We start from the raw sequence: 144,179 nt of genomic DNA on the forward strand, positions 1-144,179 counted from the left end.
TGAATATTCTGTTTGTGTTTAATTTGACAAAAAACGAACAGATTATATATTTCATACTAGACTAATATATATATATATATATATATATATATATATATATATATATATATATATATATATATATATATATATCAGTGGTTGGAATATATATATATATATATATATATATATATATATATATATATATATATATATATATATATATATATATATATATATATATATATATATTCAGATTCGGTCTGGTATTAGCTTCAAAGAATTAAAAGGCTAGCATGTGCAAAGTGCAAACGAAAGGCAGCTCATGTGTAGCAGTAACATTAAAACAGAAGCACACCTGAAATACCTACTGGAAAAGGCAGTTTCATGAATGGCAGAATCGAATAACAAATACAAATAGTTAGTGAGCAGTTCTTACAAAGAAGCTGAGTGAAAACATCACTCTGAAACTATCAATGGAAACCACAAAGTACACACAAAAAGCCCATTAAGAACATGGATAGTCACACGAATGATAACACTCATGCAGTCAAACACAGTCTTACTCACGTCACAGTTACACCACAAATAGAAAAGTCGACAGTCAGATGTGCAATGAACAAAACGAGGGTGGGAACATTTCTTCCTAGAAAAGTGTAGAAAGGGGAGCGAGGTACACGAGTAGACTCTTCCCTTTTGTAAGCTGGTTTTAGCCACTCGATTATGTGCGACAAATAGACAAGATAATCAGGTGGGATCAGAGGTGTTGTGAGCCATGCACAGAGTGGTTGGAACACCACGGTTCATGACACACACAGAGTCTGCAGGCTGCCTGCTCCGGCCAGGCTGCTCCGCCGCTACACACAGGGAAAGAAGAGAGACAACACACCGGTTATTACTCAGACAGGTGAGTGGAGGATGATGTTCAAAGGGAAATGGAAAGAAGGCGAGAAGAGATTAAATAGGAGCACGAAATGGTAAAGCAAACAGGTTTTACATGCATCTGGACCATGCCTTGGTATAAGATGGTTGAACATACAGTTCTTTTTCATATTAGTGTAATGTTTAGATCATGCTGCCAGCGTCTGAGGGCTATTCCCTAAAAGTGACTCTTGTTTCATTTGTCTTCATGCTTGTAAGTGCAGTTTTGACATGCTGTCTCCCCCAGACACGCATTGTATTTTATTTTCTTCCCTTCAATCAGTTTTGACAACCTCTTTTTGCCCTTTTATCACCAGGCCAAAGAGAGTATACCAGGAAAGAAGTAATTAACTTAAAAAAAAAAAAAAAAAAAGCATTCCATTCCATTCAATGAAAAACCAAACTCTGCAAACAGGTTTCATACAAAATTTATTTCATGCTGAATTGGAACCATGTGCTCTTTTATCTATCAATTTTTTTTTTCTGTTTTTTTTTTTGTTTGTTGTTTGTTTGTTTGTTTGTTCGTTTTGCATAACATTGTGCATGCATCTTATTCACTTCCCGCAGTTCTAAATTGCATACAGTGCTCTTATGTTGTAAATATACATTTGTCTTTTTTACATTTTTCATCTTCTTTTGTACCTAAAAGAAAAGATATGAGTAAAGATGCGCGACACACATCTTGACTCCTGTCTTTTGACACTATGACATTTTTTCTTTTTTTAAATTCATTTATTTTTCAAAAATAACACTGTCAAAAGTCTGTACTTATTATGAGAAATAAACAGTTGCTTACAGTAGCTCTCCACATGATCTACGCATCAATATTATAGCATAAAACAGAAAAATATCAACTATTTTTTTTCTCTTATCAAGATTCTATAGCACAAGCATGCCAAACAGAAACAAGATCTAAAGATTGAATTGACCACACAGAAAGCCTGCTGAAATCAGTTCTTTTGTCTTCCCTAGCAACGTCTTGTTTCTCAATTCAGGATCTGAGGTCAATATGACCAGAGCTGGCTTACAGGTGGTTGGTTGCACAAATGAAAATATGGAAAAGTGAATAATTCACTGCTAAGAAAATGTACATCTTTGAACATCTTGTAATCATGGCTACATGAAGCGTTTTCAAAAAAGTGAAGAAAGAAAATATAGGGTTTTTTTCATACAGATATTCATAACAGCAGTAAGCAATTTTATTTATTTTCTTTTTTTTTCACATACCACCATGCAACTCATGCTAAAATGTAAGCCTTCTACAACTGTCACATAGGACATTGTAGATTATACCATTAGAAGTGTTAGTGGATATAATGAACCATTGATTATTAATGTTATTCCACTCTTTGTCAACTCAACAGCAGATTGTACCATGCCTTCGGTGTCGATGTATCATTGTCCACACTTTCAGCCTTAAAAAAATGGTCCTTGTCTAAAAAACCGAACTTTTGCTGTTATGAGAGGGTTATCATTCAGGGAAAAAATGCTTTCTCGATCAGGGTATGTGAAGTTAATATTCAAAGTAGAACCGGTATCTTATTGACTTGTCTCTTTCCTTCTCCCTACATGCCTCTCTCCTTTGCAAAGTGACCTCAAGCCATTGAGGAGCCAAGAAACGTTGGAGAGGGAAAGTTCTCCTCTCTGAGTCGCTGTGGTCCAGTGGTCAGGTCACACGGAGCGCTTCAGCCTGCATATACTTAACTAGGACAGTCTCGTCTTTACAGGAATCTGTAGTAGAGAATACAGGGGAGGGTGGGGTTGCTCAGGGTCATCCTGCCACTGCGCCTCGGCCATTCAACTCACACAATGAGGACGATTGGGAAGGAAAAAATAAGGTGAGGAGACTTCCCACGGAGGAAAAAAAAAAAGCATTGGATTCTTGGACAATCCAAAATAAAAAAAAAGTAGAGATGGACAGAGACATAGAGAGAAGGAAACAGTAGAGAGAAAGCTACTCAGGACAGCAGAAAGAGACTGTGGCATGCGGGAAACATTTTGTTTTTTTGCAGGAAGGGCAGGGGGCTTCGCTTTTAGACTGGACAAAGGTGGAAACCTATGTTGCAGGTCAAGTGGAATAAAAGAAAGGGGACTCAAAGATTAACAGATTTTTGTGGATTAAAAAACAGAAGAGAAATAGATAAAAAAGAAGAGGTGCATCACACATAGAATAGAAACACTCAAAATCTTGGGCTCTCGTTTCAGCTACAACTTGCCTCTGAATGACTTAAAGATTTATTGTTCCGGTTTGATATACATGTGTCTGCTGGTGAAGTAAACAGGGCTGTAGTGCAAAGCAAAATCAAAAGGGAGGACTAAATGAAACCTCAAGTATGCATTCAATTAGATATGTAGGATATGCTGTTGGAGCTTGGTTTCTACACTTTCCCTGAGAAACTTCTTTTGACATTAGACAGCTTTTTTTTTTTTTATATCTAACAGCTCTATGAAAGCTAAAGACAAACTGCATTGATAGAAAGCCACTGAGAAACACAGAGGAAGAAAAGAGAGGAAAGCCATGAAAAGAAGCACAGCTTTAGTTTGGACAAGGACAGGAAAGGACGGAGCACACTAAAACAGCCGAGGCTAAGGGATAAGAAGGGAAGGAGGAAGGACTTTGACGTTCTAGCAGACATTAGGACATTGCTCCTGACTTCAGCATTCCTTCCACACAGGATAAAGGGCCATTGGGTGTGCAAGAACAAGCTGAGCACAGGACTTAGCGGATAGCAACACCTACTTGGCCAGCTCTGTTGACTATAGTGTCCATGTGCCAGGTTTTTTTCTAACCTTGGTTTATGACAGTCAGATACAGAGACACTGAGCTCTGTTTTTAGTTTTCTGGATGGATTTACATCTGGATGAGTTGTCATCTGCTCCGGGTCATTTTACCAGTTATCAGGTTTCATGCAGTTAAAAAGAGCTCACATGCACAGAGGAAATATTTGGGCTGGTATCAGGTAGGACAGTGAACAAGATAACTGGAGAACAAGGTGCAGGAGAAATGCTACAAATATGTTTGAGGTATTTGAAAAATTCATTTGTACTTCAAACGTGAGAAGGGCCATATATACTAAGGCCTACATCGGTAACTGGTTTGCTAACAGTTGTAAAAAAAAATGTTTCATCTATTTTGCAACAATCACAGTTCCCCCTTTTTATCATGTGATTTAGTTTTCTGTTCTCGTCCTGTCTCCATCCCTGTCATATGATTGGCTTGTTATGTGATTGTCATCACCTGTTTTGTGTTATTTCATGATAAGGTTGTATATCTTTTCCCTGATGTTTCATTAGCAGTGTTGTAAAATCCTATTGTGCTTGTAACCTCAATTTCAAGCCTTTCAGTGCACAACTTGGTTTTGATCTTGGCCTGTTTTACTTAGAGTAGATTAGGATTATCCTTATTTTAACCCTGTCTGCCTATATTTTAAGCCCTGTTATGGATTTGTCTCACTACTACAGAAAACTATTTTATATCTATAGAAAAATAATTAATTAATTAATTACCTCTTTGGCTGCTTTGTACAGTATGCAAACAATATTGTGGCTGCAACGAAGTAAGTGTAATGTTCATTGACTTGGTCTGCCATACAGCAAGTGACTGGAGCATTGGAAATCATAGAAATTTTATGAAGATCATAGCTTAGACACCCATGTCAGACACCCGGCATGCCTTTTCCAACCATTTGGAAAACGATTGAAAATGGCCAAAACATATAAATGTCCAATTTGCCATTTGATGAACATATGGCTTTTTGAACAGTTTTGCATTTTATCCCGTTTGCAATAACGGATAAATCTGCTGCATAGCATTAGTAGATATGGCCCCAAAATCCCTTGGTAAAAGTGATGTTCAAATTATCTTACAACTTCTTCAGAAATGCTTGACAGATTACAGGAAGTGATATTTATGGCTGTTATCAAGATTAACACTTTTTTTCCATTATTACCCGTTTTATGACTTTTTTGTTTTTGTACTCACTACAGGACCTTCTCCCAACCAATACCAGCCCTAGCAGCAGGACAAAGCATGCTGGGAGGCCCATAAACTGGCCTAAAACATGCATCACACAGCAGCACACCAAAATACAGAACTTGCTTTAAAACACCTACATCCACTCATATACCAAGCATTCTTAGGCTCTAACTCTCTCTCGCTCTCTCTCTCTCTCTCTCACACACACACACACACACACACACACACACACACACACACACACACACACACACACACGCGCGCGCACACACACACACACACACACACACACTTTTGTGCATACATAGCCTACATATGTACATAAAAATACTTTCACACTAACAAAAGCTCTTACAAGCACAATCAACACATTTGAAACAGCAAACTGAGACAGAAATATACAGTGTGTAGGAGAAATGTGTGTGGTCTGTAGCTGTTGATTGTTCTTATGGTGGTTCTAAAAGTGGAAACAGGGAATTAAACAGAGCATGCTCACACAGAGCTGGACACAAGACACAGAGAGACAGTGCTATTGCTTGCCTAGTGATGACACTCTTGATTAACTTTTATTTGTCTTACATAGCCTCATTTGAAAGTATTATACATAGAGCTATGGGCATCTCCAGTCTGACTACAAGGGCTGAAAAGATCCCACTAGAAATCTTCCTCATTCATAATGTTTATCCTTAACCTACCACTTGCTGCTGGCTTTGTAGTTGAAAGCAAACAAGCTGACGAATTTCCATCAAAACAGTCTTGGTTGTATTTAAAATGGCTGCATGATGGCGAGTGTGTACTGTACAAGCGGTGTTTCCCTACACTGATTGAAATATTGTGTAAATATGACAGGGTTCTCTCAAGCTGTAGGAGATGGAGGGGGTCTTAGTTTCTAATGCTGTCCTAAAAGGCATCTGCGCTCTGCTATTTGTGATTAAAGTGGGGCTGGCAGTCAGGTGGTGACTCTGGCATGGCCATCCTCCTGGCTGTGTGTCCACCCTAGCTGCAACAGCGGGTAGCCTAGTGTAGGACCAGCCGGCTCCCCCCCTGCCCTCCCTGAGAATGTTCCAGCTATCAGCCAAACAGAGAAAAAAAATGGCAGGGGATAATAGATGTCAGGAATAACATCGACACAAACGGACAGACAGACAGACGGGAAGGTGGAAGAGATAACAAGTAAAAAAACAAACAAACGACAAAGAAAAAAACAGAAAAAAGGGAAGATTAAGTTTGGCCCCAGGAGGCAGCTGTATGTGAGTCAAAGTGAAATTGAACATAATGCAAGAAGGTGTTGAGAGAAAGAGAACTTATTGCATGTTTTGAAAAGTGGAGTGAGTCAGAGGAATATAGTTATGTTACCCTAGAGCTCTGGAGGTTCATGATCTCATATCTAATACCCTATGTTCACACTAGCAAGCAACAGGATTGTTTGTGCCACTTGTTGTCTCTTGTAAGCATGTATCGAATGTTTAATGAGAAATAATTGTAGGTAGTTGGTAAAGTTGTAAGTGGAGAACGTAAGAAACGGAATTGGAATATCTCTATTCATATATTGTTAGTTCATTGCTGCTGTTGCTTAAATTGCAGCCCCATTGAGCAACTACATCAAATTGATTGTTGCTAGATATAGAATGTTCTCTTGCTATTGTGAACGTAAGGTTAGTATCTGATGGAATTAAATGTAAAAACTAAAAAAGATTTAAAATGTTTGTGTAGTTGGAACAGCAGGTATAAATGACATCTGAGTGAAGGTAAGGCTATATTACATGAAAGAAAAAAAAAAAGTTTCTAATCACCGCATTGCGTTCTTAGGTCTTTTCCACTGTCTCTCTGTTATGAGTGTGCTCTGCTTCATTGTATCATTTTGGGAAGTATAAATGGACATTTTTTGGACTGTGTTCTGTGTGTATGTAGTACATATACAGCGTATAAATATGTGTATAAATATGAGTGTTTGTGAAAAGTTGCATACCTTTCCTCACTCTGGCGCCAGGGTGTGTGGCACGGCCGGTCATGTTTAGAAGGAAACACGGAGTTTCCCCACGTGGTTGACAGGGGCTAAAAATCTGTCCGTCCTCGGGAGAAATAGCCTGGTCTATGTGTGGACAGTCTTCATGGGCCAGCGCTGCCTTAGCCGCCTCACCGTTCAGTTTGGGATCTTCGAACACACAAGCACATGTGAGAGAATACAGGTGCAGGCCTATGATTGACGGGTTGCATGCCTCATAGCAGGGTTTAGGAAGAAGGAGAAGTGAATGAAGGGAGGACAGCACTTTCTGGGGGGGGGGGGGTTTGGGGGACATGTTTGAAGGAGAAGGTGAATATATCATGCATATTATGTATTTATGTAAAAAAAAAAAATTTTTTTTTTAATTTTTTTTTTTTTTTTAAACTGGTGAACTGCATTGGAAAAGCACACTCATTCTAGATAGATGGTGGATAGATTACCACTTGTCTTCAGCTTGATAAACACATGTTCAAAGGGCTTAAAATGTTTAGAGATCTGATTTAATTTGCCTTTTTTTTTTAATGTGTTGAAATGTATTGATTTTATCTTGCATAGCTATTCTCAGTGTGAAAGAGGACAGTTGCATGCTGTATAAAACAGTTTGTTTTTAGAATTTATTTCTTTTTTAAAAATCTTCAACATGTCCATAGACCCAATCAGGAAAATGCAATCTTGCTTTTTAGATTTCTTTACATTTACATTTACAATCACCCTTATTCGAAGCGATTTACATTTTAAACTAATTTTATCTCCACATTGAATGATTGAAGCCTTACAAAAATAAAGCACATACATTTAAAAGTATACATTTGCATGCACATGTCTCATTAGCTTTTAGTAAGCAATGGTGGATAAGGGCTAAAAGTAGAGACTCAGATGATTGTTTTATTCAAACTAAAGAAGAATTTATGGAAGTGCTTCATGGCAACCAGCCTGGTCACCTGTGCACTCTTTGGCATTCAGCATTCTGACAAATGTATGCCTCATCGATCACAAAAAGGCAAGAAGGCAGAGCTCTGCCAAAAGCTGTTGTAAAGGATTTGCTGAATTTTATATTAAACTTTTATGGCGAAGGTTCCTCCCTACATTTGTTAAGGTCACCTGAAAAACCTAGTAGTCTAGAGCCAGCAATTTAAAGGTTAACAAATAGGGATTTTTGTAGCCTGTTTGGCAATATTACAGCAGTCCTGTTTTATTATGGTCAAGTAAATTAACTTAAACCTCTGGCAATGTTACATTTCCTGTTGAACAAATAGCACACACATATATGTGCATAAATAGATCGGCGCACACACACACACACACACACACACACACACACACACACACACACACACACACACACAGTGCTGGGATGTGACGCAAACCTCCTGGGATGAAGGCATGAGGTGTGAGTCATCTTTAGAATAGCTCCACACACACACACACACACACACACACACACACACACACACACACACACACACACACACACACACACACACAATTACGGCATTCTTTTCGACTCGTTTATTATTTTTGTCACTTATTTGCACTTCCTGTGCCCTCCTCCATCTAAAAATATACGTTACAAATGCTAATACTGAGATGCATGGCATTACATGCACAAATGAGTATGTAATGTTTTTTATATGAAACATTTTATCTCCAGTGAATGTGTGTGGGCATGTATAGGAGAGACAGAGAGAGAGAAAGAGAGAGAGAGAGAGAGAGAGAGAGAGAGAGAGAGAGAGAGAGTGTGTGTGTGTGTGTGTGTGTGTGTGTGTGTGTGTGTGTGTGTGTGTGTGTGTGTGTGTGTGTGTATGGGTGTGTTCGTTTTACTGGCATATCATTAGTTAAACACTGCCTTTGAAAGATCATTTGTAGTGCTGCTTTACTTATTAATTATGTTTAATGTTTACATGTTTTGCATGAAAGTGTGTTTATGCCATTGGAATCAATATAATGTACACAAATCAGACACGATTTAATCTGTAACAAATACGATGATCTGAATGTTAAAAATATTTTCATTAAAGAATGATGGGAGGTGTCAACTCTGTTAGTCTGTTTATATTAGCCAACACCGGTTCTTATGTATAAGTATATAAAGATCCAGAGCTTCTAATCCTATTGCACTCCGAGACAGTGTTATTTACATGAAAAGCAGAGTAACTAAAGCAAAGCTGTGGCAGAGAGTAGCAGTAATGGGGATCTGATGGGACTGCCCTACTTTTCCTTCACTATTTCTCCGCATTGTGCTCCGAGATGGCACACAGCAGTACATATACAGCCCAAACTCTCTAACTCAGCCTCAATTAAAGCTTAGACAGATATACACACCTATCACATTTCTGTTTCATGTGCATGTGGTGTCTTCACTTCCCTAACATCTGGGCTACAAAAACTCAAACTCAGAGGTCGATATAAATTACCAAACAGAGTGTTCTACTTGCAGTTAGTCCCTTATGACATTAATCCAATATTTCAATTGTGCACCATTGGTTTTTACGTGAAGAAAGGGACATGTGTAAGTCTAAATAGTTATTTGCTCGCCTGATTTAAAAAAATATTCGTAAATAAGATTATGATTGGTTCTAAGACAAACCAGAGACACAGAAACTTCCATCCTTCCATCCATAGACCCTTTGTTATAGCTATTCCATGTTTATTTGAGCTTTTATCTAGGTTCTAACTTTGCCAAGCTGCAAAAAAATTAACATAATCATTCTCTCATTAATGGTTAAGGTTCTGGTTCACTGATTGGAAAGTTAGAGGGTCAAGCCCCAGTAACACCAAAGCCGCCTCTGTTGGGGACTTAAACAAGTGCCTCAACCCTATATGCTTCAGTGGCAATGTATCATGGCTTACAGTGCACTCTGACCCCAGCTTCCTAACAAGCTGGGATATGTATAGAAAGATATGTGACAAATAAAAGCCTCTCTCCCTTCTGATCTGGTTTACCATGAAGTACTCCAGGTATAGCCAAATAATCTCTCAGATTAACATAAAGATTGGATTAAAAAATGACTAATGAAAGGTATTATTATAATAATGTAAATGTATTTAAATAAGGATGACATTGTCAATTGCTTCCTCTTGCACCTTCTCTTAAATCAAGCCATGAATACAAAAACGAATAGAAACTTCAATAGTAAAAGTATAGTCAAATATATATAAAAGCCTTCTGTTGAGTTTGAATAATTAGTGCATTCATTATAATATGTCAATGAATTTGACACATAAATAACTGTGTGTGTGTGTGTGTGTGTGTGTGTGTGTGTGTGTGTGTCACCACACTCTATGGGAGAGCTTGTAGCAGAGATGTGAGCTATTTTTCCAGCAGGGTGCCTGTTTGTGCATGTGTGTAGACAACTACTTGTACATCAACCTTAAAAAAAAACCCAAATGTATGTGCATGAAATGAGGGTCCATGCTGGCTTTGCATCTGCTGTGTGTTTTCCTGTTTGGTGCCAGTCTGACAGATGCCATCTGTCCATCTTTGCTATTTCTCATGGTATTGTGCCCAGAGTCAAGCGGCTCGAACTGATTAACCGGGCATCTCTGCCTTATGCGTTTGCACACAGATTACAAAGGCAATGCAAGACAAAGCAAGCAAAGAGCAACAGTAAGAGCAACTGTGGCTTCAAGGCAATATGTTAGAAATATTTCGTTAACAGTTCATTGTCATTGAAACCTTAGAAAAAATAAGTTTTTGTATCCAAAACTATAAAGCGTAAGGGTGTTAATGGGTTAAACCTGAATTCCTCAAAATTGCATGCTTTTACTTTGATTGTGTCCATCTCTGCTAGTGAGTGTTTTCTGCAGGAGTTGTGCGAGTTGAGCTGAATGACTGCGGCGCGATGCAGAGCCAGATTCCTATTTTGTGGTTGCTCTGACACTGTTGCCATGGCAACAGGCTCCAGTACCATATAAAAAAAATAAAACAGTGGCGGCAGAAGGCAATAAACAAGACATTGAATGAAAAAAGGGAGGGTGAGAGGAAAACGCTGAAAACTACTATTTGTATATCTTTTCTGAATACTACTTCTGAGTCAGCAACCTGAGTCATTATAATAATTTAAATAATACTAATTTTGGGGAACAAAAAAAATAAATCAATGAAGTTCAAAGCATTTATTCTGTACTACTTGACCACAATGAGTGGTCATAATTAAACAAAAAGGAAAACAACACTAGATTGTTTAATGCTGCTGTAATGTGATACTCCCTCACACTCTCTCTCTCTCTCTCTCTCTCTCTCTCTCTCTCTTTCTCTTTCTTTCTCTCTCTTACTCACAGACACAGACCAACAAAAGAGTGCGCACGCACACACACACACACACACACACACACACACACACACACACACACACACACACACACACACATATTTGGTTATGACTCATTGCTGTCCCTGTACCTTTTTCTAATAGTGGCATACTTATTCATTGAATACAGCACCTGTCACTGGTCCCCTTCTTAATGGCTATAAGACTACAAGACATCTACAGGTACATCCACTCTCCCAGGATGCCTTATCAAGCCATATTAATCAAATTACTTATATTAAAATTTAAAGATAAATAATTAATTGCTATGTTTACCAACAGAAATTGCAATCTATAGTATGCACTAATAAATAAATAAATAAATAAATAAATAAATAAATAAATAAATAAATAAATAAATAAATAATCACCAGCGACAGTCAGTTACCTATAAAAGGTGTTCACTGTTGACAGACAAATGTAGGTCTATGCAGTGGTTCAAAAATGTTTGCAGCTGCACTTTTATTCTCCTACGCGGGAGAGACTCCAAATATAAAAATAACCTTCACCATTTATAGTACTAATAAGTCATAAATCAGTGGTGCAACTTGTGTGATTTCTTTTAAAATGCTCCACTCTAATCATATATAAACTCTAACACAGATATAATATTTCTAAGTATAATATACATATATTTATAATGGGAACATCCACTTAGATCTACATTCTTAGTGTAAATATCAGTGTAGAAGAAGTCATAAGTCATATATTTTTGTAAACAATATGCACCATTTTCTTACAAAACTTGTATTCGTTCACATTTTTCTTATATTATTTTTAAAGCAAGTTCCTTGAGCATGTATTATGTAGCTGTATTTACTACAGTTAACAACAAGAAAAAAATAGTTGTGCCATGTACTCTATATTGCTGTATGTATTTGCAGATTGTTGTTGTGTATTCATAATATATGGCATCTGTGAGTACAGGTGTTCCATTGTGTGTGTATAGAGTATGTGTGTGCAGTACATCCATCTACAATATGTGTACATATGAAGAGTCATAATCTCTTCTTGCATACACAAAAGGAGAGCTACTCTCAATTACACACCAATGAAACAATTCTGTCTTCCTCTTCTCGCTATCTCTCACTATCTTTCGCTCTCTTTTTGAGAGTGGACAGTCTCTAAGTACTTCCAGTGGAAGCACTTATCTGCTCTTACTCTCATTTCAAGCTACTCACTTGTGTCAAGGGGCAGACTGTTCATACTTATTAGTATCTTTTTCACTAGGATTCAGAGAAGACTAGTGTTAGAGCAACTGCTTGGTATTAACACTTTATGAAATAAAGGAGAAGAATTAACAGTCGATGAACTATACAGGTAGCAAGACCACAGGTTTTTGTACTAAATGTGTACTAAAGTGTTAGTTGCAACATTTCTCTGTAAACAGAAAACATTTCTATTAACTTTAAATACTGTACATGTCTAGAAATTTATGCATAGCACAAATTTTGCTTATTTTAATAATGGCACTGCATTTGAGTCTGTCTCATCCAAAATATTCTGTCTAATGTGGGTTCAAATCTGCATTAGATGTTCAAATATTTTACATTTCTTCCTTTGGCCTTCCATTCATAGCTTGAGGAAAAAGTAGGCCGCAATAGTTTAAATTAAACAAGTTTGCTCTTTCTTTCTCAGCATAGGGACATTTATCAAAATCCCCCATATTATATGCTACAAATGCTGAAGGTGACTGCAAATACATAGAGATTAGATTTAAGAAAAAGCATTCTTCCTTAAATAAAACAAAGAAAAATACATTTTAGTGGTAATTATTAAGCATATGCTATTATATCCAGTGTAAAGTATATGCCTTAAGAATTTCCAGTCTAACATTATATAGTATATATCATATAAATTTTTAGCAGGATATGTGCAACTACAAACTATACATAAATAACACTTTTTTTTCTTATTAAAAAGATTATTTGATCTACATAGATATGTATAGCCCTATGGCAATGCAAATATTTTAAAGACCTAAGAGCAAGCTATAACAGGGGTTCATAATACAGCTGAAGGAGCATGCTATAATGTTTTTATCCTTTATAAATGCAGTTCACCTCGATATGTTCTAGAATAGGAACTCATCCAATGTAAAAAAAAAAAAGTGTGTGGTGGTGAGTGAGACTTTTGATGGCACTGTGTGTATGTGTGTGAAACAGAATGGGGAAAAAAAATGCTGAATGGGTTCTTTTAAATGCCTCTGGAGGTTGATATGCTGAAGTTGCTTGCTTGTCTGGAAAGTAAGAAATGTTGCATTCAGGAGTCAAGCTGAGAGGACAGTAAAGAAGTCAGTGGGGCAGAAGGGAAGGAAACAGAGGGTTCAGTCTCATTCTCAGGCTAGGAGTGTTTAGTCTCTTTTCGTGCATTCAGATGGTCATGCCACTGAAGGGTTTCCTACCTGCTCGGTTCATTTCTAAAACCTCGTCCTGGGAAGCCAGCGGGCATGTGTCACTCTGTGTGCTGTGATGGGGCGAGTTCGTGCCTGACTTACAGAAATTTGGAGAGCCCAACTGTGGGGCACGTGGGATGTGCTTGTTCTTTTTCTTTGGTAGTTTTTGCTTTGCCATAGCCAGCGAGTAGTACATCCCAAAGTTATTGACGATGACTGGGACAGGCATGGCAATGGTGAGCACACCAGCCAGGGCACACAGTGCACCCACCAGCATGCCCGACCATGTCTGTGGGTACATGTCTCCATAACCCAAAGTAGTCATAGTGACCACGGCCCACCAAAACCCGATGGGGATGTTTTTGAAGTGCGTATGCTCACTCGCACGGGGGTCATTAGGTTTGGCCCCAATGCGCTCCGCATAGTAGATCATAGTGGCAAAGATGAGCACTCCAAGGGCAAGGAAGATGATGAGCAGAAGGAACTCATTGGTGCTGGCACGGAGTGTATGCCCAAGCACACGTAGGCCCACAAAGTGGCGTGTCAGTTTAAAGATTCGGAGAATGCGCACAAATCGCACCACGCGCAGGAACCCAAGCACATCTTTAGCCTCTTTGGAGGACAGGCCGCTTAGACCCACCTCTAAGTAGAAAGGCAGGATGGCCACAAAATCAATAATGTTGAGGGTGTTTTTGATGAACTTTTTTTTGTCTGGACAGAAGGTGATGCGCATGAGAAACTCGAAGGTAAACCATACCACGCACACGCCCTCGATGTAAGTAAGATAGACCTCGGTCTCAGTCTCCTGGTAGATTCGTGTGATGTTATTGTCGTGCGGGTCAACATCCGTGCGATTGATGATGGGGTTGAAGGCCTCGTGTGTCTCCAGGCAGAATGTGGTTATAGATACCAGGATGAAGAACAGAGAGGCAAACGCCACCCACTAGAGTAACAGGAAAGAGAAAAAGGGTGACAAAGGGAAAACACATGATTATAAATCTTGCATTTATCAAAACAATATATAGCTTTAAAATATTTATTATGTTTTGGACTAATTTGAGAAAGCTATGTATATAGATTTTGAAACGTGACTGTAGAAATGTCTTCACACATGCATCAGAAAGGTACTGATTTAAGGCAAAAAGACCAAACACATCCCCAAAACAAAATCCCCATTTTGATTTAATTCAAAGGTGTTCAGTGGTGTTGAGGTCAAGGCTCTAAACAGGCCACTTGATTTTTTTCTACACTTACAATGGGACACCTTATTGATTCCCCTTGTGCACAGAGCATTGTCATTTAATTAAGGAAAAACTGTAATGCTAAATATCCTATACAACTGTGTGCTTCTATCTTTGTGTGAACAGTGTAAAATCTACATTTAAGTGTGATGGTTAAGTGTCCACATACTTTTGGCCATAAAATGTATATGTTAAAATGTATTATTTAGTGAGCAACAGGTTAGTGGGCTGATATGAGTTTATAAAGTATCCAAATGCCCTTCAATAGCTACAAGAAGCTAAGATTCACGATACTCTACACACAGAAGCCCAACAGTATCCTTGAGAAAATTATAATACAGTTGCATCAATGACATAATTCATTTGTTTGTACCAATTAAAACTGTCTAATAAGTTGAGTTCCATTCTTATTGTTGAAAAATTGTTAAATCTGTGTTCATTCATTAGCAGCAATGTTAAATGCATACTCTGAGTTTTAATAATAAAGTTAAATCTAAACAGTTAAATAGCACCCTGATCATGGAATCAAATATTTACTAAAATGACTACAAATCAAATGAGACTACATTAATTTCACAGCAGGAACTCAAAGGATAATGGATGTTGTGTAACTCGACTTAAAACCTATACAATATTAACAATGCCTTTCCTGAAGGAGAGGAGCAGCTGCCCAGCATGTCATCAGTAAAAGTGTTGATCGTAAGCATTTAGCCAGATTAGGGCTCAAAATGTTTCTTGAGAAAGTAGAAGGTACAAGACACCCAATATTTAGATGGCATCAGAAAGACAACACTTTACAGCGCTGCTGTAAGTACAGGGGAACTATCAGGAGTTATTAGTTGTTTATTTGCAAGTCTTTCTCTGCGCTCCTGAACTTCTCAAGGAAACACTCAATACATCATTAAGCAGTAAACCACTGCTACTGCTGCTCTAACAGTGATTTTTATTTATGTAAAACAATAAACACATCCATTCTTTGATAGCATCAGGATCTGATAGGATATGCATCCTAGCATAATCACTTAAACAAAAGACAAATCAAAATGAAATATATTAAACGGTTTCAAATTGACATACTAGATGGAGTTATACAATTTTGCAATCAGATATCCAACATGCATTAATATTTGAGCATAATATCTGATATTGTCTCTAAATATAGATGTTTCTAAATAGAAGTCCCAGAGCCAGAGACTGGAGTCTACAGACATGATTAGAGCTGAATGCTTTTGATGAGAGCAATTTAATAACACTATAATCATATCATCTGGAGCAGCCTTACACAATCTGGATCCTTGAGACATCACTATTTCACTTTGTCCATTGGCCTGTCACATACTAACTAGTCTTAGAATGGAATGTATTATCCCTGCTGCTGAATCCAGCTCGATCTGATGAGCCTGAACACTTTACCACCTGGCAAAAAAAAAACAAAAACAGCAGGCTGAGCTGGTCAAACTGGTAAACCATTAATATATATTTGAGGTTCCTGTGTAGACTATTTGTTTTGTTATTTTATTACCATACTTGTCTACAGTCTTAATTCAGAAAATGTTTCCATTCTCCTAGTTTAAGCAGCACATCTTGTGTTGGGGATGTCAAAAATCCTGCAACTCCCAAAGTTTCACACTACAACCCCTATGATCCTCAACCCACTATCTTATCACATTACCTCAATCCAGAACTATTCCGAGGCATCTAATTACTAAAAAATGCTCACCTGTTTGCAATTTCACAGCTCCCTTTATTGGACCTGGCAATTCGAAGCCATCATTGTATTTGGAATAATTTCAGGCATTTATCTGCATAGCCCAAATAGTCAGATTTTTAAAACACAGCAAGTACATTTCTAAATCTCATGCAAAGTACACAAGATTAAAAGAGAGTCAAGAGGCCTTTATTGTCATTTGTACTATACACAGTGGTACACAGTACACAGTAAAAACGAGACAACATTCCTCCAGAACTCATAGAGCTACATAGAGCTACAACACACAACATAAAGCTACATAAAGTGCATCGAGTGCAACCTAGTGCAAACAGTGCAGACGAAAAACAGTACAGAGAGACAACAGTACAGACAGACAGACAAACAGTACAGACAGGCAACACAAGACAACACAAGACAGTGTGGGACAATGCACATAACACAAGATAGGGCCGACCAGTAAACCTACTGTATACTCTGAATATACAGTACTGTGCAAAGAGGACTATAAAGACTATAACCGAGATTATATGTAAACAAACACAATGCAGTGCAAAAACAGCACGGGGGTAATTAGTTCAATTGTGATGTCATTATATGGTAGTAGTTAATGACATAATACAACTAAACTTTCTTATAATGTTATTATAAAGAATAGCCTTTATTTGTCACATATACCTTACAGTGAAATTATTTTCATCACATATCCCAGCTTGTTTGGAACCTGGGGTCAGAGCACATTGTCAGCTATATACAGCACCCTGAAGCACAGAGGGTTAAGGGTCTTGCTTAAGGGCCTAAGAGTGGTAGATTGGCAATACCAGGGCTGGAACCCCCAACCTTGCAATTAGTAACCCAGCATCTTAACCACTGAGCTACCACTCCCCTTGTAGTATTACGTTAGTAACTTAGTTAATAGTTGTATGTGCTGTTTCATTAAAAAAAGGCGCTAGTGTTTTGTCTCTGTGCCAGTGTTATTGTGAAGAACTCTTCATTGAACCGTGAATTGTTCAGTCAGGAGAGGGATCAAACACCTTCCCTCTCCATTTTCCAGCAGCTAAACAAAGATTAGCTAATTACTAATAATGCTCACCTTTTTGCAATTTCATAGCTACCTTTAATAGACCTTGACACGCTGTCTTGTGCCATCATTGTATTTGGAATGATTTCAAGCATTTATCTTCATGTCTTGCTCAGATTCTTAATAATGTGGTTTTGTCTTTGTTACACCCTACTGCAGATTGATTCGCTGATGAAAAATCCAATTTAGTCTGATTAGCTTCTAAAAATGCAAGCCTTTCTGATCTGGTAGACCATTTTGCCAGCTGGTATATTTTAGTAGGATGGTATTTTCAGTTTAGTCAAGCATTAAGGAAGATTGTCCACCAGTTTGACCAGCATGGCATGTGATTTAGCATCTGGTAGCTTATAAGACCAAGCTTTTGAGTTCTGATTAAGGTTTGCCTGCTACCTTGAAAAACTTGAAAAATCCGTCTGCTTCACGGCAAGTAGACTGACAAATGCATTATGCGTCATTGAAGATGTCTAATGCTGTAATTCCTCACTCTGACGTTTAACAACCATTAATACAATTAGTATTGATACTGTTACCAGTACTTAGCATAATAGCAGTCACAATGTTGATGCCATGCTGCTGACGTCTATGATAATAATTGCTCACAGTCTATTCACCATATGTTTTATGTAAGCTGCTTTAACCTTAGTTTTTTAAATGCTTTCTAAATTAGCCCACAATCTAAGCTGTCATGAATTTAAACACTGACAGCTATGATGATAATTACCAGCCATTGTAACACAACACTGCAAAAGAACCCAGGACACAATCTGTCGGAATAGGATGTCGTCCGACATTTATAGTCGGACGACAGACTAAGGCTTCAATTTGCTCAGATACACATAAATTATAGAAAACAATAATCATCTAAATCAGTCCATGCGGTCATTTTTTTTAACCGTAATCTTGCCCATTAAACTGGATGACAATCGTACTAGTACATACTGCATTTCTTTTTTCATTTCCTAAACAACATTTAATTTTCTTTAACTTTTTTTCCTTAGTGTATGCTTGCTTGCTTTACAGGTGAAAAGAGTACAGGCCTTGTGCAAACCTCCTACACTAAGTCCCACGCATGGAAACTTACAGCAAGACAAACCACTACGTACTGCTCCAACCTCCCAGGCTAATCTCACTTCAGCAAGACCACAGATAACCCATCACACCCATCATACAGGCCCCAACCGTACCAGTAGCACATTTGAGATATGATTATAGATCAAATACAAGCCAAGGGGAAAAAATAGTAGCATGAATTATCCTTACTGACATATAACTGGCATGCAAATCTAGTAAACTCAGAGAGATTGCTATTATTGGCACAAGTCCAGTTTAATCCACAATTAATTTTTCCTCTCACTATGCACAAAAAGGGTCTCAGCAAAATGTCCAGCCCAACAAAATCTCAAAAATCACAACAAACTAGATTAGACCATCGGAAAGGTTTTAGATTTTGGAAAAACGGGTTTTCAGGTTTTTTGTGTTTCTTAGTCTTTGCTTGGAAAACAAGATCATTCAGATGATGCACATGAGTTTCTGACTTGCAGTATCTGCAATACGCCTTTTTATAATTGCCTGGTATGGCCATCATACACTACATTATCCTTATAATCCCAAATTTCTTCCATATTCTGACAAAAAGTAATAAAATTAATAATTACTAAGAATGCTATTCTGTATACATTTAGCTAAAGAGGAGTGTGTGTGTGTGTGTGTGTGTGTGTGTGTGTGTGTGTGTGTGTGTGTGTGTGTGTGTGTGTAGATTTTGTATGTGGTGCTAATTTAAATGAAATGTTTATTTTCTGTAATTTCTTTACATTTGAATAAGTACATTTTAGCAGTTGTAAGTAATTCTTGAGACCTGTCTGGTAGAAATAAGTTATTACAAGGACTGCAAACAACTTTCTGCAACACAGTGCCACCAAATTTAACCAAACATCTATGACTTTGTATTAATAATTTAGCCTTGCACAGTGACTCAGGAATTCGCTACCTTGATATTACTAATTCTTAATAATTTTTTATGACAATTTTACACATTGCTGCTTTTATTTTAAAAAGGCAGAATACAGGGCTGGATTTATTTTATGAATCATTGTCTTCAAATGATTGACAGAACAATGCTGCATTCAAGACACTTGGGAACTAACTATGGAAAGTTGGGAAATAAAATGCATACTCACAATACGCTAGAGATTGTTATATATGGATATAAAAAGCTCTCAAATAGCTTTTAAGTGACCCGGGAGAGTCAGCGGTTAGTGATTCATTCATTTCTAAGGTGTAGGGTGTATGGTAATGCACCATTAATGGCACTGGAAAAATATATATGTAGTTATAATCCAGGTAAATGGGAGGGTTGTGTCAGGAAAGGTATATATATATATATTTAAATATCTCATTTATGGTTAACACAAATTTTAACATCTAATCAATTCTATTATACAGGACTTATAAAACCAGATCGCTTCATTCCACATATTAGTAGATTCTCTGGACATGCACCCAAATTCGGACAGTTAATACATTTATTGCATTTTTATTCCGGTTTCATTCAAGAATAAACTTGACTTTAAGCAAAGTTACTCACATGCATACATTTACTGTACCAATACAGCAACATTTGAAATGTTATAATATATGTAATCGGAGCAACAGCTTCCTGTGTGTTGATACTAAAACTATAATTGCACAGTGAACACTGAAGGGAGTGTGCAAACTTGCAGTATAAGAGAATTGGTTCTTTTGAAAACGGTCCCAGCAGAGCAAAAATAGCTGAGTGGTCACTGGTTAACTGGTTTCCGCTCCTAAGCTTCTCTATTAAATTGTGAAAACTGCATAAAAAGAGAGAAAGAGAGAGAAAGAAAGAGGGTAATAGAAAGAGAGAGAAAGGGAAGAGCCTTGATCAAGTGTCTCAAAAATAGCATGGCAGCCTCCCTCTCCCCCTTACATCACCTCTCTCTGTCTCTACCTCATTCTCTTGTTCTACCTTGCTTCCTGAAGATAAAAGCCTGTCACGTTCTCTTATGTAACCCAGTGCTGCTTGCACCCACATTTCAGATTCTGTCTGCTTTTCTGTGTTTTTTTTGAGTGAGTCTGACAGCATCAAAGCACTAAGACTGTGAACACTACTGACCACACCCAAACGAGGTGGACATTTGATGCCTGACCTTTAGGCATGACCTTCAGTGTTAGTACTCCATCAAGCTAACTCAATGGGGATCCACCAAACATACACTAATGTCCCTGGGCTAAGGGGTCAGAAATTCAGTCACTCGAGACCACTGATGCCCTTTTACAAATACTCTGTGAGATTACTGGCTGTTAGATGAAACAAAAAAAATTTTTTAAATGGAATTGTTATGATATAGAGTGTTCACAGTATTTCACTCTTTTTGCATGGTTGTGTAATGTGCCCAGTACTCATGCTTACGGAAATGTTACTGTTCCTGGAAAACAACTTTTCAAGAATAGATTTTTTTGTGAAATTTATAATTTAATTATATACATTGGAAAAAAAAAAAAAAAACGCATGAAAAGAATAAAGCAGATTTATTCCTCTAATTGTATCTGTTGCAAATTCAATAATCTAGCTACTTGGGGAAAAATGGTAGATATACATAAATGGACACAAGCTTGACTGGATAGTTATGTCATTAGAAATACAGCATGTTCCTTGTAGCTTAGCATGTTACCATGTGCTATCCATTAGGTGATGGGGAGAGCTAGCTAGGGGTGGAAATTGGCTAAATAACCATATCGTGTAGGGTAAAAATATTTTAATGATATTTTTGCATTAACATTTAGTTATAGTTTAGTGTTGTTTCTCCAAAAACAGTTAAGAGCTAATTGCTGAAATGTTTAGGGGATTTATTTCTTAAGCAGAGCCATGCACCATTCACACATGTACCAAAGCATTATAGTAATCACTGTACTTTTTCATTATACACCACTGTTGGTATCTTTGTGTATTTATTTTGGCATACACTTTTTGTATGTCATAAATCAGTAACAATTCTCTCTATGTATATTAACAATATCTTACTAAACAATACATGCACAGTTATACTTTTTTTTCAGAAATACAGAGCACTCTTTGATCAAAATAACAGACAATATATTCTAACATATCTGCCAGTAATTACTCATTATATGTAGGTTTAAACCATCGACAAGCTCAAATAGGGCCTCTCCACAGTGGCCTATATATTTTTTTACAATATCCTCAAAGTGTGTGCATGCATCTAAATTATTCAATATGCTTTAACAAGGAAACTGCACAAAAAGCAGTTATTCAACCGGATACCTCCTATAGTACTTTACAGATGATTATTTAAATCACTTGCTCTGAATAAATACATCTATTAGTTAGTTATTAGTTCCTAAATGTATTCCACTGTACCCTTGAATTACTCTCTCTGGCCTGTCATGAACACTAAAAAGAGTTATGCGTTTGTGCATTACCCATCATTGGTATGTCCCGCTTGTACAAGTAGACATCTATTCTGCAGACAAAATTAATGTGAACAGGATAGAGTGATCTTAGTCAAGTGCAACCTCAAAAAGTGTACCAGAACTGTAGCAAAGATAATTGTTGTTCATACAAAAAGGATCAGGGGGAATACAGTGTAGTGCAGTGTCAATAACTGTGGTTACTGTGGTTTGAACATGTTACCACAGCCAGTCTAAATGCACCCCATATACACATTACATTTAGACACAGTGTGTTGCTTTGATTACTTTGACTTTGCTTAGAAAAAACATGCAATATTTCTTCTCAGTCTGGTACTGTCATACGCTTTATGACATGCGGTCCAGCATTATTCACACGTCTCCTCTCTCCATGCCACTTCTTCATACACTGCACTAATAAAGCAGGACAGTACTACATGTAAAATAAAATATACTTGTCAACAAACAGGGCATTCCGCCATCCACGAATGATCTTTATGCCTACCGATGTGGGAGATGTGAAAACCATGTGGTTCTATTCACAGAATTATTTGTCCACACTACCCATGTACAAGCTCAACACTATGATTTTTCCATTGTTCAATTATCTCTGAATTAGTAGTTATTCATGAACTGATTAAGTGCTGGACATTTCTAAGCTTGTTGCTTGAACACTGCTCTTGAAAACACAGTTTTGAGTGATCTGGGAAGTCTTAGTGAAATCTTAGTCATACAGTGAAATGTATTCTGGAAAATAAAACCACTTAAGAATACCTAGAACAATTAACCATTTAAAAAAACCTTGATATTTTCATAGAGTTTAAATAAAGGAACACTAGATAATGACACAGATAATTCATTCAATCATTTATTCTTAGCGATTACTGTAGTCTCATAGGGTCATATTGGATCCAGAGCCAATCTCAAGCACAAGAATACTGCCTGTGAGTTGGGAATATATTTCCACTTCGTGAGCCAGTCAATTACAGGGCATCACACATACAAATATTCACACTATCATGTTTCTGAGACATGTGAATTAAACCCAGAGATCCTAGCAGAAACAATTGCAGACAGGCGGAAAAGGCAAAGCATACAGATAGAAACTCAGGATCAAAATTGTAAGGCGGCAGTATTACCCACTGTGCCACCATACATAATGTTACCTCTTATATTAGACCATAACTTCTTAAGTTAATTTACCGTACCTTATTACCCTTATTATCAACATTATTCACTAACATTAACATAAACGCAACAGAAACATTCGAGTTGAAATAACCATAGCTTTCAGGAAGAAAATAGGCAGTGCATTGCACAGTCACTACTTTTGACAGTCCAAATAAAATAAAAAAATCTCTTGAATACGCCTCCTCTCCCCTGAGTCATTGTTTTTCTCTAAACATACTGTAGCTGTCAATGTTTGATGGGTGAAGATTGTGACCTCATTAATATCTGCTTCACATTTAAAGTAAACAGTAGTGCTGTCTGAGTGAACCTAAGTGTTCAAGGTCTTTCTCACGTCTTCATACTGTGTACTGTACCTATGGGGTTAATTATTCTTCTTGTGTATTGGGAATGTACACAGCACTTACACAAATCCAATATTAGCACACCTACAATACTAGACAACTCAAATTCACACAGATGAGAAGATGTGATGGTCAACAAAGCCTCAAAGACTAAGACATATTTCCTACCAAATTAAGAAAAACAGACTTTTGAAGGTTTTAAAATGTTTATTAAACTGTAAAGATGCTCTTGGCAGGCAAACTTTTTTTAATAATTTGTTTGAACAAGTATAAAACATTATTTAATGCCATTTTCAGCATGAACTTTAATGTAGATGCAACATTAAGCACCATTTTGATAAATGTGTCTGAAATATAATATAATCTGGTATATAAATGAAAATTTTAATAATTTATTGACTGCAGATTATAAAGAATTTCCCTTTCTTTGTATATTGGAAAAATGTAATATTGAGAAAAACAATTTTTATATATACAAACATGTATATGTAGTCAGTTGAGGTTATAAAGATTATTAAAGGAAATTTGCATGTACAGTATATCATTGATACAAATCACAAGTAACAAAAACAGTCAAATATACATGTAATAGTTTTATCAATTACATATCATATCAAAATGACTGATATGACTAATACTGGTGTTTATATATGTAATTAATAATTGTATATTTTACATAATAGTAATATTTGATCAGAATAAAAGGCACTTCTTTAATGCTCTTAAATTAGACCTGTGGCACGCCCAATGCAATGTGGGATACCACAATCACATGGTCTTGGCTTCAATGACCAAAGCCCCAGAGGTCTGGCATAGACCTGCATGGACCAGTTGCTTTGTCCATGTGCAACATCTCCACACCCGCTGTGGACCAGCAGGAACGTTTTCTGCCACCCTCAGCTCCCAACCCACAGTGATACTGTGGCATCTGCGTCATCTTCAGTGTTCTTTTACTAAATTTGGGTGTTAAATACTTCTAGGTCTTCGCTTAATCCCAAACCTAACCCTTAATTCCAATTCATTTGATACATTTTACACAAATATCATACACGGTTCTTAGATGAAAGTTTTCCTATATGGTTTACAATAGGTCCCTTACGAACCAATTAGCCACATGTTAAATCAGAATGTGCATGAGAAGAGGATGCTAGGGAATACATCTGTCTCGAATGGTAACACCACAGGAGATGCTTTTCTTACATCACCCAAAGTAATTAAGACACATATTCACATATCTTGTGAGCTTGTTTTTTATTTACATTTTTTTAACAAAACAGCTTTATTGGCTTGATTTGGAAAGAAGAGCCATAACCAGGATAAAAAAATGTGAGGATGCAGAAGCACACCATAATCAATGTTAATTTCTGTTCAATTTTTTATTATCATACTAAGGCAACTTTTTCATGCACATATTGTTTTGTTAATGAGTAATCCATACCATTACACATTACAAACAGAACTAATATTAAATTTGATCATTTAGGGGAGTTCTGTAGTTAAGGTGTTTAGTTACTGATCATAAGGTCAGAGGTTCAAGCCCCACCACCGCCAAGCTGCCACTGTTTGGCCCTTGAGCAAAGCATTTATCCCTCTCTGCTTCAGGGGTGCTATATCATGTCTGACCCCAACTTCCTTATGAGCTTGGAATATGCCAAGAAATAATTATGCTTTGCTGTAATCTACATGTGCCAAAGTGTATTTTCTGTCTTTTCTAGAGCTTGTAACCTAACCCAATTTAATTAACATTGCAGTCATTAGCAAACTGATTTGCCCAGAATGTTACAAGAAATATACAAAAAAAATGAGATGCTCACTTTACAAAACCACAGTTGATCTTAAAAAATATACTAATGTCAGATGGTAATGCATAACATGTGCCTTACATACTGTACCTCTCGCTAAGAAAGTAAAATCCGGTAGTCTAGCATTCTATAAAAGCCAAATATAATGGGAGATTAAGCCTTTAAATAAAACTGTCCCCTTCAGCTGCTCTGCAATCGGTTCAGAATCAGCACTGCTAATTGGGTAGTCTTGGAACACACATTTTTCCACATTGTAGACTACATTTTGTCACCACTTAATTGGACACTGCACTGTTTCTATTGGATGTGACAACTGCAGATGCTATGTAGGAGTAAAAAAAAAAAACTTTCAGAAGTCAGTGCTCAGTGTCCTCATAGCTAGTTACAGCCATGGATGGAAAACATATTATTACTGTCTTCCATGTTTCACATAAAAAGTGCTAGATGCCATTTTGAAATATCCTTAAGGATTCTTAGGTTTCTTTACCGCTCATATTCGAACCAAGGCCAGTAGTGCTTACTGCTTTTTTATAGACTCACTTATCTTTCCTATTTGTTTATTTATAACGTACACAGTACCAATAATATATTCAAACCCAGTATTTGCACACCTGCAATATGCGTGACATTTAAACATAACAGGAAAATTAATATTATTCTGCTAGATTATTCATTTAATCCAAATATTATCCATATATTATGCTGCAATGATCCATCTTTAATTAGTTTTGCTTTATTTATTTGGTCAAGACAAATATTTGTTCATGACATATTCATATTTGAATTTAATGACTTACTAATACCTGTGTGAATGTTTGACTCTGACATCACGTTACCACATTTGTTTTCACCTGGCCAGAAGACCAGAAACGAGTTACCATGGTTATGCACACACAGCAACAAATTGAGGCAAGTATCAAAATAGCCCATGCTGCATTCTCATCTAACTCATCTACTTACACTAACATGTCTCTGAGAAATAAATCCAGTTTTCTGTTCTTGTGTTCAAGGAAAGATGATTGTTAATAATAATGAATTTGCTTACACAGCCTTTTCTATTACATTCTGCTTGCTTCTAGCATTTAAAAATAGTTAGTCTTAATAACCATCTGTACTATTCATTCTGGAAACCCTTCCTAGAAAAGAAACCAGTAAATATTACAGTTTGACAGGCATGTGATGGTATGTTCTAATGCTTTGTATATTCAACTAAAATAACACTACAAAGCAGCCTAAACTTTCTCAACTCACTGGTCCATCGAGACTTCTATCCCTCTAAAGTCAGCCAAGCTTTTCCCTAGGTGATAACCTTTAAACAAAGCCAGGAATTAGAAAATCCTAGCCCCTATGCGTGCCCTAGTTTGGGCATCTGACATCATGGCTCTTAGTTAAATTTTGCTAAGGCTATTAACAGCTGCTTTTTTCTCTGGAGGCACTGCCCTGGTGCTTTTTAAAGGGATGTCCTGCTCCACTTACTGCTCTGAGACAGGACTGGGGAAGACGAGGGAGCGAGGTGACATGATTAGGGAGAAACCTAGGTCACTCTGGATAGTGGATGGGAGTCTGTCTGCACAGTTTTGCATTTTATCAACTATGCTTTGAGCAAAGGGCAAAAAGTAGTGAAATATGGTGTGTAGGCTTATGTAGGCATGCAGGATGCATAATGCAGTTGATGAGTGGGCTGTAGAACAGAGCAGGTCTTTGTTTTCCATAAATAAAAAAAGAAATAATTATATATATATATATATATATATATATATATATATATATATATATATATATATATATATATATATATATATATATATATATATATATATATATATATATGTGTATCATAGACCAAAAAATTCTGCTAAACCTTATGTATACATCTTGAAAGCAAGTTAATGTTAGTCAAATGTTGGAGTAATGCAACTCCTCCCTATCTTCCACCAGTAATTAACAGGGCCTGGCCTTTACTCTGCTGCTGCACTCTAATTAATGCTAATCACTCCAAGCTCCCTCCAGGGAGGATCTCTGTTCAGTATTCATGGAATGAAAAAAGTCCATGATATTCTATGCAAACCACATTTTATGCAGCCACATACATCTCATTAACTACTGAACATGACTAGTTTAGTCACAAAGCATTAAGTTCAAATAATGAACTGTAGCCGTCAATTCTTTCTAGCTGCATCGTCTTTATCAGTCACAAACACTGTCTACATGTGATCGCTCACACTGAACTAGAAAGCCAGGCACTGCAGACAGCTTAATAATCATGCACAGAGTGAAGCAGTCATTGAAAAAACAAAGAACGAATGCAAGAAAGAGAATGGTAAGAAAATGGAAACGAGGAAACCAAACAGATGTTCGCAAGACAAACGGATGGAAAAAAATGCTAGATAAAGTAATGGCAAAAATGCTTATATTTTTTCAGCATTGTATTTTATTTCCTACTTTATAAAGCAACATAAAATATGAAGTTTTGGAATTCTTACTTAAGCCAATTACTTGAGGTTTATCCTTAGTTATTTATTATAAGAACAACTTATTATTTACTACTCTGACTTGTTCATTTAGCGCAATGAATCTAATAATATAGAGCAAAAGGAGTTTTAAGGGGTCTATATCTTCTACACATTTGTGGTCCTAGATATTTCTATCGCTACCATATCCTGCAACAGACATATTTGTTAATAATGCAAGCTCATATTTTTTTCCTACTAGTACATGTATTTATGCTCAGCACTTTGCGCATTACGGTATATTTGTGATTTCTGCAGTGATGGGTCTCCTCCTTTCCAGAGCTTTTCAACCTCCACCGTAGTCGCTATGGCAACAAAGAGCAATCTGATGAGCCTGGGCCACACGAGCATCCTTCAGTTTTGGCTGCCATTCACGTTTTAGTTCAATATCTTATCTTTCTCTTTCTGCGTGAAAAGTGCATTCATTGAGCTTTTGGTTTAAGTTTACGCTCTTTCTATCATCATATGCCCATCCTTATGTTTTTATACATACTTATAGCCACTCTCCAAATCTGTATTTTTTATCACATCTTGGAACAGATAAGATCTAAACTACATGACATGAAGTTACACTGAATGGGAGTTTTTTATTGTGCTGTGTATGTTACTTATGTTGGAGACATTGTTAATGTATTGTACATTTTGACAAATGACTCAATATTTTATTAGAATAGTTTGGCTATCTTGTGTTTTCTTAAAATATCTCTACTTGGTAATTGGACTGTTTACTAAATGTGCTCAGTGGTCGTTTTAATAGCGACTGCTGTTCAGTGAGTGATTGAGTGCACAATCTCTAATCCCCACAGGGAAACAGCGAGTACAATGGTCAGAGCTCAGGAAAGTGAAGATCCACTGAGAACATAGGTGATAATGTGTGAACTCTCACTCTCCACTGGTACAAAAACAGGGCCCAAAAACAGAGACCATTTCTCTCTACATCAACATAAATGCAGAAAAAACCCCACTGGTAACAATGAAAGATTACGTTGTATTTTTTTTTTTTATTTAAACACTACATTTACATTTATACTGTATCAACATCCATGGTTGGATGTCATTCCTGTATTTGTATTACGGTTTTTAAAATATTAGTCCTGAGATGTTTTGGCACTGACTTTCAGTTTAGGGATTTCTATTGAAGGGATAGGACCATTCCTTCAAATATTTTCCTTAACTGCTGTTTTGACAATGGAGATAGAAAACACTGTTTGTCCACAAGGGCATTTGTTAAATAATTTCAACAATATTAAAACATACAAGGAATGAAGTAGAGTCATCCTGGATGAGAAGTATATTCTATTAATCTGCAGCGACCCAAGCTATGCCAGCTACCTTTCTGTACAACATATGCAATTAGGATGGCTGTTCCATACATGTTACTAAAATATAAATGAAATTAATAGTCACTTTTTTGGAGGAAGTGTAAAAGGAAAGTCTTCGACAAGACTCTTTGCTGCCATTCTAACAGACTTACTGCATTTCGTAAGGAGGTTGCATCAGAACATAACAAAACAAAACAAAAGTTTTGAAAAGCACCCATGTGTATGTCACTTTTGTGTATCTTCTCAGTCAAGAAAAGCCCAAAGCAATTGGAGAGACTTACGGGAGATGGGAGATGCTGAGTCTTGGAAACAGGCCAATTTACTCACGCATGGACAAGTAGGCAGGTGCTGTTGCGTATCGACCAGCACATGAATAACAAAAGGTTTTACAATTCGGGCCCAATGAAAAGCTAACTGGTGTGTGTAATAGTTCAAAGACCAATATGGGATCTGAGGACAATGTGTGCAAATCGGATCAGACAGAAACAGCTATAGCATTGATGGAATATTAATGAGGGAATGTATAGGTAGTGCTTTTTTCACTGATTTAGTGGTGTGCACAAATGAAGTTACTAAATCAATAGAAAGATCTGTTGAATTGTTAAGCTAGATAGAAGATTGTTTAGTTAAAATGGTACATAATTATATAAATCAGGCACAGCGTTTACCCCAAAGTTAAAATTAGTACAGAAACATTAATACTGAAGCATCAATGATGACTAATTTTAATTCTCAGGTGATTGACACCTCAAATATGATTTTCTATTAGAAACAGATTAACACAATGTGCATAACAACTGGTCGGATTCAGAACAGAGCTGTTTTGCTAAATCTATGAAAAGCTAGAATCGAAGCCTTCCACTGCATGTACTGTTTGTACATTATACACTAACAACTTATCAATATATTTATCCCATTTAGGCCACTAAGTTCTAAAAGGCATAATTAATATGCATTCACTTGCAGATAGACCATTAACAACAAAGTTTTTAATGACAACTGGATGGCATTTCAGCATGATGATTGGATTCCTGACTAATTGTCAGCTTTCAGTGAGATGTGAGATGCAGTGGAAGTAAAAAAATGACTCACTGGCAGCGAACACATCGTCACATGACACAGAAAGCTTCGGTGAAGTTTGTCACGTTCTCTGGCACCTCGTGAGAAAGAGCAGCATTAATCAGTTTCATTTGAGCGCTGAACCTGTTGCCATGGCAACATATTCCCAAGACTTACATGGGGGAAAAAAGCAGCATCTCATCTGCCAAGGACATGAATATATCAGGTGCCTGTGGGACAGCAACACAAACAGCTGCTAGATGAGCACTTTATGGCATCGCTCTAGGTTTTTTCCCTGCACATGGAATACTGTAGACATGGTTTCTATATATAGGAGGATAATAACCAGATAATAATTCCTTCAGTCATATGACTCACATTTTGATTATCTCAGATGCATGGAGCAAAACACCAGCCTTTGGTCTCATGTCTAATTTACTGATAATGAGGACTCTAAATCTCATTTGGGCAGATTTGATTTAAAAGCGACACGCTGATCGTGCAAAACACACCACAAGTGTGTCATAACTATATTTTAATCACAGTAGTCTATTTTTGCCTTCTGTAGGCTTATGTGTCTAACAAGGGGCCTGGTTCTAAATCATGCTCACAATGGCTCAGAAGGAAAAAAATCAGTGAGTATGCAGTTTCCATATTTAGACAAAATGATCTCTCAAAGAAAAACGAAACTTCAATGTTTTAAAAATAAGCATTAAAGGATTTTTTTCCCAGTATAGGTATGTATTATTGATGTGGTTTACCAGGCAAATTCTTAGTAACAGTTTAATTCTGGCCGTATAAAAACAATTAAACTGTAGTGAAAGGGTTTTATGCAGTTTTATTGATCACATTTATTAAATTTAGGCTTGTTTTCTGCACCACATTATCCCTCAACATGCTGTCTAGCACTAATTCATCAGTCAGCATGCCATTATCATCTATTAACACCATGCATATCCGACCTCTTATTTCATAATTTCTAATAAGCATTGCAATTCCCCATTAGCTGTCTACAGGAACATTCTGTGGCTTTTGCTAGACCTTTGTCAGCTAAAAAATACTAATGGTACAGTATTCTGCTTTCATTGTAATGTATTGGCCCGATTTTTTGAGCGGTTAGAGATTAAATATTCATGTTTCAGTCCTTCACCCAACAAACACCCCAAACAGCACCTTTTCTCATACTGTCATACAAAATATGTTTTCATTGCGTGGTTTGAATAAAATGCTTTACAATATTGAAAAGGTTCTCCAAGGTTTTTTTTTTTTTGTTGTTTTTTGCATGTCTGTATTGAAGCTTTTTTCAAAGGTTTTAATTAAGAGATTCAACAGGGATTTTTATCTATATTTTAAAACATTTATTCGTGATTTCTTGTCATATTCATAGGTTATTCAATTCATTAATCATTGCTCAACAATGTTTACTGTATAACATACAATATCTCAACTTAAATTTTTTTTTTCAATACCCTGCAAAGGAAGCTCTGAATTGTTGGGTTTTACAACGATAAGAAATGTGCTTTTTTTTTTTCTGTAAATGTTTCATAAAATCATTTAATAACAAATGATGAACAATCTTCCACACCTGCAAATCTGTATTTTTATGTTTGTCTCTTATATTGAATCACATAACATCTAACCACGTCTGCCTCTTTCATTTGAACTTGTGCAAATTTTCTATAAGATGAGGTTATATTTCAAGTGCAAAAACAAAATGTTGCCTTCGTCTTTTTCCTCTCTGTAAAAGAATGTTTCTATTTATTGTTTAGTGAGCTACTGGTAAAGTATTGCCTAACTCTGTTGTTCTGCTTCCATTACTAAGAAACAAAATGAACCAACGCTGCCTGCATATTGCCATTTCTGCCTTATAAACAGGTATTAACAAAAAAGTTTAACAGCAGCCCTGAGTCCGATATAAGAGGCATGTTTGTGGCGTTAATGATGCATCAGCTCCCCTTGATTTGCAGCTCAAAGCAGCATGGGAACATGAATATCGGAAACCCTCTGGCTTGTGATGCATTCCCTTTAATCTAACTCCCATAGAGATTTATTTGTCAGAGAGCGGGCTCACGGCACGTCGCACAGCAGTATTATTGTAAGCGAGGGAAGCTGTCGATCAATGCAACATGACGCCCAGGCAGACTGCTCATTTTCCCCTTGCTGAATGCCTGTAATCGTTACACTGCTGATGTATAGGTTACACGTTATAATCTGATAAAACTCTACAGAAAACAACCGGTTGAGCATGAAATGTGGGTTTCACTACATATTACAATCACTAAATTAAGAGCTGTTTCTTATCCCATTGCAGCACAGAGATATTCTCTACATCAAGGACAGCACAGTTTGCTGATTTCCCTGCTCATCCTTCTTTATAATAAGCATAATTAGTGTCCTTAAGTCTATAAGCCCTTGCTTTCGCAAGCAACATTGGCAATCTTGCTTAATTCCACAAGATTTAGCCACCTCTTGAAAGCTAATTGTACTGTTATGAAATTAATCATTGGGTGCAGACATTTGGTTCACAAGCAATAACAGAGCTGATTCCAGATCTAGGAACTCTGCACTGCCAACAAAAATTGAGTTTGTAGAATTAGCTATGTGGGCAATTTGGTTAGAACGAAACCCTGCGAATTTGTAAACCCTCTACAATATACTTTTCTTTTTTCATTGGATAATTGTCATATTCTTACAAAATGATGATCTATTACACAGTAAAATAGTTTTTTATTTCTTTATTTCTCTTCAAGCATTTCAAATCAGTCAGGTTTGCTTACCGTCCACTTTTAGGACAATTTTTTTTTTTCTGGAACCAGACCATTAAAAACAACATTCCTTGTTTTTTTTTCAATGATTCAGTGATCCACTCTAATCCTATGAATTATTTTTGCACCACAAAGCAAGCACTTTGTTTCCAGTTCACCAAATAATTGAGATGGAGGACTACTTACTTGCGTGGACTTTTTTTTAATGCTTTCATTCTTAAAGATGTTACTTATAACCAAATATACATGAACAATATTGCAAATTAAAAAAACAGGTAACTTTGTAAAATGATATATGATGTGATTCTGGTGTTTATGAAGAATTAACGAGTAGATCTTTGTATATTTTGACTTAAATTGCAGTCATACACTCTATTAATGTACACTTTCCAGTTGTACAAACTGTTGACAGAAATGCATGCACAGAAATTTCCCACTAGTGTGACCCCCTGTACTGACACTGGTAATTAAGGTTTTTTTCAAAGTTAAATCACGTAAACCAGCTCCAACTATTGCTGTGCACCACTGATACAGTTTTATGGAGAACAAAAACCATAAGGCTGAACCTGCAATGTTTTTATTATTATTATTTTGTTTTGTTTTTTAGACTCATGTTGGGAGATTTCACACCACTTACCCTTGCATATTTAGAAGAGTAAGGGTCCTCGAAGAGCGCCCAAACGTGACGTTGCCATCGTTGCCACAGTCCGGCCGTTTTGGCGTCGGTCGTGTCTCCGAGCGCGAGCCTCTTGGTCATTTCCAACTCGTCGTCGCCGTCCCCTGGTTCGCCCAAACCGTCTCCGTCCACCTCGTCGATGCCCATGTCGGCGGGCCCGCCGCCGAAACTGTCTAGGGCTTCCTCGGCTTCGCGGTGTTGTCGGTAGGTCATCCAGCAGCACGGCTCCACGTCCGTCTCGTCGATGCCCCAGAAGGCGAGCTCCTCCTCATAGAGCGGGCCGCACACGTCCGCTGGGCAGTGCAGTTTCCCCGTGCGGTAGTAGTTTAGGATGTGCGAGAAGACACCCGGGTGACGGTCGAAGAAAAACTCGTCGCCATGAGCGTCGTAGTCGAAGTGACTGTGGGCGTCGGGCTCGGCGAGCCAGGCCAAGCGCGTCCCCGGCAGAGTGCGCAGGGTGCTGCGGTAGGTCTGGTGCCGGATCCCCCCGACGTTAATCACAACTCGGTCTTTCTCGTCGCCTTGGACCATCGCGTCGCTCGAGCATGTCGCGAGCGAGGGACGGGTGTTACATCCTAAAGCTCGGGCGAGGCAACGCGCACCGACCCGGGGGAAACATGCGCGCAATGGCTCAACCGCTTAATGAGAGGCTGCACTAAACCAAGATTACGCACGGGATCAGTGGCGTTCGTGCAACCCTAAAAGGTTCCTCCAATTACGCATAGTTTACGTAAATCGGTTTGTCGAGAAATGATGCGATTAGGAGGAAAACGGTGCCAAGGAAGACGCTCCCAAGGAAACGTGAACCGAGTCTTCAAATTGCATGCACTCCAGCATCATAATGCTCTTCTCTGAAAGATCCTACAGAGATCTGGAACCACGGAATAGTGGCACAGAAGGCATTTATGGATGGTCTGATAAAGCGCTCTCGTCTTCTTCTCCTCACGTCCTGTGTACAGTCTGTGATGGTCTCTCCTTTCCACTTCTCTCCTCTGCCCTCCTCTCCTCTGCTCTCCTCTCCTCTCCTCTCCTTTGTTAGACGAGTATAAAGACAGGTTTCCTTTTCAGGCTTGGTGAGATGTCTATAGCTTTTGTAATCAGCACAAATCCGTGCGGATCAAATCTGTCAGTTCTGCGCGTTCCTCTGTAATGCCACCCGAGCTGATATCTTCAACAGCTATCTTTTAATAAAATTGGAAACGGAAATGCATCAGAATCCTTCATTCCATTACCAACCCCTCGTCTATGTGTCACTGCAGTGCACGCCTCAAAGAAAAAAATTACTGACAGCAGCATCAGTCATTCGGTTAGCCAATACGCATGCGCAATTGTTCAACGACGAGAAAATCTGTTAATTTCAGAACACGGGAAATGGCAATTGTTAATGGCGTGAGACAGACACTATATGAACACTGCGCGCGCGCGCGCGCGTGTGTGTGTGTGTGTGTGTGTGTGTGCAAAATATGTATGTATACATGTATATTTACATACATTGATCAGCTATAGCATTAAAACCAATGACAAGTGAAATAAGTATATATTGTTACAGTGGCACCAATCAAGTGGTGAGATATATTTTAAGCAGCAAATAAAAAAGCAGGGGAAATAGGTGAGCATAAGGATCTGATTTACTCCAATAGCCAAATTTAGCTGGCTATACAAATGGGTCACAACTTCCACTGTGTCCACTGCCAAACGTGCTAATGGACAGTGAAACAACAGAAGAAAGTGGCTTGGTCTGATAAATTGCATTTTTTTATTCATATGGATTGCTGGGGGGTGTGCACCAATTCATCGAGGCCCCACCCTGCATCTTACAGGTCTTAAAGGATCTGCTGCTATCAGGGTCAGACCTGAACTGGTGGCACAAGGGGATCCTAAACAATATTAAGGAATTAATGGCTGATTAATGTAACTCATTGAATAAAACATAAAAATGAGCATGGTTGCTTAATCATTCTGCTTGGTGAGAAAGTAAAGTGGCTCGGGTGCTCTGTAAGGTTTGTGCACCACTGAGTTCCTGAGTGTATTTTATGTGTTTTCTTACTCAGTTTTTACTCTCAAGTTTGCACTCTCAGGGAACAAGAACTAATCACCTTTCATTAGGAAGTTACAGTTTAAAATCATTGACCGACATTTTAATATTTTCAAGACACACAAACATGGGGATAATATGCTTGTGTATGCTGGAGAGCATTTCTGAAACTATAGCCAGGAAAACAAGCAGATGTTTGTATTAAAAGGAAATTGCAGTTCTACCCAAAGCTGAGATAAATGTACAGTATTGTGATACAGTACAGGTATCCCTTCAGATTGAGGTCTATAGATACTATTCTTACGAACAAGTGGAATAAACATGGATTCTTAAGGTATTCTGAAGTGATATGAGAGATTTTAAACAAATTTATCGTTTCGGTAAACAACAACAAAAAAAATAGGGGGAGAATCACAAACATTTGTGTTTCAGTATTGAAACTGCAATTTAGCGACATCTGCTGGTCTAAGAAGATCTGCATCGAGAAAAATTTTTTTTTCATTTTTTATGTAATTGAAAATAAATTAGTAAGATTTGTTGATAATATGAATAATTTTTACTGCTATATTGTTTGCTTTTTTGATGTACACTACCTGATATAAACATAAATGCAAATGTATGATAATCAGGTAAGGTAAGACTGCTATTGATGGCAAAATTAACCTTCATTTCAGATTTCCGCATTACTATTTCTAACACATTGTACGCCATCTAGTGGTGAACCGGACAAACTTCTAATCTACTTCGGTATCCTGATAAATGCTAGAACAGATTAGATTTGAGGCGGTAAATTAATGAATGAGTGATGACTCATGCGGGATCAGAATATGATGAATAATAGTCATTTCCACTAGATGGCACTACAGAGCCCAAACATCCATTGCATGCCAATTTTTTGGAACGTTTGTCTGAGCAGCATTATAGATACTTTACTATATTGAGTATACACGCAACCACACATCATTGTATTTTTTATTATGAGCTTTATTTTACTTAAATTAAAAAATATCTAATATAAAAATTTGTTTGATATTTTTAAATGTAAGTAAAATTAAGAATGTGTGCTCTGAGTTTGTCTGGCGTCCTCTTACCTATTTCAAATATGCCATTTAGGTATAATTGTTTTTGATAACCCAGCCATTGGGGTTGCACAAGCCAGTGCATCCAGCATAAAACATGATGCCAAATCAAACATTCAGATCACGAACCAGAATTTCATACTGGATTGGTCGAGGCCTGGGTTACCAACGATCGCTACAGGTACCATTAGTGTAGGAGGGTGGAGGTTGGGGTGGACACTTTAAATGTTGGTACTATGACAGGTAAAGGTAGAGAGAAAGCTGATATGGAGAGGAGAAAGGTAGATATGTTGTGTGTCAGGAGACCAAGTGGAAAGGGAGTAAGGCCAGGAACATTGGAGGTGGCTTTAAACTGTTTTATTATGGTGTGGATGGAAAGAGAAATGGTGTAGGGGTGATCCTGAAGGAAGAGTACAGTTAGAGTGTAGTGCAGGTGAAAATAGTTTCTGATAGAGTAATGAATGTGAAGCTGGAAGTTGAAGGGGTGATGATAAATGTGCCTATAAGTGATTATGCTCCACAAGTGGGTTGTGAGATTGAGGAGAAGAAAAAGTTCTGGAGTAAGTTGGATGAAGTGGTAGAAGGGGTACCTAGGAATGAAAGATTGGTGATTGAGGCAGATTCCAATGGGCATGTAAGTGAAGGGAACAGGTGACGAGGAGGTGATGGCTTTAAGAAGAGGAATGTGAAAGGGCAGATGGTGGTAGATTTTGCTAAAAGGATGGAAATGGCAGTGGGAAATAATTATTTTAAGAAGAAGGATGATCATTGGGTGACATATAAGAGCGGAGGAAGGTGCAAACAGGTGGACTACAGTATATTCTATGTAGGAGATGCAACCTGAAGGAGATTGGAGACTGTAAGGTGTTGGCAGAGGACAGTGTGTAGGATGGACAGTCTGTAGGATGCCTTTAGAGGTAAAGAAGAAGAGAAGGAAAGTGAGGACTGAAGGATGAATAAGATGCTGGAATTTGGATGAGGAAGTCTGTAGTGTGAGGTTCAGGGAAGAGGTCAGACAGGAGCTCGGTGGTGTTGAAGAGGTGCTGGATGATTGGGCAACTACTGCAGAAGTGATAAGGGCGACAGCTAGAAAGGTACTTGGTGCAACATCTGGAAATAGAAAGGAACACAAAGAGACGTGGTGGTGAAATGAGGAAGTGCAGAAAAGCATAGGGAGAAAGAGGCTGGCAAAAGAGGATCGGGATCAGCAGAGAGATGAGAAAAGTAGGCAGAAGTACAAAAAGATGCGGCAGCAAGTGAAGAGGGATGTGGCAAAAGCTAAGGAAAAGGCATATAAGGAGCTGTATTAGAAGTTAGACACTAAGGAAGGAGAAAAGGATGTGTACCGATTGGCCAGGCAGAGGGACCGAGCTGGGAAGGATGTGGTGCAACTTAGAGCAATAAAGGATGGAGATGGAAATGTGTTGACTTGTGAGGAGAGTGTGTTGAGAAGGTGGAGGGAGTATATTGAGCAGCTAATGAATGAGGAAAATGAGAGAGAGAGAGAGAGAGAGAGAGAGAGAGAGAGAGAGAGAGAGAGAGAGAGAGAGAGAGAGAGAGAGAGAGAGAGAGAGAGAGAAAGAGAAGGTTGGATGGTGTAGAGATGGTGAAGCAGGAAGTGGATAGGATTAGTAAGGAGGAAGTGAAAGCACAGATTAAGAGGATGAAGGGTGGAAAGTTGTAGGACCAGATGACATACCAGTAGAAGAATGGAAATGTTTAGTAGAGATGGCAGTGGAGTTTTTAACCAAATTGTTTAAAAAGATTTTGGAAGGTGAGAGGATGCCTGAGGAATGGAGAAGGAGTTTTCTGGTACCGATTGTTAAGAATAAGGGAGATGTGCAGACCTGCAGTAACTACAGGGGAATAAAGTTGATCAGTCACACCATTAATTATGGAAAAAAAAGTAGTGGAAGTGTGCAGTACAAATGACAGACTGGTTCAAGGTGGAGGTGGGATAGGATCAAGAATTGGCTCTGAGCCTTTTCCAGTTTGCAGTGGTGATGGACAGGGTGATAGACGAGGTCAGACAGGAGTCCCCATAGACTATGATGTTTGTGGATGATATTGTGATTTGTGGTAAGAGTAATGAGCAGGTTGAGAAGAGCCTGGAGTGGTGGAGGTATGCGCTGGAGAGAAGGGGAATGAAAGTCAGTAGGACAGAGTACAGAGTCCAGAGTACAAATGAGAGGAAGGGCAGTGGAGTGGTTCGGTTGCAGGCAGAAGATGTGAAGAAGGTGGAGGAGTTTAGATACCTGGCATCAACAGTACAAAGTAATGGAGAGTGTGTTAGAGAAGTGAAGAAAAGAGTGCAGGTGGAGTGGGTGGAGAAGAGTGACAGGAGTGATTTGTGATAGAAGAGTATCTGTGAGAGTGAAAGGGAAAGTTTATAGGACTGTGGTGAGACCTGTGATGTTGTATGGATTAGAGACAGTGGCACTGAATAAAAGACAGGAGGTGGAGCTGGAGGTAGCAGAGCTGAAGATGTGGAGATTTTCATTGGGAGTGACGAGGATGGACAAGATTAGAAACGAGTTTATTAGATTGACAGCACATGTAGGACGTTTTGGAGACAAGGTGAAGAAGTCTAGATTGAGATGGTTTGTAAATGTGCAGAGGAGGGACATGGGGTATATCTGTAGGAGAATGCTGAGGATGGAGCCGCCAGGAAAGATAAAAATCTAAAGGCCAAGAAGGAGGTTAATGGATGTGGTGAGGGACGACATGCAGGTAGTTGGTTTGAATGGTATGGAGATGGATGATCCACTGTGGCGACCCCTAGTAGGAGAAGCTGAAAGAAGAAGAAGAAGAAGAAGAAGAAGAAGAAGAAGAAGAAGAAGAAGAAGAAGGAGAAGAAAAAGAAGAAGAAGAAGAAGAAGAAGAAGAAGAAGAAGAAGAAGAAGAAGAAGAAGAAGAAGAAGGAAAAGGAGAAGGAGAAGGAGAAGAAGAGTAGGAAGAAGAGGAAGAATAGAGGTATAAATGTTTTTTATATGAATAAGTGTGTAAATGTGTGTACATGCTACCCTGGGACTTACAACCCATTCAGGGAGCATTCCCAATATCCAGTGTTCCCACAATAGGCTCCAGATGGATAATAATTGTAAGGGTTAATAAAGATTACAGAAATAATTGCTAAAAAAAAACACTGATTGTTACTGAATAATTTCCAGCTCTGTATTCAGATTTGTATCCAGCCAGTGGCTTATTGATCAGTTCAAGGCTAGTAATAAGGCATCAACAGAAAGATGTTAGCAAGCTGTGGTACATTTTTAATTAATACACTTTGGTGAATGACACAACACCATATATATATATATATATATATATATATATATATGTATATGTATGTATATATAAGTAAAAAAACCACTTCACCATTCAACACCCCAGATTCTAACTGATAATATAAACCACTTAACTTTGATGTGTATTATTTTAAATGATAAAGTATACGTTTTATATTTATAGTGTTTGCAGATCATTTTATTTCTAAAGCTGCAAACATTCATGCTTGCTACTATATTGCATAACCCCATTATTAAGATTACTTAAGTGATTTGATTTGATTTGATTTGATTTGATTTGATTTTTATTTTAGACACTTTCCTCTAATAGTCTTATAGCTATGTGCCACCAGGGGGAGCCATGGAATTGTTATGAATCAAAAGATTTGCCTTGGTTGGAATGACCCTAAAAACCTACTTCACTTTCATAAGCCTCAGTGTCTTAAAATATTAATTCATTCTACACTTTAAAGCAACACGATTACAAGAAAAACATATGCTTGTGTATTCTGCTGCTGTTGATAGATCAATTTAAATATGAAAGTATTTAGATGTTCTCTTTGATTGTTCTTTAAACTAACACTATATTTGACTTCTTGCTATAAGTGTTGCAGTGTTTTAATGCTTGAATCTGATTGGTTAATTATTAGCTAATTATTTTTGTATAAGCACAGGTTGGTCTGCTGTAACATGAATCAAGTCAAGTCAAGTCAAGTTTATTTCTATGGTGCTTTTCACAACAGACATTGTCTCAATGCAGCTTTACAGAAATCAACAGTCAAGGTAAATAGTGTTCATTTATCCCCGATGAGCAGCTGTGGCGACTGTGGCAAGGAAAAACTCCCTTAGATGTTATGAGGAAGAAACCTTGAGAGGAACCAGACTCAAAAGGGGAACCCATCCTCATTTGGGTGACATCAAGAGTGTGATCATTAATCTTTAAACAATACAGAACACTGGAGAATGAGAACTAACATGAGCACTGGAGTTTAAGATTATAAATAATGTTCTTTCTACAGCCTTTTACAGTCATTGTGGTTATAAAACTAGGAGCTACTGTGCAACTCATATTAGAGTTCAACATTTTCGATCATTACAGATCCAACACCAGCTTCTCCATGCCAGAGCCTTTAAACACTCCAGGAGGTCCAATGTCAAAACTCCACACATGAAGTGGGGTCCAGCTGGCACTAGTACGTCTTTGGGTGGTATGTGAAGTTTGGGAGTTCCACATCTATTTTTTTAAAGGTCCATAATCTTCATGAGGTGGGACGTGACTGGAGCTGGCCGAACCTCAGGATGCCTCAGGATGGGGAGAGAAAGAGCAGCAGTGGAGAGAAATTAGCGTAGCTGCTGTTCAAGATATTAACAGCACAAGTTGATAATGTGCATTTGATCAGATGTACTGGAGCACAAGTTTATGATATGTGACGTATGTTATGTGTAAGCTTTGCTAAAAAGATAAATTTTTAATCTGCACTTAAACTGAAAGAGTGTATCTGAGCCCCGAACACTGTCAGGAAGACTATTCCAAAGTTTAGAAGCTAAATGTGAGAAAGCTCTACCCCCTTTAGTGGACTTTGCTGTTCTAGGAACTACTAGAAGTCCAGAGTTTTGAAATCTCAGGTTAATATTAATTCAGATATTCTAATCCATTATTGTTTCTTTTGTAACAGAAGGAAAGATGCTCCATATAATGTGAGACTATTAATAAACAGTTAAAAGTCGATGTTCAACAAAATAACTCTCAAAACTGATGATTTTTGTTTATTTAAAATTTATGGAAGGTATCTGAGTTATGCTTTTTAATTTTCTCTGTGTTTTTGAATAGTGAAAGTGTTTATGCACGTGTGTGACTTGAGAACAAGAAATGAATGTAATTGTTGGAAAAACCTGCATTATATGAAATAATTTGCAATCCCTATTTTTAACTGCACTAGGAATATCACCCTATGTGACGTCAGCACGGGATACGATCTGTAATTTCTCATGGTAATAAGCACATGACATTTATATTTCCAAAATAAACAAAGATAAAAAAAATTTTAATTGGACTTTACTTTCAGGGCTCTTTGTTGTAATGTTCCCCAAAATGGGACAATTTGGATTAGAACATGTGAAACCCTAATTGGAGTTTTAAACAAAGGAGCACAAACCCCTAATTGGAGTTTTAAACAAAGGAGCACAGCTCCCCAAAAGTCTGATAAATAGTGAATATATGGGACCCAGACATGTTGGTCAGATCTTTAAACTGTTTTTGTCTGAGTAAAGGGCTGAAGCCATAGCCATACTTTCTAAGGTATAGAGGATGTATCATGAGGGTGATAGAGGACGTATTAAAATAAACATATATAATGTTTTTTTCAGGGTGGACTTTTACTTTCAGGGCTCTTTGTTGAACCATTCCCAAAATTCGGATTAAAACATCTAAAACCTTATTTAGAAATGTAGACAAAGACAAAGGCTTCCCTAAAGTCTGTAAACATTGTTTCCTTGGATGTATGGGACCCAGTTATACCAAATCTGTTGATAGTTCGTTTGATTTTGTCAAAATAGGTTGAGAAAAGAGAAGAGCTGAAGCTATATTTTCTAATTGGGGTAATGGAGGGATTGTGTATGCAGACGCCATGATTTTTGGACTGTCCCACTTTCCCTGGGAGGGGGGGGAGCTGGGTGTTGCCTTCTCTATTCTCCGGAGGAGCACAGATACAAACACTATCACACGCACAGCTATCAGACGGGCCACTAATCCGAGTTTTGTCTTGTGCTCATCGGTCTAGATTTAACATTTTTTTTGGTCGTTTAAAGGAAACCGATACACAAAACAAAAACCCGCAACCATGGGAGTGGAAGGCTGCACCAAATGCATCAAATACATGCTGTTTTTCTTCAACTTCATTTTCTGGGTAAGTGCATGTTTTTATATATATATATATATATATATATATATATATATATATATATATATATATATATATATATTTGTTACGTGAGCAACAGCGTCCCCGTAAGTCAACTGAAAATATAGGCCATTTTGTATTTGAGCTCTTATAGCGGGCATATGTGCGCGCCCCCGTGATGGACTGGTCTGTATAATGTACACATTGCGGTCAGATTCCAGCTCATACTACAGCCAGGCTGCGAGACTGTAATAACTATCTTGTTCATGGGCGACGTCTTGTCCTGGGCTTTTATAATCCAAAAACTAAACCGAAATGAAAATAACCGGTTTAGAAGCACTATATATAGCTGGGGGTAACATTATAGAGAGGCTGCTCTCTGTCATTTGTCGAACATTTATTCAATTACATTCCTGCAGCTGTTGATTTATCAAGAAACGCACCCAGTTTTCATCATTGCCAAAGGAGAAAACAGCAAGAGTTTTATCTGTAAAACCTAATGTGGCTGTTGTGTTGTACATGTTACAGTAATACATGTAGTGTAGGTGTGAAATTGAGGTTATAAACCCCCATAGACATAACTCGGGTTGGGCATCATGCAGCTGCATCAGAAATTCCCGAATGGTTGGGTTGTATTTCATCTTCACTTCACTTTTGAGACTGAAGTATTGTTTTTCCCCCTACCACCACTTCTTCTTTTAAAATGTGCACGTGGGAAAAGGATTGGTAGACCCTTTTTTTTTTTTACTACAGTCCTGTAAATACATCTCCACCACCCACATGTGTTTTTTGTGACTTGAACAGGTCAAAATAATGAACTAGCAATTAACCAGTATCGGCAATTCCTACTTAAATGACTGATTGTGACCAGATGTTCTGTCTGAAGACTTATGAGTCATCAAGTCGGACTGTGGAAAATTACCAAACATGAAAAAGACCTCAGAGTGTGAGACAGTTTTTCCACAAAAAGCTATCTGAATGCCACTGTTTTTGTGATTTATTATTATTATTTTTTTACTTTTTGGCACAATCGCTTACATTTCCTGGAAAAAATATATGGAATCTTCCTAGACATTGGAAAGGGGTTAACATGTTCACAGTTGGACAAGAGACAGGAAGAGACAAGAAGCCTTGTGGTATTGGCAACGCTCTCTGATCATACATTCAGTGATTGCTACAGTGGCTAAGAAGGTTTGTATGATCTTATCTCCCAACAGGTGGATACGATTTTCTAATAGATTAAAGTTTTGAAAGAAAAATGTCTTCGATCTCTTTAAGCAGTAAAAAAAAAAATTATATGTATGAATTCAAAACCTATTGTGTTAAAAAATAAAAATCATGGTTGGGTTCTCAAGATAGAAAATGAAAGATTTTGAGGTGTGGTCAGATTGGAATTGTGGTCGTAGTGCTTTGAGCTTAAGCTTTGGCATGCCAGACATTTTACAAACCCCTATCAGTGAGTCACAGGGTAGAAATAGCTTTCACTGTGACTCTGGTAGGGAATAGGAAGACTCCAGAAGGGGAGTGTCTAATATCCCATCAAACTCGTTATAGACGGCACTTCCCAGAATTGAGAGGGTATCCAAAAATGCATTGCTTCAGGAAGTCCTGCACTTTATGCGTAGGTCTTTTAGCCCACCCTATATTTTATGAAAATGGTGCATGCCAGCTCAAGGCTGTTTTAAAAATATTTATTTTACTGCAGACGTGCACATTCATCTTGGTGATTGCTATGACCTTCAATTTTGGAAAAAGAACAATTTGGCTTGGGCGTAACAGGGAATAGTGATTATCTAGTCTCTAAGGTTCTGTTGAGTCAGTTTGTGTAAAATGGAGATTCCTGTTTCTCATCCTATCACGTGTAATCCTGTGATTGCCTAATGGTGATGTACTCATCTTTAAGCAGAAATAGGATATTATGCTTCCCACCATGTATTAAGAAAGAAAATGATTCTAAAGGACTAAAGCTGATGAACACCTGTGGGTTCTTACAGTTCAACTTTTTTTTTTAAACCTGGGGTGGTTAAGTGGTCAGGAAACATTGAGGTCCAGTAGCTTTGCTTTAAGCGAACACCAGTATGTTCAGCACTATGTACTGAATAACAGTTGTTCAGTTACTTCCTCATTTAAATTGTACAATAGCAGGAAACTGTGTTTACGCTGGCTTACCACAATAGCACACTGTCTGTAAAATTAGACTAAAGATTACGTTCAAATAGATAGATAGATAGATAGATACAACTTTATTGTCATTGCATAGTACAGGTACACAGCAACGAAATGCAGTTTGGCATCTACCAGAAGTGCAAAATGTAGCAGTCGTGCAGAAGTGCACATAAATATCTAGCATATTTACAGTGCAGATAACTATCTAGCATATTTACAGCAAGTGGTATATATGAAAGTATATACAGTGAATAAATATAAAGGCTATTTCAGTGCAGAGATGTGTGGACATTCAGATGCAAGTGAGTGAAACATTTCTGTAATTGTAGCATACAATTTCTGTATATATATCTTTTGTTTAATCTAATACCTTTGACCAAAATGGCTGCATCCTCTATTTAAATTTAAAAGCTATTATGTAATATGCTAATAAACCAAGAAGAAGTATAGACTCAAGAGTGAAAGTGGTATAGTCGTAGCTCGGTGTTTAAGCTGTTGCACTTCTCATTGGAAGGTTGTGAGTTCGAATCCCAGCCCCATAATGCTGGCACTGTTGGCCTTTTGAGCAAGGCTGGGTAACCTTCAACTGTTCAGCTGTGCAAATGAGATTAGTGTTGCTCTGGAGATGGGCATTTGCCAGATTCTGTAAATGTAAATGCAGCACTGATTGCCTTTTCGAACACAAGACTATTTTAAATTAATAATATTGTTAAAGATAGGATGTAGGAGGCTACAAAGTATGACACAGCTCTGACTAACTTTTACTGCATAATCGGGTTCACTGTAGTACAATTCAACTGTATTACATTCAGGATTTCCATTGCCCAAGTACTTCTGTACAGTTACCTATGTGGGTGTTGTCGTTTTTAAGTTCCTGATGGCGTAGTATGGTCACCCAAATGACAGAGCTGGTTTCAGACCACCCATGTGACCACAAATTAGATGGCTTTCTGCTAAAAATGAGATGTTCTGCCCATTTTTGACTACAGATCAACTGCATTCCTGCTAAAATATACCTTCATGAGACAAAAAACACAGATAATCATGTTACAGCTTGGAAATATTTTGACTAGAAACGAATAAGAAGTTTTACAATAGATGAAAGAAGGCACATAGCACCATTTCTTTCTGCTATGGTAGTCTCCATCATTGATTACCTCTCATTTCAAGCTTCACTCTCCCACCTACTTTTCGCCCCGGTGATTACTCCTCGTCCTGCTGCCGTAGATTGCCTCGCATTTTAAATGAATGACTTCTGACCACTTTCCATCACCTGGGTGTTTTTGCAAGTGTGCGGTAATGGGATGTAATTACTGGTGTATTATATAGTGGTTAAGAAAAGGATACTCTCAGGTTTAAATCTAACTATGAGCCAAAACATAATGGGAGGGGAATATTATTGCCTGGATGATATTTTAAGTTGTACGGCAGCTGGGAGCTTTCCTCCAACATGTTCAGAAAATTTAGATCAATGTATACACTTACAGCTTTCTCCTTCACTCATGAAAAGACAGTTCAAAGTGCTATACTTCACTGGAAAAACCGGTGTCTGTCCATTTTGTTTTATCCACTTAGAGGTCAATCATCTAATACCTTGTATCATCTCATATTTTACATCCATCATTCATCCAGCTCTCACCATTTAGAAAAGGTTTTAATCTCAGTAGACCAATAAATAGAATAAATAATGCATAAGTAAAGTCATCATCTCACTATTTACCATTAATAACCCATTTGTATTGACAAAGATCTTGAAAGAAAAACCACACATCCATTCATTGCTTCTCTGGATGTAGAATGTTATCTCATCTCATCTCATCTTATCTTATCTCATCTCAGCACAGTGATAAGGGAAACATGTTGCACTTTCAGTCCAAACACTTTTCCATTGTTAGCAACATGAATAATTCATTAGTTATATAGCTAGCCTATTTATCCCGCATGATGTGTGAATGAGTGTGTTTCCACACTAATACGTTTTCGTGTGGAAACGCAATTTTTTCTTTGTTGAGGCAGCGTTTTTAGTCAACAAAAACATAGCTGTTTTTAAAAACACTCTCCAAAGTGGAAAGATTTGAAAACACATTTTTGCGTTGCAGTGTGGGCTGTGAAAACGGAGGCTTTCGAAAACAATGAAGAATTTTTTGTCATGCGATGGAGCTTTTCCTCGACATTGACACAAAGTTGCAAAGAGCTGGAAAGTAAATAAACGCCGGCCAAAAATGATGCAGGTCGAAGCGTGTCATATAAGGGTTTTCAGGGACGTAAGCATTTTCAGGCGTTTAGTGTGGAAGAGCAACCTTTGGAAAACGAGTGTGGACGCCAAGGGTTCTTTTAACGTAATGCTGGATTATCTAGATTAGTGTAGTATTCGCTTGAATACTTCACTTAAATTTTGTTATAGTCCAAGAGTAATATTGAATGTAAACTTGGGAAGTTATAGGATGTACGTAAGGAAACATTTTACATTTAAATACTTCAAACATTTCACCGTTGAATTCATTTAAACAGAATTTCACTTGTCCATTTTAAAATGCGGAAGAGATATTCAGAATTATTCAAAACATTTAACAGCAGCTATACACAAATTCTTGAGAGAGATCAGAAAGACACAGTGGAAATATTTTGAAAATGGTAATCAGAGTTAGAAAATGGTTGACAAAAAGGATGGAGATTGAACCTAAAGGTTTAGGCTTTGTTACATGACTTGGTCACTGTAAAAGGATAACTCGGAAATTTGCCGTTTCTGCCACAGTCGTTATTAAGGCTTCCTGGATATGTACAATTACGCTAGGCCTAGGGCTAAAGTTACAGTTGGGCAGCATGCAGCTATTAAGTGGTAAGTGTGAGTGTGTCAGTGGAGTGTGCATGTGTGAGTTATGGGAAGCCATAATGTAAAGCATACATTGGAAAATTTAGAGCGTATAAGAGCCACACAAAAAGCTAGCTAGGGTGTGATAATAGAAAATTCCAGAAGTGTAGTCATTTATTCCTGATGTAGAAAGTTTTTCCCTGTGCTTCTTATTTTATTTCCAGTTTCCTGTAATCATAATTGCATGCTTGTTGACTAGATTTCGAGAATTGATTTTTGTTGTGACTAACAGTGAAGAAGGCACAGGAAAGCCCCCACCCCAGTTTGGGTATCACTGTATAATCAGGACATGATTCAACATGGTTTTAATGATTTTGTTGTTGAAGATGAGTGTAGTTCTCGGTAGACCTAGTGGTTATTCGGTCACTGAGCAACGGGTTGCCTGAGCTCTGGAATGGCCCAAAATGGAGAGCAAGCAAGGGGGGGAGGTGCGGGCTAAGAAAGTCTCTATATCAGTCCCACAGACACTTACTCGGGCGGCTTCAAACTCTCAAAGAAGTGGTTGAACTTTATCCCTCTCTGCGGACAGCAATCTGACATTGCAACAGTTCAGATTACAAGAACGAATCCCTTTTTTTGTTTGTTTTTTTGCTCAAATTATTGTTTGTTGTTTTACAGAGAAACACTTTTGAAAGTTTTAGCATTCCCTGCATTTTAGCAATTCTCAGTTCTAAAACTTAGCCTTGCCTGTACTGGTAGTTCAGAGCATGTTGTAAACATGGGGAAAAAGAACTGTGAAAACATGTAAACTTCTTAGTCTTGTTGGTTGTGTTTAAACGGTGTAACAACATGCTAATACTGGGATTATCGCTAATACCCTGAAGTCAAAAAAATCTTGACTTCCCAGCATGTTTCTCAGTTTATATGTCATATAAGAGCTGGAAATCCCATTGGATATGACCTGTGGTTGAATAACTCATTATGCAGCTGTTCACAGATGATGATCGGAAGGCTTGACTGGGTCCTATAATGTAGTGAAGATAATGCAAGAGAATGTAACGAGACCAAGTTAACAGCTCTTTGTTTACTGTATTGTTTGCTAAGAGCTCAAACTTGCGTGGAATTCCTGTTGAAAACAGCTTGCTATTCCCAGTTCTCTGCTGAGACTGGTGTGCTTGGATCTCCCCTCACTCACTCATTTAGTGAACACCCACTGGGGTCTGGACTGTCTCTGATCTCCTTTATTTGTGTCCTACATTCCTCTACAGTGTCTGTATGCTCATGACGAGGTCCAGCTGCCCCAGCAGTGCACAATCATGACTTGATGTGACAGTGATTTATTTAGAAACAGAGGCCCCTCTCCCATTTCTAATAGCCCCCACTCACACAATACCACTCGTTGTAGTGAAACTTTAAAACTGTCTAATGGAGTGTCTGACCTTTCGTTCTTTTTTTCCAGATATAAATAAGGGCGTCCCACCTTCAGAATTGCCCATTTTGTGTTTCTTTGGCTCTGGGCAGAATTTTCCATTTTGCTTTTAAAAATGCAGAGATCTTAAACCGAAAGAGAAACACAGAGGGCTTAATGTGTGTGTTCCTAATTTATACGAAGTTCTGCAAGACTATCGAAAAAAAAGAAAAATAACAGGGAGATAACAGAACAGCGGGATCATTGGGTCATTTAAACCTGCTGATAGAAGGATACCAACATAGCAGTTTTTTATCTAAAGAAAGAAATCTGGTAAAGTTCTGCTAAAGTTCATGTTTAGAAATCATCAGCATTGCTGGTTTCATACTTGTAGGCAAGCGGAACTCCGAACATTGACCCTCTGCCACAGGATCACTTTGACAGAGAATGGCAGGGAGACTCTTAATTTCTCTCTCTCTCTCTCTCTCTCTCTCTCTCTCTCTCTCTCTCTCTCTCTCTCTCTCTCCTCTCTCTCCCTCTTTAGCTGGCTGGATGTGTAATCCTGGGCGTCTCTCTGTGGCTCCGTCATGACGAAAAAACAAGCAGCCTGTTGGTGCTCAAGTTTGAAGATACAGAGGCACCTAACACCTTCTACATCAGTAAGTGATCTCACATTTTCACTGTGTCACGACCATCTTAATTAAAAGTCTTAACACTCTTGACCCTTTCTCCTCTCCTATGATTTTCCACTGAGTAGATTTGTTGTAGTTACTGGTCCTGGAGATGAGCATAACATCAACATTTTGTAGTTTAAGGGTCCCACAATTTTTCCAAGAACTCTAAGCAACCAAGATCTCTCCCAGCAATTTTTGCTGCTTATTTTAAACCTATGAGGTCCTTCAATTTTCTGTGGAAAATAAACCATACATTATTTTTAAAGATACAGTACATACACTTTCAGTGAACACCTGTGCCTGAACCTGCTCGTTCATTCATTCATTTATTCATTCATTCATTCATTCATTCATTCATTCATTCATTCATACCATTGAGTGTAAACTGCAGAAAAATCTGAATTTTAGTTTTTTCTAGTGATTGCAGAATGGATGATTATAGGATATATGAAAGTTCCCTGTAAGAAAAAATACCTAATATATGTAATATAAATAATATAAACCTATAAATGTAATGTTATGTCGCAGTGAAAAGTAAATACTTCATACTTCTGCTTTTACTACGGAGAGATTTTTTTTAACAAAGTTTCTGTGAACGTTATTAGAAACCACACACACACCTTTTGACTTGTTGCCAAGAGTGAACTTGTCCAGGCACAGTGCAGAGGTTCATCTGGCAGTGACAGTAAGGATTGTCATTGTGCTATACAATTCATACAGTATTCACATCATAAACTTCCAGCCAATTCATGTTACTTGTCAAGTCATTGCTTGACGAATGTGCCTTATTTATTTAAATGACACGTTGCCCGGAAGCAGACTGCTTTTCTAGTTTACAAAGAATAAATTATACCTCGAATTTGCACATACATGAATAATCTTAATCATTGCACATTTCTTTGTCCCAATGTGACTGCTTTATATTATTTTGTACAGGTTTATTGTTAGTATTTTCGGCTAAGTAGACATCAGAGGTAGTTTCAGTATGCATTTGGTCCACAGGTGGACTATCCCACCACACTTCATTCCATTCTCTGTGGGAAAATATTTGTTTATTCAGGAGCACCCTACATCTGCCTAACAGCAGGGAGTAACAAATGAGTGAAACAGCAGGTCAGCGAGGTAACCATACCATTCCTGATGAGGATATAAACCTGCTTAGCATGGTTTAAAATATCGTGTCAGTAAAACAGCTGTGTCCTGGCTGCATCACAAAAAATGTGTTGCTGTGTTGAGCTCTCCATATCATTGGAGTTACATAATATTATATGATCAGTGATGGTTTGGAATGATGTCTTATCAAGTAGACGGTTGTTCAGTTGCTAATCAGCTTGTGTGGCTGACATACGTTTTTAATTTAGAATGATAAAGAGAGTCATACGCAGGTGACAAGCAAAATGACCTTGTATAGTGCAGTGAGAGGATAAAAAAAAAGCATAAGAAAAAGTTAAGGCCTGTTAGACTGAGTATTTCTGGGGGGAAAAATACGACACAATTTTTTTACGTTAAATGGAAAATAAAACTAATTTGTGTGGTGGTCATGAGGAGACCTGTGCTTAGTCCAGTTTGTTTATGCAGGACAAAGAGGGACTTTGGAATTAACTAGTAGTCTCAACCCACGTACTATTCGATTCTAAAAATAATGATTCATAATTAGTGATAATGAATAATAACACAACCTTAGCACTTGTTACACACAAACAAGTACTGTACTTACTTTGGTGCATTGTTCTTTACTGGTTTTTCTTTTTTTTTTTGCTTTATGTTTAGGAAAAGAGGTAATTGCGAGAATCTGATAAGGGTATGTCTAACAGTGTGTCTGCTTTCAGATTCAAAGGCTTTTCAATTTATCAAAAAAAAAAAGTTAGCTGTTGCTGATGCGTTTCCTCTATCAGGATATCCTCTAACCTTTAGTTCTGTTTTAAAAGTACATCTGAACATTTGGTGGGTTTAGATAAGAGTGTTGGCATCTGTTGCATCATTGCATTGCATAATTGCAATATCGTCTGCATTTTATTATTTTTTTTGCTCTTGCTGCATCTGTTTTTCTGGTTCTATATATATATATATATATATATATATATATATATATATATATATATATATATATAGATATATATATATATATATATATATATATATATGTAGATATAGATATATATATATATATGTAGATATATATATATATATATAGATGTATATATATATATATGTAGATATAGATAGATAGATAGATAGATAGATAGATAGATAGACAGACAGACAGACAGACAGACAGACAGACAGACAGACAGACATGATAGCCTTGTTTTGGGCAGTTTATCGGATACTATTGTGAAGTGCTGTGTCTAGTTTGTAACCACACTGTCTCAGAGGTTGAAAAGTACATCAAATAAGTTATGATCACATCACAAATTAAATGTATCTATTAAAAGAAAAAAGGGGGGGGGGGGTGTTAAAAAACTGCTTAATAAAATCACGCACCCTCTGCCATGACTGTTCTTTTCTGGACTGATGAAATATTTCCAAAACTAGCAGCTTTTTATACACCACACCTCAAAATAACTCTTTCACTTCCACTTTTGTCACTTTCATTCACGTCTTTTCTCCTAACCGCCATCCGAATCTTTTCTTTCATTGCAGTGTTTTGTAGGAATCCTGGCAGAGCTTCCAGAGTTTTCCAGCATGATTACATTTCCTGCCTTATGGAAAGCTCCATTCGTCACACAAATCCAAAAGCAAACCTAAGTCTTGTTAGTTTTAGCTTTGTAGCTAAAGGAGCATGCTGCTAGTGGTAACAGGGGGGGGGTGTTGACCACTAGTTTTAAGCAAAGAGGATCTGTGTGTTTTTTTTTTTTCTTCCCCTTTTTAGCTTCTTCTCTTTCTGGGGAATAAAGAGGAGCATTTGAAAACTGAACCCCTCTATTTTCAGCTTCCTGAATTATCTCTATTGTACACATTTAGAAGAGCTCTGTTTGCTGAATGGGGAAAAAGCTGAGAAAGAGGGACTTGTTTGAGTTTTTGGAAAATGTTAAATTCCCCAGTGAGTCACTCAAGGTATTTCCCGAACATTTAAGCCCTATTCAAAAATGTGACTCGCAGTGTGTTCTCATTACTCAATCCTGTGCAAGGGTTTGAGAAAATTAAAGAGGGAGTCATTTCACCACTGCGGAATGTGACTTGCAAAGTCATGGGTGTGGTTCATACGCTTTGAAAAGTTAGTTTTCACTTCTAATAGTGGATCAGCTGTAAATGGCAAACTAGGCCTTGGCATTTTAACCTTTAGGCTCCAGTGTGCTCATAGAGACATGGCGCCTAGTGTGGAACTCTGCAGGTGACTATCTGATGTCTGGAAACAGCTGCAGGTCACACACTAGAGGAATGGGTGGGAATGCATTGCTAATTGTAGTTCAACTAAATATAATTGCCGGCCTAGGATAACCCTTTTCGACGTTCTGAAAATTACAAGGTTTCCTAAACTAAACTATGTTTCACTTTTGCCCATATACCAACCACATCTAACGTTCTAGCATTTTACATTCTGGTTACCTCCAGAAGTGAAAAGAAAATTGCATATAGGTTTCTTTCAATTTCCACTAAAACATGCTACCTCTACTTTTATAGCATAAACTATAAGAAAGCCAGAGTTACTGCCTGATTTTAAAAATAATTTTTTTTAATAGGTTTTGAACTTTGATCACTTACATCATCCGGATCAGAATCGGTCTCAATACCTGAGGTAGAAATTGCATGCAGAATTTAATTAACCATATCAGCATTTTTCTTGAACCAATCAGTGTATCCCATAGAGATCAAATTTATAGAAAACATGCTGGTCATGTGATGCTGTTCTCTCGTGGTAAGCATTCATCATTGCTGGGAATCATCTGCGCTTGACCAACAGCCAGATTACACATAGCCCCAGGTCAAAATGGCCAGCACGCATTATCTATTATATGGTTACGCAACAATGTTATAACAGTTCGAAAGAGCTTTCAATAGCTTTCAGTGTTTTAGCTGACTTTGGAGACCAATTTCCAGTTAAGATTATGGTGTTACTACAGAGCTCATTCTGGTTCACGTTTCACTTCAATTATTAAATAAAATTTAAAATAATTTATAAAATGGATTTATTTATGTTTGAGCTATAACATTTTTGTACATTTTGTCTACAATATTAAAACCTGTTTTTTATCTATTTTTGATTGAATTTGTATAAGGTTTTTTGTTCATGCATACTTCATTCATACATTTTCTTTAACAAAATTGTTCTCAATATTTTGAGAATTGAATCGTGAAGCCAGTGTTATTAATATCGAATAGTGACCAGCGTGTTACTTTGCTCTCCGCTGAGAGTGAGAAGAGTGTGCTAGGACTTTTCAATGATGTGATGCCACATGAGCTCATCAGACATTTTGAGGGTCAGTGTTGGATTGCAAGCTGAATTGATTAGGCTTAGGTCATTTCATTATAGCATCTTGCGGTCCATGATCAAAGCCTCACGTTCACTGTGTGTAAAAAGTATATTTAGCTAGCAGGATTTAAGTCTATTTAGGCTATAAGTCTATATTCAGATAGACTGACTAGTAAGATTGATATTTAGCCAATGTGATAATGGGACATCAAGGATAACAATAAAAAAAATAGTTGAAATAATAAAAAAAAAGCTGCCATTTCATTTTGATAGATTTATCAAAATATGTTATTAAGCAAAACCCCAATTAAGGTGAAAATCAGACTATTATCATTCATAGTTTACCACAATACATACATTTTAATGCTACATGTGTTTAAAAAATAAAGAAGACAGAATGCATTTGAGATTACAGGTTTCCAGATGCATTATTTGACAACAATGCTTCAGTGAGGTTGATGATCTTAGTGTAGACATTGCGATTGTCACTGTCATGTACACAAATGGACTAACAAGTGAACTCACCAATCTTTGTTCATTACCGTCTATAACGTAAGTGTAATCTTTGTGCAAAGCCAATTCAAGAGCATTGAGCTGACTCCAGGGCAGATGCCATGCCAAGCCAAGCCTGTGTTTGCATTTGAGTAAGCAAGGCCAGACCTGATAGTCTGTCTGAAGTCATTTGTATGCAGAAAACCATTTCAACATATAAACCTATTACACAGGAAAATAACATTAACATCAATAACTAGCACAGAGAAGCCATGAAGCTTGTAGGATGCAACCACGATGTGAGTATTTGTATGCATAAATATCCAAGAATATAAATAAGGCCTGAATTAATTTCTCCAGTGTTACCATCACTGCTGTGTAGATATATGCCAGATTGGGTAATAAATGGTCTTTTGAAGAAAGATCTTTGAATAACGTTTAGTCTCTAGAGCATGCCTAGAGCATAAGTTTATGTGTTGACCAATTTATGTAGAAATATCTACTGGTTGGTTAAGTAAAACATCAGTTACTTCAGTTAGTTATTTGTACTTTTACCTGTTCCACCATTACATTAGGCTTTTCTGAAGAATTTGTTAATTGAAATATTTCCTAAAGAAAAAAACGTGGGTGGGCTTTGTAGTAGAATGGAACATGTTAGGTTTATGGGTATGTTGGGCAATATGGCTTTCCATGTTTATGAGTGCCTGGCATGGCTCACTCCTGTTAGGACTAATCCACACAGTCATAGTCTGAGATAAGGAAAAGCAGATAGATATTATTGGCTGTAGACTGAGAGGAGTGAGTTTAACCCAATAAAATGGAGTACTGGAGTTATTGATTGAGCCAAGCTCATAATCCTTACTCTAATAACTACATATACAGTATTGTGTTGCTGAAAGTTTGTGGACACCTGACCATCATGAAAACACACTATTGTCTATAGTCTTTGCATTCTGTGGTATTAAGTGTTTTTACTGAATAAGTCATAGTAGTTACTGTATTATAATTAAGGGAATGCAAACATTTCAAAGTAGGTGTCAGATGACCATATTTATGGCTATGATTTCTTTGCCATAGTCTTTTTTCCCCACTATAATTACTAAAACAATGATTTTGTTGAGAAAAAAAAAACATATCAGCTGATGAGTGTGTGCGGTTAGCCTTGCATGGAGAATGCACAAAACAGAGTGCGAGAGAAGCCAAGCCTGGTTGGGGTGACTCAATTATCCTTAATGGAAGGAGAGTGAAATATCCATAGAAACCAAATAACTTGAGTGCTTTGTTAATGCCTCAGTCCAGCATGGAGGACGAGAGTCGTTTGGAGGCAGAATTCATGCATCAGGCTAATGGGCTTCTTAAGCACTAGGCGTGAATTTTCCCGCACGTCGTGTCCATTCATAAATCTATGTAAAATATTGCTTTCAAGTCACAACCTAAACTCTATCCAATGAAATCGATGTTAAAAGCAATATTTTTAGAATTCTTTTTATTTTTTTTATTTTAGTAAATCGTATTATGCATATAATACAACCTAGAATCAATACAAATACATAATTATTCATCAGATTTTTTTAAGGGGGCGATTAATTTGCTCTTTTTACAAAAGGCGTTGTCTTTAATAGCTTTGCTATACATAAATATAAACATATTGAGAACATTGGTGCTTTTTTTGTTGCTAATTGTTGGGTGTAATCTCACACATTATATATATATATATATATATATATATATATATATATATATATATATATATATATATATATATATATATATATATATATATATATATATATATATATAATATAAATTTTTTTTTGTTTGTTTGTTTTTTTAATTACCAGTACAACTGTAGGAAGTTTTCTGAAACAGTGGAGAAAAAAATCCTGTGAACAATAATTATTTTAATTGTACTTTTACTAAATACAATCTTTCAGAACTTTAACCACTAAGGCAGGACTGCTAATGACATTATTTAATTTCCTTTCATATTGTTTGTAAGGAACGGTGGCATAAATTGAGAGTAACTCATTTACAGTTTCAAAAAAGTGATGAAATCTTGTAGATTCAAGTTTAACTACTTCTTACTGCTGTAAATACTTATTAATTACAGTCACAAAGCCAATGCTAAAAGAGATCCTATAATAACAGCATTCCGAATGAACTGGATTAGGAAAGAGCTTTATCTTGAAAAAAAGTTATTTTGAAAAATTGCTAGTAGAACCCACAATGATGGTTTCAAAACAGGGGTGTGGACCTGCTTTGGTTCTTAGTAGCAGCAGCTGCAATTTTCCTAATAATGACAAAATAAAACAAATGTGTTTTACCAGTTAAATGTACTCATTCTCAAGAATTGATTCAAGAATTTTCATCAGAATATCATGATTGCCTTTTTTATGTTGTTTATGTAAGTTTTGTGAATTAATGCCATCGGTTTTCAGTAGGACTGAATTTGATATTGATTGAAACAAATAATAGAATAAACCAACAATTAAGTACTTTTTTTTTAATTATTCAGAGTTATGAATATTTTACATGACCTTTGTATGATATGCATGATACTTTTGTGAAAGTATCACAGTGTCTTTTTAGGAAGGAACAGAATTCTGGTGCTGGTCATTTCCTGTTATAAAGTATAAGTTAACGGTTGTGGTGTTACACACACACACACACACACCCCACACACACACATACATAAATATAATGTATATGTGTGTGTGTGTGTGGGTGTGTGTGGGTGTGTTACACCAGAACCGTTCTATATAACTAATACCGTAACTTATACCGTGTCACAGGAAATGACCAGCACCACAAAAAATGTGTGAATTCTTCTGTTCCTTCCTTTAAAAAAAAATAATTGTCACTATAACGTCACTTCTTGTGCCACTTTTCCTCTCATTGTCTATATGTGTGTTCATGTATCTGTAGTATTTGAGCTTCCTGGTGTTGGTGACTTCCAACTCTTCGAAACATACAAAAACCTTTCAAGAAAGTTTGCTGTATGTCCATGACCATACTAGGCTACCATGACTACAGTTAAGGGGAGGGTCTGGGGGGTCCTTATAAGTTGTTTTCATCTCTACGATGCCAGATAAGGGTCCTCAGAGCTCACATCAAGATATGAGTTGCTGCAGTGTTGAAGAATGCTGGTGTAAAACTTCTGTGAAGCTTGTACCTGGCTTGGTACCCAAGCCTGTACCTGGTTGTGCTAATACCAAGAACTTCTCCAAGATCTCACATGATAGATAAAACAATGTTAGGAAAAACAATTGCAGGAAAAAATGTTGAGGGGGAGGGTCTTGTTGACAATCCTGGAAACCCCCATGACAGTCAATTGTAAAAGCGGTAAAACCCTAAAAAATAAAAACCCTAAAAACCTTTTCTTCATAGAAAGGATGATTGTGGGTAGAGTTTCTGGGTGAGTACATTATCACAGCAGCAGTTTACAGATATAAATAAAATTTCTATATAAAAAAGGCTGATGCTGATTTACAGTAAACCAGACTAAATACTAAACGTTCCAGACTACCCCCATACACACCCCAGCTATAGGCAAAACTCCGCAAATTGGCAACCTTATATGTATACAGTACAGTAAACAGAATACCTGTATATCTTAAGGCTTAAAAAAAAAACATCCAGACACTCTTATAAACCTTTTCTCTGCTCTTTCACACTTTCAATATTCTTACACCTTCGTAATTCTACATAAAAAATTCTATATGGGTACTCACCAATGAAGATAACTTAAATGATGATGAAGATGATGATGAAATAAGAGTGCAGTACTACTGATGATGGAGGTAATGACGATGAAATGAATGTACTGCATACCCAAGAAGAGCATTACAGCTCTTCTGAAAGCTTAATTTTTTTAGGCTAGTAAATGCTTATTTTCCCGCAAAAAGTAATTAAAATAACTCTTTAACAATACTACCTACAAACGGCAAAATCCCGCGATTCAGCGAAAATTTGTTTCTTTTAAAACAATTAGAATTTGTGGTCTCAGCTAATCAAATCGTGTTCCGTGCACTTCACATAAGCTGATGTCAGGGTTTTGAAAGTCTGTCTGAACGGAAAACCCTCTCCTACAGAATGTCATCTTGTGTAACATGTTTTAGTCCTGAGCATTTTAAAAGTGCATCTTTGCAAGCCAAGCAGGACATCATCATTATATTACTTTAATTGAATCTTGAATGTTCTTGTAAGGGTCCACTTTTAAAGGCTTTTAAAGGGGGTGAAAGGAAAAGTGTGTTTGTGGCTGCCTGCCAAGCAAGCAAAAAGACCACAACTGTTTGAAAACTCCCAAAAAAATCAATCTGCTTAATAAGTGTCTGTCTATAGCATATTGTATTAATTTGATTTATTTTGACTTATTCACCTTTGTAGCTGTATACATGTTGAATATAAACTCAAAACACCAAACCTGCATTTCCATTCCCACCAGGATCTCCTAGTACAAAGGAAGTGCTTTTCTCCAAGGTTATCTGTTGTAATGCTTGCTCAGTATAATGAGCATGTGACGCTGTTTTTGATAATGTAGCGGGACTGTCAGGTTATTAGCATCTGGATGCAAGTTCACCTCTGAGACAAGGGTCAGGACAGCTTTTCTCAAGCGGTAGGGTATGGAGGCAAGCACGCACATCCTCCCTAAACTCTTTTTAAAGGAAGCCTAGCGTCTCTAAATTTATACACAAACTCTATAAGCAGTTAAACCAAGGGAAGTGTGTGTATACATGTAAGTCTAAGCGTTACAATACTGTCCTCAAGGATCTTTGTGGCACTTGGGCTTATCCAGACATAGATAAAGCACTGTTATATAAATGTGACCAAAACGTAAAGCTTTTTGTTAAGCTTTATTATATTTGGATATTGACTCAAAATAGAAGGGAACACCTACATGTTTTGATATATTATGAACAACATGACGACTATAATCAGTGGAAGCTGTGGACTATTCTGCCTAAAGAGTACAGGGAAAAAAATGCAAACAGGAAGGGGAAATATGTCATTATGTCTAAATTATACCCAACAAGGCCAAGGTCTGTAGGGCTGAACTCATGAGAGAGAGGATACAGGCTGACTAACCCTTTAAAAAAGAAAAAAAAAAAAAAAACGTATTTCTAAAGCAATCGTCTCCATAGTCTTAAATGATGCCCACCCTGACGCTTTCTAAAAACAGAACCTCCCAAAGTGCTTTCTTTCTTTAGGGCACAGCAATTTGTCAGCCTTTTTTCTTTTTCTTTTTTTTTTTTTTTTTTTTTAAAGTTAATAGCTGGAAAACGTACTGACCATTACAAAGCACTGACACCGAACACTCCTTCCACTCCTTAAAAAAATGTGGATGTGAATGTACTTTAACAGGCACATTAATAGAAACCTTCATATTTTTATTTTAATCACAGCCAGCACAGCTGCTTTTCTAGAAGATCAACACCTTTTGGCCAATCAGGAGAAATTAATAATGAATAATATTGTGTATTTTTTCTGTGGTTGTAGTAAAGGCACAATATTGTTTTTCGCATCACAGAAGAAAACATAAAACCCATAAACTCAAGGTCTAGTGTTAAAAAAAAAAAGGCAAGAGGAAAATTCCTTCAACCCCCCCCCCCCAGTAATGGCCCCTGTTCTCTGGCTGGAAAAAAAAAAACATGCAAGCTCCCTCTCTCTCTCTCTCTCTCTCCCTCTCTCTCTCTCGCTCTCTCTCTCTCTCTCTCTCTCTCTTTCTCTTTCTCACTGCTTCACATCATCCCTTTCCACTGAGGTTGCACTACACCCATCTGTTTGTGTTTAAAGTCAGTAGATTGTATGCCGTCTGCTCTCCTTCTTTTCCTTTTTAAGAACCTTGTGTCACTTTTTTGGCCTTTTTTCACTTTGTCTTGCTTCCTTTTCTTTGGTGTTCATTTTCCACCACTTTTCCAGCACTTTAATTCTTCAGCGCTAGTGGTGCCAAGGGATTTTATTTCATTAGTCTCCATTTTTCCATACTTTGTTTGTCTTGGGTATTCCTGCTACATTGCCACACCCTGCTTTTTTTTTTAGTTTTCTTTTGCTTTTTCCTCCTTTCTGTTTCCCTCTTTAGCCACTGTTTTGCTTTCCCTAACCAGCTGCTTGACCATTGTCGTCATGTATGACTTTTGAATTTGTAAGAGATTCCATCTTTTTTTTTCGTTCTCTTTCTGGGGCAGGGGCAAAGCATCTGCTTTAAGAATTAAATGTGAATAGCAGCTGCATTTTGCAGAACAAATTACTTCTCTTCCTTTGTGTTTTTTTATTTTATTTTTTATAAAGAAATTCTGCATGTATGCCTCCCCGACTCCATACATATAACTTGGTTTTACTATTTTGGTTATTACCAATCTTTGAGTTTAAGACTAATGCCTTAACAATCTGCAATTTCTTATGTTTTGTTATGTGTTCATTTGGTTTTGGAAAAGACTTAAATATGCCCACTTACATAGACAGACATTTTATGGCCAAAACAAGGTCATTATTGAGATCAGTATTAATTTAGTTTTTTGTAACATTTTTGAAAACTTGTTGATTTTGTCGATATTCTGCAGATGTAAGTAATAAATATATCAAAAAGTAACTGCCTGCTTAATATACATGAAAATATAATGATTAATATGAAAAATATAATAAAATATCTACTTTTTTATTTCGATTGACAAAATAATGATTTATCAAACTGATTTATCAGACAGTCAGATTGATCATTTTACTCGGCCACACACGCCTGGATAAGATTCTTCTGATCCGTGTATGTAGAAATGTCATTCTCAAAACTTGTTTGGCAGTGTTAGCAACCTTTTTAATGTTACTTCATAATCAAACGTTTTTGCCCTTGGGTAAAACTGTTCTTTTGTTATGCTGTTTAGAGCGAACATACCAGATGACTAACTAAAATGAATCATTTTTATTTAAGTGTGCATATTCCATTCATAAATACAACCACTTGTTTGTTTGTTCTTTATCAAGAAGCTGTTCCATGGTAGAAGCCCAGATATAACTCTATGATTAGTTTGATGATAGATGTAACGGTACACAAAAGTCACTGTCATGGTTCTGTTCAATTTCGGTTTGGTGGAAGAAATGCAAAACATAAAATTGCTTGTTGATTTTTATTAACGCAGTTTATTGTTATTAACGATTATGATCATCAACATTTGAACAGTTTACATTTATAAAACAAATAAAAATACAATGCCTGCTTGGTTAAATAATATATAAAACAATATTTGTAATTAATGCAATAAACTTATTATATTGATTGAATTGAGTAATCAGTTAAATTGATTCATAAAAATTTAATGAGTAGAAAAATTGAATTAAATAGTTTACATTTGTTATTTGGTTAATACAGATGTGTATGCAAGTGTGTCTGTATTTACATTTAATATTTAATTTTCTAAAGATATGATCTACTGAACTGTATGACTTATTTCAGTATTCTTTAACAAATGTCTTCATTTGCTCCGTCTTTTATTCATCCACTCCTTTGATATGCAGAATTGTCAGGATTTTCCTTTTAAGATAAATTCTTTAAGCTGGACATTAAGCGCTAAAGAATCTTTACCGTTTTCATGCATGCCCAAAACAAATTTTATTTCCGGTATGAAGTGAGTGGCCACAGTGACACTGGGATAACTCTAGTTGCTTTTTTATACCCCTGCCATTGTTGTTTATGTTTAATAATAATAATTAAAAAAATGCGCTCAGAGGCGGAGACTTGCAGTTCGCCACTTAATACGTTCCTGAGGGAACTCGGATTTGAACTATGTTCCACACGTATACATTTGCGAACCAAAATCAATGTACCCAAAAAGTTCTTGTACCGTTAGACCCCTAATAGTTTTAACCAAAGCTCAACAGAGATTAACTAATGCTTTTGTAAACCTGTAATGGCAATGAATATTTGTGTGGAATCACCTGCCATTTCATTTAAAAAGCGCTTAGTTTATAAATGAATAACTTTGGATATTTTATATTAACATGATAGAGAAGTCTTCTGAGAAGCACATCGGCGATTCCATCTGAAAGTATTTAAGCTTTTGCATTGATTTTTGATTAACTGAAACAATGCAGAGACTTGTTGATCGCTAACTCTGCAAATGCAAGTAGGAAATTTGATGGTGAGCTTTTTTCCCTTGCGAGCAGCTCGATGTCGATATAAACGGAACATTGTGTCTCATTAATGTGAGAAAAAGAGAGAAAGTTCAGTGGGAAAACATGCTTAGCAACTCAGGGTGGCTGCAGTAAGAGAAAGAGAGCAAGAAAGATTGGTCTGCATTGTCCAGCTGATCAGCATGCCGGTCACGCAGCGCTCGCACTGAGCGAGTTTCAGCGAGCTGTGGGCTGATGGCTGTCTGTGCTGTATGCCAGATACTCAACACAATTAAGCTCCCACCCTCCGTTCCTCTATCAATTTCTTTAAATGGCTCTATGCACCAACCATCAAGACGTATCACAGACCTACGGATCCAAGATAATTTTTAAAAGTAGGGAGCCAAAATCATATTATCCCCTGGAGACGACTGAAATGTGAAGGTAGTATAAAGACATTAATCTAACTCACGCTACCGTACCTTATTCTTGTAATTATATATTGGTCCTGTAAAAATTGGGGTTGGTGGATAGTAATGGATGATATAACAGATGGAATGAAAAAGAGAGCGAAAGCAAGGCCACAAAGTGCTCTAATGCAAGAGAAACTGTTTAATGCTCAGTGACAGTCACTTATCTAAACATATTTGGGTGATTAATTTTCTACACTAATGCAATTTGATGCATTTAGGGTGTGGATTTGAAAAGAGCAGAGGAAGCGTAATGCTGTTATTTCCATTACAGGGACCTTTATCTAATAAATAAAATTCACATTTGTTTGACGCAGTTTGAACTTTGATGTGTTGAAGAAACCGAGTAAAAGAAGAAGGATGTTGGTGATGCTAACCTTTTGTGGTTCTTAAATGAATCACTAGAATCACATGTAGAACGTAGAATCATGTTTTTTCATGTGTATGCTTTCATTTACTAGGCCAGATGATTTGCCGTGTTACGCAGTAACGGTATTTTTAGTCTTTCACAGCCTCTGTTTTTCTCTGTCTGGTCAGGATTGCCATGGTTACAGCACTAGTTTGAGCTCCTTATCTCTGTAAACAGACTGCGGTTTAGTTTATATTTTTTCATACCCCTCTCTCACTTGAATTTCTTTAATGAATATGCAACATAAAAATTGTATATCAACTAAATGAAACTAATGTTTGTTTTTATTATAGTGTTTTTTTCTTTTGGTTGTTGCAATGAAAAGAAAAGTGAAGTAAGGAAGTGTTACTCCTAATGCAAAAAGTCTTATTGTTGGTGGTACTGGTGGTATTAAATTGCTCATACTGACACCTGGTGGTCATATTGAAGTATAACAAGGTTAAAACTAATATACTGTCACATTGAGCTCAAGTGCTTGTAAAAGAAACAGTAAGTAATTATGGACAGACATATTTGAATGATATATAATTCAATAAAAGTAATTTTTTTATTTATTTGATGGTCTATGTATATTTTGTTTTGTCACTTTGTTTAATACATTTTAATTTAATTGCCGTTCGGTCACTAGAGATGAAACTTGAATACCGCTGGAAAATAAATTTGAATTTCAAAGTTATAATTCGGTTAACAGTGACATTTAACGGAACAAGAACTTACATTCTACAGAGACCTGACAGATAATAAATGATCATTTTCGAGTCACAGACCAGAATGCTAGAGCACAACTTTGAGAATATGCAGGGAAATGGAACAAAAATTCAATACTTTCCCATTTTCTCTAACAATTAGTCGAACTGTTGAAATCACGTAAATGTTGATGCCTAGTATTTACTTGACTTTTCTCCCTCCTCTAGGTGTCTACATTCTAATTGCTGTTGGCGCTGTGATGATGTTTGTTGGATTCCTCGGTTGCTATGGTGCCATCCAGGAGTCTCAGTGCCTCCTGGGAACTGTGAGTCACTCATTATCTATTCAGAACATTAGTCATTTCGCTCAGTCATCTTCCTCAGAAACACCAAACCACTTTCACAATTTAGTGCTCAGTTTTCTCACATATTCAAACACAGAAATGAATATTGCCTATATTTTAATGTACTTCATATGGGTGCAAAGCTTTATTCTGGTCATTTATTTATCACTAGTTAACAATATATCTCAGGTCTGGGACATGATAACACTGGGCACAAGACGGGCAAATTCACATTTATTTAGAATTTAGCCAATCCACCTACTCTCTCGTTTTTGACCAATAACCAATGAACCCAGATTGAACCCATGTGAACATAAGAATAACATTAACCAGAGGCCATTAAGCTGTGAGGTAGCAATAAGACCGACTGCACCATCATGCCACCTGGCTTTATTTTTATACTGCAGATAATCCACTTGACCTGAATGCTAATTAAAAAAATTCTAAATTTTTTTTTATCGAAAAGTTGATATCGTAAAGACATCGCCACTAAGTAGTACATCTAACAAATTAAATTACATTTAACTTAATTTTATTTCTTAAATGCCATTCCATTGATGGCCAAATATACCAGCACCAAAAACCTGTGCCAGAAATAGCACTCATAGTGCACAAAATTAAATCGATTAGTTTAGCACATTATAGACAACATGCAATGAAAAACAGTTTACTTTCTGGAGTATGACTGGTTAGAGCTTTCTATATTTAAATTTTTACTAATTAATATAAACAGCCTGCTAAAATGGCTTAGGATTGCTGTGTGCTATAAACAGTAGCATTTAAAAATGCATTTAAAGCACCCATCACTAAACAGCATGCCTAAACAATGATAAAACTAGAATGTATGGACATTTTGTGCCACCCAGATGACGATGGTCCCCTTTTGAGTCTGGTTCCTCTTAAGGTTTCTTACCATCTTAGGGAGTCTTTTCTTACATCAGTCACCACTGGCTCTCTCATTAGGGATAAACTTGTAAGGGATAAACCTATAGGCACTAAACGTATACATTATAGCCTTATAACCTCTTTATCTTTGTAAAGCTGCTTTGGGACAATATCCTGCAACAGTTTTAATCATACACTGAAATCCACAATAATTTTTCAAATTTGATTTGATACTATCTTCACATACAAACTACTCTGTATTACTTTACCCTCCAGTAAATCAGCATCAAATAAACCTGTCCCAAATTTACAAGTAAAGGCCAGGTGCAAAGACCGTACTGTAAAATATCAAAATAATTACATCTACTGAGTGAAATATAAGCTAATTATATTTTCGTGAGTAAAATAATGCTAATGATGTAGCTCTTTTTTGAAGGGGTGACTACATAGAGAGGAATTCAAACATTCCACTTGTGATGGAAGAGTTAAAATGTATGTTTGAAATAATCTCAATAGTATAAAAGCAATTGCACTGTAATTTAATTATAATTACCAACACCCTCAATGTGAGAGTTTAATTTCAGGTAGATTGAAGAAAGAAAAAAGAAATACATAATCACTCTGCATTTCTTTTCTTCCTAGTTCTTTACCTGTCTGGTCATTCTGTTTGCCTGTGAGGTTGCTGCCGGTATCTGGGGATTTATCAACAAAGACCAGGTGAGGGAAAATATATATTGTGTGTGTGTGTGTGTGTGTGTGTGTGTGTGTGTGTGTGTGTGTGTGTGTATGTATGTATATATATATATATATATATATATATATATATATATATATATATATATATATATATATATATATATTAGGGATGGGGGAATTAACGCGTTAATCTTTGCGATTAATTTTAGATGTTTAACGCGTTAAAAAAAAATAACGCAATTGACGCAGCACTTTTTTTTTTTTTTTTTTTTTTTTTTTGCTTGTTTCCATGACTTCCTATTGCTTATTGTGAATGTGCCGAACAGTTACCCTGTCATGATGGAGATGAACAAAGATGGAGTTTTAGGAGGAATGTTTACATTTAAAAAGTTGCCTGATGGCCTGTTTGATAAAACAAAGATGGTGTGTACGATTTGCAAAGCTGAATTAAAATATTATAGAAGCAATTCGTCTTTAATCTACCATTTAAAAGCAAAGCACCCAGGTGCTAGCAACATAACTAGCGAGGCTACAGGAGCGCCTCGCCAATCCACGTTACTAGAGTGCTACAGTAATCGTGGCAGGCCATTGACCAAACCTGTAACTGATAAATTAACCGATGCTTTAGCTAAATGGATAGCTAGAAACTGCCGCCCAGTTAGCACTGTGGAAGACGAGGGACTGAGAGAAATCATGCAAATTGCATCAGGAGACACGTCTTACAATCTACCCTCGAGAAGAACGATTATTTCAAGAATACACAGTTTGTATGACAGCGAGAGGGCGCGAAGGATGGACATATTAGAGAAAGCAAAATATGTCGCTCTCACAGGAGATCACTGGACATCGGTGAGCAATGACAACTACTTGGGTGTCACAGCGCACTTCATAGATGAAGAGTGGCGATTGCGTTCGTTTGCCCTTACTGTGAGTCAGACCACAGAGTGGTTGCTGCACACATTTTATTTGATGGGAACAGCTACTCTGTGGTTCTGTGGAGAGTCTGTTTACAGTTCAAATGTCATTAAAATGTTATGTCATTAAAAACTTTGTGTTGTTTAATTTAATTAGGTGATTCTACATGTAAATATTGATGATAACAAGCTTGGGGGGGAAAACAATTAATTGCAATTAATTACAGAAAATGTGCAATTAATAAGTTAATTTTTTTTAATCGATTCCCAGCCCTAATATATATATATATATATACATATACAAGAATTTAAACACTATAATGTGTATGCACATCACATTTTCTTTACAAACATAGATAACAGCTTGCAGTGAGTTACCATGATTCTCTATACTGTTCTTTAGATTTCTAAAGACGTAATCGGCTTCTATGACACTGTGTATGATCGAGGAATTCAGTCGACTGTCGCTGAGAAGAAAGAAGCTGCTGCTGCTGTACTGAAAGTCTTCCACGAGACTGTGAGTTCACCTACTCTGGCCCATATTTAATGTGTGTTGCATAAAGGGTAATTTAGGGGTTGATGAATTTAATAGTAATATAATTATTAATGTCTTTTTCAAAGACATTCTGGAATACGTGACAATTAGCATGATATATCGCCAATAGTATTATCTTTACTTTTACTTGAAAATGTTTGTGTAAGAAAAAAGTACAACTAAAAAAAATTTTTTTTTTTAAAGGTTTTTAAGTGTTTAACATTACATAGGAGAAAAAAAATCGTAATGCTTTTACATCAAATTCGCTTAGTCAGTAATTATGCAGAAGAAAATTATTATTTAGTAACTGTGGATATATTATAAGGCATTATATAACACACATTTTTGTACTTTTTATGTTCAGTCATTACCTTTTTTTTGTTTTGTTTTTTTAACTTCAATCAAGTGTTATACACTGACCTTATTTTATATAAAATGTGCTATCTCTTAATTTTTCAGCTGCAATGCTGTGGCAAGGGTACTGCAACCTCACTTTTGACTGGCTGGATGACCGATCTATGCCCTAATAAAGGAGCTTTTGATATTAATCAGGTATAAATACACATCCAGTCCAAATTTGGTATTTTTTTTTCCATGTACACTGGGATGTTTCTGACCAAGTAATTTGATCCTTTCTCAGGACTGTCACTCGAAAATCAAAGAGCTTTTTACTGACAAGATCTACCTGATTGGCATTGCTGCCTTGGTCGTTGCTATCATCATGGTGAGTGATTTCCTGCTTGACTTTCAAACCTTATAAAGAATCTGTTAGTAGTGAGATCAGGCAGCCTTTGAAATTGAAAAACAAATCTTATAAATTATAAAATATTGTTCATGCCCACCTGAAGAATGTTTGTGTGTATGTGACCCAGATAATGTGCATTAATAATCTGATGAAATAAATTGATGAACATAGTAATTTTATTTATAACTCTTATAGAGTTTATAAATATAAACATTTTTAAGTTATAAACAAGATTTTCACTGATTAATATGACACAGAGGACATATCAAACTTTAGGTTTTATAATCCAGATAAGATTTTAGTGTAGTCTTATAGATAGTGACAAGTAAAAGACTCTTAAAAGACCTTTGTATGATTAGTAAAAAACTAGCTGTGGTTTAATATGGGTAATCTTAGGATTTTAAGTCACAGTTCGGTTCAATTTCAGTATGGTTAGTGGTAAGAAACGCAAAACATAAAATTGCTTGCTCGTTTTTTACTTAATGCAGTTTATTATTATTAACATTTTTGATCAACATTTGAACAGTACACATTATTACATTAACTAATTGCCTGCTTGGTAAACAATATATATAATCATGTTTTATAATATTTTATAAAAATAAAATAGAATAAATCTAATTAATGCAATATTCTTCTTTTAATATTGAGTAAATTGAGCAATCAAATAAATTGGCAAATTAAATTGATTAAATTATTGGAAATATTTAATTAAATATTTTAGGGCTGTTGCTATTGATTATTATATTAATCGAGTATTCTAACAATTATAACATTGATTAAATCAAGTAATCAGATAAGAATGACTTATTCTTTATTAAAGAGCAATAGTAAATATACAAGAGAACATAATACAGGTCTCTTAAAATTAAAAAGTAATTTTCCTTTTTTATAAAATTTTAATTTTTAATTGCTGAAATTGCATACAAGAATATCTGTGAAAACTAAACCCAGTTCATAAACCCAGTGCATTTATTTGCCATAATACATCAAAATGTAAATACAAAAAAAAAATAATAATAAAAAAAAAGTAAACTCACTGTGTTTGTTAGAATTTGATATGATCCCAAACTTTGGAAACTTTCTGTCTCCTACGTTGGCCTGAATCCTATGGAAACCCATTTCTGACTCATTCAAAAAAGATTGACTAATTCCAACGTTTTTTGTTGGGGTTTTTTTTGCAATTCACACTTCATTCCTCGCAATTCTGAATTTTTTTTCTCGTAAACATCCGACATTTTTGGTGCATCCACCGGTAAAACATGTCAGCCTGAAGTTTGATGCTGTTGGTGTATGAACAAGGTCTTGTGTGCTTCATCTGTCTTGTTCCGTTTCTCCCAGAGCTGGTTGTCCGTGGGAAACACATTGCTCCGTGTGTAGTTAAATGGACCAAACAAAACATCAAGGCAAAATAATTTGCCTGATTAATTTTTGCAATCGAATCATTACAGCCCTAAAATAGTTTAAATTTCTTAGACCCATTTGGGTAATATATGTACTGTATATGCATATTGTGGGTTTGTGTGCATTTTACATTTGATATTTAATTTTAAATATAAAAATGTAATATGTTGAACTCTTAATTTAATATGTTGAACTCCTATTATGTTGAATTGTCAGGATTTTCTCCTTTTAAGAGAAATTCTTGAAGCTGGACATAAAACGCTAGAGAATCCATAGCGCTAGCGTAAGCCGCTAACCAGGAAGTGGCTAGCGGCTAACGCTAGTGCTATGGATTCTGTACTGTTTTATGTCCAGCTTCAAAACACACACAACAATGCCACCACAGTGACACAGTTTTTTATACCTTTGGCATTGTGTGTGTTTTTAAGCTTAATAGTAATATATATATTTTTTAATCCACTTAATCTGTGAGGCAGAGGCTAAAAAAACTTGTAGTCCACCACTTAATACGCTCCTGAGGTAAATCAGATTTTGACTATGTTCCACAGGTAAAAAGGCATTCGTACACGTGTGTACCGAACCGAAAGCCCTGTACCGTAAATTTTCAGTACGAATATGTGTACCGTTACACCCCTAATAGATCTTGTTTGAAATATTAAGTTACCCATGAGAAAAGTTTCACCATTTTAAATATTATCTTATTGTCTATCCTAACTTTTGTGAGCCTCTGAATTAAGAATTTTTTCTTTTTTTCTATTTCAAAGATCTTTGAGATGATCTTCAGCATGGTGCTCTGCTGTGGAATCCGAAACAGCCCTGTGTACTGAAAGACGATTGGATGAATCAGGCTGTAGGTGTGGGGCATCTGGAGATACCAGCCAATAAAACTGAAGGAAAACATATTCTTCTGATTAATTTTTGTATCTACCCTAATTTCCTAATATAGTCAGTTTGTCTTATGGAACAAATGATTTATTCTATGGTGTGTTACTTTTATTCTAATGTGATGCTCTGTCACTGTTTGCAGTTGTGTATGCTACATGCGCATTCTTGTAGACAATGGCAGGCTAGGATAGAATTATTAGACGCTTACACACACACAATAAAAACAAAAAACCAAAAAAAAAACCAAACGTACAACACAATGGCCTTTTACATTCTGTTTTCTGTAGTAGTAAGGACAATGGCTATTTTTATTGGTTTCTTTTATTTTTCAATTATGTACGTAAGATGTTATTAATTTCTTATGTATGTAAAAAAAAATTGTATATATTTGCAGCCATTTGGCCTTCCAGCATGGATATTGTAATTAAACAGCCCTATAGACCTTCTTTTCTGAATGTGCTTATACGTTTTCTCGAAAAATCAACCACTAAGAAACAGTATTAGTGAAAAGAAAGGAGGTCAAACCTTAAAACGTGAATATTAAAGATTCCTGTACCTCGGTGTAGCCTAAGTATATAATGATGTGTTGCCTTGGCTTCCTTTGTTTGCCATACATTGTGGGCCAACAAACTGCCAGAATCATAGTTGTTGCAAGCATGTCCATGCTCTTACATCCTTTAGAGTCTTTAGAAATTAACTAAAATTTCCTCTATTGCTAATGCTCTGACTAATGTATGCCCGCATGTTGTCTGCTGGGGGAAGTTGCAAACCAGCAGGATTGTTTGTATAACGACTGCTGGATTTTGTTTGACCTCTGACCCTAGGCCACCCTCACGCTCTAACTAACCCAAGCCAAAGCTCTTATATGCACCTACCAATCTTATTGACAGAATGTCCTATACTTAAAAAAAAAAAAAAAAAAAATGAAGACTACATTATCTAGTATGTCCTGTTGATTCCTAGTGGAAGTTACACATATATTGTTCTCTATAATGCTGTGCTTAAAAAAAAAGATATTGTTTTGATTTACATCATAGTAACTCCTTTTTGCCAAATATGCTGGGGATTACTTAACAATGTCATAGCATCCCATAATCAGTCTGCTGAGTGTACCGTAAGGCTCTGGTGTGCGAGTGTGTTTTTGGTGTGTTGATAGTAAAGCCTGTTGGAAAAATCTAGTATTTAGGAGTTAAAACCTCACTGCCGCTGCTAGTACTGTACCTCTTCTCGTCACAAGGTGTCGCTCAAACAGCATTAATTTTATTGAGCGCACAAACACTTCAACGTTCTGTTATCTTTGGGTAATTCGTTCTTTAAACCATTGAGGAAATCCATCTACATCATATTCACTACATAAATGTAATGCACTTCAGTCATCTATGAACCTTTTACCCTAACACTTACATACATGCACACACACACCCCATTTACATCGTTTCCTACATACAAGTTGTAATTGTCACTTATTGCCTATGCTGATCAATTGTCTTGTAATATGTACAGCTATATATTATTGTACTAATGACTATGTAAAGGCATTGTGATATCTTTTTTTCTGGTACTTTGTCAAATAAAGGACAGAAATTACTGTGAAAGCCAGCCAGGCCTTTGGGATCCTTGCAGGGCAACAGAAGTAGACACTAGGAAGGTTAGGAATTATACAAAAAAGAAGCGAAGGAATGCATACAGTAATTGTGAGCTTATGTTGGATGGATTTTCAGTAAAGTGAGATCCACTGGCAGCTATCACTCCAATCTCTGTCCTGGTTCACCTAAATCATATAGTTTTTTTGTTCTTTTTTGTTGCCCAAATACTTAGGGATTAAATGTATTTTACAAATAAAATGTATGTCACATGTTATTTATTTCAAAGGCAAACCACTACATATACAATATATAATCAAATATGTGTAGACAATAACCCATAACAACTATGTTTACTTGAACGTACCATTCCAAAACAAGAACACGTCCGTACTTTTGGGAAAGCTTTCCACTAGATTTAGGATTATTGGTAAGGAATGCTGGCACACATCCAGTTCAGCTCGTCTCAGAGGTGTTCAGTGAGCCCCAAAGTTTAAGCGAAGTAAAATATTAACTCTACAGAATACACAGAAACCTTGCAATAGTGTGCTTATAACTTTGCAGCAACAATTATGCAACCCAAATATGTCTGCAATGGCCAGGTTTTCGACATAATTTTGGCCCCAAAGTGAATAAAATATACTGGATTTAACAGGATCAGATATAAGATACATAAATTAGGTAAATAAAGGTAAATAAATCAGGATATAATAGATTTCCTAAAGAATAATACAATATTATAGATCTGAGGCCTTAACAGTTACTTTATGTTTAATGGAGCTTAATTTATGTATCTATGCAGAAAAGAAAGGGAAAAGTACACAAGAAATAAAATATTTTATCCATGTTAACTTGATACTTAGCTATAATAAGAGTCTATGGGCAGATGTACACTCAACAATTGCTCCAACACTTTTTTGTTCTTTTGTCAATGTAAGGAAATGAAAATGAACTGCGGTAAGGACATATATGGAATGGAATGGATGAGGTTAAAAGAAACCTTTAAAACATATTCACCCATTCTATCTGGATGAATCAAGATATTTCTTGGTTTCAATTAATTTTTATTTGTATAGTAACTTTTAAGGTGTTCTTTATATGTGTAAGTTTGTCCCTGATGAGCAAGGTGGTGGCAACTTGTTTCATGTATTTAGTTTGCACTCCTACTTGTCCTAAAATTCAAGAAGGAATTTTTGATTTAAAAAAATGCAGCATCGTGAAGGTTTATCTGAGGCTAAAGCGAATTCAGTAGAGGAAGAACCACTTTAAAAAGATTCTCAGGACTGTGAATAAAAGTGAGGCTTTTGTAAGGAACAGTGAACACTGACAAACATTTACAGAATTTGGCAGACACCTTAATCCAAAACAACTTACAATGATCTCATTTATACAACTGAGCATTCAAGGCTAAGGGCCGTGATGAAGTGCCCAGCAGTGGCAGTCTTGGAACTTTTATTTGAACCTCCAATCACAAGTCTTACATCTTAATCACTTAGCTACCCAATTCCTCACATGGTGACTTGTCACATTTATGGTTTAGGCTTATCTGATTGAGTAGTCAAATATAGACCTTTTCATTTAAGAGACAAAGGCTTCTTAGTTCTCCTTTTAAACAGAGAGAATTGCAAGGGAAAAGGATTCAAAGAAATTATTTTAAAAGAAGTACACAAATGCATATAGAAGAAAAAGCTCACCATTAAGTCACCGGCCTCACACTGTTTAAAAAAGAAGAAGCCACCTTTTAAAAACATTCTTGATTTTAGCAATGTCCACCCCTGACCCCCTGCACAGGAAAAATGGCAGAGTAATTTATTAATATTATTTGACTGAAATTGCCAACTGATTATTAAATGTTTGAAAGCTAAATTATTGTGGCGAGGATCGAATTGTGCACCACATGTACTTGACTCGGTAAAAAGTTAAACTGGAGCCCTAACTGGATTGCTGGAGGCCATTTTGATGTGCATTAGCTCTATTCAGACTCGAATTTCTCACGGTAATGTAAGGTATTATCAATATTTACAGGGGCTATTCGTTATTTTTTTTGGCGTCTGAATCCAGAATGTTGTACCCTTTCATTCACAAGCTCGTTGTTGGACTTTTGATCATTAATTAAAGAATATTTTTTGCGAGTGTTAGGGCGCTCACACTGAATTTGCAAACTCCTCAGCACATGTGCGATTGTGCCATTATTGTGGAACACTGTGCAATGACCTTGCGATTTTTTATATAGACACTTTTATTCATACAAAACCCGCTCCTAAATCGTGAATAAATCGCCATCTGAATGCATGAGTTTTATCATTGAGGTGCCATTAGGATTATATTTTCGAACATCCATGAGAAAAATGGTCTGAATACGGCTAGCATGCATGCTAGCACCATGCATAAACTATTGAACAGTTATTACAAATTAAAAACACACCAGTAAAGAAAAAATAATTCATGTTGAATGTCATCTTCATCTGACAGTGAGTAATATTGCCTTGTGTTCATCTTTTTGTTTCCTTCAGGATGCAAACCAACAACATTGTTAGAGTGAAGTTCAAAGATAGTAAAAAATATTTTTTTTCTTCAAAACCTTTTACGTTTCAAACGTTTTGGAATGTGGTAAGAGGAGAAACTTTAACATTGTTAATATCATTAATACGTTTCCTTCTAAACATTTTAATAGTATAAAACTAAGTTTATGGTTGTATCTTATGGGGTATAAAAACTTCCTTTGGCATTGCTGGTTTTTGTTAATTTGGCAATGGTTTGTCATCCTTCAGTTGGCAAGAAATTTGATCTTCCTACAATGGATGTGAAAGTCTTTGATGACTCGAAGACAGAGGTTGATGGGGAAGCATTTGAATACCTGCTGACACGACCAGACCTTGGTGTCCTAAAAATTTTTATACCAGGCAAAGAATGTTTTGATGGTAAAATGTTTTACATGCTTATACATTTTATTTTTGCATAGACTAATGTGTCTATTGTACTCATTCTCAATAGTTGTATACCATGATATAAAAATAGTATGAACAGTTAATCAGACTATAGGTATGGTTTATATTGAAGATTAAGCTCAAGCTCAGTAGGAGATACCGAAGGCACATCAGAGTCTGACGACACAGCAATTTTGATTAGAAGTCCTCCTAAAAAAAATCAAGCAGAGGAACATCTTGCTCAAGTAAGGATCACCAATCTTGTCTCTGAATTACATCTATATGAAACTACTTAAAAATTTATGATATTTGGAACAATATACAGTTGCCAGTTGTTATTTTCTCATCTTTGCTCAATATTATATCATCCCCTCTTTCAGATGATTGAAGATATCCTAAAGACCAGCCCTGGAGGTAAAAAGATTGCAAGTGAATACGCTCGCACTAAAAGTCTGTCAGATAGCCGAAGACGTGACATGGTGAAAATCTTGGTAGCACATTTGACAAATGAACATGGGTAGGTTGTTTACACAGTACCTTGTAAATTAATGTTTCTGATGTTATGGGTTGTAATTGGTTTATGTTTGTGTGTGTAGAACAAGGCCTTCGCAACACTTGAAGGAACAATATGCAAAGGGAATCATCTCTCTCTTCCCAAATTTGGCTGACCCCAGGAGCAAACTATGGCTATGTTAGTAGCTGTTGCCTTTCAATCTATTTGATTTACAGAAGGAGGATTTACTGCATCTTGCAAAATAAATATTATTTACAGTATAATTGAAGTGCTATTTATTTTCTTAGTCTAGTAATGTATAACCTTTAGGTCTGTTTGTTATGGTCATAGGAGCATTATTACAATACAGAAGATGGAAGTGGATTTTTGGCATTGAGAATTAAAACTCTGCAAAACGAAGCATCGGAGGGTCGGAAGAAACGCCAATGGCAACCACAAACAGGTGAAAGGTTTGATGTTTAATCAGTGCTTGGCTGCAAGGCTTGACTAACATTTTATTTATTTATTTTTTAAATAAATATGCAACGTTTGCATTATTGGATTATTTTACTCATCTTAACATTTGTGTCTTTTATTTGAAGTATTCTTTTGTTCTATAGTGAGAATGAGGTCACATGTTATAGTATCTCTACAAAATATAATTGCTTTTCTCTTTGAATGTGAACGTTTTTCATAATCTCTAAAGGTTGGCAAATTTAAATGTCATTCTGGGATATATATTAATGTTTTCCATGTTGTTTTCTGTCATTTATCTTCTTTGGTGTTAACGTGTTGTGCTCTAAAAATAAAAAGAATTACAAATGTGGTTTTCATATTGTCTTAAACAATTTCATGAGGGCCAACTGCTGAAAGGTATCCCCGCAAAGGAGATAGTTTGTTAAACGATGAACTTCAGTGTCAGGAAGCAATTGCCCTGATGAAGCATACAGCTGACGAGGCAGTGGTAAAGGAAAAGATGAGGTTAACGCTGGCCTATCGCCAGAAGCTGCTTCATGACCCTAAAGAGTCAACTGATATTCTATCAATTTTCCCACGATTCCAGGCTTGGAATGTTAGAATTATAAAGATAAAATCAATTTTTATTGTTTTGCCCTAATAGACTTGTAAACAAACTTAGTTCCTACTGTGGTACTGACTTTTATTATCTTTGGCAGATTGATAAAGATTTTAGACTTCTATTTGGTGATGCAACCTCTGCAAAGTTGTTGAAAAAGTGGTGCACCAGCATAAAACCAAAGGTTATTGCCCAGAGCCGTGGCCTCACACAGACTTGTGAGCTCCAAGACCTCATCCAAAATGCTGAAGCCAATGAAGTTGAAGAAGGTAACTATATTGTGCTATAGCTTAAGTTAACTTCTTCTTCTTCTTCTTCTTCTTTCGGCTGCTTCCATTAGGGGTCGCCACAGCGGATCATCCGTCTCCATACCACCCTGTCCTCTACATCTGCCTCTTTCACACCAACTACCTGCATGTCTTCCCTCACCACATCCATGAACCTCCTCCTTGGCCTTCCTCTTTTCCTCCTACCTGGTGGCTCCATCCTCAGCATTCTTCTAACAATATAATTCATGTCCCTCCTCTGCACATGTCCAAACCATCTCAATCTCGCCTCCCTCACCTTGTCACCGAAACATCCTACATGCGCTGTCCCTCTAATAAACTCATTTCTAATCTTGTCCATCCTCGTCACTCCCAACGAAAACCTTAACATCTTCAGCTCTGCTACCTCCAGCTCCACCTCCTGTCTTTTACTCAATGCCACTGTCTCTAATCCATACAACATCGCAGGTCTCACCACAGACCTATAACCTTTCCCTTTCATTCTTGCAGATACCCTACTATCACAAATCACTCCTGCCACTCTTCTCCACCCACTCCACCCTGCCTGCACTCTTTTCTTTACTTCCCTAACACACTCTCCATTACTTTGCACTGTTGACCCCAGGTACCTGAACTCCTCCACCTTTTCCACCTCTTCTCCCTGCAACCGCATCACTCCACTGCCCTCCCTCTCATTCACACACATGTACTCTGTCTTACTCCTACTGACTTTCATTCCCCTTCTCTCCAGCGCATACCTCCACCTCTCCAGGCTCTTCTCGACCTGCTCCCTACTCTCACCACAAATCACAATATCATCTGCAAACATCATAGTCCAGGGAGACTCCTGTCTGACCTTGTCTGTCAACCTATCCATCACCACTGCAAACAGGAAAGGGCTCAGGGCTGATCCTTGATGCAGTCCAACCTTCACCCTGAACCAGTCTGTCGTACCTACTGCACACTTCACTGCCGTCACACTGTTCTCATACATGTCCTGCACCACCCTCACATACTTCTCTGACACACCTGACTTCCTCATACAATACCACAACTCCTTTCTTGGCACTCTGTCGTACGCTTTCTCCAAATCCACAAACACACAATGCAACTCCTTCTGTCCTTCTCTATACTTCCACAACAACATCCTCAAAGCAAATAAGGCATCTGTGGTGCTCTTCCTCGGCATGAAACCATACTGTTGCTCACAGATGGTCACCTCTTCTCTCAGCCTGGCTTCCACTACTCTTTCCCATAACTTCATAGTGTGACTGATCAACTTAATTCCCCTGTAGTTACTGCAGGTCTGCACATCTCCCTTATGCTTAAAGATCAGTGCCAGCACACTTCTTCTCCATTCCTCAGGCATCTTTTCACCTTCCAAAATCCTGTTAAACAATCTGGTTAAAAACTCCACTGCCATCTCTCCTAAACATCTTCACGCTTCTACAGGTATATCATCTGGTCCAACCGACTTTCCACTCTTCATCCTCTTAATCGCTGCTCTTACTTCCTCCTTACTAATCCTATCCACATCCTGGTTCACCAACTCCACATCATCCAACCTTCTCTCTTTCTCATTTTCCTCATTCATCAGCTGCTCAAAATACTCCCTCCACCTTCTCAACACACTCTCCTCACTAGTCAAGACATTTCCCTCTCCATCCTTTATTGCTCTAAGTTGCAGTACATCCTTCCCAGCTCGGTCCCTCTGCCTGGCCAATCGTTATAAATCCTTTTTTTCCTTCCTTAGTGTTCAACCTCTCATACAGCTCCTCATATGCCTTTTCCTTGGCTTTCGCCACATCCCTTTTTACCTGCTGCCGCATTTCCTTGTACTCCTGCCTACTTTTCTCATCATTATGCTCTCCTGCACTTCCTCATTCCACCACCACGTCTCCTTGTCTTGCTTTCTATTTCCAGATGTCACACCAAGTACTTTTCTAGCTGCCTCCCTCATCACTCCTGCAGTAGTTGCCCAATCATCCAGCACCTCTTCACCACCACCGAGCCCCTGTCTGACCTCTTCCCTGAACCTCACACTACACTCTTCCACCTTCAGTTTCCACCATCTTATTCTTCTTTCAGTCCTCACTCTCCTCCTTTTCTTTTTCCCCTCCAAAACCATCCTACAGACCACCATCCGATGCTGTCTAGCTACACTGTCCCCCGCCAACACCTTACAGTCTCCAATCTCCTTCAGGTTGCATCTCCTACACAGAAGATAATCCACCTGTGTGCACCTTCCTCCACTCTTATACGTCACCCTATGATCCTCCTTCTTCTTAAAATACGTGTTCACCACTGCCATTTCCATCCTTTTAGCAAAATCTACCACCATCTGCCCTTCCACATTCCTCTCCTTAAAACCATACCTACCCATCACCTCCTCATCACCTCTGTTCCCTTCACCTACATGCCCATTAAAGTCTGCCCCATTCACCAATCGTTCTTTTCTAGGTACGCCATCTACCACTTCATCTAATTTACTCCAGAATCTTTCTTTCTCCTCCATCTCACAGCCAACTTGTGGAGCATAGGCACTGATGACATTTATCATCATTGATTAAGCAATTATGGCAAAAGTTTCAGATGTGGTCACAACTTTACCCATTAGACATGCATGTTTCATACCGACTTGTAATGGGTAAACTGTATGAAAATCACTTGTTGCTCTAACATTTCTACCCTGATCTACCATTTTATGCACAAGGGCCACATACAGGAGTTGCAGATTTACAATCTGAAATTGTTTTCATTTGGAGCTCTGAATAACAAAAGCATGGTTTATGTTTTACTGGCATACTGTCAGCATACTGTATGACATCGTACACCTGTAGTCAAGACTGTTCATAATAAGTCAATACTGTAATACTAGTTAATGTATTACAGGCTCATCTTCCAAGTAGTGTTAAGTCAAGTGAAACTGAGTAGGATGGTATGTTCAACACCTTCTAGCTAAAAACCAAAATGACAGGCCTTTAAAAGAAATTCACTTTGTTTTCCATGTCTCCAGGTTGGGACAGCGACATGTCGTCAATTCTGATTCCGGTTCAACTTTTGCCACCTTCAAATCGAGGCCGCAAAAGACCGGGAAAAATCTCAGCTTTACAAGCATGTGATAGTCTTGTGAAATTCATCAAGGTGAATAGAGCAGATCAATTGACGCTTTTTACACTGTTCTTTTACTGTGTGACCTTGAACTTGCTTATTTCTCAGACAGGTACTTGAAGATCATCTGTCCTCCAAATTCTTTCATTCTTTTCTACTTCACACAAACTTAGTAACAATCTATTGTAATCTCTTGGAAGTATGTACAGAAACTTTAGTGGAAGACATCAATGATTCATGCTGCATATCGACATTAACAGTTAGGCCACGAATGGCTCTAATATGTTTTAATTCTTTCACAGACTGGTACCAGTATCCAAGGGCACCTGGATGCAATTGGAGAAAGTCTCCAGCCGTATCTACTTGCTGTCGGACCAAAGAAAAGTAGGATTCAGAGTTGGTTTATTGTAATTGACCAACATGCTCTACCATGCAAGGCCTTTAATTCACTGGCCTGTGTTGATGAGCTTTTTAAAGCTCACTTTGTCTTTGGCACCTCATACTGTCAGCAACTGACCAATGTGTATAGCTTTCTGCAAACCAATGTTTATCATCTAGATGTTGAAGTCACCAAGGTGAATCCCGGAGTGGCTGAGTTGAGAGCTAGAATGCTTCAGTAACCAGATGATTTGTTTCATTTATAAAAGGAGGCATGCCGATGCCAATTCCCTTATAAGTTAGTCCATGGCCTTTGTTCAGGGAAAAGACTTAAGTTAAAATGTGCTCAAAGAGGTTGTTCACATGTGTACCATAGTTTTTCTGGATTACGAAAGCATCTCAGCAAATGTTGTGCAATTGACAGTTCATGCCTCGATTTTGGTGAAAGCTCATCCACTGCCAAATCCATTTTATTAGGGAATGTAGGTGATTTACCAAACACAAATTCAAACTGTGAGTCTGTACCCCTAAAAACAAATATAGTAGACAGTTGTGCAACAGTGGTAACTGAACTTAAAGTTGCTGGTGTCGCAGAGACAACTATTAACTATGTTGTTAGTGCTTTAGAAGAAGTGATTGGAGACATTTATAGTCAAACTCGAGAATCTGTGAAAAACAGCTTATCTTTAGCGGAGCCCATAAAAAGTATTGTTGAGTCACAAATTGACCAGTGTTTTGATAAAATGCTAAATCCTTTTGTGGCAATGAACACTGAAAGCAAGAGAATGCATTATAATCCTGTTGAATTTGTACTCTGAACAAGATTTGCTACAAGGTATAACAGAACAACTGGAACCTTTGCCCAAACCATTGTTAAGGATAAATATGTATATATATACCAATTCTAGAGACATTACAGTCTATTTATAAGCACACTAAAATTAAAGATATGATGGCGAGAGACTCGCAACAAAAAACAGGTTTTCTTTGACATACACGATGGAGAGTTCTTTAAGAATCATGAACTCTTCTCAAAACAAAGGCATGCAGTTCAGATCCAACTTTTTTTTGATGAATTTGAATGTGTAAACCCCCTTGGATCAAAATGAGGAATACATAAGTAAGAGCTATCTATTTTACCCTTAGAAATATTTCTCCTAAATACAACTCCAGTTTACTAAATATCCATTTAGTCGCTTTATTTCATGCACAAGATATCAAAATATACGGGTTTGATAAAATACTACAGCGGCTTTCCATGATATCTCAACACTGGAAACCAATGGAATTCAAATTCCTTTATTTGATCATACAGTTTATGGAACCATTGTCCAAGTTACTGGTGACAACCTTGATGTCCATTCCCTATTTGGTTTTGTGGAATCGTTTAGTGATAGGTACTGTTGCCGCTTTTGCCTACTAGAGAAAGAGGACTTTCAGACAGTGTTCAGTGAAGATAGTCCAAGGATGCCAATGCAAACTAAAGAACTTCATGCAGAACACTGCCAGAGAATGCAGAGCAATCCCAGTCTTCCTTATGTAATTGGAGTAAAAAAGTCTTGCCTTTTAAATTATTTGCAATATTTTCACACCACTGCAAAATTTTCAGTTGATATTATGCATGATATATTACAGGGTGTTGCACAATATGAGATGAAATTACTCATTCAGCATCTGATTGGCAATTACACCACATCAGCAGAAGTGCACAGAAGAATTCAGAGTTTTAACTATGGCTTTATGGAACAAAACAACAAACCTCCTGGTGTAGAATTAAGAGAGGGTTCCAATGACTTGGGCTTAAATGCCACTCAAAGGCTTTAAAAACATAACAAAAACATTAGCAAAGAAACACCAGTGCCAAATGGCTTATATTTGGCAAACATATGATTCAAATGACTTAAAATTAGGTCCTGGGAAAATTGTCCCCTTGAATAAAATGGAGGTTGGCACTGAGATGGCTGAGAAACTTATTGTGCCCATGTGGACTAAGGTCCTACATGTGAAATGGGTCAAGTACTGTGGAACTATATATCGGTCAGGGTTAGCAGTTTGTGTTCAGGTTCAAAATGACATGCCTGTATTTCATGTAATCCAGAATATTGTTGTCAAAGATGAACATGTCCTTTTAATAACAACTGCACTGAAAACTGTTTGTTTAGCTGAACATATTCATGCTTACAAAGTTGCACCTTACATAGAAGCACCTTGTGTTTTGGATGTTAAGGATATCTTGCACCACAAACTGTTTGACATTCTGATGTCTTATGGTTGTGATTCTAATTTGTTTATTGTACCATATAGTTACATGTAATTCGTCCTGTTTGTCATATCAGAATCATTATGTTTTTATTATTTTTATTTTTTCAAAATAAGCTTGAAAAATAAAATTTGTGAGACATGAGTATATAGTTTGTTCGTTTTTCTTTTAAGACTGAAAAGCAGGTTTTTCATTTAGGTCCTTTTAATGGGTAAACATGAATGGTGTAACAACTCTGGAGGGGAAGGAAATTGTTGCAGAGTAAAGTCAAAGTACCTCTGAATAGAGTTAAAAAGTAGCAGAGTCAATTTTAAGTAGCTCAGAACTGTGTAAAATAGTACAAGAGTTAATTTGAAAAAATACTAAATGGAGTCAAATATCATTTGAAAGAGTAAAATATTAACATTACATTGAGCATAATTGACTCTGGAAGAATGACTCTATCAAAATAGTAACTTTTACTCTTTTTAGAAAGGGACCATATGTTATATGGAATAGAGTAAAGTTTTCTTCAAATTGAGTAAATTTTACTCTGGCAAATTTACTGTGTGGTTTTCTCAACTTCATATTGTTTTCATTCCTCTTTCTGCAGAATAAATGCTCTCCCACACACCCATCGTTTTTCTTAGATTTATAATGAGGAGAAGGGAGTGATGATGTAATCTAATTTTTTAGTGGGTATAGTTGAGTTTTCATCCCACTGATAAGGGATCCACCTTAGAAACACAGAAAAGAGAAACCAAACAGAGAAATTTGAGAAGAAAGAACCAAAGAACTGAGAATGAAATAGCTCTTTCATAGTCTGATGGATAGTTTAGAGTTCTTAGTATCCTGAAAGAGTTCTATGTGGAAACTTCTTTTGTATGCTGTCTTCTGTAAAGTTCTATATAGAACCTTTAACCATCTGTTATCTATTTAAGAACCTCTTTTTTTTAAACCAGTATTTTTTAGTCACATTTCCTTAATTTTTTTGTTTGTTTATTTATTTATTTATTTAGGTATCTCCAATGAAAATGTTCAGAAGAATAAAGAGGGAAGTAAACTCTTAATAAAGGGGGGTGTTTAATAAGCTAATAGAAAGTTTGGGGGTTTTTTGTTACTGAATGAATTGTATTGTGAAACATATTTAATAGGCAAAATGTTTTCCACGTGCGTTTAAGGTTAAAGTGTAAAAAAAATAATAAAAATAACCTTTATATTTCAAATGAAAATGGTATTTACCTGTAATTCGAATGCCTTGTCTCCCGTTGCTAGTCATAGCTGTGAGGGTGAATTAAGACGGCAGTGGAAAATTTGCACTGAAATCATCAAATTTATCTCTTCTGTCCCTTAATCATCAGTCCATTGAACACCTACATAGTTCTGGGTCCCGATGGACTGCAAGTGGACTCACATAGGACAGGGTTGCCAGATTCTGGTACAATTCAGTTTGAAAGGTTGGTACAATTGTGCTTGGTTTTAAACTCGTGTTTGATAAGTTTCATATATAAAAACAAGAGCAAGTATGGAATTATGTAGTAAACTCTTATTCTTTTCCTTCTGCTTCTTTTTCTTCTGCTTCTTTTTCTTCTGCTTTTTTTTTCTTCTTTCGGCTGCTACCGTTAGGTGTCGCCACATCACATTCAAAAACCTCCTCCTTGGCCTTCCTTTTTTCCTCCTTCCTGGCGGCTCCATCCTCAGCATTCTACCCCATGGCCCTTTCATCTCAACCACCCTCATCTTTTCCAAAGAAAATCTCAGCATCTTCAACTCTGGGAATTATGTAGCAAACCAAAAAACATGATAAATAGAACAGAATATGTTTTATATTATCAATTCATCAAAGTAGCTACATTTTGCTTTGTTGACAGCTTTGCACACTTTTGGTATTGTTTTAGTCAGTCTCAAGAGATTGTCATCTGTTTTACTTTGTTAAAGGTGTTGAGTGCTTTTTAGAAGTTTTTCTTTTTTTTTTCACTCTCATTCCAAACAATTTAAACTGGATTTAGATCAGGTGATTATGGAGGCCAGGTCATCTGATGCAGCAATCCATCACTTTCCTTCTTTGACTTTTCTTCTTCTAGTTCTTACATAACCTAGAGGGGTGTTTGGGATCATTGTCCTGTTGAAAAAGAAATGATGGTTTCACCAAGTCAACCTAAAAAAATCACTGGAACACAGGTATCTCTTGGTCTCCTTTCCTGGGATGGTCCTCATGAGACTTTGTTTTATCATAGAGTTTAATGGTTTTGGAGACAGCACTTGGAGATACATTTAAGGTTCTTGAGATTGTTCGTATTGATTAACCTTTATTTCTTAAAGTAATGATGTCTTTTCTCTTTACTTACATAAGTGTTTCTTGCCACAATATGGACATACAGTAGTAGTAGCACTAATAAGGATATTGACTCTGTACCCACTCTGCACAAGACAACTGATGGTCTAAAACACTTTAAGAAAGCAAGAAATGTCTCAAATGAACTCCTGACAAGGCACACATGGGAATTCAAAATTCCAGGTAACTACCTTGTTAATCTAATGGGAGAATGTAATGAGTTGCCAAGCTGTCATCAAAGCTAAATGTAGCTGTATTGCTGTAATATTTATTTCATATTAAACAGATTGTTCCTGTATGGAGCTGTCGGAAAAAAACTTAGGGTGTGTTCTGTAGAGGTCCTCAACCCCCTTGTCACGAGTCAGTACCAGGTTGTGAAAGAAGAGTCTATAAATCTGACAGTGTATAATTTATTGTATGTTTTGCCCTTCCAAATAACCACTAAACAAATTTGCATGCATTTAAGAAAACATAATTTCCACACACAACAGGTTTGGCTCATTATTAACACAAGTGATGAACAAACATTCATGAGAAAAAGACCAAAAGCTAGTGATAACGGAGAGACAGCCTCTGACAATATACTGTATAAAGTGCAAGGTTTGACACACATTATTCTTCAGTGTTTTTTCTTCAAAGTGGCCATGTATAAAACTTTAGCTATGTATAAACTGAGTGTGTGTGTGTGTGTGTGTGTGTGTGTGTGTGTGTGTGTGTGTGTGTGTGTGTGTATGTATACACATATATACATACATATACATACAAACGTATATATCATATCGTATCATATCGTATCATATCGTATACGTATATATATATATATACCACCCTGTCCTCTATATCTGCCTCTTTTACACCAACTACCTGCATGTCATCCCTCACCACATCCATGAACCTCCTCCTTGGCCTTCCTCTTTTCCTCCTACCTGGTGGCTCCATCTTCAGCATTTTTCTACCAATATAATTCCTGTCCCTTCTCTGCACATGTCCAAACCATCTCAATCTCGCCTCCCTCACCTTGTCACCAAAACATCCTACATGTGCTCTCCCTCTAATAAACTCATTTCTAATCTTGTCCATCCTCGTCACTCCCAACGAAAACCTCAACATCTTCAGCTCTGCTACCTCCAGCTCCACCTCCTGTCTTTTACTCAATGCCACTGTCTCTAATCCATACAACATCGCAGGTCTCACCACAGTCCTATAAACGTTCCCTTTCATTCTTGCAGATACTCTTTTATCACAAATCACTCCTGTCACTCTTCTCCACCCACTCCACCCTGCCTGCACTCTTTTCTTTACTTCCCTAACACACTCTCCATTACTTTGCACTGTTGACCCCAGGTACCTGAACTCCTCCACCTTCTCCACCTCTTCTCCCTGCAACCGCATCACTCCACTGCCCTCCCTCTCATTCACACACATGTACTCTGTCTTACTCCTACTGACTTTCATTCCCCTTCTCTCCAGCGCATATCTCCACCTCTCCAGGCTCTTTTCAACCTGCTCTCTACTCTCACCACAAATCACAATATCATCTGCAAACATCATAGTCCAGGGAGACTCCTGTCTGACCTCGTCCGTCAACCTGTCCATTACCACTGCAAACAGGAAAGGGCTCAGGGCCGATCCTTGATGCAGTCCAACCTTCACCCTGAACCAGTCTGTCGTACCTACTGCACACTTTACTGCCGTCACACTGTCCTCCTACATGTCCTGCACCACCCTCACATACTTTTCTGACACACCTGACTTCCTCATACAATACCACAACTCCTCTTTAGGCACCCTGTCGTACGCTTTCTCTAAATCCACAAATACACAATGCAGCTCCTTCTGTCCTTCTCTATACTTCTCCATCAACATCCTCAAAGCAAATAAGGCATCTGTGGTGCTCTCCCTCGGCATGAAACCATACTGTTGCTCACAGATGGTCACCTCTTCTCTCAGCCTGGCTTCCACTACTCTTTCCCATAACTTCATGGTGTGACTGATCAACTTAATTCCCCTGTAGTTACTGCAGGTCTGCACATCTCCCTTATGCTTAAAGATCGGTACCAGCACACTCCTTCTCCATTCCTCAGGCATCCTCTCCCCTTCCAGAATCCTGTTAAACAATCTGGTTAAAAACTCCACTGCCATCTCTCCTAAACATCTCCACGCTTCTACCGGTATGTCATCTGGTCCAACCGACTTTCCATTCTTCATCCTCTTAATCGCTGCTCTCACTTCCTCCTTACTAATCCTATCTACATCCTGCTTCACCAACTCCACATCCTCCAACCTTCTCTCTCTCTGATTTTCCTCATTCATCAGCTGCTCAAAATACTCCCTCCATCTTCTCAACACACTCTCCTCACTAGTCAACACATTTTCCTCTCCATCCTTTATTGCTCTAACTTGCAGTACATCCTTCCCAGCTCGGTCCCTCTGCTTGGCCAATCGGTATAAATCCTTTTCTCCTTCCTTAGTGTCCAACCTCTTATACAGCTCCTCATATGCCTTTTCCTTGGCTTTCGCCACATCCCTTTTAACCTGCTGCCGCATCTCCTTGTACTCCTGCCTACTTTTCTCATCACTCTGTCGATCCCACTTCTGTTTTGCCAACCTCTTTCCCCTAATGCTCTCCTGCACTTCCTCATTCCACCACCACGTCTCCTTGTCTTGCTTTCTATTTCCAGATGTCACACCAAGTACTTTTCTAGCTGCCTCCCTCATCACTCCTGCAGTAGTTGCCCAATCATCCGGCACCTCTTCACCACCACCAAGCCCCTGTCTGACCTCTTCCCTGAACCTCACACTACACTCTTCCTCCTTCAGTTTCCACCATCTTATTCTTCTTTCAAACCTTACTTTCCTCCTCTTCTTCTTCGCCTCCAAAACCATCCTACAGACCACCATCCGATGCTGTCTAGCTACACTGTCCCCCGCCAACACCTTACAGTCTCCAATCTCCTTCAGGTTGCATCTCCTACACAGAAGATAATCCACCTGTGTGCACCTTCCTCCACTCTTATACGTCACCCTATGATCCTCCTTCTTCTTAAAATACGTGTTCACCACTGCCATTTCCATCCTTTTAGCAAAATCTACCACCATCTGCCCTTCCACATTCCTCTCCTTAAAACCATACCTACCCATCACCTCCTCATCACCTCTGTTCCCTTCACCTACATGCCCATTAAAGTCTGCCCCAATCACCAATCGTTCTTTCCTAGGTACACCATCTACCACTTCATCTAATTCACTCCAGAATCTTTCCTTCTCCTCCATCTCACAGCCAACTTGTGGAGCATAGGCACTGATGACATTTATCATCATCCCTTCAACTTCCACCTTCACGATCATCACCCTATCAGAAACTCTCTTCACCTCCACTACACTCTTACTGTACTCTTCCTTCAGAATCACCCCTACACCATTTCTCTTTCCATCCACATCATGATAAAACAGTTTAAACCCACCTCCAATGTTCCTGGCCTTACTCCCTTTCCACTTGGTCTCCTGAACACACAACACATCTACCTTTCTCCTCTCCATCATATCAGCTATCTCTCTCCCTTTACCCGTCCTAGTACCAACATTTAAAGTACCAACCCGAACCTCTACTCTCCTACACTGCTCCTTTTCCTGCCGTCTCTGTAGACGCCTTCCTCCTCTCCTTCTCCTCCTTTGGCCAACAGTAGCCCAATTTCCACCGGTACCCTGTCGGCTAACTCTACCTGTGGCGGTCGTTGTTAACCCGGGCCTCGACCGATCCGGTATGAAATTCTCATTTGTGATCCGCATATTTGATTTGGCACATGTTTTACGCTGGATGCCCTTCCTAACGCAACCCTCCCCATTTACCCGGGCTTGGGACCGGCACTAAGAGTACACTGGCTTGTGCCCCCCTAATGGCTGGGTTATATATATATATATATATATATATATATATATATATATATATATATATATATATATATATATATATATATATATATATATAATCAACCTTTGTTCAGTGGTGTGCAAAAGGTTGGGGAACCTCTCCTGACCAACGGTGTTAAATGTGTCAATCTGGCAACCCAAAGAGGAGAAAACGGACTCTACATTGTAGAAAGGCGACACACAAGTGAAGTGGACAGTCTGAGTCTCCATGAAGCCAGGGATCATTCAGACCTTATTTAAGTTGTCTATTTAACTTTTAACTATTTAACACGGATACGATTTCTTTGGGAAGTTAAATTTTTTTTATAATTGTTTTTTTAGCTAAATATCCTTTTTTTCCGGTTCACATTGTCATTGTTCGGATTAGACAGTAAGTTCATTTCGAGATGAGCACCACTGAGGGGTTGTTTTTCTCGGCTTTGCAGCCGCACACAGCCGTGAGCACCTACGCGGTACCTACTGACCGCGAGCTCACCGTGGACCGGCAGGCGAAGGAGAAGCGCGTGCAGCAGCAGGTCCAACAGCGGCTCGCGGAAAAAGCGTCACCAGGTGAACCTGCACGAGACAAATTATTATTTTTTTCCCTAAAGGTGTAAAAAACCCTGCATTAAATAAATAATTGTAATTATAATGATAACAATAGTAATAACTTTGTAATAAAATAACCATAACAGCAGTGATGGGAAGATAAGAATGCATGTGCAAATGAAAAAAGAAACACGTGAAATTTCTAGAAAAAGGATGAAAAAACACACATTTCAATGTCACAGTGTGATAATCCCATTAGAATTCCATGTGACCACACCAATGATTATGTGTGCAAAGTGTTCAGCTAAATTCCAATCAGTCAAGCAGGGAAAGTGGTGCTTTTGCATTAGGTAGTTTTTCCTCCCTTCATCAGTTCACTGCTCGTTCTCATAACATTCTACTAATAAATACAAAACTACAGTTTTTTTTGTTTTACGGAACAAACAGTAACAATAATAACTCCACAACTTTATTGTATGTTAAGTAACCTGTCCGTGGGAAACAGTTATTAAAACACACAAGCAGTGTCTCTGTAAATATGCACAGTGTGCCTTCACTCTGTCTCTACTATCATTGGTTGCATGATGTGCTGTTCAAATATTTGGCAAAAGTGTACAAACACAAAAGAGAATATTAGAAATCTGCTGTCCATCTTCCCAGGTAGTTTGACTACATTTGTCTGTCCAGCTATTTGAATGAGTTATACTGACTTACAGAAATTACAGTTTTTTCATGTTGCTGTTACACTAAAGCTAGGTATCTTTTTTTCCAAAATCCTTTTAATAGGTCTTATCTTCAAAATGGGCTCCTAAAGATCAGGAGCTCAGAATGGCACTGCTGATAGTCATGGTAAAAAGCTTGAAAGATTGGGTTTTCATCATAGTTATGGCTAATACCAGAGTTCCAGTCGACAGGCCGTTTGGAAAATCATTGTGTTTCATGTCAATCTTTGTATATCTCACTACGGCGTTATAGAAAAGCGGAAAAGTGCTATCAAGGCAAACTTTCTGTATTTTCTATGTGCTTCAGGAGCCCTGTATATGAAGTAGTGCGGTGATGTACTGTATTTTATTGCTTTTGTTCACAATTCATTCAATTCTGTGTGTTTAAAAGATGAGTGCAGGTCTTAAAAGTAGGCAGTTTCAGTGGACTGATCCCTATTATCTACAGGATTCTTCTTTCTTTTCGGCTTCTCCCGTTAGGGGTCGCCACAGCGGATCCTCCGCACGTTTGATTTGGCACATGTTTTACGCTGGATGCCCTTCCTAACGCAACCCTCCCCAATTTATCCGGGCTTGGGACCGGCACTAAGAGTGGCTGGGGATGGTTCCCTGACCGGTTATAAACTAAAAAAAGACACAACAAGTCATGATGGATTATTGGGGAAGGAGGCTGATATGATCATGTTGCTTTACAAAAACAAATGTGTAAAATGGGTCACACCAGACTATTGTGTTTTGGTAGTATTCGCCACATAGTTTTGTGTGTGTGCGTGTGTGCGCGCACGTGTGCGGGTATCACTTACCTCTTGGCTCAAGCTCGCCATGGAAATTGGGTCATGTGTCATTTAATGAAGCTTGAGAGTTAACATTATCATGTTTACGCACTCACACACACTACACTAAAAGACAAAACCTGATAAGTGTTTTACATAACGATTTACATTTATTTAAACAGATATATCTGCCATCAGTACATTAGACATTTTTAGACGGTGTGCAGTTTAGTAGAGCCCCAAGAACATAGGTCATAATTATGATTTTTTTTAATTCTTCTTTTAAACTAAACTCTACCTAACCCATTACCAGTAAATGTATAATTCCCCTAGTCAAGAACTTTGACTCATTTTCCTGTCTAGAGGAAGGAACAGAAAACTGCTGACTGGAAAATCCCCTAAAATTATTGTCTTTGGGAAGTTGGACCAGCTCTAAATCTGTAACCCTTTTAGAGGTTACTTGAGTATCTGTGCTTATGTGAGAAAATGAAAGAACATAAGGCTGTTTTCCTTTCCGGGGTGTTGTCTTTCCTGTGTACTTGTTTCTTTGCTAGTTACAGTGAGGAAAATAAGTATTTGAACACCCTGCTATTTTGCAAGTTCTCCCACTTAGAAATCATGGAGGGGTCTGATATTGTCATCGTAGGTGCATGTCCACTGTGAGAGACATAATCTAAAAAAAAAAAATCCAGAAATCACAATATATGATTTTTAAACTATTTATTTGTATGATACAGCTGCAAATAAGTATTTGAACACCTGTCTATCAGCTTGAATTCTGGCCCTCAAAGACCTGTTAGTCTGCCTTTAAAATGTCCACCTCCACTACATTTATTATCTCAAATTAGATGCATCTGTTTGAGGTCGTTAGCTGCATAAAGACACCTGTCCACCCCATACAATCAGTAAGAATCCAACTACTAACATGGCCAAGACCAAGGAGCTGTCCAAAGACACTATAAACAAAATTGTACACCTCCACAAGGCTGGAAAGGGCTACGGGGAAATTGCCAAGCAGCTTGGTGAAAAAAGGTCCACTGTTGGAGCAATCATTAGAAAATGGAAGAAGCTAAACATGACTGTCAATCTCATTCGGACTGGGGCTCCATGCAAGATCTCACCTCGTGGGGTCTCAATTATCCTAAGGAAGGTGAGAAATCAGCCCAGAACTACACGGAAGAAGCTGGTCAATGACCTGAAAAGAGCTGGGACCACCGTTTCCAAGGTTACTGTTGGTAATACACTAAGACGTCATGGCTTGAAATCATGCATGGCACGGAAGGTTCCCCTGCTTAAACCAGCACATGTCCAGGCACGTCTTAAGTTTGCCAATGACCATTTGTATGATCCAGAGGAGTCATGGGAGAAAGTCATGTTGTCAGATGAGACCAAAATAGAACTTTTTGGTCATAATTCCACTAAACGTGTTTAAAGGAAGAAGAATGATGAGTACCATCCCAAGAACACCATCCCTACTGTAAAGCATAGGGGTGGTAGCATCATGCTTTGGGGGTGTTTTCTGCACATGGGACAGGGCGACTGCACTGTATTAAGGAGAGGATGACCGGGGCCATGTATTGCGAGATTTTGGGGAACAACCTCCTTCCGTCAGTTAGAGCATTGAAGATGGGTTGAGGCTGGGTCTTCCAACATGACAATGACCCGAAGCACACAGCCAGGATAACCAAGGAGTGGCTCTGTAAGAAGCATATCAAGGTTCTGGCGTGGCCTAGCCAGTCTTCAGACCTGAACCCAATAGAGAATCTTTGGAGGGAGCTCAAACTCCATGTTTCTCAGTGACAGGCCAGACACCTGACTGATCTAGAGAAGATCTGTGTGGAGGAGTGGGCCAAAATCCCTCCTGCAGTGTGTGCAAACCTGGTGAAAAACTACAGGAAACGTTTGACCTCTGAAATTGCAAACAAAGGCTACTGTACCAAATATTAACATTGACTTTCTCAGGTGTTCAAATACTTATTTGCAGCTGTATCATACAAATAAATAGTTAAAAAATCATACATTGTGATTTCTGGATTTTTTTTTTTAGATTATGTCTCTCACAGTGGACATGCACCTACGATGACAATTTCAGACCCCTCCATGATTTCTAAGTGGGAGAACTTGCAAAATAGCAGGGTGTTCAAATACTTATTTTCCTCACTGTAAGTACCAATAACAGCTTTCAGGCCTATGATCACAACCAGATAGAAAATCCTGACTCCAAACAGACTTAGGAAATAAGAAGAACTTTTCTGTGTTTGGTGACTAATCATTTTAGATATGATGTTGAGATGCCTTACGACTTTTGCAATGAAAAAAAAAGATCAAGCCATGGTCTGGCAAAAACTATGGGGATTCTATGTCAGTTGCAGGACAGTTTATCCTGCTGCTATGCTGTGTAAAATCCAATTTTGTCAGAATAATGCTATTGATAGCATAGCTTAATTACAAATGATGTTATCTGTCAGATCATTAAGGTAAACAAATAAGTACTGGTTGATTTTATGCACTGAGTCTGTTGATTCGAATTTGGAGATTTCTCAATTTTTTTATTTTTTTAGTTTATATAAAATAGTAGTTTTGAGCTTAAGACTTCATTTACCTCAATGGATTCCAATGACTTGATCACTATTAAATTTAGAAAATGTAGATGAGGGTGCCTAAAAGGTGGCCTCAGTATTTCTGATTGATGTTTTAGACTGCAGGAGGTCATAATTTTGTTTAAAGACCTATCCAAATCCAGTACTGGCAACAGTTGATTTGTAGGGTTTTTCTTTTGCCACACTCAGGCAATAGCAGGCAACTTAACTTTTCATCTGTATTCACAGACCTATTCAGCTACCACACTCCACTGTGATGTCTCCTGTTGCTGGGAGTACTGCCTGTAGGATTTTCGTAAACATCAGGGCTGCATTTGTGGAGATTATTTTAACTACCAGGAGCAACTGAGCCCCATGTTAGAAATAAAACCCACATAGTATTGTATACTTTCTTAACCAGGATGGCAGCTCTTTTGAATTCGGCTGCATGCCATGTGGATTTACATCCTTCATTTATTCTTCAGCCTGTTTGACCAGTGAGGCCTAGGTCTCACTGGTAATAAAGCATTGTTCCTAGCTTGTTTTGTATCACAAAATACTGTGCTTCAGTGTGCTCTTACTTTTGTTGGGATTAAAAATTTAGTAAACACATTATGTTTAATAGGACCAAAATATGAATTTTTTTAAATGTTGTCAATTAATATAATTTTTATAGGGCTCTTAACAATGGCCATTGTCACAAAGTAGCTTAACAGACATATGGATATATATTTAAACTTGCTTTAAAAACAAGAGGAAGAGAGGAACCTTGAGAGGAACCAGACTCAAAAAGGGATCCCACCCATTTCTGGGTGACACCGGATAGTGTAATTATGAGTCATTGACCTTCTATAACTCTATGCTGTAACAAATAGTAAATATGTTAAATAGATTTTCACTGCAAGCATCAGGGTCATTAGGCAAAGTATATTGTTTATTATGGTTGAATTCAGTCCTGAGGAAACAGCTAGTTGTCCTGGTTATACGTTCTGGAGGAGGTTTGGGGGATGCACTGACACGTGGAAGTCCTGTTTGATTAAAATACAATGGTCAGAGATGAAAGAAGGTTTTTCCCAAGCAAACTGGTTAATAAGAAGATTTAATTCATTTAGGTTCTGAGTGATACTCTAATGTAGGTTAAAATGATGGAAAGTGTCGGTGGTTGTAGTTATGCTTTCATTTAAAAAGAAGAAAAAGAAATATGGTTGTACCATTGACCGTTTTTACATATTGCTGTTATTAGTTTAAAACTATATTTTTAACTTTTATTAAACTATAAGCAGGTATCTTTTTCCAAAACCCTGAAAGCATTTCAAAGGGCTTATCTTCAAAATGGGCTCCTAAACATCAGCAGCTCAGAATGGCACTGCTGATAGTCATAGCTTGAAAGCTTGAAAGATAATTATTGGGTTTTCATCATAGTTATGTATCGTGGAGTCACAGTGTTATGGCTAATACAGGACTTCCAGTCATAAGCTGTGATTATTACAAATCCTATGGGTAAATCATTGTGTTTTATGTCGATCTTTGTTGATCTTTCTCACTATGGCGTTAATAGAAAAGCTACAAAGCACCATCAAGGACTTTCTGTATTTTTATCCTATTTGGTTACTGTGGCTTTCACTGATCAGAAACTCCTCCGCTTTTGGCCCATGTCTGTAACCACATCATCTACTAGCCAATGTTGTCATGGCATTTTGCTGGTTCTGGAGACTAGGTGACTAAGCTTATTTATGCATAAAGGGCTACGCAGCTGTGTCTGTGTTTTCTTATCCCCCCTGCTGTGGCCACACAGCTTCAAAGTAAGAATAATGAATAGTCAGCAGTAGTTATATCTCTACTGGTATCATGCTACAGTTAAGGCCTTTTGTTGATGTTAGTCAGTATGGGCACTAACCAGTGTACCTTATACAGCCACAGAAAACACAGCTTTCTATCCTTCCTTGTAATATAAGAGGCTGACGGTTTTCAAAATGTTCTGAAATTATACAATTATAAAGTTACTCTGTCTGCTAAGGAAGGAGTCAACAGACTTGAGAATAGTAATTTGTAAAACCTACGGATTATCGTCCTCCAAGTTGTACACCAACACACATTCCTTTTATTGTGCATATTTAACAACAACAAAGTACCATGAAACAAAGGACTAGAGAACTATACTCAGGGTCTTGAATACATTTCCTTAACACTTTGCCATGAGAAGAACAGGAAAGAGAACAGCAGTGAATAGCAGAGACCTGTTACAAGCAGTGCGGCAGGATGCAAGTGTGTAAACTTGATATGAGCTTTGTTGTGGGCGAATGCACAAACATAAACAGAGGCCATAGTGGGGCAAGACAGACCAAGTAAGCCAGGGATATTCTAAAATAAGAAATGTAGAATGGAAACTAGGCTCAAAACCAGAAAATCTGAAAATTAAGGAACTAGAAAATGGAAAAGAGAACTAGGATCAAAACGGAAATTTCTTATTCCAAAAATTCGATTTTGATTTACAGCGGATGAAACAGTAATGTACAGTAATGCATGATGCAAAAGCAAGGAGAAACACAGAACAGGTTAATACAATTAGATAGCAAAAGTAAATATATGATTGGGTGCAGACAGGACTAGACCTCAAAACAAAACATGAGCATATACTAAAAGTGTGTGCTTTCATGGGAACAGCATTTCAAAAGATAGAAACCATGACAGTTACCTAAATCGTGAACAATCGTGAACAAAGGATGAAGAACTATGTTTTTTCCTTTTTTTTATTTAAAATATTTGCGGTTAGGTCTTACCAGTGTGGCTCAGGGTAAATTCAAATGCTTAGGGTCTAATTTATTTTTGAGTGAATAGTTTTTTTTTTTTTTTTTTTTTTATTCTAAACACAGTGATTTCTAAGTTCGAGATAATTGCACTACAGATAGTGAAGATGGACATTATGTTGAAAATGCTGGTGTATTCTTTTGTGCGTAGCACTTTTTATTTTCTCAGACAGCCCCAGAATGACCTGTTCAGTGGTCACTCCTCTTGAATCAATGACTCCTGTGTTAGAGACATTCCTGAATCATTATCCAGGTCGTGATATCAGTAACATGCTCCTGTTTTTAGACTGTTGGTTAAGTGGGAAGCTGTGCAGTGTTGAACTTCTTCAACTCTCTGATTCAGCACTGTGTGATATAGCTGACAGATATAGCAAGGCTTGGTGTAATACTCCTTCACATTTATCAGGCTACTGTTAGTTTGCCGTGACGATGCTGGAAAAAATTGCATCCGCTTCATTATTTAGCTGTCAGTAGATTTATTATTGCATTTCCAGCTTTAGCAGTCCAGCTGTCAGACAATAGCCTCCCTTATTGCGCTGTTCATGAGAAGAACTGGGCTTGTTTTGATTGCCTCTTTTGAAAATCCAGTAAGGAATTTCCGGTCCATGAACAAAAGAACTATGAATGTGATGTTACTGAGTGAATATAGGGCCAAACACATGGATAACTGGATGCCTCACAGATTGATTGTTAATATCGTTAGTAAGAAAGTATGCATTTAAACGCCAACGTTTTAGAAACCATTAATAACGGTGTTGTATAATCACTATTCGTTAAAGCGGATGCATTGAATCTGAAATATTCCAGATCTGTCTGAGAATGGGAGTGACTAACACATTCTTACATACTGCTTGTAGATCTTGACTGAAAGGTTTATTGAAAGGACTGAGAACCAGAGAAGACAAGCAGCTTGTAAGCTTCAGATCTTTGTGCCCTGGTCACGCCAAGGCATTTTGAAGAAGACCAGATGTTCCAATTTCAGGAGAAAGCTAACTCTGACTAGATTCACAACAAGCTTAGCTCCTTGCCCCAAGGATTTATTGTTTAATAAAGAAAATTGAGCTCTATCAGCAACCCCTTTATTTTATTTGTGTCAAGGTAAGCTCCAGGATAAAAATGTAAACAACTTACTATAAACTTTTTGGAACAACATCGTATCGAAAAAATGAACAAAACAAATGTATCTGTCATTGTGCATTCGCATCAAACACTATTTGGAGCTGTGGGGATTTTTTGGTTGACTCATTTTGTTTTGGGGGAAGAAAAAAAGGAAAAATGCCTAACAATGTTTTCTTTAAAAAGTATTGAAAACAGTTTTGTTAATATTTTTCAGCGAGAGTTTTTAAATGTAGTGTTTCGTCTTCACACTCTTGGCAAACTTCATGAACTCTCAGCAAAGATCACCAGTGTCGAATGATCTACGTTGTTGGATTAATATTGAGCTGTTTCCATTAGTCTAGATGGGCACAAGTAATTTATTCTTCATTGCTGTGTTTAACCCTGTTATTATGTGCTTACTTTGTCCAAACATTTAACAATTACAAATAATAAAAGATAATTAATATTATTAATATTTAAATATAAACATACATTAAGTATATATATATATATATATATATATATATATATATATATATATATATATATATATATATATATATATATATATATGTCTTATATTTATCAACACTTTTTTCAGCTTTACAATTAAAAGTGTTTTATTTGTCATCTACCAGTGAGGTTCACATAAAACCTCATATATACTCACCAACCACTGTAATAGAAACTGTTGATAAGAGAGATCAGAGAAGAATGGATAGACAGTTTTGATCTGACAAGATGACCACAGTAACTTAAATAACAACTATAGTGAGCAGAGAATCATCTCAGAATCGTCTCAGAACACACCTAATCTTGAGGAAGATGGGGATATAATAGCAGGAAAACATTTTGTTCCTGTCAGCCAATAACAGGAATAAATATTTTTTTCTTAGATTTTTGTTCAAACCTTTTAGACATGCCAACTTCACTGACTATAGACAATTGTGCATTGTAGATCAGCACAGCATTTTCCTTTTTTTTTACTAAAAAATTCCAATTTGTATGCTTTTAATTTGCAATACTTTCATATGCAATCTGTCTTTCTTTGTTTGCATACAATGATAATTTCCTAAAGTCTTACACAAGATCTGTGGTATTCTGAATATTTTTCCCATTTCCAATCTTTAAAACGTTTTTAGGCCGTTATTTAGATCTGAGTGAAGAAAAAAACATTTTGCTATTGTAGATTTTGGTGGTAAATTTGTATTGTTGCTATAGCTTCTGAAGCAAACAAGTCTGGTAAGTGGTCCTCCTCCCACACTCTCAACAGTTTTCACTATCAACACATTCTAGCTTTGATTTCTTTACAGTTGAGTTCATCGTTTCTAAAACCCAGTCAACCGCTGAATTTTTTTTTTTGGATGATTTAGGAGTAAGAAAGAAAGTGTTGGCTTGCGGGTGTAGGTGTACTGGCGTGCAGATGTGTGTGCACATGTAAACTGAAGTAACCCAAGATATATCCTTTAAATCCTCCTGTTAAGGAATAAGGGTTGTTATGTTATGCTGTTTTTTTTTAATGTCCCCTGGTGGTCTAGTGGTTAAGATGCAGCGCTCCCACCGCTGCGACCCGGGTTCGATTCCCGGTCAGGGAACCATCCCCAGCCACTCTTAGTGCCGGTCCCAAGCCCGGATAAATTGGGGAGGGTTGCGTTAGGAAGGGCATCCAGCGTAAAACATGTGCCAAATCAAACGTGCGGAGGATCCGCTGTGGCGACCCCTAACGGGAGAAGCCGAAAAGAAAGTTTATGTTATGCTGTTTTTGAGATGTAAGCAGACCCGTTCTCCATCACTTCCCTAAAAATTCCATTCGCTTGCTGGGGGGTGCTTACCTCTGATGTCATGCATAGTTAACAAATGTGGACATCATATTAACTTCTCACAGCAGAGTGGGATGTAGAGATACTTTGGTCGAATTGAAAACCTGATCTGTTTGAATGACTGAAGTGACTTAATGAAGGCATACTCAATGTCTCATTGGGTCAATATTTATTCAGGGTCGGTGTGGTTCCTTTGGCAAAAAAACATCTTGTCGGAATAGAAAAGTAAGTGTTCCATTATTGTTTTTGTTTTCTTTCCATGTTGTAGAATATAGCAGCATATCCATGAAGAGGTACAACAGTCAAGGAGCTGGAATCAACTATAAGACAGGCAGCAGACTAACAGTAAGTGCTGCATAACATCAGTAATATGTGCTGCCTTACTTTTTAACTTACACTTTCAATCTTTACACTTCAATGTATTTTCCATAATATGCATGTTTGAATGTTTTTATGAATGAGCATTTCTACCTACTGTACATTCAGGTAATTTAGTTTATGGCAAAACAGTCATAATGGTTTAAACGTTATTGTCAATAGACAATAATTTAAAATAAATGTATGTAGTATTTATTTATTTTAATTTCTGGGGATTTTGGTTCTATTTGGTTTTGGTTTCTCTTTGTTTTTTGTTCAGAGCTAAAAAGGTTTGTGAAGAGGCAGCGCCCTTAATGCAAAAAGTATCAAGGAAGTAGAGGGCAAATTGAGGTCATGTGTCACTATTGCCCTTTTAAAAGATTTACAGTTAAGGAATAAGGACAGAGAATCTCCATTTCATGTTAATTTCATTTAAAGAAAAAGGCAACAACTGTTTGAAAATCAGCATCCAGTCGAACTCATGCCATAGTGTAAAAGTTCAATTTACAAATAGGCATTTGTTAACCTCATGACAATCTCCACATTGCCATACTTTGTGGCTACACCTCTTCCCCATGCTGGTGTAATATTTGACGTTCTTCTGCCAAATCCATGTTTAGAAGGTGAAGTAAAGCTCCTTCCCATGTATAACTCAGGGAGCATGTGGAGCATTCCCAAATTATGATCTCATCAATTGAAGGGCCAAGAAAAGTGATTGCCAAACATCAGGGAAAGGTGCCAAGTGTGTGCTATTGCGAGATAAATTAAACAGAATACTATGACTACAAATGTTTTTACCTCCCATGAGTTTTATTCTTGGTAATCTAAAGCAATTGAGTCAACAAGCATACTTACCGTTGCATTTGGGCATAGGTACAAGGTATTAATATGTACAGTAAGATATGTACATGGGTATAGCTTTAGATAAATTGCACTATTTTAAAACTGTATTGCTTTGTTTGCATTTAAGTCGGAATATTTAATGGTTTTTACCTAATATCCATTGATTACTAGGACAACAATGTTTATGTTTATTTTTTACCAGTACTGAGGAAGGTCAGGTCTATAATTTCCTAAAGTCACCACTATTTAATGTGAATTCACAACTATAGCTGTCACATTTTAACACTAAAAATCAGAGCCAAAACTGACCTAATGTGTTTTTATCCAACAATGGATAAATAAATAAATAAAAAAAAACATTTACTGGTGTTCTCCCTTGGAATGGTGAAATCTGACCACAGTTTTTTCCTTCAGAAAAATTGACCCAATCCTGTGTATTTAGATCTTAATAAATTCATTTCAATGTACCATAAATGTATACATTTTCAATAAAACTTTTTTTTAATGGGTTACTTACAAACTCTATTTATAGTGAAAGTATAAGTAATTTTAAAATGTTATAAATAAGCATGTAGTTTGGTCGTTTGAAATTACATAGAGGCTTATTGAACCTTTTCTATGGGTTAATTACAAATGCGCTACAGATATTACCATAAATCTGTTTAAAAATATTAGGAATGTTCTTTTAACTATTCAATGTACTGTATTATCATTATAATGGTCTTGCTCTCACTCTAGACCCCACGTTTGCATAAGGTTACTGGAGATTTCAGCTCACGCTCCGCTGTGGAAATGGGCACGCATCGCAGGATCAGCATTGGCACCCCTGTGCCAGCTGTTGTGGGCAACCCGTACCAATATTGTGATGTCTCCTACAATGGAGGGCATAGTATTGGCCAGGTAAATCGAGAGGAGCAAGAAGCAGGTTTGCAGTTTCAAGGGCAGCCTTTTCCCAGGGGTAACTGGGTAACTCCTGAGGGTATGAGCTCCTCTGAGCATCAATCCTACTACGGCCATAGTCCGTTGCCCGGTGTATCTCCTATGAGACGCAGCCTTAGTGGTACACTAGAGCATGACAGTATTGGCAGAGGATGGAAGGAGGCAGAACTTGCTCATCAGTATTCCTCCAAAGGACCAGCCCATCGGACCCTGATGCGCATGAATAACCGGCAGATGCAGCACCAGAGGATGGGCAACAGCACTATTCAATGGCAGCAGGCATCAGGTGGGGGCAGCACCATAATGGCCGGAGGGCAATTTCCGAATACGATAAGACGCGCAGGATCAGTACACAGTCTGAAGAGTGTGGGCCGAGGGGTGGATGTAAATGATACCGTGGCTGATGGCAGGGACATTTCTGGAGGGTAAGACCCTACGGTTCCTTGTATAGTAAAAAAATCCTCATTTATAATTATTACTGTATATGCTTAACTTGGATTCAGCATTCTAATTACCATTGTGCAAATGTAATTAGTTAATTGTTTATGTAATGGCCATATTGCTCGTTTTTGTCATCTTGTAAATAACTGCCTACTTATTTGGGCCTTTAATGTTAAAATAATGGAATAATGGAAAAAACTGACTGATCTATATGACCTTTCCAACAATACCTTTCCTGTTCTTTCTGTGTTTGCCTCATTGTCAGGCTCAATAGCCTGGACATGACGACTGCAATCAGTTATCTCAACTCAACAGATATTGCCATGCAAACACTCGGAGCCGCCTACATTCAGCATCAGTGTTACCATAGCAATGATGCCAAGGACCTGGTAAACAAATCTGTAATTTTACCAAATTACAACATTCAGTTAGAATCTATAGATACTTTTTCCATGATATACATGTATAACACCTCTTTTAGAGCTCCATTACAACTATTGAATTAATGCATTAAATATCATACAAACATACACTGTTAAATACCCACCCATATTTTACAATGAGTTAATGGGATACACTGAATGCCACTTTTCATTAGAACATGCAGTTGGAAATATTTACCACACCTTGAACACAATGTTAGTTACATCAGTATTTTTTATCAAAAGTGTATGTTAAAGTGATTCTTAGTGATAGACATCACTAAGAAACCTGTACAGAAAGCACCAGGCATCCAAACAAATGACCTCTTTCTCCAGTTGTGTAAAAGAAAGTGATCTATAACATACAAACTGGTGCTCAATGTTGGCCTGTTATCAATGTTTGAATTGGCTACAACTGCAACTCTCTCAAAACAAATCAAAAAGCAGCAATACCGTAAGGATACATTTGATAAGATTTGTGAAAATAAACCTCTGATAATTCAATGAGTGGGATAATATAACATTTTTTATTTGGTGCACACCCACGTACACGGTGTGGTTTCAGAAATCTCTGCTCTCAAACTCAGAGGTTCAAATAGAGTCAGCATTCTGTCATAAAGTTGTTGTTAGCAAAGGCTGTTATGACACCACTTTCTAGTGGATTTTACATCCAACTGCTTTAAAGCTGAGTTACAACTCTATAAACATACAACCTCTACTAGTTTAATGGTTTATGAGGGTGTGAAGTAGCTGTTGGGGGACATGTTTTAAAATGACTGACAAGATCCCAAAACAAACAAACATTTCAGATATTTTTCAAAAAGGCAGATTTCCAAACTTTTTTATTTCAGCTACCTATTGCACTTGTTCTGAGATGGCTTACACTTTTTTGTTTATCATATCGTTTACATAATTTTCCACCTTTTTTGTACCACTAAAAAATTTTATATGCTAACAACTACACCTCTTAATAGCAAAAATCCTATTTATTATACTGTACCTAATAATTACATATAAATTATTATAAATACACTTTTAATGTAAAATTATTATTATAAATAAACTTTTAATGTAAAATTTAATGTAAAATTTAATGTAAAATTTAATGTAAAATTTTATGTAAAATTTAATGAGGCATAAATTAAAACTTTGTAATTATTTTCAATGCTTTAAAAAAAAAAAAAAGGATTTTAACATGGTTTGTTTTTAGCTTCAGACTGAAATAAAATTAAAGAAATGCTTTCCATGTGTCCATAGTCGTAATCCAGAAGCCCTAAGGGTGGAAAACATTCTGCGTCAGAGCACATGATATCAAAAAAAGGCCAAAACTTTTCCTTTTATCTTTTTAATTTGCAGATGTTTGGCACTAGGGTTGCCATGTTCAGATGTGCTTCATTGCATGTGTTCAGCATAGTCACCATTTTGAAGCTTTTAGTGCAGTAGTTTGGCAGAAAAAACATGCTTTTGCTTAAGATTTTAAGTTTCAATTTAAAGCACCTCTTTTCACTTGTGCACATGCAAAGGTACGAAACCTGAAGGGGATCCCAGCACTGGTGCAGCTATACAGCAGTGAGAACCAGGAAGTGCAGCGGTATGCTACAGGAGCCACGCGCAATCTCATCTATGAAAGCATGGAAAACAAGACGGCTCTAATTGAGGCTGGGGGTATCAGCAAATTGGTTTCTGCATTAAAAGAGCCAGATGATGAGCTTTGCAAGAATGTTACAGGTATAATGTGTCGTACATTATAGATAGAAATATATAAATAAAATATAAAAAATATAAATATATATATACAGTGATCCCCCATTTATCGAGGTGTTAAGTTCCAAAATGTTCATAAACGGACGCCAACCCAAAAATGCTATTTTATGTATACAGTACTGTACTGTATTAACATTTGACTTTATTTTATAATTAATAATTCTATTTTTATTATAAAATTTTATTATTTTAACATAAAACTCTATAAAACTAATTCCTTATAGGTTTTTTGGTGCAAGAGACCGGGAAAATCAGTTAAACAAATTAGTTATGTGGGAAATACAATTCCTCGATAAACCGGGGCGCCAGATTTGAACCGCGGTAAAGCGGCGGATTACTGTGTATATATATATATATATGACCCCATTTTACCGCGGTTCGAATCTGGTTAGGGGTACACAAAATTAACGTTTTTTATATTATTTTATAAAAATAGAATCAATCAAATTAATGCAATACATTTTTAATTATATTGATTCATTTAGTAATCAATTAAATTGGCACAAATTAAATTGCTGAAATAATATTAAATACATAGAATTTTGTTTTATTAAATTGTTTACATTTGTTTGACTCCATTTTGGTAATACAGATGTGTATGTAAGTGTGTGTGTGTGTGTGTGTGTGTGTGTGTGTGTGTGTGTGTGTGTGTGTGTGTGTGTGTGTGTACATTTAAATATTTTATTTTCTAAAGACATGATCTACTTATTTCAGCATACTTTAACAAATGTCTTCATTCCTTCCATCCTTTATTCATTTACTCCCTCGATATGCGGAATTGTCAGGATTTTCTCTTTTTAAGAGAAATTCTTGAAGCTGGACATAAAACACTAGCGATGTTAGGGCTGTCAGCTGGTTATAATTACATGACTGTCATGAGTTAACTTGTGATTATTCGCATCTTAATCACACTTTATCTGTGCTAAATGTACCTTAAATTAATAAGATTTTAATAAAACTTTAAGTTTTTCATACTCTCATCAACATGGGCATGGGCAACTATGGATGCTTTATGCAAATGTATGTTTATTATTAGTGAAACCATAATCAACATAGAATATGAAGACGAAATATACTTAATACTAATTGTATTGTGTGTGTGTGTGTGTGTGTGTGTGTGTGTGTGTATATATATATATATATATATATATATATATATATATATATATATATATTCATATGTACTTATGTAGCTTGTTTAAAGATTCTCAAATTGAGAATGAACTGGAATACTTTAATGGTGTTCTAAAGAGGTAAATACAGCTAGATAGAGCTGGGGTTTTTTTTTTTTTTGTTTTTTTAGTTTTGGCAGTAACCACAGGTGAACTTGCTGTAATGTGAGCACTGAGTGTATCCTGAGAAAGGTAGAGGTAAGAGAAACCCAGTGAGAAAGAATGGAAGAGATTGAAAATAGTTGGTGTGTTCTCTGGACTCGTTCCAGCTCGTAAGTCGTATGAGGTTTTGTGGCCATTTTCCTTCCATAGTTCTCCTTTGTGTCTGTGAGACCCCCCTTTTTCCAACCCCTCACCCAGTAAATGGGACTTGAAATTCTTTGCCGTTCTTTTCTCGGTTGCCAAGTGATATAGCAATGTTTATGGCCCAGTCTGTTATCTGTTATATGTAAAAATGTATGTACTGCCAGAAAGGTTACCATGAGTCAAATAGATAATGCAAGAATACAGAATATGTAGAGTACATTAATGTTGTTTTGCAGAAATGAAATGTGCAGATGTCATTCTTTAATATAGGGTTTTTTTGTTTGTTTGGTTTTTTTGCTATAGGTATTTTGTGGAATTTGTCGTCTAAGGACAGTCTGAAGGAGAAGCTGGCAAGGGAAAGTCTAGCCGAGTTGACCGAACGAGTGCTTATTCCTCTGTCTGGCAGTGGAGACTCTGCAGTTATCCAGCAGAGCCAGTCAGAAATGGATATATTCTACAACACTACAGGCTGTCTTAGGTACACCAACAAACAATCTACTGTGAAGTGCAAAGATTTGAACTCCCTGTATATGGTATAGCTCTATTTTACAATTCAAAGGTTAATTATATAAGGCATAAAATGCATAATATGATATTAGGACTCAGGAATTAATTCAAGCTAAATTTCTAACTTTAAAACATTGCACAACTGTTTATCCAATGTTTAAAATATTCGCAAAAATACACATTTATTTATTTAGCATATTTAAAAATATATATATTATTTTACATTATATTTATATTCAAAAGTCTGCGACCACACTTAAAATCTGTGATAATTTAAGGAAGCATTGTTTTGAAACATTTAAAACAGATTTTTAAAAGAGATTTTAAGGCAGAGAATGTTAAAATGGAAAATAATTGGCCTTTTGAGGCTTCATTGTGTGTAAATTTGAAGAGGAATCAACAAAGTAACTGCTGTGTGATAATTTTAGGTGTTTTGCACAAAGTTTCCATAAAAACAGGACATCCACACCTCAAACAAAAGGTCTCAATGCACTTTGATAAAGCTCTGGTATGTGTGTTTGTACGTGTGTATATTTAAGCAATATTAAAAAGATCCATTAAAATCTGCGTATGTGTGTATAAATAGTAAACCATGCTGATGATTTCAGTACATAGACAGTTATCAGCATTGCACTGTAAACCAAAACCACCTCTTTACTTTGCATAGTCAAAGCATTTACTGTATGCAAACCATATTACGGTATCCTGACTTCTTCCATTCCCTTGGTAGAAACCTGAGCTCAGTGAATGGGAGGACCAGGCAGCAGATGAGAGACACTCGAGGCCTTGTGGAATGTCTTGTAGGATACATACAGAACTCTCTACAGGAGGGCAAGGTTGAGAACAAGGTCCGGTCTGAGAGTCAGTGTGTATGACTTAGTGTCCTAATTTTAAGAAAAAAAAAAAAATTAAAAAGGAGAAAAGAAAAAAAAAATTCTATGCATAAAAATATAAAGTTGCAAAAATAGTCCACCCATTTCACATACTATTTCTGTGTTTCTCACATAATGCAGGGTGTAGAGAACTGTGTGTGTGTCCTGAGAAACCTGTCCTACCAGCTGTATTGCGAGATCCCCACATCAGTACTGCAGCGTTTAGAGGGTCCATCAAGAGCTCATGATACACATAGAAGAGACACCATCGGCTGCTTCAATCCACAGAGCAAGAAGACAAAGGATGTGCGTGACAGCTGTATGAATAAAAAACAACGAATGAAAAATACTAATGTTGCAGAATCTATATTTGATACATTTATTTATTTGTGCTTATATGCTTTAACTCAGATTTTTACAATTCATGGTTGTTTTTTTTCTTGCAGAAAAAGAACCACGAGTTGGCTACATTGTCTGAAGTAGCTCGAGTACCAAAGGGAGCTGAGTGGCTTTGGCATCCTCAGATAGTCGGGTTATATAATCAAGTGCTGCAAAACTACGAGATCAGCAGTGCTACCCGCGAAGCTGCAGCTGGAGCCTTACAGAACATCACAGCAGGAGAAGGCCGGGTCAGAAGCTCCTCTGCTTCCCCACAATCTCTAAAATATCTCTTGAGTGCTAAGAATTTTCTTCTGCACTTCCCTGTTACTGCTCAACACCTGAGTTGACTTTTTTGTTAGTTTTTTGGTTGTTTTGTTTGTTTTCTACATTGCACACATAGTTGAAGCACAAATACCTGTTGATATTAGTACAAGGGGAATTAGCTCTTGTTTGCACAAGAGAGTGTGCGGCAGCACTTTAATCCTTTAGTTTGTTCAGCTATTTCAACTCCTGGCCTACCCACTGCTTAAACAGATCAGCTTCCGACGCTTCAAATTTCATTCTAAAACTCCTCTCAGGCTTGCTACAATCCAAGCCAAGATTCTGCCTTGCGTATAGGCACCCTGTGTTTTGGAATTTCTAATTCCAACATTTGCTCTTTGTTTTGTCTTTGTGTTTTACTTGATAATAGTGAGTGAGAAATAAAACAACAACTTTTTTTAAGCACTAACATCAAAAACTGACCTTTATCTCCTCTAAGGTTTGAGATTCTTGTATTTAACACCAGTCCTACTATGCTACTCTCTGTCACACTAGTATTGTTGATGGGAATGATAAAAATAAAACCCTTGTGAGGTTTTTTTGCTTACCACAGTTGTAAAAAAGTGGTTATATGAGTTATCTTATCTTATGTCTTATTGTCTTCCTGCTCAAACTGTCTCTGATCTGTTTCATCAAAGTAGATCTACTACTCACTGGATGTTTTGTTGCAGCATTTAATGTACACTGTTGATTTAGTTGTCCCAGAATAGTTAGTTTAGTATATATTTAGTGGAAGATTTGTGAGTACAATTTAGATTAAAGGTTAATTACATTGTGCATTACAGAATTTAATCTCTGAGGGGTTTCCAGGGCACCATGTATTCTGCTAACAAGAGGCATTTGATTAGGTACAAAATAGGATGTATGTTTTCCTGTGGCCAGTAGCACAAATTCGTTCTTGAAGCATTCTGTGAATGTTCAACAATGCTTTTTGCAAGGTAAACTATGTCAGGAAAGTGGACAAAATGTGAGTATTACCTGCCCCACCCCCACCACCCCAGAACACATTTTTGGCATTCCTTGTTCCTTGGAATTTACTTCCATTTTTTAATGCCTTATCTCAGTTTTTATTTTCTTTTATGTTATTTATCTATTATCCAGTTTTCTTCTTCCTTCTGAGAACATTACCCTAATAACCGTAAGTTTTCTCTTTTCTGATATTGTCACTCTTTGTCTTTGTGTCTCAGTGGGCGTCGGTGTTGAGTCGTGTAGCCCTGGAGCAGGAGAGGATGCTGCCTGTGATTATGGATCAGTTAAGAACTCCAACCGATGCTGAGCTGCGTTCTCTCACCGGCCTGTTGAGAAATCTGTCCCGGCACTGCAAGGACAAGGCAGATATGGGTTAGTGCCAGGCACCAGTGGACGTGCTAGATTCCTCAGATGATTATCTTAGATTTTTGTTGGTTTAGATTTGCTTGCTTACAACAAAGAGTGATAATAGAAAATATAAGTCTGTCGTTGTAAATATAGTTCCTTGTTTTGTATTCATTTGTTGTACAACACTAAATATCATTATAAAGAGACCAGTCTCATTTTGTTAATGTTCTTGCACTTTCTCTATTTTTTCTCACACTCTCATTTCCTTTTTTTTTTTTTTTTTTTTTTTTTTTTTTTTTTTTTTTTTGGGGGGGGGTTTAACTCAGAGCTCTGTAATTTCCTTATTACACAACTCTGTGCTTTAAACAGCCAAACTGGCCTTTTTTTCTTTTTGTTTCATTTTCTTGTTTTTTTCCTTTTTCTTTTTACTCAAAACCATATGCTGGAAAGTTTGAATTGCACAAACATAGAACCACTGCATCAGATTAAGCCATTTAGGAATGTTAAATTCTGTACTTTTTAAAATGTAAATCTATAGAACTCCATCTTTAACTCTATTCCATGGCATGCTCTGTCTTAACCCACTTGGATCATTCTTACCAAGTGCCCCCTTCTTTCTGACTGGCTGCAATTTATTGTTTTTCTATTCTTCTTCTTCTTCTTTCGGCTTCTCCCATTAGGCGTATCATCCGTCTCCATACCCCCCTGTCCTCTACATCTGCTTCTTTCAACCCAACAATCTGCATGTCTTCCCTCACCACATCCATAAACCTCTTCCTTGGCCATCCTCTTTTCCTTCTTTCTTGTGGCTCCATCCTTAGCATTCTCCTACCGATATACCCCATGTCCCTCCTCTGCACATGTCAAACCATCTCAATCTCGCCTCCTTCACTTTGTCTGCAAAACGTCCTACATGCGCTGTCCCTGTTATTGTTTCTCCATTTATTCTGTTATAAATATCTAGTTTAGCACTGAAAATCTTTCCTCATCTGTTACCAACTCTGACCTAACATTATATTTGTTTTTCTCTTACTTTAGCTACGAAAGTGGTGAATATCCTGGTGCCCAAGCTGCCAAGTGATGGGCATCAGAAAGAGCCATCCAGTGAAGTGGTTGTCAACATCTGTGGCATTCTCAACAATCTGGTCATGGGGAGTTCACTGGCTGCAAGAGATGTGACTTACTTTGATGGATTGCCCAAATTGGTTGGAATCAAGATGTCTCATGACAACAGGTAGATGAAGGCAAACGAATCCGTCTTACAGAGCATATTCCTGTTCAAATAAGGTTAAGATTAAATATTATTTTCTTGTGGGCATGGGTTTATATTTACTTATGTACAGGTTTCCAGGAATCAAAACAATTTGCTAGTTATTTGTAGCTTGAAGTGGAACTCAGCTGGGCCAAATTTAAGGATGTAGGCTTTAGCTGGTATGACGTGGCTTGTCTAAAAATGATAGAGGTAAAATACAGAAGTACAAAAAGGGAAAAAGATGCATTGGTTCAAAAGTGTTCAACGGTTTGTCTGATCCAGCTAATGAGCCAAGGTTTTGTTAGTTTCCTGTTTATAGGGCAAAACAACATAACAGTTAAAAACAAGTTATAGATTATACCCAGCACAACAACAGATTGTATTAAACATTAAAACGGTTTATCTTATTTAGGATTAAAAATGGGACACAAATCAACATACATGGTGTTTTAAATGTAACATTAATAATGAATACCCATTTCATTGCTAAGTTCATACATTTGCTAAAAAGTAAGGTGGCTAACTAACTAGGTTCATCTGCAAAGTTCAATTCAAGCAATTCAAATATTTGCCTTTCGGGTTTACTCGTGTGCTTCATTTGGTATGAGGCATAATAAGTTTTAAGCTAAATGATGCTAAAGTACTGTTGCTTTTTCTATAGACGTAACCCTACTTTAAAATACAATGATATATACTGAAAGGCTGCTTTTTGGTTTAAATAGCATTTAACAAAACGCATAGATGCAAACATAGTGCTTACTAAACCTGACGAGGAAAACAACAGGAAAAAAATGCTTAAAATAGCATAGCTGGTCAACATGACCAGCATAATGTGTACTGGTTACAAGCAGGAAAGCAGCAAAACAAACTTAAAAATAAATTTGGACTGTAGAATTGTCATTCAGATTCAGACATTTCATTTTCAAAGGGTGAAAATAATTATTTCTGCTCTTTTTTTTTTATTTAATGATGGCATGTATATCAATCTGCTCTCCTGTTATAATTTGAGTCTCTTTTTCTAAGTACTATAATGAGAGGCTTTCAATGAAAACATTACCTGCTAACTTTGAAGTCTAAAATATGCTAACGGGGTAGCAATTACGTCAAGATCAGTTATTTATTTTAATGAAGAAGCACTCATGACTATAGAAACACCAACTCCAGCACTGCATCCGAGTGTGACATGGATGCAAAATTTTAATTTGAAAATAGGTTTGTCCAATAAAACTTCAGTGCAATCAGCCATAAAGAAAATTATTTCAGGACACAAAAATATGAACAGGACATAAAAACACTCAACTGATATGCAACATTTTTAGTTTCTCTAGAACTGCTGTACACTTTACTCTCCAGCTTCTCTCTGTTTGTGCCTTTTTCCCCCACTCCTTCTCCTGCACTATCATGTTATATGACTTATTCATTATTTAGCTAAATTGTCTTGGGTACTGTCATGTTGCTGGTTCTCATGTTTCTGCTTTCCTTCTGTATCTCAGTCCAGGAAAGGTGAAGGCAGCTAAGGCCGCCTCCACAGTGCTGTGTAACATGTTTGTATACAGCAAGCTCCATAAAGATTTCAAGCAGGTGAGATTGATATTACAGGTCTATGTGTCTGAATATAAAAAAACAATTTCTTCAGTCGAAGAAACGCAGCAGGTCAGTGAAAACTGCAAAACCCTGGAACAGAAAGTGCATTAAGAGCTATTAATTTAAACATTGTATAGCTATATAAACCAAATAAATTTACTAGAAACCTCTTAATGATTAAACTTTCTTTCGGCTGCTCCCGTTAGGGGTCGCCACAGCGGATCCTCCGCACGTTTGATTTGGCACATGTTTTACGCTGGATGATTAATGTTTTATAATGCTTTCTAAAAACATACAAAACAAACTATAAAAGGCAGTTTTTTAGACATACGTTTATGAATATTGGCACATCCAATTGTTTAAGATTAGTTTATTACTGTATATTTAATTATATTCAACTCACTGGTTCAATTTTATTTGACTTTACTAAGGCAAATTTTGTTTCCTTACATGATTGAATGCATATCATACTTCTGCCTTGTTGAGTTCTTGTTCCAGATTCATCAGTAGATTAATATACTGATAGTAGCTTGGTTTTGAGGGAAATCACAGGGTTACAGTAATAAGTTAATTCTGTTGTAATTTCTATGGTAGAGATTTTAGCAACACAGGGATTTGTGTGCCAGGTGCTGATTTTGTGCTTTTGCAGTTCTCTGAAATATTACTTTTTTCTAAAGGAAAAAGAGAGGTTTTGTGAGCGGGAAAACCGTTAATCATTTTATTTAATGATGACAGACTGATTTGTTTTGCAATAATTCCACTAGAGCTGAAACGATTCCTCAAGTAATTCGAATACAAAAAAAATGATTGATGCTAATTATTTGCCTTGATGCTTCTTTTAATCCATTTAATTACACACGGAGCCCTATGTTTCCCCATGGACCATTATTACTGATGCACTACCCGCTAAACTCTGGAGCGTTCTGGTCAGGTAACCCAAAAGATTGAAAAATGCAGATTGAAAAATGGGGGAATGGATAGAAAACAGTGAGGGGCGAGAAGAAGATTCATTGGGAAGCCTGTTTTCACCATATAAAAAAAAAGTTTGCCTAATTCCAACTTTTTTATTTCTCGCAATTCCGACTTTATTTATTGCAATTCCGAGTTGTATTTTTTCAGGCAATTCCAAGTTTTTCTTTCTCAATTCCGACTTGTGCCAATCATTTTCTATGACCCTAATTCTAAGCAAGCCAGTTTCCCCCCACATTAAAAAAGGTTTGAATAATTTCGACTTCATTCCTCGCAATTCTGACTTTATTTCTCGTAAAAAGCCAACATTTCTGGTGCATCCACGAGGAACCATGTTGTTTTCTCCACATGCTAGTGTTAGAAAAAGTTCTCTCCAGGGATCGGAGGCTTAGTTTGATAGTTTGATTAGCTTAGTTTAATTCTATTGATTGCAGCCCATTTTGTTTTTTGTTTTTTTCATTAATTTCATTTTTTCCATATTTTTGGGATTTTTTTCTTTTTCTTTATATATTTGTATTTGCATTTTCATGTAATATGTCAGTTAAATACACTAAATCATTTTAGTTTTCACAGATATTCTTGTAGGCAAATTTCAGCAATAAAATTTAAGATTTTCTAAAAAGGAAACAAATGACTTGTTAATTTTAAAAGACCTCTCTTATTTTCTCCTGTATATTTAGTATTGCTCTTGGATAAAGAAAAATAATCGCCAGGTTACTCGATTACTAAAATAATCGATAGCTACCGCCTTAAGTTCCACAGTTAGAAAATTATCTATAAACTAAAACAAAGTTATTCATGATTAATACACAAAAGAAATGAAATAAAACATGATATAATGTTTTGTTATAGAAAAATATAAAATTTATAAGGTAGAAATCATAGCACTGCTTTATATTGCATCATGGATTATTCTTTTTATAACAGCACATTCCAATGTTTTATTTTAAACTTTTTGAGTAGGGAATACTGAATGAAATGAAATGTGTTCAAACAGCATAAAAAAAAACAAAATTGTGCTTAAATAATACATTTCTGCAGTTTGTAATGGCACTGTTTTAGGTCAACACTACGCTAAGCACATCTCCCACATGATGAACTCTGACTCATAATGGCTTTGGTCAGATAAGTGCAGTGTGTGGAATGTGACAGAGGAATGCACAAAGTATTGTTCCACCTAGTTGCTGCAGCCTACAGTATCTATTAGTGCCAAGGCAGTTGTAATCTTCATGGTTCAACAATAGCCAACACCTTTCAGTGCAGGATTGTGTAATATCTGCTTTCAATGCTATAGGGGCTTCATTGGGTGTGGACGAATAAGCTTGCTCCTGTTTGTCTTCTACGTTTTATTCCTGATTGAAGAATTCATTTTTTTTTCTTTATTCGTTGCAAAGTTTTTTCTTTGTTTAGAGTTGACATTGGATACTGCTGAAATTTCATCAGAATATAAAGTTGAGTTTGCATACCTCGTGACGTTTCGATTTATTTATTTATATGTGCCTTATTAAAGCATCTAAATGTCAGCACATTGACTGTGTCAGGTCATATTTAAGCCATGAAATGTTCAAACTAATAAAAACTCTAACAGTTACCAATTGTTGTCAAACATGTCAGCGGGGTCACACAAACGTGTCAACTGGGGTCACACAAACAGCTATAACATGGACCTACAGTGTCTAATACTGGACTTTCTCATTATGTGAGGTTTTAGAGTGTTTAGGCAAAAACCTTTAAATTAATACATAATAATAATAATAATAATAATAATAATAATAATAATAATAATTGACTTGACTAATAAACAATATCAGAAAAAGCAAAAGTAACTGAAATTTGGTTTAGAAAAAAAAGGATCTCCATGCTTACACACACACACACACACACACACACACACACACACACACACACACACACACACACACACACACACACAACAATATCTTATTATAATAGCTATATGATCATCAGTATAAATATTTTTCATGACAATGAAGGGAAATGTTGAATGATTTTCTATATATTTAATGCAATAATATGCAACTTGTAACTTCTACACTCATGCAGATTGTCTAATATGTACAACTAAATATTTAAAGTAGTCTTTCCAATAGTAGTCTTTGAGCAATGTTTTACTGTTTTTTTTTCCCATTTTGCAGAAGGGGTTCACGAGGAGGGACTTCACTGAAACGGTCTGATGTAGTAATACTTAGAAATACTAAATGTCTGGATCTGCGTGAAGCTTAAAATTAACAGGAATAACCCAATCATCTATCAAGCTCAACATGAAGGGAGGCTTTCTGAGAACATGCCTGTAATCTTTGGCCTAGGTTTGAGTGCTTTTTGTTGTCTTTTTTCTTCAATTTGATTGCGTTGCATTTCTGGGAAAACATTTTTTTTTTCAGTGGAGTTGGATGAAACTGGATGGATATGTTGGAACATTCATTTAATTTGAGGAATAAAGAACATTGTGGACTGTTTTTCTGACTCAGTTCCGCACCATGAGTGTATGCTCACCATGAAATTGACCAGGAAAAAATATTGTCATGCAATGTCTAATAACTCTTAGTGCTGTTGAGTTTGCGTGTGTGTGTGCGTGTGCGTGTGTTTGTACTGTATACACTAATGCATTTATCAGTATGTAGAATTAGACATGACTCACAGTGTTAAAAATATGCATCATTACATTTTTTTATTTGTTTCGGTTGCCACATTATTTCAGAATATTTAGGGTTGTTTTATAAGTAAAAACACTGTAAATTCATATTGGTTTCTTGGACACTCAAATTAATAATCGAATTATTCTAGCATTTTGAACTGGGACTGAATCTTAGTGCTGCCCTTCAGATTAAGAGTCTGTTTCTCATTTAGGATGGGATTACATGTTATACTTGCACTGTAGCTCTCTATTATGTAGTGGTGTACTTTTGGCCATCCACAAAGTCACAACATCCAAACATGGATGCATAAACAGTGCTGTATATACAGTTTAAAAAGGTTGTGTTACCTAGTACAGTCATACACATAAAAAGATCTGAATTTAGATTTAAAACAAAACATAGGGTGTTTTAAATCATATTAATTATTTTCTAATGTTTGATTCTTTAATGCTTTCTCTGTATCACTCTTTAAGATCTGCTGGTTAATTTTTATTAATCTAAGTGATTTGTTTGTTCGTTTATTTTTTATTTCAGATTTCACTAACAAATTACTGTTATAATTGCTTTTGTAGCAGACTGACTTAAATACCAAAATGAAAGTATTATATGAGAGACTGTTATGGTACCTCAACAATATGTTTTACACATCAAGCAAAATGTTGGCGTCACATCACCAATTAAATGTTACTCATCTGTTGTTTTGAGACGTCTATAACTAACATTATGATCATCTCATATAAAGATAGTAAACATGTAGTGAAGACTCACTTGTTCAGTTCAGTCTTCCTTTGCTAGTGATTACTAAAACTGTTTGTATGTTTACTGTTTTCTTATTTTAACTTATTCTCTCTCTCTCTCTCTCACTCTCTCTCGCTCTCTCTTTCTCTCTCTCTCTCTCTCTATCTCTCTCTCTCTCTTTCTCTCTCTCTCTCTCTCTTTTTTTTTTCCAAACACGTGGGTGGATTGAAAGATTGACAGGACACATTTCTCCCACTAAGCAGTGCCCAGACAGATTGCCCTCTACACAGTCTGTCTGTTGTACGGGTGCAAATGGTAATAACTGTATGAAAGGGGTGTTTTGGAAAAATACTTGGGAAATGACAGAAGACTGAGACATGTAAAAGGAACAGATCAAAAACAGATGTCAGGAAGCTGATGGTCTTCAGCCAGAAATGCTGACCTTGGGGTTTGGCTTGACCTTATCTCAAATGCTTATTATTATCTTCTCACTGTGCAGGCCATTGAGAGGGAATGAGGAACAGTGAGGGGTGGAAAGAGAAAAAGAAAAGGGAGTTACATTGTGTAAAATACTGAGATAAATGAATGTCAGAGAGCGCAATATGATGAATCTTAATTTCAATAAACACACTAATTCTTTTTTTTAGACCTGACTATGTTCTGCTTGTTTTTCAAGGGTTAACTGCAAAGATACCAAAAAGAAAAGAAAAAAGCAGGGTTTAACAAAACACTCTGAGTCTTGGGTTCCTTTTTCTGACTCAGTTCCGCACCATGAGTGTATGCTCACCATGAAATTGACCAAGAAAAAAAATTGTCATGCAATGTCTAATAACTCTTAGTGCTGTTGAGTTTGCGTGTGTGTGTGCGTGTGCGTGTGTTTGTACTGTATACACTAATGCATTTATCAGTATGTAGAATTAGACATGACTCACAGTGTTAAAAATATGCATCATTACATTTTTTTATTTGTTTCGGTTGCCACATTATTTCAGAATATTTAGGGTTGTTTTATAAGTAAAAACACTGTAAATTCATATTGGTTTCTTGGACACTCAAATTAATAATCGAATTATTCTAGCATTTTGAACTGGGACTGAATCTTAGTGCTGCCCTTCAGATTAAGAGTCTGTTTCTCATTTAGGATGGGATTACATGTTATACTTGCACTGTAGCTCTCTATTATGTAGTGGTGTACTTTTGGCCATCCACAAAGTCACAACATCCAAACATGGATGCATAAACAGTGCTGTATATACAGTTTAAAAAGGTTGTGTTACCTAGTACAGTCATACACATAAAAAGATCTGAATTTAGATTTAAAACAAAACATAGGGTGTTTTAAATCATATTAATTATTTTCTAATGTTTGATTCTTTAATGCTTTCTCTGTATCACTCTTTAAGATCTGCTGGTTAATTTTTATTAATCTAAGTGATTTGTTTGTTCGTTTATTTTTTATTTCAGATTTCACTAACAAATTACTGTTATAATTGCTTTTGTAGCAGACTGACTTAAATACCAAAATGAAAGTATTATATGAGAGACTGTTATGGTACCTCAACAATATGTTTTACACATCAAGCAAAATGTTGGCGTCACATCACCAATTAAATGTTACTCATCTGTTGTTTTGAGACGTCTATAACTAACATTATGATCATCTCATATAAAGATAGTAAACATGTAGTGAAGACTCACTTGTTCAGTTCAGTCTTCCTTTGCTAGTGATTACTAAAACTGTTTGTATGTTTACTGTTTTCTTATTTTAACTTATTCTCTCTCTCTCTCTCTCACACTCTCTCTTGCTCTCTCTTTCTCTCTCTCTCTCTCTCTATCTCTCTCTCTCTCTCTCTCTCTCTCTCTCTTTCTCTCTCTCTCTCTCTTTTTTTTTTTCCAAACACGTGGGTGGATTGAAAGATTGACAGGACACATTTCTCCCACTAAGCAGTGCCCAGACAGATTGCCCTCTACACAGTCTGTCTGTTGTACGGGTCTGAGACATGTAAAAGGAACAGATCAAAAACAGATGTCAGGAAGCTGATGGTCTTCAGCCAGAAATGCTGACCTTGGGGTTTGGCTTGACCTTATCTCAAATGCTTATTATTATCTTCTCACTGTGCAGGCCATTGAGAGGGAATGAGGAACAGTGAGGGGTGGAAAGAGAAAAAGAAAAGGGAGTTACATTGTGTAAAATACTGAGATAAATGAATGTCAGAGAGCGCAATATGATGAATCTTAATTTCAATAAACACACTAATTCTTTTTTTTAGACCTGACTATGTTCTGCTTGTTTTTCAAGGGTTAACTGCAAAGATACCAAAAAGAAAAGAAAAAAGCAGGGTTTAACAAAACACTCTGAGTCTTGGGTTCCTTAATATAGCTGCTCTGCACTTTAATAACAGTTTCAGACTTGCACATTCAGTTATTAAGATGCATCAGCACTTAGAGGTCCTCATGCAATGGGTCACCATTGATTATAGATAGATTTATTCAATTTAAAGCGTGAACATGCATAAAATTTGTTTGTTTCCATTTGCACTATTTAAGAAAACTTTGTGGTAAAATACCCTAGTGAAACTGGATTATATCTGATCATGGAACAGTTTCTGAAAAAAAAAAAAGATAAAAGTCCAACTCCTCTATTTCATATCCTGTAGCAGCTATAAATTAGCTTAAAAAGCATTTTTTTCTTTCAGACCACAGCAGAAATAGTTTTAATTGCAGCAAAAGGTGTATGCACTAATATTAAATATATTATATAATGGCCTTAACACTATCAGAAGCACTGACCTACATTTACAACCTAAATTTTAATATTTGTTCCATGAAATTTTATTAATTTATTCCCAACAGTTCATTACCCTCATTTCGTAGTGTTTCTCTTGTTAACTGGCGGATTTTTCGTCCAATCAGATTTTAGCCTCTATGTGCTGCCATGTCAATCAAATCTGCCCAGGGCCTTCAGAATCAGTAGTGCTGGCCGTATTACCTTAGACTACATTAGCAATCAAATTTAAAATTCGCCTCACAGAGCCAGCTAGCTGGCCCAGAATAGCGTCAGCATTTTTCCATTCTCTGATTGGTTAATTAGAGGGAAACTGTTACAAACAATTTCAACTAGCAAAACACGTGTGTAGCTCTGCACACATTAATACATCAGAGTTAGAGTGGTGCAAATTATGAGTATGCATCTCTGGTGAGTAGGTTGTTTTTTGTTTACAATTTAAATGTTTTTGTCATGTTATTGATTCTGAACTGCTCCAGATGATGTAGGTGACACAGTTGTGGTTGTAGTGTAGAGGTTTGGAGCTTGCTTTAGTAAAATGGTATTTACCTTCCATATGTGAAATGCCTCTCGCTCTGTAATGCATGCGTTGTTATATTGAGTTTTTGTATTGTATTGATGGTTTCTATAATTGCGACATGATAATAGTGGTATTAAGAGGTGGATTAAATCGGGTAAGTCCCCACTGGAGGCCCAGGTACCAAATGCACGGCCGACCACTGATATATATATATATATATGCACACAGAAGAGAACCCATGGAAACAACACTTCCAAACACACCATACTTGTTCAGGCTTTTTCTGCACCTGGTTGCTACCTAGCCACTTTAACATATTGCTTTACCATTTTGGCAAACAATGACTGTGTAATATATCATGTGTTCATTTGACCACATTTAACAAGATTATTGTCCTGATAGGTAAAACCATAGAATTCAAAGCGGCAGAACTTTTATTTTCACATGACTAAAATCCAACATACAGTGGGTACGGAAAGTATTCAGACACCCTTAAATTTTTCACTTTTTGTTATATTGCAGCCATTTGCTAAAATCATTTAGGTTCATTCTTCTTCCTCATGAATGTACACATAGCACCCCATACTGACAGAAAAACACAGAATTGTTGACATTGTTGCAGATTTATTAAAAAAGAAAAACTGAAATATCACATGGTCCTAAGTATTCAGACCCTTTGCTCAGTATTTAGTAGAAGCCCCCTTTTGATCTAATACAGCCAGGAGTCGTTTTGGGAAAGATGCAACAAGTCTTTCACACCTGGATTTGGGGATCCTCTGCCATTCCTCCTTGCAGATCCTCTCCAGTTCTGTCAGGTTGGATGGTAAACGTTGGTGGACAGCCATTTTTAGGTCTCTCCAGAGATGCTCAATTGGGTTTAAGTCAGGGCTCTGGCTGGGCCATTCAAGAACAGTCACGGAGTTGTTGTGAAGCCACTCCTTCGTTATTTTAGCTGTGTGCTTAGGGTCATTGTCTTGTTGGAAGGTAAACCTTCGGCCCAGTCTGAGGTCCAGAGCACTCTGGAGAAGGTTTTTGTCCAGGATATCCCTGTACTTGGCCGCATTCATCTTTCCCTCGATTGCAACCAGTCGTCCTGTCCCTGCAGCTGAAAAACACCCCCACAGCATGATGCTGCCACCACCATGCTTCACTGTTGGGACTGTATTGGACAGGTGATGAGCAGTGCCTGGTTTTCTCCACACATACCGCTTAGAATTGAGGCCAAAAAGTTCTATTTTGGTCTCATCAGACCAGAGAGTCTTATTTCTCACCATCTTGGAGTCCTTCAGGTGTTTTTTAGCAAACTCTATGCGGGCTTTCATGTGTCTTACACTGGGGAGAGGCTTCCGTCGGGCCACTCTGCCATAAAGCTCCGACTGGTGGAGGGCTGCAGTGATGGTTGACTTTCTACAACTTTCTCCTATCTCCTGACTGCATCTCTGGAGCTCAGCCACAGTGATCTTTGGGTTCTTCTTTACCTCTCTCACCAAGGCTCTTCTCCCCCGATAGCTCAGTTTGGCCGGACGGCCAGCTCTAGGAAGGGTTCTGGTCGTCCCAAACGTCTTCCATTTGAGGATTATGGAGGCCACTGTGCTCTTAGGAACCTTAAGTGCAGCAGAAATCTTTTTGTAACCTTGGCCAGATCTGTGCCTTGACACAATTCTGTCTCTGAGCTCTTCAGGCAGTTCCTTTGACCTCATGATTCTCATTTGCTCTGACATGCATTGTGATCTGGAAGGTCTTATATAGACAGGTGTGTGGCTTTCCTAATCAAGTCCAATCAGTATAATCAAACACAGCTGGACTCAAATGAAGGTGTAGAACCATCTCAAGGATGATCAGAAGAAATGGAAAGCACCTGAGTTAAATATATGAGTGTCAGAGCAAAGGGTCTGAATACTTAGGACCATGTGATATTTCAGTTTTTCTTTTTTAATAAATCTGCAACAATGTCAACAATTCTGTGTTTTTCTGTCAATATGGGGAGCTGTGTGTACATTCATGACGAAGAAGAATGAACTTAAAGGATTTTAGCAAATGGCTGCAATATAACAAAGAGTGAAAAATTTAAGGGGGTCTGAATACTTTCCGTACCCACTGTATATATGATATGATGATGCTTCTCAAACTACGGTGTTGGGCCTAGTTATCGCATTTCAGGAATCGTGGATCAGTTTTAGGACATTGAAATACTTAAAAAGGTCATGTTGCCTTATCCCGATAAGGAAATGCCCTTGAAATGGGTGTTTCATCAAGACAACGACCCCCAACACACCAGTAAGCGAGAAGCACCTTGATTTCAGACCAGCAAGAATAACGTTATGGAGGGGCCTGGAATTCACAGGTGCCAAAGGTTGGTCGACTCCATGCAACACAGATGTGAAGCAGTTCTCAAAAACCATGGTTATACAACTAAATATTAGTTCAGTGATTCACAAGAAAGCTAAATTTTCAAGCATTTTTTAGTTATCACAGTAAATGTTTGACTTTGTAAAGAAACATGCAGAGACTGCTATATTTTTTTGAACAGCCTAATATTCTTTTTTTCTTACCTTTCTTTTAAATAATTTAATTAATTAGATCTAATCTACTTATACAGTAGTTACTATAAAAATTGGAATACAAACACAACACCTTAATTTTGAATGAAATGCACAATGGGTGATGGACAATGTAGAATGAAAGGACAGGTGAATTTATTATTAAGGCCCACTGATACAAATGAGGTTTTAATATGGATATATTTTATTGCATCTGCATGTATGTGTAATAGCAAAGAAAACACTTCTTGAATACATTTTCAGACTTGATTATTTGTGTTTTTATGGTATAATACAAACATCTTAGAGGTTGGTGTTGGTAAAAACAAACAACCAAAACTGGTCATTGAATTATGGGTTTGTGGTCAAACTGTGCAAAGTACCAGACAAACCAGACCCATTATTACATAATTAACCTGAGTACATGGGTCTACGAATATTTCTTAACTCAAACAAAGTACAACTGCTTAAACATGAAACAAGGAAATGTGCAAGATTGTTGGCTTGCCCATTTAAATTAATGACATGTTGTCCCTTTCTTTCTGAGGTCAAAGTGTGTAAATTCAACAGAAGATCATTGAGCTTTAACCACTATGAAGCTTGCAAAGATGTAAAAGCCTAAAGACTACTGATATTACCATGTAAAAAATATATTTTTTTGCACCCTGTTTCACATAAAATGAAAAATAGAAAAATCTTTTTAACAGCTTACTGCCACATCATTTACCATCTTTATCGATAACTAAAAATGTTACACAAAACAAGTACACTTGATTCTTACACATGTATAAAACATATAAAGGAAAACTTTAAACATTAGTATCCTCATAGTACATTGAGGTCTAAAACATTTCAGACCTGAATGTAATTCCATATGGCAGGAAGCGGGTGGGGGCTTCATACATTCACTGTCCTCGCAACACAGGTTAAACTTACAATTACATAAGCACAATTTAGTTTTACTCAAATAATCCAAAATTTCTTCATACTGCATGTACAAAATAATAACACCGGAACGTAGTTAAAAAAAAACACATTAACAACACACAACTGTAAAATGTTTGAAGACCTATTAAGGCACAGTAGTAGCTTACTGTACGTATTAAAAAAAAAGTCAAAGTAAATGTGTTTGCTAATAGTATTTAAAATATGCATGTTGCCTTTAGGTCAACTTTGCCGCTACTGCCATCAAGTGGGGAGAATATGCACATACACCTACATTCCGTAATAACTGATAAAGACAAGAGTATTTTAGTGCAGTTCTTAAGTCAATTCATTTTAGCTCCTGTCAGATAATTAACAATACAACAGCAATAACAAAAGTAATGAGAATTATCATTCACAACATAACTGCATACAATCACTGTACAAGCTATGGGCTATACACATACATTATTTACTTATTTTCCAAGGTAGTGAATGCACCTTAAATCTTTTTAAAAATCCACAAATCCAGGAAGTAGTGTTTTAAGTGTGCCAAAACTACTATTCTGCACTTATCTATTACTAAAAAAATATGCTTAAAATGTTCTTATAAAAAATATTTTAAAAGTCCTTTCTGTGTCTAATAGTGCCGTGAAATGTGTGAGTCTAGCAAAATAAAATGGAGATGCAATTCATATACAACATTAACATGGTTTTAACCTTCAGTCACATCACAAATCGTGGCTGAAATCTGTTTCTTCCACCTCTCTCCATTATTAACAACCCAGGCAGCTTCTACATATTTGCTTTCTCTGTGCACACACAGTCCTTGTAGAAACTTTTTCAAGAGAGCCATCAGCTAAAAGACCTTTGCTTATTAAACATCAGTGGTCCTGTTGTCATATTGTGCACTGAATTCCCTAAAAACAATAAAGGAGCAGAGCTGTGACAAAATGAAATACAAGAAAGAATAACCCAAAGGCCTGTCTGCATTACTCACTTTAATTCCTGTTTCAGCCGGCACAGTTTATCTTGTAGCCTGCTGTTCTTCACCTTTATTGGGTTATCAGGCACAAACCAGGCAAAGATGAACTTACAAACCACCAATACATGCTGTTCAGAAAGAAGAGGAAGATAATAGTGAACTATTACAACAGGAAAAAAGTGTTCCTTTGCTTGAGCACAAAGTCTGATGTAGATGTATGTAATATGTTTCTCTAAATATGAGAACAAATCAAGCACTAGTTCATTATAACATTTAAGAGAAGATCTATTTTAAATCTCGCTTCACTTCCTTAGTCCATCTCAGTTAGCATGATCCCAAATCATTTTAATGTTCAATGTTTGAATATATTTCTTTAATTCTTAAAAAAAAAAAAAAAAAAAAAAAAACATACCTCAAACAAGATCACAAAAGCAAAGCGGGCTGCTAGTATGAGCCAGTAGTGTGACGTGAAACTGTGGTCATTTTCATTGCGGTAGGCTTTGTAGCTGGAGAATGACAAATACTTGTTATTAAAAGCTTTTCTTAGTACATAAATCTTTTTCTCAATACACCTCATTTATTGCTGATTCCATTAGATACATGGCAATTATCACTGAATCCTGACATATTTATTTACAGGAATGAATTTCGTATATTCTCATTAAGTGCAGGTAAAAAAAATTATAAGTAATCACATTGTTAGTGAATCTAATTTGTCAAGCAACTTAATAGTGCTAACTGTTCAAAATCACAACTTTATAATTATGCACTTGTGCCACCACATTATTATTTCTAAACTCATTTACAAACACTATTAAAAAGATGGGAAAAAGTTATTTAATTTTGATTAATAAACATCAAATAGAGCTTTTTTTTATAGAAAATAACCATGCAACCATGAGGTGGAACCCCAGTATTGGTTCGTATGCTATAACAGCATGTCCATTAATTTTCTGTCCCCTGCATATTCTTATAGGGGTCTGGAATTTTCATTTATTTATTTTAGTTAGATGAAAATATACACTATGAAAATGTTAAATGTTCATACAACTACCACAACTTTAAAGTGCGGCATATTGATAACGTGAGAGAATGAGGCCAGCCACTAGAGGGCATTATTTCTGCTTTACATTTACCTGTATATGCAGCTATTGGCTAGGTTCTGGAAAGTTCTTATCTGTGCTAAATAAAGAAAATGTCTTGCAGAACCTTACCTGCACTCAGTGATATTTTTCCCAGTTGACAGCATCATCTGTTTAGGGCTAAAGTCTTCACGTACATTTGCATCAGACATGTATGCAGTGCTGAGTGTGTAGTCAGTGTAGCCTGCCATACACCTGATAAACACACATGATTTACTTACTGCTTGTCAACGTTTCCAGGCACTTATAATGATCAAGCTTATAATCTTAGTGTATATTATTTGTTATAATTTTACACATTAAGGCTGCAAATGTAGTAAAGCTTTGCACATACAGTGCATCCAGCATGTATTCACAGCACTTCACATTTACCACATTTTGATTTATAGCCTTATTCCAAAATGAATAAATTCATTATTTTCCTTACAATTCTACAAACAATACCCCATAATGACAACGTTAAAGAAGTTTGTTTGAAAACTTTGCAAATTTATAAAAATAATAATAATAATTAAAAAAAAAATTTACTTAAGTATTCACAGCCTTTGCCATGACACTCAAAATTGAGCTCAGGTGCATCCTATTTTCACTGATCATTCTTGAGATGTTTCTACAACTTGATTGGAGTTGGAATTCAGTTGATTGAACATGATTTGGAAAGGCACACACCTGTCTTTATAAGGTCGCACAGTTAACAGTGAATTTCAAAGCACAAACCAAGCCATGAAGTTCAAGGAATTGTCTGTAGAACTCAGAGACAGAATTGTATTGGGGCACAGATCTGGGAAAGGGTACAGAAACATTTCTACAGCATTGAAGAACCCAATGAGCACAATGGCCTTCATCATCTATAAATAGAAGAAGTTTGGAACTACCAGGACTCTTTCTGGAGCGGGCCATCTGGCCAAACTGAGCAATCTGGGGTGAAGGGGTTCATCGTCCAACAGGACAACAAGCCTAAGCACACAGCGGCTATGGGACAACTCTGTGAATGTCCTTGAGTGGCCCAGCCAGAGCCCAGACTTGAACCGATTGAACATCTCTGGAGAGAACTGAAAATGGCTGTACACCAACACTCACCATCCAACCTGGTGGAGCTTGAGAGGTTCTGCAATGGGGGAAACTGCCCAAAAATAGGTGTACCAAGCTTGTAGCATCCATCTCAAAAAGACTTGAGGCTGTAATTGGTGCCAAAGTAGCTTCAAAAAAGTATTGAGCAAAGGCTATGAATATTTATGCACATGTGATTTTTGTTTAGTTTTTTATCTTTAGTCAATTAGCACAGATTCCAAACAAACATCTTTCACGTTGTCATTATGGGGTATTGTTTGTAGAATTTTGAGGAAAATAATGAATTTAATCCATTTTAGAACAAGGCTATAAAATAACAAAATGTGAAAAAATGTAAGCATTGAATACTTTCAGGATGCACCATATCCTCAAATAATCATCGGGTTTCTTATACTTACTGCAAGTCTGTGGCTGTCCCATTGGCACATGGTCCGAAACGATATCGATACACCAGACGTGGAACAAATTCAGATGATATTCCAATTACCAGTCCATTCGCAATGACTGCTGCCACCCCAATTACCTCTAAAATATTAATCCACACACCTGTGTGTGCACAGAAAACAGGAAAGATTCCAAGTTGGGTAAAAATTAGTACACCTTGCTGATATTCTGAATATTATTTCAGAATGATTACATGCACAGATGCACAATAAGTACTTCTCACCAATATCATTTGTTTTCTTTGGCACAAGGCGACGTTCCATCAGCAACATTTTAATTGCATCCAGTCTGATCTCGAATATGTTGTTAATGAGGGCAAGAAGTGGAGCCAAGGGAAATGCTGCTACAAAGATTGTTGTGAAACTGAACTGGATAACTACAGAGACAAAAGAATAGAAAAAATCAGTGCTAAACTGAAATAGCACATAAAACACCTAACAGACACTATTAGACCTGAGGAAATAAAAGAGGATATAATAGACCAAAGGTGCCCAAACTTTTCCCTATAAAGAGCCGAAAAACTTTTAGGCCAAAATGTTGCATTATGTCAAACTGTATTATATTCAAGTTAAATGGTTCCCTATTAATTAGTTAGTTAGTTAGTTAGTTAGTTAGTTGATAGATAGATAGATAGATAGATAGATAGATAGATAGATAGATAGATAGATAGATAGATAGATAGATAGATAGATAGATAGATAGATAGATAGATAGATAGAAGTCAGTTAGTTTGCTTTTCAGTTTACACTTAACATTCGTTAGACTGAATGCCTGCTTACAAAGCTAGATACTATTAATGATTTCAAAATGTATTTTCTTAAAAATTAGGATATGCGTCAATGACATTTTCCACCTTTATTTCCCCACTTCTCATATATAGCATGGCCAAAGGTCACTAGGGCCAACTTTTACCTTTGGCCCCTAACTTGTGCATCAGAAATGACACATAAAACTTTGCTCCATCTACTACCAAAATTAGCTTTAGTATGTGCCCACCCTCAGACTGGCTCTCCTGTGAAGCTGGCAAATTAGTGCATATGTCATCATGAGTGCTTTTCTGGGTTTTCTCCTCAAACACACCTACCCATTTCTAAGAACTCATTAAACAAACTGAAGGCATGGACAGTATTCAGATGGTAGTTCTTCAGCCAATTTTTCAGATGGCAGATGTCACAGAGCTCTATTCCAGGACCTTCTTCTTTACATGATGATGTTACACAGTTACCACATTTCTCCATGTCATTCATAATCTTTGGCTTTTTAAACAACAGCTTAAGCCACCTAGAGGGAAACACATAGAATTATTAAGACAATCAAGTTCATGAATGTGAGGCATTTGGTAAATCATTTAAAAACACTTACGGCCCAGTAAACTCAAAAATGTTGCTGATGGTTTGTTTGAGGATAAGAATAATGGCCATTTGAATGAAGAGGTCAGTAAGACAACCACTAGGGTGGCACTAAAACACAAAGGATGCAGGTCATTAGCTGCACAAAGCTATTTAAACAACCGTAATCATGTACAACTCCAATTTCAAAAAGTTGGGACACTGTGTAAAATGTAAATAAAAAAAATTTTTTTTTTTTAAACAATAGAACATAGAAAACATCAAATGTTGAGGAAATGTACCAATTTATGTAAGAAAATAAGGTAATATTGATGGCTGTAACACGGTTAGTGAGATTATTGAGTATAAATATAGAGTCAGAGTCAATTTTGGGCAAATTGCAAAACAGTTAAATATCTCATTATTTACAGTACATCAAAGCTGAAAGGTATGTACAGGTTTTAGTGCAACAAATACAAAAAAAAACTTCTTTTTCAGGGAAGGCCTTGCATATTTGAGCAAGACAATGCTAACTGAACACTGCATCTATTAAAATAAAAATTCATTGTAAAAGAGTCTGGTTGCTGACCTGGCCTGCATGTACTTTAGACCTTTCACCTCTGAAAACATTTGGCATATCATGAAACAAAAAAATACAACAAAGGACACTCAAAACTGTTGAGAAGCTAGAATCATGTATCAAACACATATGGGACAAGATTCCTCTTCTGGAAAAATTTCAGCAACAAGTTTCCTCAGTTTTTCGAATGTATACAGACAGAAGATGTGATGCTACACAGTGGTAAAAAGGGGCCCTGTCCCAACTATTTTTAAACCTGTTTCAGCCATCGAATTCAAAATGACATTATTTTTTTAAATAAAATGATATATATTCTCATTGTGAATAGAGTATGGATTAAGAAGATTTGCAAATCAATGCATTCTGTTTAGTATCTACATTTTGCACATTGTCCCAACTTTTTTAGCGTTGAGTTGTATGTCTGTTTGGGAAAACTTTAAAGGTTATGTTTTGAAGTCAAATTTTGAAATCTGTAAATCTGCATAAATCTTACCTCCTCCAGTCTCCATTTTCCTGCTATTCGGACATAGTTGCCTGGATAGCCATTAATCCTGTGCAAAGTATAAGTGACCATTTAGTACTACACATACTGCTAACAGAAAACAGTTCTGGTTTTACTTTGCAGGCTGACTATTTTTGTATAAGTGCAAAGGTTCTGTTATCATTTTGAAATTCAGACATGAGACAAACCTGCACCGATTGTCATTACCTGCCCAGAAAAAAGGCCACATATATTAGCGAGGAGAAGAGAGTAAAGAACTGGAGGGTGAACATTTTCACAGTAAAACTCCTCTCTGTGGCTGCAAATGAGCGAGTCTTTTCTGCAAACAAACAGATGGATTAGTAATTCATATTATTGAATAAAATTATTGGCACCCTTTATTATTGTATTGTCAAGAAACTTTATTATTACTTTTAGCCACATAGCAACTAACAAACTATAAATTAGCACAAAGACATTTTGGGGAGCAAACCTTAAGAACCAAATGACTATTTACATCCATTAATGAGATAATTGATCTTATTTAAAAAAAAATCAGGCAATTAAAATAGAAAGACCAAGAGAGATCAAGGGTCATATGAATTACAGTGGGAAGACCATGTGCTCAAAAGAGATCATTCTTGAATGTTGGTATTTTTATACACAGATTTTAGGCAAATACTGCAAGCAACTTATACCTTCCCAATGTATAACAGCATATACAGTGAGGAAAATAAGTATTTGAACACCCTGCTATTTTGCAAGTTCTCCCACTTAGAAATCATGGAGGGTCTGAAATTGTCATCGTAGGTGCATGTCCACTGTGAGAGACATAATCTAAAAAAAAAAATCCAGAAATCACAATGTATGATTTTTTAACTGTTTATTTGTATGATACAGCTGCAAATTAATATTTGAACACCTGAGAAAGTCAATGTTAATATTTGGTACAGGAGCCTTTGTTTGCAATTACAGAGGTCAAACGTTTCCTGTAGTTTTTCACCAGGTCTGCACACACAGCAGGAGGGATTTTGGCCCACTTCTCCACACAGATCTTCTCTAGATCAGTCAGGTTTCTGGCCTGTCTCTGAGAAACACGGAGTTTGAGCTCCCTCCAAAGATTCTCTATTGGGTTTAGGTCTGGAGACTGGCTAGGCCACGCCAGAACCTTGATATGCTTCTTACAGAGCCACTCCTTGGTTATCCTGGCTGTGTGCTTCAGGTCATTGTCATGTTGGAAGACCCAGCCTCGACCTGAGGGAAGGAGGTTGTTCCCCAAAATCTCGCAATACATGGCCCCGGTCATCCTCTCCTTAATACAGTGCAGTCGCCCTGTCCCATGTGCAGAAAAACACCCCCAAAGCATGATGCTACCACCCCCATGCTTCACAGTAGGGATGGTGTTCTTGGGATGGTACTCATCATTCTTCTTCCTCCAAACAAGTTTAGTGGAATTATGACCCAAAAGTTCTATTTTGGTCTCATCGGACCACATGACTTTCTCCCATGACTCCTCTGGATCATCCAAATGGTCATTGGCAAACTTAAGACGTGCCTGGACATGTGCTGGTTTAAGCAGGGGAACCTTCCGGCCCATGCATGATTTCAAACCATGACGTCTTAGTGTATTACCAACAGTAACCTTGGAAAAGGTGGTCCCAGCTCTTTTCAGGTCATTGATCAGCTCCTCCCGTGTAGTTCTGGGATGATTTCTCACCATCCTTAGGATCATTGAGACCCCACGATGTAAGATCTTGCATGGAGCCCCAGTCCGAGGGAGATTTACAGTCATGTTTAGCTTCTTCCATTTTCTAATGATTGCTCCAACAGTGGACCTTTTTTCACCAAGCTGCTTGGCAATTTCCCCGTAGCCCTTTCCAGCCTTGTGGAGGTGTACAATTTTGTCTCTAGTGTCTTTGGACAGCTCTTTGGTCTTGGCCATGTTAGTAGTTGGATTCTTACTGATTGTATGGGGTGGACAGGTGTCTTTATGCAGCTAACGACCTCAAACAGGTGCATCTAATTTAGGATAATAAATGTAGTGGAGGTGGACATTTTAAAGGCAGACTAACAGGTCTTTGAGGGTCAGAATTCTAGCTGATATACAGGTGTTCAAATACTTATTTGCAGCTGTATCATACAAATAAATAGTTTAAAAATCATACATTGTGATTTCTGGATTTTTTTTTTTAGATTATGTCTCTCACAGTGGACATGCAGCTACGATGACAATTTCAGACCCCTCCATGATTTCTAAGTGGGAGAACTTGCAAAATAGCAGGGTGTTCAAATACTTATTTTCCTCACTGTATATCCATGTCATGAAAAAAATCATTCATTTCAGTAATTCAACTCAAATTTTGGTGACATGCCAATCAGCTTATCAACTCAAAACACCTGCAATGGTTTCCTAAGCCTTTAAAATGGTCTTTAAGTTTGGTTCACTAAGCTACACAATCATGAAGACTGCTTATCTGACAGTTGTCCACAAGACAATCATTGACACCCTTCACAAAAGAGTAGGCCACAAACATTAATTGCCAAAAAAGCTGGCTGCTCACAGTGCTGTATCCAATAGTGTTAACAGAGAGTTGAGTAGAAAGAAAAAGTGTGGAAGAAAAAGATGCACAACCAACCAAGAGAACCACAGCCTTGAGAGTCTTGTCAAGTAAATTTGATTCAAGAATTTATGTGAACTTCACAAGGAATTTACTGAGGCTGGGTCAAGGCATCAAGAGCCACCACACACGGAAGTGTCAAGGTATTTGGCTACAGTTGTCGTATTCCTCTTGTTAAGCCACTTCTGAAATACAGACAACGTCAGAGCCGTCTTACCTGGGCTAAAGAGAAGAAGAACTGGACTAGAGTCTTGGGGAAGGGTGAAGAAGCTCATAGCCCAAGTTGCTTGAAGTCCAGTGTTAAGTTTCCACAGTCTATGATGATTTGGGGTGCAATGCTGGTGTTGGTCCACTGTGTTTTTTGAAATCCAAAGTCACGGCACTTATTTACCAAGAAATTTTAGAGCACTTCATGCTTCCTTCTGCTGACCAACTGATTTTATTTTCCAGCAAGATTTGTCACCTGCCCACACTGCCAAAAGCACCAAAAGTTGGTTAAATGAGACCATGGTGTTGGTGTGCTTGAATGCCCAGCAAACTCACCAGACCTGAACCCCTATAGAGAATCTATAATATATTGTCAAGAGGAAAATGAGAAACAAGATACCATGAGCTGATGAGCTGAAGACCACTGTCAAAGATACCACCATACCACCTCAGCAGTGCCACAGACTGATCACCACCAATTGAGGCAGTAATTAAAGCAAAAAGAGCCCCTACCAAGTATTGAGTACATATACAGTAAATGGCCATACTTTCCAGAAGGTCAACAATTCACAAAAAAATTTTTATTGGTCTTATGAAGTTTTTTAATTTGTTGAGAATTGGTGGGTTTTTCATAAATGTGAGCCACAATCTTTACAATTAAAAGAACCAAATACTTAAACTACTTCAGCCTGTGTGCACAATTTGAGTTGAATTACAGAAATAAATGAGCTTTTACGACATTCTAATTTATTGAGATGTACCTGTATATATAATGTGCCAGCGGTGAGCGAGTGTAGTGGGTTCTGGTAGTAGGGAAAACACATCCGCAAATAATTTTTGCAACCTTCCCGCCTTTGCTCTCTGCGACGGCGAGAGGGGGTCTCCGCAGGGGACCGAGGTAAATTTTGACCTTGTCTCCGGTCCAACTCGCAGTGTAACCTTAAAGGGTCTTCGCGAGTGGTTTAGAGCTCGACATGGGAAGTAAAACGAGGACTTTATCTCCAGGTGAAAATTCTTTCAAAAATTCCCTATTTTGATTGTTTAATTAAATCGCTCAATTAGAGCTAGTAATAATAGATTTAATCCCCAGTAATCCGTAAAGTCGGTGCCCTGATCAGTCAAGATCTCTTTCCGGGAGATAACACAGAATAGTGCCTCCACAACTGTATATATATAATTAAATTATTATTATTATTATTATTATTATTATTATTATTTGTCCTCTCCTTGAACTGCCACCTTAACGTGGTGGAGGGGTTTGAGTACCCGAATGACCCTAGGAGCTATGTTGTCCGGGGCTATATGCCCCTGGTAGGGTCTCCCAAGGCAAACAGGTCCTGGGCGACGGGTCAGACTAAGAGCGGTTCAAAACCCCTTATGAGAGATACTACATCAGGGACCGTGACGTCGCCCGGTATGGCGCAGCCGGGGCCCCACCCTGGAGCCAGGCCCGGGGTTGGGGCTCGTATGCGAGCGCCTGGTGGCCGGGCCTTCCCCCACAGGGTCCGGCTGGGCTCAGCCCGAAGGAGCGACGTGGGGCCGCCTTCCAGTGGGCTCACCACCTGCAGGAGGGACCGTAAGGGGCCGGTGCTAAGAGGATCGGGCAGCAGTCGAAGGCGGAGGCCTCGACAACCCGATCCCTGGACACGGAAGCTAGCTCTAGGGACGTGGAATGTCACCTCGCTGGCGGGGAAGGAGCCTGAGATTGTGCGTGAGGTTGAGAGGTTCCGACTAGAGATAGTCGGGATCACCTCTACGCACGGCCTGGGCTCTGGAACCACACTCCTCGAGAGAGGATGGACTCTTTACAACTCTGGAGCTGCACATGGTGAAAGGCGTCGGGCTGGTGTGGGTTTGCTTATAGCCCCCCAGCTCAGCCGCCATGTGTTGGAGTTTACCCCGGTGAACGAGAGGGTCGTTTCCCTGCGACTACGGGTCGGGGATAGGTCTCTCACTGTCGTGTGTGCCTACGGGCCAAACGGCAGTATAGAGTACCCGGCCTTCTTGGGGTCTCTGGGAGGGGTGCTGGACAGTGCTCCGACTGGGGACTCCGTCCTTCTACTGGGAGACTTTAATGCACACGTGGGCAGCGACAGTGACAGTGATTGGGAGGAACGGCCCCCCTGATCTGAACCCGAGCGGTGTTCAGTTATTGGACTTCTGTGCTAGTTACAGTTTGTCTATAACGAACACCATGTTCAAGCATAAGGGTGTCCATCAGTACACGTGGCACCAGGACACCCTAGGCCGTAGGTCGATGATCGACTTTGTGGTCGTTTCATCTGACCTGCGGCCGTATGTCTTGGACACTCGGGTAAAGAGAGGGGCGGAGCTGTCAACTGATCACCACCTGGTGGTGAGTTGGATCCGATGGCGGGGAAGGAAGCTGGACAGACTCGGCAGACCCAAGCGTACTGTGAGGGTCTGCTGGGAACGTTTGGCCGAGCCTCCTGTCAGAGAGATCTTCAACTCCCACCTCCGGCGGAGCTTTGACCAGATCCCGAGGGAGGCCGGAGATATTGAGTCCGAGTGGACCATGTTCTCCACCTTCATTGTCGAAGCGGCCGCTCGGAGCTGTGGCAGTAAGGTCTCCGGTGCCTGTCGAGGCGGCAATCCCCGAATCCGGTGGTGGAAACCGAAAGTAAGGGATGCCGTCAAGCTGAAGAAGGAGTCCTACCGGGCCTGGTTGGCTTGTGGGACTCCTGAGGCAGCTGACGGGTACCGGCAGGCCAAGCGAACTGCAGCCCGGGTGGTTATCGAGGCAAAAACTCGGGCCTGGGAGGAGTTCGGTGAGGCCATGGAGAAGGACTATCGGCTGGCCTCGAAGAGATTCTGGCAAACCGTCCGGCGCCTCAGGAGGGGAAAGCAGTGCCCCACCAATGCTGTTTACAGTAGAGGTGGGGAGCTGTTGACCTCAACTGGGGATGTCGTTGGACGGTGGAAGGAATACTTCGAGGATCTCCTCAATCCCGCCATCACGTCTTCCATTGAGGAAGCAGAGGCTGAGGGCTCAGAGGCGGACTCGTCCATCACCCAAGCTGAAGTCACCGAGGTAGTAAAGAAACTCCTCGGTGGCAAGGCACCGGGGGTGGATGAGATCCGCCCTGAGTACCTCAAGTCTCTGGATGTTGTGGGGCTGTCTTGGCTGACACGCCTCTGCAGCATCGCGTGGCGGTCGGGGACAGTGCCTCTGGAATGGCAGACCGGGGTGTTGGTCCCTCTTTTTAAGAAGGGGGACCGAAGGGTGTGTTCCAACTATAGGGGGATCACACTTCTCAGCCTACCTGGAAAAGTCTATGCCAGGGTACTGGAGAGGACAATACGGCCGATAGTAGAACCTCGGATTCAGGATGAACAATGTGGTTTTCGTCCAGGCCGTGGAACACTGGACCAGCTCTATACCCTCTACAGGGTGCTGGAGGGTTCATGGGAGTTTGCCCAACCAGTCCACATGTGCTTTGTGGATTTGGAAAAGGCATTCGACTGTATCCCTCGCGGCAGCCTGTGGAGGGTGCTCCGGGAGTATGGGATGACCGAAGCAGGAGCTTGGTTCGCATTGCCGGCAGTAAGTCAGACTTGTTCCCGGTGCATGTTGGACTCCGGCAGGGCTGCCCTTTGTCACCGGTTCTGTTCATAATTTTTATGGACAGAATTTCTAGGCGCAGCCAGGGGTCGGGGGGGTGCCCGGTTTGGTGACGACACGATTTCGTCTTTGTTTTTTGCAGATGATGTTGTCGTGTTGGCTTCATCAGACCAGGGCCTTCAGCATGCACTGGGACGGTTTGCAGCCGAGTGTGAAGCCGCTGGGATGAGAATCAGCACCTCCAAATCCGAGGCCATGGTCCTCAGTCGGAAAAGGGTGGCTTGCCCACTTCAGGTTGGTGGGGAGTTCCTGCCACAAGTGGAGGAGTTTAAGTATCTTGGGGTTTTGTTCACGAGTGAGGGAAGGGTGGAACGGGAGATTGACAGACGGATCGGTGCAGCTTCTGCAGTAATGCGGTCGATGTACCGGTCTGTCGTGGTGAAGAAGGAGCTGAGCCGCAAGGCAAAACTCTCGATTTACCGGTCAATCTACGTTCCTACTCTCACCTATGGTCATGAGCTCTGGGTCATGACCGAAAGGACAAGATCCCGGATACATGCGGCCGAAATGTGCTTTCTCCGCAGGGTGGCTGGGCGATCCCTTAGAGATAGGGTGAGAAGCTCAGTCACTCGGGAGGAGCTCAGAGTAGATCCGCTGCTCCTCCACATCGAGAGGGGTCAGCTGAGGTGGCTCGGGCATCTGTTCCGGATGCCTCCTGGACGCCTTCCTGGGAAGGTGTTCCGGGCGCGTCCCACTGGGAGGAGACCCCGGGGAAGACCTAGGACACGCTGGAGAGACTATGTCTCCCGGCTGGCCTGGGAACGCCTTGGTGTCCCCCCGGAAGAGCTGGAAGAAGTGTCTAGGGAGAGGGAAGTCTGGGCATCTTTGCTTAGACTGCTGCCCCCGCGACCCGGCATCGGATAAGCGGGAGAAGATGGATGGATGGATTATTATTTGTAGGAAATAACTATACTAGAAAGAAAATATATTCTGTGGACAATATGGTCATAAAGAGAGGATAGGGAAAGAAATGCTCTACAATGCGCATTGTTTATATGTAGAATTAACTGAGGAAACCTGCTCACCGGCTTTTAGTCATTTGGCTCTATTTATATCAGTGCACTACTGAACACAGGTGGAGGATTCAAATTATTAGAAATTACTTTTTTTTGTTTATACCTACCTAGTTCACAGAGTTTAAATGACACAAATCTGTTCACCTGAAACAAAAGAAACAAAAGTTGTAGATTAAGCAAAGAGTCGTGTGACAAAAATGATCATAAGACATTATAGCCATAATAAATTATAGTGCTTTGGATGCTTAAGTACATTTGAAGACAAATACTTTTGTACTTTCACTCTAGTGAAAGTTTAAAGGGAACACTTTTACTAGAGTAACCTAGTGTATTTCTAGTTAAACTCAAGTGCATGGTTTTTGTCCACCACTGATTAACTGTTGTGAAACTACTCTGGTAGACTGCACCATAATGAGCTTACTGTTTCCTGTCTTTATTATCCATCTTATTATTTATAAGCAGGTTTATAAACCAGCAACACCAATTAATCTAGGACCTAGTTGATTTTAAATCTGCCATTTCTTAAATGCTTTTCAGATTGGATTTCAGAACAGTGTCCTTTACACCAGACATGCCTTCGATGCATGTCCTATGAACACCTGAGCAGATTTAAAAAATATTGATTAACTTCGGTGTTGCTGGCACATGCAAGTAGTAGCATACTATATTTTTTATTTTCCTATATATATTTCTTCGATTAAAGACACAGTTTTAATTCTACTTTTTCATAGATTCAGTTTTATTTTTTTAGCTAGGTTTGCATTTTTTCTGTAAATGACAAAGACTTACGATCCTGACAGAAATTTTATTATGTAAAATGATTATGCCTGCATTACAACTACACAGTTCTTGGTTTGAATTTGGTTTGAATTTGAGCTTTTGCTATCTGTGTTTCCTACTTTTTCCAAAATACCAAAATACGTATTAAATTGCTAAACTGCTAAATTGATAAATGTTTCTAGTGGCATGCCACTTGGATGCCTTCCAATTAGTTATTAGGATGGCATAGTTTCACTATGTGTAAATATCCCTCTCCATGTATTTAATTGCTTTTACACCTGAACCACTTGGATGCCTTCCAATTAGTTATTTGGATGGCATAGTTTCACTATGTGTAAATATCCCTCTCCATGTATTTGATTGCATTCACACCTGAACATAACACTTTCAAAGGTAATACCAGCTCTAATCAGAATCTTTCCTCTAAAGCTTGTAAATGTGGTGTCACATGGCGATTCTTACCCGGGTCATAATCTGTATAGTGATGTAGTGCAGTACTGCTCCCAGAGTCACAGCAATCATAGTGGCGTTATCGTTCAGAAACTTCAAACTGGTCTCAGATAAAAACATCGCAGTGACCACGCGGCATATCACCAAAGCATGCGTTAGGCCTATAATCACCACCAGCTACACACAGTGAAAAAAAAACACTACATAAGGTGGATAATCAGTTACTATCCTTCTCCACATCCCAGGACACACTTTAAAGTCTTGGTCTACTTATATATTTATATCTAAATGTTTTTATTTACTTAATAACAATAAGTTATAAAGTAAATAAAATCAACAATATTGTTTAGTTTGGCAACTCAACAATAGTGCAATTTTAAAAGGTCTTGTGATAAGCTTGTCTATTCAGTGCTAAAAAATTTGAAAGAAGAGAACATACAAGTTGCTTTAATTTATAACATTGTAATTTCAACTCAAAACAAATATTTAATTGGTATGATCATCGAAAGATTTCTGTCACTGCAATTAAACTGCAAAAATTGCATTGAGGATTATTAAACTTTGAATAAAAAACGTCTTTACCCTTAATCACATTGTATTTGGGTTGTAATATATCAAATTTGCAATGGTGCTGTAATACAAATGATATTTTAATTCTCCCATGCACCTCTAGGGGTCAAAGACTATTGCACCATTGGTTCATATTTTAAATGCATACCGAGATAAAACAACTACAGGGTTTAGGGCAACATTGATTGGTGGGGCTTATTAATGAGTAACACACATCCATTTACTCTCATAATATAAAATCTACAAAGAGACTAAATTGTATGTCTTACCACAACTGTAAACAGCAGAAGAATGAGAATGCTCTGTATGTATGAGTGTTTATACGCCTTGACTTTACAATGTGGGTCATTTATAATATCCAGGATCAGTTCCTCCTGTGGACCCAAAAGAGGTTTAATTAAATTCAGGAGAACAGCTTTTTGACAAATCAATTAATTGTGGTATACAGATGCATCTCAATAACTTAATAACCAAATTACTATTTTCATCCGTGAGTGAGATAATCGATCTTATTAAAAAATCAGCCAATTAAAATAGATAGACCAAGACAGATCAGGGGGCCATATGAATTACAGTGGGAAGACCATGTGCTCAAAAGAGATCATTCTTGAATGTTGGTAATTTTATACACAGATTTTAGGCAAATGCAAATACAGTAAGCAACTTAGTCATTTCCAATGTAACAGTATATATATATATATATATATATATATATATATATATATATATATATATATATATATATATATATATATATATATATATATATATATTCTAATTCTAATTTAGTGAGATGCACCTGTAATGCTGATACATTCTTCTACAGGGAATATCCAAACAAAAAAGAAATTTTTAAACGTAGACAGGTGCCTGGTAAATATTAATTATTATATTAAATAATTCTTCACCTCATCTTCACACCAATCAAAGACCCTCCACTTGGAGACATGTAGGGATCGATGCCTTTTCCACATCTCCAGAAACAGAGTGGCTAATTCAACCATATAACAATAAATCATCAAGCATATATTGTCTGGAGTTTTGTTTTAGAGACAGCAGTAGAATAATACATACCCCAAAGAGCCATAAACATTGCAAAGGCCACAGTTCCTTCATTGTCAAACAGATGGCTCAACTAAAAATTTTGAATAGATGACATTCTGACCATTAGTTACATTGTTTTTAACACATTAATCAAGGAAAATGTTTTTAGTTCATGTTTTATTACCTTAGCATAAACACAGGTGTCTGACAGATTCCACGCATTACACCTATTATCACATATTGGGCACATCGTAACATTTGACTCACAGACCTCGTCTCTAGAACACACACATGGACGCACAGAAAAAAATCATTCCAAAACATTGACCAAATCAGACACACAATAAGCAACAAAAAAAACATAACTCATTCTAAACCATAATGTTGTTTATCCACCTTGACATTGTGCATGCTCAGTATAATTATATATATATTCGACTCACAAGGCCACCGTGACATTGTGCAAATATATATATATATATATATATATATATATATATATATATATATATATATATATATATATATATATATATATATATATATAGTGAGGAAAATAAGTATTTGAACACCCAGCTATTTTACAAGTTCTCACACTTAGAAATCATGAAGGGGTCTGAAATTGTCATCGTAGGTGCATGTCCACTGTGAGAGACATAATCTAAAAAAAAAATCCAGAAATCATAATTTATGATTTTTAAACTATTTATTTGTATGATACAGCTGCAAATAAGTATTTGAACACCTGTCTATCAGCTAGAATTCTGTCCCTCAAAGACCTGTTAGTCTGCCTTTAAAATGTCCACCTCCACTATATTTATTATCCTAAATTAGATGCACCTGTTTGAGGTCGTTAGCTGCATAAAGACACCTGTCCACCCCATACAATCAGTAAGAATCCAACTACTAACATGGCCAAGACCAAAGAGCTGTCCAAAGACACTAGAGACAAAATTGTACACCTCCACAAGGCTGGAAAGGGCTACGGGGAAATTGCCAAGCAGCTTGGTGAAAAAAGGTCCACTGTTGGAGCAATCATTAGAAAATGGAAGAAGCTAAACATGACTGTCAATCTCCCTCGGACTGGGGCTCCATGCAAGATCTCACCTCGTGGGGTCTCAATGATCCTAAGGAAGGTAAGAAATCACCCCAGAACTACACGGGAGGAGCTGGTCAATGACCTGAAAAGAGCTGGGACGTGTTTGGAGAAAGAAGAATGATGAGTACCATCCCAAGAACACCATCCCTACTGTGAAGCATGGAGGTGGTAGCATCATGCTTTGGGGGTCTTCTTCTGCACATGGGACAGGGCGACTGCACTGTATTAAGGAGAGGATGACCGGGCCATGTATTGCAAGATTTTGGGGAACAACCTTCTTCCCTCAGTTAGAGCATTGAAGATCGGTCGAGGCTGGGTCTTCCAACATGAAAATGACCTGAAGCACACAGCCAGGATAACCAAGGAGTGGCTCTGTAAGAAGCATATCAAGGTTCTGGCGTAGCCTAGCCAGTCTCCAGACCTAAACCCAATAGAGAATCTTTGGAGGGAGCTCAAACTCCGTGTTTCTCAGCAACAGGCCAGAAACCTGACTGATCTAAAGATGATCTGTGTGGAGGAGTGGGCCAAAATCCCTCCTGCAGTGTGTGCAAACCTGGTGAAAAACTACAGGAAACGTTTGACCTCTGTAATTGCAAACAAAGGATACTGTACCAAATATATACATTGACTTTCTCAGGTGTTCAAATACTTATTTGCAGCTGTATCATACAAATTTTATTTATCATTTTTAGATTATGTCTCTCACAGTGTATGTGACAAATCAAATTTGATTTGATTTGATTTGATTTGATTTGACATGCACCTACGATGACAATTTCAGACCCCTCCATGATTTCTAAGTGGGAGAACTTGCAAAATAGCAGGGTGTTCAAATACTTATTTTCCTCACTGTAATATATATATATATATATATATATATATATATATATATATATATATATATTAGGGATGGGGGAATTAACGCGTTAATCTTTGCGATTAATTTTAGATGTTTAACGCGTAAAAAAAAAATAACGCAATTGACGCAGAATTTTTTTCTTTTTTTTTTTTTTTTGCTCGTTTCCATGACTTCCTATTGCTTATTGTGAATGTGCCGAACAGTCACCCTGTCATGATGGAGATGAACAAAGATGGAGTTTTAGGAGGAATGTTTACATTTAAAAAGTTGCCTGATGGCCTGTTTGATAAAACAAAGATGGTGTGTACGATTTGCAAAGCTGAATTAAAATATTATAGAAGCAATTCGTCTTTAATCTACCATTTAAAAGCAAAGCACCCAGGTGCTAGCAACATAACTAGCGAGGCTACAGGAGCGCTTTGCCAATCCACGTTACTAGAGTGCTACAGTAATCGTGGCAGGCCATTGACCAAACCTGTAACTGATAAATTAACCGATGCTTTAGCTAAATGGATAGCTAGAAACTGCCGCCCAGTTAGCACTGTGGAAGACGAGGGACTGAGAGAAATCATGCAAATTGCATCGGGAGACACGTCTTACAATCTACCCTCGAGAAGAACGATTATGTCGAGAATACACAGTTTGTATGACAGCGAGAGGGCGCGAAGGATGGACATATTAGAGAAAGCAAAATATGTCGCTCTCACAGGAGATCACTGGACATCGGTGAGCAATGACAACTACTTGGGTGTCACAGCGCACTTCATAGATGAAGAGTGGCGATTGCGTTCGTTTGCCCTTACTGTGAGTCAGACCACAGAGCGCCACTTTGCAGAGGCATGCGCTGAACATTTTTTGGATGCGCATGCACACAGCTACTCTGTGGTTCTGTGGAGAGTCTGTTTACAGTTTAAATGTCATTAAAATGTTATGTCATTAAAAACTTCGTGTTGTTTAATTTAATTAGGTGATTCTACATGTAAATATTGATGATAACAAGCTTGGGGGAAAACACAATTAATTGCAATTAATTACAGAAAATGTGCAATTAATTAGTTAATTTTTTTTTATCGATTCCCAGCCCTAATATATATATATATATATATATATATATATATATATATATATATATATATATATATATATATATATATATATATATATATATATACAGTGAGGAAAATAAGTATTTGAACACCCAGCTATTTTACAAGTTCTCCCACTTAGAAATCATGAAGGGGTCTGAAATTGTCATCGTAGGTGCATGTCCACTGTGAGAGACATAATCTAAAAAAAAAATCCAATTATACTGAGCATGCACAATGTCACGGTGGCCTTGTGAGTCGAATTTGAAATCTGATTGGTTAAAGAAACAGACTACTTTCTCATTGAGACTCAGATTAAAAAAACAAGCCAGCAGTACAGACTTTATAGGCTCTGGGCAGATTAGATTGACATGGCAGCACATAGAGGCTGATATCTGTTTGGACAAAAAAATCTAACATCCACATACACGTATTGAAAGCAGTGCAGCTAAGAGAAAAGCTACGGAATGAAAAGAATAAACTGTTGGGAATTAATAATAAAATTTCATGAAAAAAATATTATAATTTAGGTTGTAAATGTAGGTCAGTGTTTCTGATAGTGTTTAGGCCAGCAGAGAAGGCTTTGCTGGTCCTGACGGCAATCACTTTTACATATACACAAACACACTCAAACATACAACACACATTATAAGAACATTTTGACTCACATGAGGGGGTTTGAGTCAAAGAAAGCTATGCCATAAAGGAACACAACCACTCCAATGATGGCAGCAGGGATCAACAAGCGTGTGTACCAGCTAAGCCATAGAAAATACAATGCTACCTTCTCACCGAAGTATTCCCTGCAAGAACACAATGTAAGGCCATATTAAATCTCAGAGAAATAAGCACTAGTAAAGTCACAAAAAATACAGTAGAGGTGGAAATGGGTCCCTGAAAGGAACAGAGTACACCTTACCTGATATCATCAATAGGTTGATTGACTAGTTGTTTTAAGGCCCCCCAGTTGGCCCACTCCTTTTTGAGGTACTCCTGCTGTGTGCTCTACAAATGCAAATAAGTTAGACCAAATAACTACCACAAAACCAAAAAGCAAACAAATAAGGTCTTACCTCATGGAGGCAGAACAAGGACTCCAATACATGTTGCCGTGTAAGATCCCTCAGGGTCTCTGGGTGTGTTCAGAAAGGATTAGAATACAACTGATTAACATCTAGGCCTTCAAAAGGTATCAGTTCTTTGTGTTTTGCATATACAGCGAATATGAAGTATAGCATCAGTATGTAGCGTTAGACTTTATAAAGTTAGATTTGTAGTAAAGTTCTTAGTAATTTATTTCTTTATTTTTATGCCAAAAATTCTAGATGCTGTAAGTGTGGCTAAACAATTAGAGTGAAAGGCACCCAGTAGGATTGAAACAGGCCTCTAACGGCATAAGTAATATTTTTTAAAAAAAGTGCTAAAATATTTCTG

The 144,179-nt window shown here is 37.4% G+C and overlaps 5 protein-coding genes and 5 long non-coding RNA genes across 12 annotated transcripts in view; 4 read left to right on the forward strand and 6 right to left on the reverse strand.

Moving 5' to 3' along the window:
• Positions 1-275: 275 nt before the first annotated feature.
• On the reverse strand, positions 276-35,178 carry kcnc1a (potassium voltage-gated channel, Shaw-related subfamily, member 1a). Of its 3 annotated transcripts, none has more exons than XM_083550559.1 (4): positions 33,690-35,105; positions 13,596-14,529; positions 6,846-7,031; positions 276-836 (listed from the first exon to the last, which is right to left on the reverse strand). In XM_083550559.1, the coding sequence occupies exons 1-4, from the start codon at positions 34,257-34,259 to the stop codon at positions 727-729; spliced, it is 1,800 nt and encodes a 599-aa protein (XP_083406685.1). In that variant the 5' UTR covers positions 34,260-35,105; the 3' UTR covers positions 276-726. The 3 variants fall into 3 exon arrangements, with proteins under 3 accessions (XP_083406685.1, XP_083406684.1, XP_083406686.1); XM_083550558.1 differs by lacking the exon at positions 276-836 and adding an exon at positions 1,313-5,944 and having other exon boundaries at positions 33,690-35,178; XM_083550560.1 differs by lacking the exon at positions 276-836 and adding an exon at positions 1,313-2,631 and having other exon boundaries at positions 33,690-35,145.
• A 7,565-nt stretch (positions 35,179-42,743) lies between these two features.
• cd81a (CD81 molecule a) lies at positions 42,744-72,912 on the forward strand. Its single transcript, XM_083551489.1, has 8 exons — positions 42,744-43,032; positions 49,957-50,071; positions 64,889-64,986; positions 66,532-66,606; positions 67,903-68,016; positions 68,494-68,586; positions 68,675-68,758; positions 70,948-72,912. The coding sequence occupies exons 1-8, from the start codon at positions 42,967-42,969 to the stop codon at positions 71,008-71,010; spliced, it is 708 nt and encodes a 235-aa protein (XP_083407615.1). The 5' UTR covers positions 42,744-42,966; the 3' UTR covers positions 71,011-72,912.
• Positions 49,956-84,552, reverse strand: LOC310731697. Its single transcript, XR_014535273.1, has 2 exons — positions 84,383-84,552; positions 49,956-50,759 (listed from the first exon to the last, which is right to left on the reverse strand). It is a non-coding gene; the product is annotated as an uncharacterized lncRNA (long non-coding RNA).
• LOC310731698 lies at positions 62,012-64,512 on the forward strand. Its single transcript, XR_014535274.1, has 2 exons — positions 62,012-62,105; positions 62,526-64,512. It is a non-coding gene; the product is annotated as an uncharacterized lncRNA (long non-coding RNA).
• LOC310731561 (uncharacterized protein) lies at positions 74,479-81,143 on the forward strand (the record flags this gene model as incomplete). The annotated part of the gene is made up of 8 exons (XM_083551219.1): positions 74,479-75,572; positions 75,712-75,823; positions 75,959-76,095; positions 76,175-76,269; positions 76,423-77,035; positions 77,247-77,415; positions 80,429-80,556; positions 80,826-81,143. Exons 5-8 carry the CDS (start codon positions 77,009-77,011, stop codon positions 81,141-81,143), a joined length of 642 nt encoding a protein of 213 aa, XP_083407345.1. The 5' UTR covers positions 74,479-75,572; positions 75,712-75,823; positions 75,959-76,095; positions 76,175-76,269; positions 76,423-77,008.
• A 4,997-nt stretch (positions 84,553-89,549) lies between the features above and the next one.
• pkp3b (plakophilin 3b) lies at positions 89,550-116,603 on the forward strand. Its single transcript, XM_083551194.1, has 13 exons — positions 89,550-89,954; positions 100,001-100,077; positions 101,671-102,296; positions 102,578-102,701; positions 104,258-104,462; positions 106,280-106,454; positions 107,214-107,331; positions 107,497-107,661; positions 107,802-107,984; positions 109,245-109,398; positions 110,413-110,608; positions 112,120-112,207; positions 115,336-116,603. The coding sequence occupies exons 1-13, from the start codon at positions 89,792-89,794 to the stop codon at positions 115,372-115,374; spliced, it is 2,313 nt and encodes a 770-aa protein (XP_083407320.1). The 5' UTR covers positions 89,550-89,791; the 3' UTR covers positions 115,375-116,603.
• Positions 89,830-98,090, reverse strand: LOC310731529. The gene is made up of 3 exons (XR_014535246.1): positions 93,590-98,090; positions 91,270-91,978; positions 89,830-91,107 (listed from the first exon to the last, which is right to left on the reverse strand). It is a non-coding gene; the product is annotated as an uncharacterized lncRNA (long non-coding RNA).
• On the reverse strand, positions 115,517-117,281 carry LOC310731528. The gene is made up of 2 exons (XR_014535245.1): positions 116,789-117,281; positions 115,517-116,747 (listed from the first exon to the last, which is right to left on the reverse strand). It is a non-coding gene; the product is annotated as an uncharacterized lncRNA (long non-coding RNA).
• A 1,087-nt stretch (positions 117,282-118,368) lies between these two features.
• Positions 118,369-118,561, reverse strand: LOC310731005. The gene is made up of 2 exons (XR_014535046.1): positions 118,474-118,561; positions 118,369-118,411 (listed from the first exon to the last, which is right to left on the reverse strand). It is a non-coding gene; the product is annotated as an uncharacterized lncRNA (long non-coding RNA).
• Positions 118,562-122,601: 4,040 nt separating this feature from the next.
• Positions 122,602-144,179, reverse strand: part of ano9b (anoctamin 9b) — a 25,154-nt gene continuing 3,576 nt past the window's right edge. The window contains exons 7-25 of the mRNA XM_083549932.1: positions 143,819-143,877; positions 143,665-143,750; positions 143,414-143,548; positions 139,887-139,980; positions 139,733-139,793; positions 139,567-139,649; positions 138,928-139,032; positions 138,101-138,265; positions 136,966-137,002; positions 129,603-129,714; positions 129,387-129,444; positions 128,348-128,445; positions 128,070-128,266; positions 127,209-127,361; positions 126,940-127,087; positions 125,543-125,665; positions 124,741-124,834; positions 124,344-124,456; positions 122,602-124,263 (exon numbers count right to left, since the gene is read on the reverse strand). Coding sequence (XP_083406058.1) covers positions 124,221-124,263; positions 124,344-124,456; positions 124,741-124,834; positions 125,543-125,665; positions 126,940-127,087; positions 127,209-127,361; positions 128,070-128,266; positions 128,348-128,445; positions 129,387-129,444; positions 129,603-129,714; positions 136,966-137,002; positions 138,101-138,265; positions 138,928-139,032; positions 139,567-139,649; positions 139,733-139,793; positions 139,887-139,980; positions 143,414-143,548; positions 143,665-143,750; positions 143,819-143,877 — 1,964 coding nt within the window. The 3' untranslated portion in view covers positions 122,602-124,220. The remainder of the gene's footprint in view (positions 124,264-124,343; positions 124,457-124,740; positions 124,835-125,542; positions 125,666-126,939; positions 127,088-127,208; positions 127,362-128,069; positions 128,267-128,347; positions 128,446-129,386; positions 129,445-129,602; positions 129,715-136,965; positions 137,003-138,100; positions 138,266-138,927; positions 139,033-139,566; positions 139,650-139,732; positions 139,794-139,886; positions 139,981-143,413; positions 143,549-143,664; positions 143,751-143,818; positions 143,878-144,179) is intronic.

This window comes from Silurus aristotelis (assembly GCF_946808225.1).
Source record: "Silurus aristotelis genome assembly, chromosome: 9".
Classification (NCBI taxonomy): Eukaryota; Metazoa; Chordata; class Actinopteri; order Siluriformes; family Siluridae; genus Silurus; species Silurus aristotelis.

Coding starts and splice junctions, on each gene's coding strand:
- kcnc1a (XM_083550558.1), bottom strand. CDS start 34,259: ATGGTCCAAGGCGACGAGAAAGACCGAGTTGTGATTAACGTCGGGGGG. Junction 14,530..33,689: donor ACTCTTCTAAATATGCAAGG/GTAAGTGGTGTG, acceptor CTGTTACTCTAG/TGGGTGGCGTTTGCCTCTCT. Junction 7,032..13,595: donor TTTAGAAATGAACCGAGCAG/GTAGGAAACCCT, acceptor GTGTGTTCGAAG/ATCCCAAACTGAACGGTGAG.
- cd81a (XM_083551489.1), top strand. CDS start 42,967: ATGGGAGTGGAAGGCTGCACCAAATGCATCAAATACATGCTGTTTTTC. Junction 50,072..64,888: donor ACCTAACACCTTCTACATCA/GTAAGTGATCTC, acceptor TCCCTCCTCTAG/GTGTCTACATTCTAATTGCT. Junction 68,017..68,493: donor TGAAAGTCTTCCACGAGACT/GTGAGTTCACCT, acceptor TTAATTTTTCAG/CTGCAATGCTGTGGCAAGGG.
- pkp3b (XM_083551194.1), top strand. CDS start 89,792: ATGAGCACCACTGAGGGGTTGTTTTTCTCGGCTTTGCAGCCGCACACA. Junction 102,702..104,257: donor GCAATGATGCCAAGGACCTG/GTAAACAAATCT, acceptor GCACATGCAAAG/GTACGAAACCTGAAGGGGAT. Junction 107,985..109,244: donor TCACAGCAGGAGAAGGCCGG/GTCAGAAGCTCC, acceptor TTTGTGTCTCAG/TGGGCGTCGGTGTTGAGTCG.